The sequence below is a fragment of the Clarias gariepinus genome, chromosome 1 (assembly GCF_024256425.1).
Source record: "Clarias gariepinus isolate MV-2021 ecotype Netherlands chromosome 1, CGAR_prim_01v2, whole genome shotgun sequence".
Lineage (NCBI taxonomy): Eukaryota > Metazoa > Chordata > Actinopteri > Siluriformes > Clariidae > Clarias > Clarias gariepinus.
In genome coordinates, this window is record NC_071100.1 from 26739203 (window position 1) to 26871776 (window position 132574).

At 37.3% G+C, this 132574-nt stretch overlaps 3 protein-coding genes, 1 long non-coding RNA gene and 1 pseudogene across 4 annotated transcripts; 4 read left to right on the forward strand and 1 right to left on the reverse strand.

Annotated features, from left to right (window-relative positions):
* The first annotated feature begins 28707 nt into the window (after positions 1 to 28707).
* LOC128520833 (uncharacterized) lies at positions 28708 to 30509 on the forward strand. Its single transcript, XM_053495253.1, has 6 exons — positions 28708 to 28734; positions 29125 to 29209; positions 29456 to 29593; positions 29676 to 29821; positions 30145 to 30281; positions 30392 to 30509. Exons 1-6 carry the CDS (start codon positions 28708 to 28710, stop codon positions 30507 to 30509), a joined length of 651 nt encoding a protein of 216 aa, XP_053351228.1.
* A 114-nt stretch (positions 30510 to 30623) lies between these two features.
* LOC128520842 (uncharacterized) lies at positions 30624 to 35943 on the forward strand. Its single transcript, XM_053495263.1, has 6 exons — positions 30624 to 30642; positions 30874 to 31127; positions 31290 to 31476; positions 31664 to 31791; positions 31876 to 32169; positions 35875 to 35943. Exons 1-6 carry the CDS (start codon positions 30624 to 30626, stop codon positions 35941 to 35943), a joined length of 951 nt encoding a protein of 316 aa, XP_053351238.1.
* A 2662-nt stretch (positions 35944 to 38605) lies between these two features.
* On the forward strand, positions 38606 to 41239 carry LOC128520850 (WD repeat and SOCS box-containing protein 1-like; annotated as a pseudogene).
* A 6283-nt stretch (positions 41240 to 47522) lies between these two features.
* Positions 47523 to 48399, forward strand: LOC128531267 (uncharacterized). The gene is made up of 3 exons (XR_008361180.1): positions 47523 to 47811; positions 47991 to 48119; positions 48192 to 48399. It is a non-coding gene; the product is annotated as an uncharacterized LOC128531267 (long non-coding RNA).
* An 8987-nt stretch (positions 48400 to 57386) lies between these two features.
* On the reverse strand, positions 57387 to 118805 carry sema4f (sema domain, immunoglobulin domain (Ig), transmembrane domain (TM) and short cytoplasmic domain, (semaphorin) 4F). Its single transcript, XM_053501243.1, has 14 exons — positions 117927 to 118805; positions 68482 to 68630; positions 67167 to 67226; positions 64847 to 64945; positions 64423 to 64534; positions 63593 to 63712; positions 62122 to 62276; positions 61840 to 62021; positions 61141 to 61282; positions 60699 to 60921; positions 60497 to 60606; positions 60203 to 60354; positions 60074 to 60114; positions 57387 to 59737 (listed from the first exon to the last, which is right to left on the reverse strand). Exons 1-14 carry the CDS (start codon positions 118012 to 118014, stop codon positions 58956 to 58958), a joined length of 2415 nt encoding a protein of 804 aa, XP_053357218.1. The 5' UTR covers positions 118015 to 118805; the 3' UTR covers positions 57387 to 58955.
* Between the last annotated feature and the right edge of the window lie 13769 nt (positions 118806 to 132574).

The following is a 132574-nucleotide window of genomic DNA, read 5'->3' on the forward strand; positions in this document are numbered from 1 at the left end:
GAATAAAACTGAAAAGCTTATAGAACCAGGGAGTCTCCCATCCAAGCACTGACCAGGGCCAAGCCTGCTTAGCTTTATAAATCAGACTTGATCAGGCATTCTCATACCAGTACGTCTGGAAGTGAAAACTGGGTTGAACGAAGGCCTATTTGACCAATTAAAATGATTTTTTTTATTATTTAATAAAAAAAGAATAAAAAAATAAAAACTATATGAGGAATGAAACTGAAAAAAAAAAAATATATATGATGAATAAAACTGAAAAGCTTATAGAACCAGGGAGTCTCCCATCAAAGCATTGACCAGGGCCAAGCCTGCTTAGCTTTATAAATCAGACTTGATCAGCCATTCTCATACCAGTATGTCTGGAAGTGGAAATTGGGTTGAACGAAGGCCTATTTGACCAATTAAAATGATTTTTTTAATTATTTAATAAATAAAAGAATAATAAAAAAAAAACTATATGAGGAATAAAACTAAAAAGCTTATAGAACCAGGGAGTCTCCCATCCAAGCACTAACCAGGGCCAAGCCTGCTTAGCTTTATAAATCAGACTTGATCAGCCATTCTCATACCAGTATGTCTGGAAGTGAAAACTGGGTTGAACGAAGGCCTATTTGACCAATTAAAATGATTTTATTTATTATTTAATAAATAAAAGATTAAAAAATAAAAAAAACTATATGAGGAATAAAACTGAAAAGTTTATATAACCAGGAAGTCTCCCATCCAAGCACTGACCAGAGCCAAGCCTGCTTAGCTTTATAAATCAGACTTGATCAGGCATACTCATACCAGTACGTCTGGAAGTGAAAACTGGGTTGAACGAAGGCCTATTTGACCAATTAAAATGATTTTTTTTATTATTTAATAAAAAAAGAATAAAAAAATAAAAACTATATGAGGAATGAAACTGAAAAAAAAAAAAACTATATGAGGAATAAAACTGAAAAGCTTATAGAACCAGGGAGTCTCCCATCAAAGCATTGACCAGGGCCAAGCCTGCTTAGCTTTATAAATCAGACTTGATCAGCCATTCTCATACCAGTATGTCTGGAAGTAAAAACTGGGTGGAACGAAGGCCTATTTGGCCAATAAAATGATGTTTTTTATTATTATTTAAAAAAAAAAAAAAAAAAAACTATATGAGGAATAAAACTGAAAAGTTTATAGAACCAGGGAGTCTCCCATCCAAGCACTGACCAGGGCCAAGCCTGCTTAGCTTTATAAATCAGACTTGATCAGCCATTCTCTTACCAGTATGTCTGGAAGTAAAAACTGGGTGGAACGAAGGCCTATTTGGCCAATAAAATGATTTTTTTTATTATTTAAAAAAAAAAAAAACTATATGAGGAATAAAACTGAAAAGCTTATAGAACCAGGGAGTCTCCCATCCAAGCACTGACCAGGGCCAAGCCTGCTTAGCTTTATAAATCAGACTTGATCAGCCATTCTCATACCAGTATGTCTGGAAGTGAAAACTGGGTTGAACGAAGGCCTATTTGACCAATTAAAATGATTTTTTTTATTATTTAATAAATTAAAGATTAAAAAATAAAAAAACTATATGAGGAATAAAACAAAAAAGGTTATAGAACCAGGGAGTCTCCCATCCAAGCACTGACCAGAGCCAAGCCTGCTTAGCTTTATAAATCAGACTTGATCAGGCATTCTCATACCAGTACGTCTGGAAGTGAAAACTGGGTTGAACGAAGGCCTATTTGACCAATTAAAATGATTTTTTTTATTATTTAATAAAAAAAGAATAAAAAAATAAAAAACTATATGAGGAATGAAACTGAAAAAAAAAAAAAAAACTATATGAGGAATAAAACTGAAAAGCTTATAGAAACAGGGAGTCTCCCATCCAAGCATTGACCAGGGCCAAGCCTGCTTAGCTTTATAAATCAGACTTGATCAGCCATTCTCATACCAGTATGTCTGGAAGTAAAAACTGGGTGGAACGAAGGCCTATTTGGCCAATAAAATGATGTTTTTTATTATTATTTAAAAAAAAAAAAAAAAAAAAAAAAAAAAAAAAAAAAAAAAAAAAAAAAACTATATGAGGAATAAAACTGAAAAGTTTATAGAACCAGGGAGTCTCCCATCCAAGCACTGACCAGGGCCAAGCCTGCTTAGCTTTATAAATCAGACTTGATCAGCCATTCTCATACCAGTATGTCTGGAAGTGGAAACTGGGTTGAACGAAGGCCTATTTGACCAATTAAAATGATTTTTTTTATTATTTAATAAATAAAAGAATAATAAAAAAAAAAAACTATATGAGGAATAAAACTGAAAAGTTTATAGAACCAGGGAGTCTCCCATCCAAGCACTAACCAGGGCCAAGCCTGCTTAGCTTTATAAATCAGACTTGATCAGCCATTCTCATACCAGTATGTCTGGAAGTGAAAACTGGGTTGAACGAAGGCCTATTTGACCAATTAAAATGATTTTTTTTATTATTTAATAAAAAAAGAATAAAAAAATAAAAAACTATATGAGGAATGAAACTGAAAAAAAAAAAAAAACTATATGAGGAATAAAACTGAAAAGCTTATAGAACCAGGGAGTCTCCCATCCAAGCACTGACCAGGGCCAAGCCTGCTTAGCTTTATAAATCAGACTTGATCAGCCATTCTCATACCAGTATGTCTGGAAGTAAAAACTGGGTGGAACGAAGGCCTATCTGGCCAATAAAATGATTTTTTTTATTATTTAAAAAAAAAAAAAACTATATGAGGAATAAAACTGAAAAGCTTATAGAACCAGGGAGTCTCCCATCCAAGCACTAACCAGGGCCAAGCCTGCTTAGCTTTATAAATCAGACTTGATCAGCCATTCTCATACCAGTATGTCTGGAAGTGAAAACTGGGTTGAACGAAGGCCTATTTGACCAATTAAAATGATTTTTTTTATTATTTAATAAAAAAAGAATAAAAAAATAAAAAACTATATGAGGAATGAAACTGAAAAAAAAAAAAAAAACTATATGAGGAATAAAACTGAAAAGCTTATAGAAACAGGGAGTCTCCCATCCAAGCATTGACCAGGGCCAAGCCTGCTTAGCTTTATAAATCAGACTTGATCAGCCATTCTCATACCAGTATGTCTGGAAGTAAAAACTGGGTGGAACGAAGGCCTATTTGGCCAATAAAATGATGTTTTTTATTATTATTTAAAAAAAAAAAAAAAAAAAAAAAAAAAAAAAAAAAAAAAAAAAAAAACTATATGAGGAATAAAACTGAAAAGTTTATAGAACCAGGGAGTCTGCCATCCAAGCACTGACCAGGGCCAAGCCTGCTTAGCTTTATAAATCAGACTTGATCAGCCATTCTCATACCAGTATGTCTGGAAGTGGAAACTGGGTTGAACGAAGGCCTATTTGACCAATTAAAATGATTTTTTTTATTATTTAATAAATAAAAGAATAATAAAAAAAAAAAACTATATGAGGAATAAAACTGAAAAGTTTATAGAACCAGGGAGTCTCCCATCCAAGCACTAACCAGGGCCAAGCCTGCTTAGCTTTATAAATCAGACTTGATCAGCCATTCTCATACCAGTATGTCTGGAAGTGAAAACTGGGTTGAACGAAGGCCTATTTGACCAATTAAAATGATTTTTTTTATTATTTAATAAAAAAAGAATAAAAAAATAAAAAACTATATGAGGAATGAAACTGAAAAAAAAAAAAAAACTATATGAGGAATAAAACTGAAAAGCTTATAGAACCAGGGAGTCTCCCATCCAAGCACTGACCAGGGCCAAGCCTGCTTAGCTTTATAAATCAGACTTGATCAGCCATTCTCATACCAGTATGTCTGGAAGTAAAAACTGGGTGGAACGAAGGCCTATCTGGCCAATAAAATGATTTTTTTTATTATTTAAAAAAAAAAAAAACTATATGAGGAATAAAACTGAAAAGCTTATAGAACCAGGGAGTCTCCCATCCAAGCACTAACCAGGGCCAAGCCTGCTTAGCTTTATAAATCAGACTTGATCAGCCATTCTCATACCAGTATGTCTGGAAGTGAAAACTGGGTTGAACGAAGGCCTATTTGACCAATTAAAATGATTTTATTTATTATTTAATAAATAAAAGATTAAAAAATAAAAAAACTATATGAGGAATAAAACTGAAAAGTTTATAGAACCAGGGAGTCTCCCATCCAAGCACTAACCAGGGCCAAGCCTGCTTAGCTTTATAAATCAGACTTGATCAGGCATTCTCATACCAGTACGTCTGGAAGTGAAAACTGGGTTGAACGAAGGCCTATTTGACCAATTAAAATGATTTTTTTTTATTATTTAATAAAAAAAGAATTAAAAAATAAAAAACTATATGAGGAATGAAACTGAAAAAAAAAAAAAACTATATGAGGAATAAAACTGAAAAGCTTATAGAACCAGGAAGTCTCCCATCCAAGCACTGACCAGGGCCAAGCCTGCTTAGCTTTATAAATCAGACTTGATCAGCCATTCTCATACCAGTATGTCTGGAAGTGGAAACTGGGTTGAACGAAGGCCTATTTGACCAATTAAAATGATTTTTTTTATTATTTAATAAATAAAAGAATAATAAAAAAAAAACTATATGAGGAATAAAACTGAAAAGCTTATAGAACCATGGAGTCTCCCATCCAAGCACTAACCAGGGACAAGCCTGCTTAGCTTTATAAATCAGACTTGATCAGCCATTCTCATACCAGTATGTCTGGAAGTGAAAACTGGGTTGAACGAAGGCCTATTTGACCAATTAAAATGATTTTTTTTATTATTTAATAAATAAAAGATTAAAAAATAAAAAAACTATATGAGGAATAAAACTGAAAAGTTTATAGAACCAGGGAGTCTCCCATCCAAGCACTGACCAGGGCCAAGCCTGCTTAGCTTTATAAATCAGACTTGATCAGGCATTCTCATACCAGTACGTCTGGAAGTGAAAACAGGGTTGAACGAAGGCCTATTTGACCAATTAAAATGATTTTTTTTTATTATTTAATAAAAAAAGAATTAAAAAATAAAAAACTATATGAGGAATGAAACTGAAAAAAAAAAAAAAACTATATGAGGAATAAAACTGAAAAGCTTATAGAACCAGGAAGTCTCCCATCCAAGCACTGACCAGGGCCAAGCCTGCTTAGCTTTATAAATCAGACTTGATCAGCCATTCTCATACCAGTATGTCTGGAAGTGAAAACTGGGCTGAACGAAGGCCTATTTGACCAATTAAAATGTTTTTTTTTATTATTTAATAAATAAAAGAATAATTAAAAAAAAAACTATATGAGGAATAAAACTGAAAAGCTTATAGAACCAGGGAGTCTCCCACCCAAGCACTAACCAGGGCCAAGCCTGCTTAGCTTTATAAATCAGACTTGATCAGCCATTCTCATACCAGTATGTCTGGAAGTGAAAACTGGGTTGAACGAAGGCCTATTTGACCAATTAAAATGATTTTATTTATTATTTAATAAATAAAAGATTAAAAAATAAAAAAACTATATGAGGAATAAAACTGAAAAGTTTATAGAACCAGGGAGTCTCCCATCCAAGCACTGACCAGGGCCAAGCCTGCTTAGCTTTATAAATCAGACTTGATCAGCCATTCTCATACCAGTACGTCTGGAAGTGAAAACTGGGTTGAACAAAGGCCTATTTGACCAATTAAAATGATTTTTTTTTATTATTTAATAAAAAAAGAATAAAAAAATAAATAACTATAAGAGGAATGAAACTGAAAAAAAAAAAAAAACTATATGAGGAATAAAACTGAAAAGCTTATAGAACCAGGGAGTCTCCCATCCAAGCACTGACCAGGGCCAAGCCTGCTTAGCTTTATAAATGAGACTTGATCAGCCATTCTCATACCAGTACGTCTGGAAGTGGAAACTGGGTTGAACGAAGGCCTATTTGACCAATTAAAATGATTTTTTTTATTATTTAATAAATAAATGAATAATAAAAAAAAAAACTATATGAGGAATAAAACTGAAAAGCTTATAGAACCAGGGAGTCTCCCATCCAAGCACTAACCAGGAAAAAGCCTGCTTAGCTTTATAAATCAGACTTGATCAGCCATTCTCATACCAGTATGTCTGGAAGTGAAAACTGGGTTGAACGAAGGCCTATTTGACCAATTAAAATGATTTTATTTATTATTTAATAAATAAAAGATTAAAAAATAAAAAAACTATATGAGGAATAAAACTGAAAAGCTTATAGAACCAGGAAGTCTCCCATCCAAGCACTGACCAGGGCCAAGCCTGCTTAGCTTTATAAATCAGACTTGATCAGCCATTCTCATACCAGTATGTCTGGAAGTGAAAACCGGGTTGAACGAAGGCCTATTTGACCAATTAAAATGATTTTTTTTATTATTAAATAAATAAAAGATTAAAAAATAAAATAACTATATGAGGAATAAAACTGAAAAGTTTATAGAACCAGGGAGTCTCCCATCCAAGCACTGAGCAGGGCCAAGCCTGCTTAGCTTTATAAATCAGACTTGATCAGGCATTCTCATACCAGTACGTCTGGAAGTGAAAACTGGGTTGAACGAAGGCCTATTTGACCAATTAAAATGATTTTTTTTTATTATTTAATAAAAAAAGAATAAAAAAAATAAAAAACTATATGAGGAATGAAACTGAAAAAAAAAAAAAAACTATATGAGGAATAATACTGAAAGGCTTATAGAACCAGGGAGTCTCCCATCCAAACACTGACCAGGGCCAAGCCTTCTTAGCTTTATAAATCAGACTTGATCAGCCATTCTCATACCAGTATGTCTGGAAGTGGAAACTGGGTTGAACGAAGGCCTATTTGACCAATTAAAATGATTTTTTTTATTATTTAATAAATAAAAGAATAATAAAAAAAAAAACTATATGAGGAATAAAACTGAAAAGCTTATAGAACCAGGGAGTCTCCCATCCAAGCACTAACCAGGGCCAAGCCTGCTTAGCTTTATAAATCAGACTTGATCAGCCATTCTCATACCAGTATGTCTGGAAGTGAAAACTGGGTTGAACGAAGGCCTATTTGACCAATTAAAATGATTTTATTTATTATTTAATAAATAAAAGATTAAAAAATAAAAAAACTATATGAGGAATAAAACTGAAAAGTTTATAGAACCAGGGAGTCTCCCATCCAAGCACTGACCAGGGCCAAGCCTGCTTAGCTTTATAAATCAGACTTGATCAGGCATTCTCATTCCAGTACGTCTGGAAGTGAAAACTGGGTTGAACGAAGGCCTATTTGACCAATTAAAATGATTTGTTTTTATTATTTAATAAAAAAAGAATAAAAAAAAAAAACTATATGAGGAATGAAACTGAAAAAAAAAAAAAAAAAACTATATGAGGAATAAAACTGAAAAGCTTATAGAACCAGGGAGTCTCCCATCCAAGCACTGACCAGGGCCAAGCCTGCTTAGCTTTATAAATCAGACTTGATCAGCCATTCTCATACGAGTATGTCTGGAAGTAAAAACTGGGTGGAACGAAGGCCTATTTGGCCAATAAAATGATTTTTTTTATTAAAAAAAATAATAATAATAATAAATAAATAAATAAATAAAAAAACTATATGAGGAATAAAACTGAAAAGCTTATAGAACCAGGGAGTCTCCCATCCAAGCACTGACCAGGGCCAAGCCTGCTTAGCTTTATAAATCAGACTTGATCAGCCATTCTCATACCAGTATGTCTGGAAGTAAAAACTGGGTTGAACGAAGGCCTATTTGACCAATTAAAATGATTTTTTTTATTATTTAATAAATAAAAGATTAAAAAATAAAAAAACTATATGAGGAATGAAACTGAAAAAAAAAAAAAAATCTATATGAGGAATAAAACTGAAAAGCTTATAGAACCAGGGAGTCTCCCATCCAAGCACTAACCAGGGCCAAGCCTGCTTAGCTTTATAAATCAGACTTGATCTGGCATTCTCATACCAGTACGTCTGCAAGTGAAAACTGGGTTGAACGAAGGCCTATTTGACCAATTAAAATGATTTTTTTTTATTATTTAATAAAAAAAGAATTAAAAAATAAAAAACTATATGAGGAATGAAACTTTAAAAAAAAAAAAAAAAAAAAAAAAAAAAAAAAAAAAAAAAAAAAAAACTATATGAGGAATAAATCTGAAAAGCTTATAGGACCAGGAAGTCTACCATCCAAACACTGACCAGGGCCAAGCCTGCTTAGCTTTATAAATCAGACTTGATCAGCCATTCTCATACCAGTACGTCTGGAAGTGCAAACTGGGTTGAACGAAGGCCTTTTTGACCAATTAAAATGATTTTTTTTATTATTTAATAAATAGAAGAAGAATAAAAAAAAAAACTATATGAGGAATAAAACTGAAAAGCTTATAGAACCAGGGAGTCTCCCACCCAAGCACTAACCAGGGCCAAGCCTGCTTAGCTTTATAAATCAGACTTGATCAGCCATTCTCATACCAGTATGTCTGGAAGTGAAAACTGGGTTGAACGAAGGCCTATTTGACCAATTAAAATGATTTTATTTATTATTTAATAAATAAAAGATTAAAAAATAAAAAAACTATATGAGGAATAAAACTGAAAAGTTTATAGAACCAGGGAGTCTCCCATCCAAGCACTGACCAGGGCCAAGCCTGCTTAGCTTTATAAATCAGACTTGATCAGGCATTCTCATACCAGTACGTCTGGAAGTGAAAACTGGGTTGAACGAAGGCCTATTTGACCAATTAAAATGATTTGTTTTTATTATTTAATAAAAAAAGAATAAAAAAATAAAAAACTATATGAGGAATGAAACTGAAAAAAAAAAAAAAAAAAAAAAAAAAAAACTATATGAGGAATAAAACTGAAAAGCTTATAGAACCAGGGAGTCTCCCATCCAAGCACTGACCAGGGCCAAGCCTGCTTAGCTTTATAAATCAGACTTGATCAGCCATTCTCATACCAGTATGTCTGGAAGTGGAAACTGGGTTGAACGAAGGCCTATTTGACCAATTAAAATGATTTTTTTTATTATTTAATAAATAAAAGAATAATAAAAAAAAAAAACTATATGAGGAATAAAACTGAAAAGTTTATAGAACCAGGGAGTCTCCCATCCAAGCACTAACCAGGGCCAAGCCTGCTTAGCTTTATAAATCAGACTTGATCAGTCATTCTCATACCAGTATGTCTGGAAGTGAAAACTGGGTTGAACGAAGGCCTATTTGACCAATTAAAATGATTTTTTTTATTATTTAATAAAAAAAGAATAAAAAAATAAAAAACTATATGAGGAATGAAACTGAAAAAAAAAAAAAACTATATGAGGAATAAAACTGAAAAGCTTATAGAACCAGGGAGTCTCCCATCCAAGCACTGACCAGGGCCAAGCCTGCTTAGCTTTATAAATCAGACTTGATCAGCCATTCTCATACCAGTATGTCTGGAAGTAAAAACTGGGTGGAACGAAGGCCTATCTGGCCAATAAAATGATTTTTTTTATTATTTAAAAAAAAAAAAAACTATATGAGGAATAAAACTGAAAAGCTTATAGAACCAGGGAGTCTCCCATCCAAGCACTAACCAGGGCCAAGCCTGCTTAGCTTTATAAATCAGACTTGATCAGCCATTCTCATACCAGTATGTCTGGAAGTGAAAACTGGGTTGAACGAAGGCCTATTTGACCAATTAAAATGATTTTTTTTATTATTTAATAAAAAAAGAATAAAAAAATAAAAAACTATATGAGGAATGAAACTGAAAAAAAAAAAAAAACTATATGAGGAATAAAACTGAAAAGCTTATAGAACCAGGGAGTCTCCCATCCAAGCACTGACCAGGGCCAAGCCTGCTTAGCTTTATAAATCAGACTTGATCAGCCATTCTCATACCAGTACGTCTGGAAGTGGAAACTGGGTTGAACGAAGGCCTATTTGACCAATTAAAATGATTTTTTTTATTATTTAATAAATAAATGAATAATAAAAAAAAAAACTATATGAGGAATAAAACTGAAAAGCTTATAGAACCAGGGAGTCTCCCATCCAAGCACTAACCAGAAAAAAAGCCTGCTTAGCTTTATAAATCAGACTTGATCAGCCATTCTCATACCAGTATGTCTGGAAGTGAAAACTGGGTTGAACGAAGGCCTATTTGACCAATTAAAATGATTTTATTTATTATTTAATAAATAAAAGATTAAAAAATAAAAAAACTATATGAGGAATAAAACTGAAAAGCTTATAGAACCAGGAAGTCTCCCATCCAAGCACTGACCAGGGCCAAGCCTGCTTAGCTTTATAAATCAGACTTGATCAGCCATTCTCATACCAGTATGTCTGGAAGTGAAAACCGGGTTGAACGAAGGCCTATTTGACCAATTAAAATGATTTTTTTTATTATTAAATAAATAAAAGATTAAAAAATAAAATAACTATATGAGGAATAAAACTGAAAAGTTTATAGAACCAGGGAGTCTCCCATCCAAGCACTGAGCAGGGCCAAGCCTGCTTAGCTTTATAAATCAGACTTGATCAGGCATTCTCATACCAGTACGTCTGGAAGTGAAAACTGGGTTGAACGAAGGCCTATTTGACCAATTAAAATGATTTTTTTTTATTATTTAATAAAAAAAGAATAAAAAAAATAAAAAACTATATGAGGAATGAAACTGAAAAAAAAAAAAAAACTATATGAGGAATAATACTGAAAGGCTTATAGAACCAGGGAGTCTCCCATCCAAACACTGACCAGGGCCAAGCCTTCTTAGCTTTATAAATCAGACTTGATCAGCCATTCTCATACCAGTATGTCTGGAAGTGGAAACTGGGTTGAACGAAGGCCTATTTGACCAATTAAAATGATTTTTTTTATTATTTAATAAATAAAAGAATAATAAAAAAAAAAACTATATGAGGAATAAAACTGAAAAGCTTATAGAACCAGGGAGTCTCCCATCCAAGCACTAACCAGGGCCAAGCCTGCTTAGCTTTATAAATCAGACTTGATCAGCCATTCTCATACCAGTATGTCTGGAAGTGAAAACTGGGTTGAACGAAGGCCTATTTGACCAATTAAAATGATTTTATTTATTATTTAATAAATAAAAGATTAAAAAATAAAAAAACTATATGAGGAATAAAACTGAAAAGTTTATAGAACCAGGGAGTCTCCCATCCAAGCACTGACCAGGGCCAAGCCTGCTTAGCTTTATAAATCAGACTTGATCAGGCATTCTCATTCCAGTACGTCTGGAAGTGAAAACTGGGTTGAACGAAGGCCTATTTGACCAATTAAAATGATTTGTTTTTATTATTTAATAAAAAAAGAATAAAAAAAAAAAAACTATATGAGGAATGAAACTGAAAAAAAAAAAAAAAAAACTATATGAGGAATAAAACTGAAAAGCTTATAGAACCAGGGAGTCTCCCATCCAAGCACTGACCAGGGCCAAGCCTGCTTAGCTTTATAAATCAGACTTGATCAGCCATTCTCATACGAGTATGTCTGGAAGTAAAAACTGGGTGGAACGAAGGCCTATTTGGCCAATAAAATGATTTTTTTTATTAAAAAAAATAATAATAATAATAAATAAATAAATAAATAAAAAAACTATATGAGGAATAAAACTGAAAAGCTTATAGAACCAGGGAGTCTCCCATCCAAGCACTGACCAGGGCCAAGCCTGCTTAGCTTTATAAATCAGACTTGATCAGCCATTCTCATACCAGTATGTCTGGAAGTAAAAACTGGGTTGAACGAAGGCCTATTTGACCAATTAAAATGATTTTTTTTATTATTTAATAAATAAAAGATTAAAAAATAAAAAAACTATATGAGGAATGAAACTGAAAAAAAAAAAAAAATCTATATGAGGAATAAAACTGAAAAGCTTATAGAACCAGGGAGTCTCCCATCCAAGCACTAACCAGGGCCAAGCCTGCTTAGCTTTATAAATCAGACTTGATCTGGCATTCTCATACCAGTACGTCTGCAAGTGAAAACTGGGTTGAACGAAGGCCTATTTGACCAATTAAAATGATTTTTTTTTATTATTTAATAAAAAAAGAATTAAAAAATAAAAAACTATATGAGGAATGAAACTTTAAAAAAAAAAAAAAAAAAAAAAAAAAAAAAAAAAAAAAACTATATGAGGAATAAAACTGAAAAGCTTATAGGACCAGGAAGTCTACCATCCAAACACTGACCAGGGCCAAGCCTGCTTAGCTTTATAAATCAGACTTGATCAGCCATTCTCATACCAGTACGTCTGGAAGTGCAAACTGGGTTGAACGAAGGCCTTTTTGACCAATTAAAATGATTTTTTTTATTATTTAATAAATAGAAGAAGAATAAAAAAAAAAACTATATGAGGAATAAAACTGAAAAGCTTATAGAACCAGGGAGTCTCCCATCCAAGCACTAACCAGGGCCAAGCCTGCTTAGCTTTATAAATCAGACTTGATCAGCCATTCTCATACCAGTATGTCTGGAAGTGAAAACTGGGTTGAACGAAGGCCTATTTGACCAATTAAAATGATTTTATTTATTATTTAATAAATAAAAGATTAAAAAATAAAAAAACTATATGAGGAATAAAACTGAAAAGTTTATAGAACCAGGGAGTCTCCCATCCAAGCACTGACCAGGGCCAAGCCTGCTTAGCTTTATAAATCAGACTTGATCAGGCATTCTCATACCAGTACGTCTGGAAGTGAAAACTGGGTTGAACGAAGGCCTATTTGACCAATTAAAATGATTTGTTTTTATTATTTAATAAAAAAAGAATAAAAAAATAAAAAACTATATGAGGAATGAAACTGAAAAAAAAAAAAAAAAAAAAAAAAAAAAAAAAAAAAAAACTATATGAGGAATAAAACTGAAAAGCTTATAGAACCAGGGAGTCTCCCATCCAAGCACTGACAAGGGCCAAGCCTGCTTAGCTTTATAAATCAGACTTGATCAGCCATTCTCATACCAGTATGTCTGGAAGTAAAAACTGGGTGGAACGAAGGCCTATTTGGCCAATAAAATGATTTTTTTTATTTAAAAAAAATAATAATAATAAATAAATAAATAAATAAAAAAACTATATGAGGAATAAAACTGAAAAGCTTATAGAACCAGGGAGTCTCCCATCCAAGCACTGACCAGGGCCAAGCCTGCTTAGCTTTATAAATCAGACTTGATCAGCCATTCTCATACCAGTATGTCTGGAAGTGGAAACTGGGTTGAACGAAGGCCTATTTGACCAATTAAAATAATTTTTTTTATTATTTAATAAATAAAAGATTAAAAAATAAAAAACTATATGAGGAAAAAAACTGAAAAGTTTATAGAACCAGGGAGTCTCCCATCCAAGCACTGACCAGGGCCAAGCCTGCTTAGCTTTATAAATCAGACTTGATCAGGCATTCTCATACCAGTACGTCTGGAAGTGAAAACTGGGTTGAACGAAGGCCTATTTGACCAATTAAAATGATTTGTTTTTATTATTTAATAAAAAAAGAATAAAAAAATAAAACACTATATGAGGAATGAAACTGAAAAAAAAAAAAAAAAACTATATGAGGAATAAAACTGAAAAGCTTATAGAACCAGGGAGTCTCCCATCCAAGCACTAACCAGGGCCAAGCCTGCTTAGCTTTATAAATCAGACTTGATCAGCCATTCTCATACCAGTATGTCTGGAAGTGAAAACTGGGTTGAACGAAGGCCTATTTGACCAATTAAAATGATTTTTTTTATTATTTAATAAAAAAAGAATAAAAAAATAAAAAACTATATGAGGAATGAAACTGAAAAAAAAAAAAAAACTATATGAGGAATAAAACTGAAAAGCTTATAGAACCAGGGAGTCTCCCATCCAAGCACTGACCAGGGCCAAGCCTGCTTAGCTTTATAAATCAGACTTGATCAGCCATTCTCATACCAGTATGTCTGGAAGTAAAAACTGGGTGGAACGAAGGCCTATCTGGCCAATAAAATGATTTTTTTTATTATTTAAAAAAAAAAAAAACTATATGAGGAATAAAACTGAAAAGCTTATAGAACCAGGGAGTCTCCCATCCAAGCACTAACCAGGGACAAGCCTGCTTAGCTTTATAAATCAGACTTGATCAGCCATTCTCATACCAGTATGTCTGGAAGTGAAAACTGGGTTGAACGAAGGCCTATTTGACCAATTAAAATGATTTTATTTATTATTTAATAAATAAAAGATTAAAAAAAAAAAAAACTATATGAGGAATAAAACTGATAAGTTTATAGAACCAGGGAGTCTCCCATCCAAGCACTAACCAGGGCCAAGCCTGCTTAGCTTTATAAATCAGACTTGATCAGCCATTCTCATACCAGTATGTCTGGAAGTGAAAACTGGGTTGAACGAAGGCCTATTTGACCAATTAAAATGATTTTTTTTATTATTTAATAAAAAAAGAATAAAAAAATAAAAAACTATATGAGGAATGAAACTGAAAAAAAAAAAACTATATGAGGAATAAAACTGAAAAGTTTATAGAACCAGGGAGTCTCCCATCGAAGCACTGACCAGGGCCAAGCCTGCTTAGCTCTATAAATCAGACTTGATCAGGCATTCTCATACCAGTACGTCTGGAAGTGAAAACTGGGTTGAACGAAGGCCTATTTGACCAATTAAAATGATTTTTTTTTATTATTTAATAAAAAAAGAATTAAAAAATAAAAAACTATATGAGGAATGAAACTGAAAAAAAAAAAAAACTATATGAGGAATAAAACTGAAAAGCTTATATAACCAGGAAGTCTCCCATCCAAGCACTGACCAGGGCCAAGCCTGCTTAGCTTTATAAATCAGACTTGATCAGCCATTCTCATACCAGCATGTCTGGAAGTGGAAACTGGGTTGAACGAAGGCCTATTTGACCAATTAAAATGATTTTTTTTATTATTTAATAAATAAAAGAATAATAAAAAAAAAACTATATGAGGAATAAAACTGAAAAGCTTATAGAACCATGGAGTCTCCCATCCAAGCACTAACCAGGGCCAAGCCTGCTTAGCTTTATAAATCAGACTTGATCAGCCATTCTCATACCAGTATGTCTGGAAGTGAAAACTGGGTTGAACGAAGGCCTATTTGACCAATTAAAATGATTTTTTTTATTATTTAATAAATAAAAGATTAAAAAATAAAAAAACTATATGAGGAATAAAACTGAAAAGTTTATAGAACCAGGGAGTCTCCCATCCAAGCACTGACCAGGGCCAAGCCTGCTTAGCTTTATAAATCAGACTTGATCAGGAATTCTCATACCAGTACGTCTGGAAGTGAAAACTGGGTTGAACGAAGGCCTATTTGACCAATTAAAATGATTTTTTTTTATTATTTAATAAAAAAAGAATTAAAAAATAAAAAACTATATGAGGAATGAAACTGAAAAAAAAAAAAAACTATATGAGGAATAAAACTGAAAAGCTTATAGAACCAGGAAGTCTCCCATCCAAGCACTGACCAGGGCCAAGCCTGCTTAGCTTTATAAATCAGACTTGATCAGCCATTCTCATACCAGTATGTCTGGAAGTGGAAACTGGGTTGAACGAAGGCCTATTTGACCAATTAAAATGATTTTTTTTATTATTTAATAAATAAAAGAATAATAAAAAAAAAAACTATATGAGGAATAAAACTGAAAAGCTTATAGAACCAGGGAGTCTCCCATCCAAGCACTAACCAGGGCCAAGCCTGCTTAGCTTTATAAATCAGACTTGATCAGCCATTCTCATACCAGTACGTCTGGAAGTGAAAACTGGGTTGAACGAAGGCCTATTTGACCAATTAAAATGATTTTTTTTATTATTTAATAAAAAAAGAATAAAAAAATAAAAAACTATATGAGGAATGAAACTGAAAAAAAAAAAAAAAAAACTATATGAGGAATAAAACTGAAAAGCTTATAGAACCAGGGAGTCTCCCATCCAAGCACTGACCAGGGCCAAGCCTGCTTAGCTTTAAAAATCAGACTTGATCAGCCATTCTCATACCAGTATGTCTGGAAGTGAAAAGTGGGTTGAACGAAGGCCTATTTGACCAATTAAAATTTTTTTTTTTTATTATTTTATAAATAAAATAATAATAAAAAAAAAAAAACTATATGAGGAATAAAACTGAAAAGCTTATAGAACCAGGTAGTCTCCCATCCAAGCCCTAACCAGGGCCAAGCCTGCTAAGCTTTATAAACCAGACTTGATCAGCCATTCTCATACCAGTATGTCTGGAAGTGAAAACTGGGTTGAACGAAGGCCTATTTGACCAATTAAAATGACTTTTTTTATTATTTAATGAAAAAAGAATAAAAAAATAAAAAACTATATGAGGAATGAAACTGAAAAAAAAAAAAACTATATGAGGAATAAAACTAAAAAGCTTATAGAACCAGGGAGTCTCCCATCCAAGCACTGACCAGGGCCAAGCCTGCTTAGCTTTATAAATCAGACTTGATCAGCCATTCTCATACCAGTATGTCTGGAAGTGAAAGCTGGGTTGAACGAAGGCCTATTTGACCAATTAAAATGATTTTTTTTTTATTATTTAATGAAAAAAGAATAAAAAAATAAAAACTATATGAGGAATAAAACTGAAAAAAAAAAACTATATGAGCAATAAAACTGAAAAGCTTATAGAACCAGGGAGTCTGCCATCCAAGCACTGACCAGGGCCAAGCCTGCTTAGCTTTATAAATCAGACTTGATCAGCCATTCTCATACCAGTATGTCTGGAAGTGAAAACTGGGTTGAACGAAGGCCTATTTGACCAATTAAAATGATTTTTTTATTATTTAATAAAAAAAGAATGAATAAAATAAAAAACTATATGACGAATGAAACTGAAAAAAAAAAAAAACTGTATGAGGAATAAAACTGAAAAGCTTATAGAACCAGGGAGTCTCCCATCCAAGCACTAACCAGGGCCAAGCCTGCCTAGCTTTATAAATCAGACTTGATCAGCCATTCTCATACCAGTATGTCTGGAAGTGAAAACTGGGTTGAACGAAGGCCTATTTGACCAATTAAAATGATTTTTTTTTATTATTTAATAAAAAAAGAATAAAAAAATAAAAACTATATGAGGAATGAAACTGAAAAAAAAAAAAAACTATATGAGGAATAAAACTGAAAATCTTATAGAACCAGGGAGTCTGCCATCCAAGCACTGACCAGGGCCAAGCCTGCTTAGCTTTATAAATCAGACTTGATCAGCCATTCTCATACCAGTATGTCTGGAAGTGAAAACTGGGTTGAACGAAGGCCTATTTGACCAATTAAAATGATTTTTTTTATTATTTAATAAAAAAAGAATAAATAAAATAAAAAACTATATGACGAATGAAACTGAAAAAAAAAAAACTGTATGAGGAATAAAACTGAAAAGCTTATAGAACCAGGGAGTCTCCCATCCAAGCACTAACCAGGGCCAAGCCTGCCTAGCTTTATAAATCAGACTTGATCAGCCATTCTCATACCAGTATGTCTGGAAGTGAAAACTGGGTTGAACGAAGGCCTATTTGACCAATTAAAATGATTTTTTTTTATTATTTAATAAATAAAGAATAAAAAAATAAATACTATATGAGGAATGAAACTGAAAAAAAAAAAAAAAACTATATGAGGAATAAAACTGAGAAGCTTATAGAACCAGGGAGTCTCCCATCCAAGCACTGACCAGGGCCAAGCCTGCTTAGCTTCATAAATCAGACTAGATCAGCCATTCTCATACCAGTATGTCTGGAAGTGAATACTGGGTTGAACGAAGGCCTATTTGACCAATTAAAATGATTTTTTATATTATTAAATAAATAAAAGATTAAAAAATAAAGAAACTATATGAGGAATAAAACTGAAAAGCTTATAGAACCAGGGAGTCTCCCATCCAAGCACTGACCAGGGCCAAGCCTGCTTAGCATTATAAACCAGACTTGATCAGCCATTCTCATACCAGTATGTCTGGAAGTGAAAACTGGGTTGAACGAAGGCCTATTTGACCAATAAAATGATTTTTTTTATTATATAAAAAAAAAAAAAAAAAACTATATGAGGAAAAACACTGAAAAGCTTATAGAACCAGGGAGTCTCCCATCCAAGCACTGACAAGGGCCAAGCCTGCTTAGCTTTATAAATCAGACTTGATCAGCCATTCTCATACCAGTATGTCTGGAAGTGAAAACTGGGTTGAACGAAGGCCTATTTGACCAATTAAAATGATTTTTTTTATTATTTAATAAATATAAGATAAAAAAAAAAAAAACTATATGAGGAATAAAACTGAAAAGCTTATAAAACCAGGGAGTCTCCCATCCAAGCACTAACCAGGGCCAAGCCTGCTTAGCTTTATAAATCAGACTTAATCAGGCATTCTCATACCAGTATGTCTGGAAGTGAGAAGCGGGTTGAACGAAGGCCTATTTGACCAATTAAAATTATTTTTTTTATATTTAATAATTAAAAGAATAATAAAGAAGAAAAACTATATGAGGAATAAAACTGAATAGCTTATAGAACCAGGGAGTCTCCCATCCAAGCACTAACCAGGGCCAAGCCTGCTTAGCTTTATAAATCAGACTTGATCAGCCATTCTCATACCAGTATGTCTGGAAGTTCAAACTGGGTTGAACGAAGGCCTATTTGACCAATTAAAATGATTTTTTTTTTATTATTTAATAAATAAATGATTAAAATAAAAAAACTATATGAGGAATAAAACTGAAAAGCTTATAGAACCAGGGAGTCTCCCATCCAAGCACTGACCAGGGCCAAGCCTGCTTAGCTTTATAAATCAGACTTGATTAGCCATTCTCATACCAGTATGTATGGAAGTGAAAATTGGGTTGAACGAAGACCTATTTGACCAATTAAAATGATTTTTTTTTTATTATTTAATAAATAATAGAATAATAATAAAAAAACTATATGAGGAATAAAACTGAAAAGCTTATAGAACCAGGGAGTCTCCCATCCAAGCACTGACCAGGGCCAAGCCTGCTTAGCTTTATAAATCAGACTTGATCAGCCATTCTCATACCAGTATGTCTGGAAGTGAAAACTGAGTTGAACGAAGGCCTATTTGACCAATAAAATGATTTTTTTTTTTTTTTTTTTTTTTTTAAATAAAAAAACAACTATATGAGGAATAAAACTGAAAAGCTTATAGAACCAGGGAGTCTCCCATCCAAGCACTGATCAGGGCCAAGCCTGCTTAGCTTTATAAATCAGACTTGATCAGCCATTCTCATACCAGTATGTCTGGAAGTGAAAACTGGGTTGAACGAAGGCCTATTTGACCAATTAAAATGATTTTTTTTATTATTTAATAAAAAAAGAATAAATAAAATAAAAAACTATATGACGAATGAAACTGAAAAAAAAAAAACTGTATGAGGAATAAAACTGAAAAGCTTATAGAACCAGGGAGTCTCCCATCCAAGCACTAACCAGGGCCAAGCCTGCCTAGCTTTATAAATCAGACTTGATCAGCCATTCTCATACCAGTATGTCTGGAAGTGAAAACTGGGTTGAACGAAGGCCTATTTGACCAATTAAAATGATTTTTTTTTATTATTTAATAAATAAAGAATAAAAAAATAAATACTATATGAGGAATGAAACTGAAAAAAAAAAAAAAAACTATATGAGGAATAAAACTGAGAAGCTTATAGAACCAGGGAGTCTCCCATCCAAGCACTGACCAGGGCCAAGCCTGCTTAGCTTCATAAATCAGACTAGATCAGCCATTCTCATACCAGTATGTCTGGAAGTGAATACTGGGTTGAACGAAGGCCTATTTGACCAATTAAAATGATTTTTTATATTATTAAATAAATAAAAGATTAAAAAATAAAGAAACTATATGAGGAATAAAACTGAAAAGCTTATAGAACCAGGGAGTCTCCCATCCAAGCACTGACCAGGGCCAAGCCTGCTTAGCATTATAAACCAGACTTGATCAGCCATTCTCATACCAGTATGTCTGGAAGTGAAAACTGGGTTGAACGAAGGCCTATTTGACCAATAAAATGATTTTTTTTATTATATAAAAAAAAAAAAAAAAAACTATATGAGGAAAAACACTGAAAAGCTTATAGAACCAGGGAGTCTCCCATCCAAGCACTGACAAGGGCCAAGCCTGCTTAGCTTTATAAATCAGACTTGATCAGCCATTCTCATACCAGTATGTCTGGAAGTGAAAACTGGGTTGAACGAAGGCCTATTTGACCAATTAAAATGATTTTTTTTATTATTTAATAAATATAAGATTAAAAAAAAAAAAACTATATGAGGAATAAAACTGAAAAGCTTATAAAACCAGGGAGTCTCCCATCCAAGCACTAACCAGGGCCAAGCCTGCTTAGCTTTATAAATCAGACTTAATCAGGCATTCTCATACCAGTATGTCTGGAAGTGAGAAGCGGGTTGAACGAAGGCCTATTTGACCAATTAAAATTATTTTTTTTATATTTAATAATTAAAAGAATAATAAAGAAGAAAAACTATATGAGGAATAAAACTGAATAGCTTATAGAACCAGGGAGTCTCCCATCCAAGCACTAACCAGGGCCAAGCCTGCTTAGCTTTATAAATCAGACTTGATCAGCCATTCTCATACCAGTATGTCTGGAAGTTCAAACTGGGTTGAACGAAGGCCTATTTGACCAATTAAAATGATTTTTTTTTTATTATTTAATAAATAAATGATTAAAATAAAAAAACTATATGAGGAATAAAACTGAAAAGCTTATAGAACCAGGGAGTCTCCCATCCAAGCACTGACCAGGGCCAAGCCTGCTTAGCTTTATAAATCAGACTTGATTAGCCATTCTCATACCAGTATGTATGGAAGTGAAAATTGGGTTGAACGAAGACCTATTTGACCAATTAAAATGATTTTTTTTTTATTATTTAATAAATAATAGAATAATAATAAAAAAACTATATGAGGAATAAAACTGAAAAGCTTATAGAACCAGGGAGTCTCCCATCCAAGCACTGACCAGGGCCAAGCCTGCTTAGCTTTATAAATCAGACTTGATCAGCCATTCTCATACCAGTATGTCTGGAAGTGAAAACTGAGTTGAACGAAGGCCTATTTGACCAATAAAATGATTTTTTTTTTTTTTTTTTTTTTTTAAATAAAAAAACAACTATATGAGGAATAAAACTGAAAAGCTTATAGAACCAGGGAGTCTCCCATCCAAGCACTGATCAGGGCCAAGCCTGCTTAGCTTTATAAATCAGACTTGATCAGCCATTCTCATACCAGTATGTCTGGAAGTGAAAAGCGTGTTGAACGAAGGCCTATTTGACCAATTAAAATGATTTTTTTATTATTGGAAAAAAAAAAAAAAAAAAAAAAAAAACCTATATGAGAGATAAAACTGAAAAGCTTATAGAACCAGGGAGTCTCCCATCCAAGCACTGACCAGGGACAAGCCTGCTTAGCTTTATAAATCAGACTTGATCAGCCATTCTCATACCAGTATGTGTGGAAGTGAAAAGTGTGTTGAACGAAAGCCTATTTGACCAATTAAAATGATTTTTTTTATTATTTAATAAATAATATAATAATAAAAGAGAAAACTATATTAGGAATAAAACTGAAAAGCTTATAGAACCAGGGAGTCTCCCATCCAAGCACTGACCAGGGCCAAGCCTGCATAGCTTTATAAATTAGACCTGATCAGCCATGCTCATACCAGTATGTCTGGAAGTGAAAACTGGGTTGAACGAAGGCCTATTTGACCAATTAAAATGATTTTTTTTTATTATTTTACAAAAAAAAAAAAATAACTATATGAGCAATAAAACTGAAAAGCTTATAGAACCAGGGAGTCTCCCATCCAAGCACTGACCAGGGCCAAGCCTGCTTAGCTTTATAAATCAGACTTGATCAGCCATTCTCATACCAGCACGTCTGGAAGTGAAAAGCGTGTTGAACGAAGGCCTATTTGACCAATTAAAATGATTTTTTTTATTATTTAATAAATAAAGTAATAATAAAAGAAAAAACTATATTAGGAATAAAACTGAAAAGCTTATAGAACCAGGGAGTCTCCCATCCAAGCACTGACCAGGGCCAAGCCTGCATAGCTTTATAAATCAGACTTGATCAGCCATTCTCATACCAGTATGTCTGGAAGTGAAAACTGGGTTGAACGAAGGCCTATTTGACCAATTAAAATGATTTTTTTTATTATTTATTTAAGAGGAAAAAAAAAAAAAAAAAAAAAAAAAAAAAAACTATATGAGGAATAAAACTGAAAAGCTTATAGAACCAGGGAGTCTCCCACCCAAGCCCAAGCCTGCTTAGCTTTATAAGTCAGACTTGATCAGCCATTCTCATACCAGTATGTCTGGAAGTAAAAACTGGGTTGAACGAAGGCCTATTTGACCAATTAAAATGATTTTTTTTATTATTTATTTAAGAGAAAAAAAAATAAAAAACTATATGAGGAATAAAACTGTAAAGCTTACAGAACCAGGGAGTCTCCCATCCAAGCACTGACCAGGGCCAAGCCTGCTTAGCTTTATAAATCAGACTTGATCAGCCAATCTCATACCAGTATGCCTGGAAGTGAACACTGGGTTGAACGAAGGCCTATTTGACCAATTAAAATGTTTTTTTTTAAATTATTTAATAAATAAAAGAATAAAAAATAAAAAACTATATGAGGAATAAAACTGAAAAGCTTATAGAACCAGGGAGTCTCCCATCCAAGCACTAACCAAGGCCAAGCCTGCTTAGCTTTATAAATCAGACTTGACCAGCCATTCTCATACCAGTATGTCTGGAAGTGAAAACTGGGTTGAACGAAGGCCTATTTGACCAATTAAAATGATTTTTTTTATTATTTAATAAATGAAAGAATACAAAATATAATACTATATGAAGAATTAAACTGAAAAGCTTATAGAACCAGGGAGTCTCCCATCCAAGCACTAACCAAGGCCAAGCCTGCTTAGCTTTATAAATCAGACTTGACCAGCCATTCTCATACCAGTATGTCTGGAAGTGAAAACTGGGTTGAACGAAGGCCTATTTCACCAATTAAAATGATTTTTTTTTAATTATTTAATAAATAAATGGATAATAATATTAAAAACTATATGAGGAATAAAACTGAAAAGCTTATAGAACCAGGGAGTCTCCAATCCAAGCACTAACCAGGGCCAAGCCTGCTTAGCTTTATAATTCAGACTTGATCAGCCATTCTCATACCAGTATGTCTGGAAGTGAAAACTGGGTTGAACGAAGGCCTATTTGACCAATTAAAATGTTTTTTTTTATTATTTAAAAAAAAAAAAAAAAACTATATGTGGAATAAAACTGAAAAGCTTATAGAACCAGGGAGTCTCCCATCCAAGCACTAACCAGGGCCAAGCCTTCTTAGCTTTATAAATCAGACTTGATCAGCCATTCTCATACAGTACCAGTTTGTCTGGAAGTGAAAACTGGGTTGAACGAAGGCCTATTTGACCAATTAAAATGATTTTTTTTATTATTTAATAAATAAAAGAATAAAAAATAAAAAACTATATGAGGAATAAAACTGAAAAGCTTACAGAACCAGGGAGTCTCCCATCCAAGCACTGACCAGGGACAAGCCTGCTTAGCTTTATAAATCAGACTTGATCAGCCATTCTCATACCAATATGTCTGGAAGTAAAAAGCGGGTTGAACGAAGGCCTATTTGACCAATTAAAATGATTTTATTTATTATTTAATAAATAAAAGAATAATAAAAAAAAAAAACTATATGAGGAATAAAACTGAAAAGCTTATAGAACCAGGGAGTCTCCTATCCAAGCACTGACCAGGGCCAAGCCTGCTTAGCTTTGTAAATCAGATTTGATCAGCCATTCTCATACCAGTATGTCTGGAAGTGAAAACTGGGTTGAACGAAGGCCTATTTGACCAATTAAAATGATTTTTTTTTATTAAAAAAAAAAAAAAAAAAACTACATGAGGAATAAAACTGAAAGGCTTATAGAACCAGGGAGTCTCCCATCCAAGCACTAACCAGGGCCAAGCCTGCTCAGCTTTATAAATCAGACTTGATCAGCCATTCTCATACCAGTAAGTCTGGAAGTAAAAACTGGGTTGAACGAAGGCCTATTTGACCAATTAAAATGATTTTTTTGATTATCTAAAAATTAAAAAAAAATAATAAAAACAAAAAAACTATATGAGGAATAAAACTGAAAAGCTTACAGATCCAGGGAATGTCCCATCCAAGCACTAACCAGGGCCAAGCCTGCTTAGCTTTATAAATCAGACTTGATCAGCCATTCTCATACCAGTATGTCTGGAAGTGAAAACTGGGTTGAACGAAGGCGTATTTGACCAATTAAAAATATTTTTTTATAAAAAAATAATATATATATTTATATGAGGAACAAAACTGAAAAGCTTATAGAACCAGGGAGTCTCCCATCCAAGCACTGACCAGGGCCAAGCCTGCTTAGCTTTATAAATCAGACTTGATCAGCCATTCTCATACCAGTATGTCTGGAAGTGGAAAATGGTTTGAAGGAAGGTGAAGGAAGGCTTATTTAACCATTTACAATATTACAGGGGTATAGATTTAGGGTGGACGGAGGGGATGTGTTCCCCACCAATATCCTCTGACCATTGAAATGTCCCCACCAATAATTTAATCCACTTTAAAAAATCAACATTAACCTACACACGCAGAAAGGGATAAATCACGTTCTCTCCGTGAGTTCTCCCGCCCCGAAACACGTATGAACATTTTGATTGGCTGTGCCTTTCCCTGCTTTCATGTGAGAGCCTATGGCTGCGTTCAGATACAAGCAGCGCCAAATGAAGTGGATTTTTTCCCGTGCAAGAAGGTGTGTTGGGTGACATACATGTGTGGATGGCGGCAGCAAAAAAAAAAGCTGGACATAAGGAGCTTTTTTTCAAAGAAAAGTGTAAGTCACTTCAAGTTCGCTAGTGAATCCATCAAAGTAACGACAACAGTTAACGTTAATGCTAGTGTTTTTTTTTGTTTTGTTTTTTTACCGCTTTGACGCACATTCATTATACCTGGGCAGGCTTTAGTCTGTGAACACAGATTTAACACTAACAGCAGATCAAACAGCTAAATGTAAAAGTATAAATATAATCCTTGTCAGTTCTCCTAATCTAATGACGACTATTCAGTCAGAATGACTATTATGACTATTTGTCAGAAATCAGTCTTGTGAAAGAAATTGATGTGCTACATACTAATATTGCCATGGCTAGAGTTTTGCTGACAGTTCACCAATAGACAATCCACTTCGCACAAATAATTTTTAAAATGCATTCACTGACTTGGCAACCATTAATGATTTGATTCGAGATTTGCACACTAAGATTAGAAAAAGTGAAATAAAATGATTGCTGTTTAAATAGCATGTGTTTATCCTGTTTTGTCAGGTGACAGAACCTAAACAACTGTGCTGTATATCAGACAGCGATGGAGAGAAGGGTCTTTTTGGCTCCTTCATATAGGAGCAATAGGCATTGAGCTGTTGTGTGGTACCTAACACTAGTTCATGTTTAGATGTAATCTACTTTTATATATACTGATGTTTGAGATGTTTCATTTGCACTATGGCTCAATAAAGAATAGTCTTTATTAAACTACCTTTTTGTCAGTTATTAAACATTCCTTTAACATTACACTGTTACTTAATTTAACTTAATGAATTGCATTTCGAGAGAGAGAATACTAATTAATACTAGCAATCGAAGTATTGCCAGGCAGGGGATGGGGGGGGCAGGGGGGGGGGGGGCATCATCATCATCAGCAGCAGCAGCAGCAGCAGTCATGTCCTCTCATTCTCTCCTGATGGTTCTGCTGAATCTCACCTGCCTTCAGGCCTTTACAACAACTCTGAGTAAGATAAAGTTCATTATATGTTTCTGTTATTATGATTATTGTTTCTGTATTTCTGATGATTTGATTTAAATAAGTTAAAATGTACTGACTTAAACACTAAGTCAGATAAGATAACTGAATTGTAGTAGAAAGTGGCCTCGACTGATGTTGACAGCTGTTTCTCTGAGGACTTGACTTGGCTGCAGTTGCTCGATAGTTCAGGAGTGGAATTTCCTACAAGTCTACCTGAGTTTTCAATAACTACCTGGACTCCATATTAACATCAATTTACATCAACTGTTATAGCTGAACTGACTGCCACCTAACACACAGTATAAATGCAGATCAATTCCTGCTTCCTGTTTCACCCAGATAAGGATGGGTTCCCTTTTGAGTCTGGTTCCTCTCAAGGTTTCTTCCTATTAATATCCCAGGGAGTTTTTCCTTGCCACTGTCTCTCTCGGCTTGATCATTAGGGACTATCTGACCATTTTGATTCATAAACATTCACATTTTATACAAACTTAACTAATTCTTCTTAATATTTGATTGTGTAAAGCTGCTTTGCGACAATGATAATTGTTAAGCACGATACAAATAAAATTGAATTGAATTTAAAGTTTCACAAGGAGAGAATGCCATGTTGCAGTCAGTGGGTTGTAGAGTGTAGCAGTGGCATCATTACATCCAATCATTCGGTAATCTTTTAGCTTAGCCCTGAATATTTTTGCTTTGAGGTGGACGTGTATTATTAACATCTATCTGACAAGAATCAGTTTAGCAAAAATGTTTTGCTTAACTGAATTTGCATTTGCATTTATTTAAAACAACATCTACATAGTTAAAGCAATTGAAAGTCACACTGTTCTCATCATCAGTCCAGATCAGTCATAGGTCCCCACCAATGTCCAGAGCAAATCTACGCCCTTGCAATATTATATATATATATATATTTTTTAAATTTATGAGGGATAAAACTGAAAGGCTTAGAGAACCAGGGAGTCTCCTATCCAAGCACTAACCAGGGACAAGCCTGCTTAGCTTTCTAAATCAGGCTAGGTCAGCCTTTCTCATTCCAGTATGTCTGGAAGTGGAAACTGGGTTGAAAGAAAGCCTATTAGTCCTATTAAAATGATATTTTTTCATTTAAATATAAATAAATAAATAAATAAATAAATAAAAACTATATGAGGAAAATAACTAAACAGCTTATAGAACCAGGGAGTCTCCGATCCAAGCACTAACAAGGGCCAAGCCTGCTTAGCTTTCTAAATAAGGCTAGATCAGCCATTCTTATACCAGTATGTCTGAAACTGGAAACTGGGTTGAAGAAAGGCCTATTTGACCAATTAAAATGATTTTTTTTTAAATTATTTATAATAGTGAGTAAGTGAAATGTCCTCAATATATTATAAGAAACACTGAATTTTTTTTAAAAGAAATATGCAAATTATTTTTAATGATTACACAATGAAAATTACAAGCCTAATGATGAATTTTTACAGTGCTCTGGTTTATATTAGTAATAAAGTAACAGTTTATTTTCACGCTCTCCAGCAGTTTGTCTGCTTGCGGAAGCCATTTCTGATTTGTACTTTTTCTGTATTTTCAAGGGAGGAATATATAAACAAACAAAATGGCTGAGGACGATACGGAAGCGCATTGCATTCACAAAATTAAAAAAAATTCACGGGACTTATGTCATAATTATGACTTAATATCTCATAATTATGACATCCTGATCTCATAATTATGACATCCTGATCTCATAATTATGACTTAATATCTCATAAATATGACATCCTGATCTTATAATTATGACTTACTAACTCATAATTATGACTTAATATCTTATAATTATGAGATAATATCTCATAAATATGACATCCTGATCACATAATTATGACTTGATATCTCATAATTATGACTTACTATCTCATAATTATGACATCCTCATCTCATAATTATGACTTACTTTTTCATAATTATGACTTACTTTTTCATAATTATGACTTATTACACAGTAAAATAAGCAGTGTTAATACGGCAGTGTTGCTTTGTCTTTACTCTTAAGGAGTTAATTCAACAACAAATAGTGAAAGATACCCCCTAGTGTTGGTGATAACTAGCAGAGTTAATTTCTGCGTCGTTAACTTTACTCTGTGAAGCTCCGCCCCTCAATCTACCCCCTGCGAAGATCTGAACTGGACAGGAGTGTTCTGGTCGCCATTTTATTTTAGCTCCAATCGACAGGTAAGCTTGTTTAAGTAACGTACTAAAACACAGTTTTAATATTTCATCTAAATAAATGTGCTAATGTTACTGTATATGTTGTATTTTGATGCAATTTTTGTAGTTTTGTCGATTTAATTTCGGAACTTCCGATTAGGTAACGTCGTGGCAAGTTCATGCGTTTTCGTCATGCAATGCTAAAACAAATTATGACAATAATCCAACTTAATTTGTTTGTTTGTTTTCCGTTGCAATTGGCATTATATCACATGAATATGGTTTAGTTGTTTTAATGTTGAATTATCTAACGTCCCAACGGGCATCGGCATTTTTATATGTTGGATAACGTTAGTTGAAATTGTAAAGTTTCAGCTTGGACTGTAACTTTAAATTAGATATTTGCATTATGTAAGTTATGTCAATGTTTAACGTATAATTCATGTAATATCGGTGCTGATGTACGTTAGATTTAGTTGATTTTCCACATGTATTACGACGTTAGATACAGTATTCTGTTTTAACGTTAGGCGCGCTATGGGCTTAGCGATGGTTTAAAGCTGTGCAACGAAGGAATAAAACGCCCGCTATGTTAGTCACAGAATTAACCGACATGGTCAGAACGTTACATGTTAGTGCTAGTATCCTGTTTGTAAGAAGTGGCAGTGTTTAAACGCTGTATATTAGAAAAATAACGAAAATGTGCTTTAATCTTGACAATGAAACTGAGTTGTGCAATATAATTGACATATTGTCGCTGTTTTACATTCTCAATTTAAGGCAACTTCGATCAGAAACTGTATGGCATCACTAGATGAAAAGTGACTGTAAGTATTTACTGAACTATTTGACATTTCTTTTGCTATTTAGTATGACCAATTCTTAGATCCAACTGAGGTGACTATGTAAATTATTGCAACAGTATTACTTTGGGCATATTTATTTATATGTTGGGCATGAAATCTTTTTACACTATAATTTGTGTGATACTCTTGTCACTTCTCAGATCATGCTAGTTAAGGTGAAACTTGGGGATGCCCAAAAATTTGTCAAGATAACTGAGCTGAGCCTGGAGGAATTTTTGACTGCTGGTAAAAAAAAAAAAAAAAACATATATATATATATATATATATACTTCCATTACATTCATTTTTCTATTTTTATTTATTTATGTTACTTGATGAGTGTCTAGTAATTTTACATGAGACTATATATAGTCACATGTTGCTTGTTCCCTGATGTTCAAAGTTAATCATTGCTGTGTAAAACCTTGTAAGTCCGTATACTTTCTCATAAAATTGCATGCTTTTTTGTTTGTTTGTTTGTTTTTTTTAAAGCATTTTTAAAGTTTGGTGTTCCATCTGTACCAGAGAATGTAATGGTTTTTGATGAATCAGGGACTGAGGTGGATGATGATGTTTTTGAGGATGTAGTCAGATCCTCAGTCGGAGTCCTTACCATAAAACATGGAGCAGGTTTGTATTTATTACATTACACATTAAAAATTTAATACTACTAATTAACAACAATTCCCCATAAATATTCATCTGCAAACAGACTTGGGCTCTGCCTCTCCACAAGCCTCTCATGGGCAGTCAAATCAGTCCCTGTCTTCCATTGACTCCAGTGACTCACAGGATACAGTCATTATTGAAGAAAGCTCCTCCAGTAAACGAATGAGGTTAGACGATGAAGCTAAAAAGGTATAATAATTTTTTTTCTGCACTTTTACATTTTGGTGGAAAAAAGAGAGAAAAAAGAATGGAAAAGACTGTTAAAACTCATAAATGTATTTTTAAAAATTAAATTTATTTAAATAAAATTATAAAATTAAGGCTTACTGATATGTATGTATGTATGTGTGTGTGTGTGTGTGTGTGTATATGTGTATATATATATATATATATATATATATATATATATATATATATATATATATATATATATATACACTCACATACATATATATGTATATACACATATACATATACATACAAATATTTATTCATTTTATTATTTGTTTGAGTTGGTAGAAACCATTCTTGTCCAAAAACCTGGTGGGGAGCATATAATAAATGAATACAACCGAACCAAGTCTCTGGGGGACGAAACAAGGAGGAAAATGGTTAACATCTTAACAGCTGACATGACAGAAAAGAATGGGTAATCTTCATAATCATTACCTGGTGTATATATGATCTCTATAGTTTTACATTGTTGTTGTTGTTTAAATTCATGCAAAGGACACTAAAAATCTCTTTTTTTTACTGCAGTACATCACCACCAAAGCAGGTGAAAGAAAAATATGCCAGAGGAATTGTGGCTTTGTTCCCTTACCTGAGTGACCCCTTTTCTAAAAATGGCTACGTAAGTGTCAGCTTTGAATTCTAATTCTTTGTTGGCATGTTAAATGTTGCTGATCTCACATACCCATAGGTGGTGTATTTTGCTGTTGAATTTAAAGACTTTACCTTTATTTTTGTTTTCCTAAGGAACATTATTATGATGGCGAAAGCGGTACTGGGTACTTAGCATGGAGACTCAAAACTATACAGAGAGGCTTAGCTAAGGAACGACGTGCGTCATTTGAAGGTACATGATGAAATTCTGAAATCTACCTTTTTTGATTATGTAGCTCATTTTGCAATCTTTTACAGGAGTTCTCTTGCGAAGTTGCCTGTTTTAAGGATTAATTTCATTTATCGTTCATTGTGCAGTGTTGAAGCTTTTAAAATGTTTTGTGGTTCATCATCAGGACAAGGAACTTCTGCTGAAGCGGGGTCTGGTGGACCAACTGTAAGACGGCAGTCAGAGTTTAATCCAGAGACCACCCTGAATGAGGATGAATGCAAGGAAGCAATAGCATTCATGAGCCATTCCTCTGATGAGGACACCATCAAGAAGAAAATGAAATTGACATTCGACTATCGCCGTAACATGGTTCTTGACCCCATGCAGTCCAGTGATATATTGACAGTCTTTCCACGATTCAAAGATATTAAAGGCTTGGTAAAGTGTTTATAATCATACTTTTTAACAAATTAACAATACAATAAATTGTACTGATGTTTAAATGGAAGTTTATTTACTGCTTGCTTGAGTTTATATCCATAATGATTTGTCTGGTACTTAAAAAAAGAAATTGTCACATCCTTTTCTGCCTCTTCTTAGATTGAGCAAGACTTTGTTCTGATGTTTGGAGAAGGAGTGTCAGGCAAGCTACTGGAGAAGTGGACCACTGCATTCAAGAAAAAAGTGATTCAGCAGTGCAAAAAGCTTCCAAGCACCAGTGATTTGGAAGAACTACTGCTCGCAGCTGCATCTCCTACTGGTGACTCAGAAGAGGGTGTTAACTTTGGTAAGATGTTTAAGATCAGGTTTTTACATTAAATATTATTTAGAAATATTAAGATTAAAATTTGGTACCCATACATTTTTAATGTTCTTTCTATTTTTTTACTTTTTTATTTTTTTATATCTTTTACTTTACTTCCAGTTTGCATTATTGATCAGATTTTGCTGACATAATGTATGTGTGTAAACAGGCTGGGACAGCGACCTCTCTTCTATAATACTTCTGTTGCATCTGATCCCACCTTCTGCCCAAGGCCGGAAAAGACCAGGAAAGGTGTCTGCCTCTCAAGCAGAAAAACACCTTGTTGTCTTCAAGAAGGTTTGTTTTTTTTCTTGTTTTATTTTCCTGTTTTATATTTAACATATTTTTGATATCTCTCTCCAATTTGCTTGGCCTTCTCAGAGTGGAACAAACATTGAGGAGCATCTTCGAGAAATTACAGCTGTTGCTCAACCCTACCTCCTGGCCGTGGGACCTCAGAAGAATTCAGTTCACAACTACTTCATCGTTCTTGATCGGCATGCCATTCCATGCAAGTCAACCTCTTCTCTTGGTGCCGTTGACGAACTGTTTAAGGCACACTTTGTTTTTGGAACATCTTACAACCTTATGCTACACAACATGTACACTTTCATTCAGACCACTGTGTACAACATAGATGTTGGCAAAGTGAAAGAGAGTCCTCGTGTTGCTGAGGTTAGAGCACGGCTGCTTAGCTAGGTGCTAGGTGCTAAGTTTAAGTAGTTTAAGTTTTTCTGCGTTCATGAAGTGTTTTGTTTGTCAGGCTGAGTTATATGGTTCTAAATTGCTTCTTAGGCACTTCAGATTAGTTCATGGTTTTGTTCCTGGAAAGAATCTTCGCCTTAAATGTGTAGAGGCAGGGTGTTGTTCTGTGTTTGGGACTTTTTCAGGGTTTAGGAAACATTTGAATTCAAAACATCCTGAGCAAAATGACCAGCATTTTGACACCATTGACAACTGTGAGACTGCTGAGGCAGAAGGACAAAGTAGTGCTCAAACATTTGATCAGGTTGACTCTGTTAGAGAGGTGGCCACGACATCTGTATTGTTAAAGTCAAAAAAGAGCACTTTGGATATGTGTGCATCTGCTGTTGCACAACTAAAATTTGCTGGGTTAAGTCAATCTGCTGTAAGTGGTTTTGTTTCATCTATGGAGGAAATAGTTTGTGAGATTCACAGTCAGGCCCAGGATACAGCTTTGCTCTGTCTGTCTCCACATGACATTGCAACTAAAAGGAAAATAGAAAGTTCATTTCAACATTTGGAAAATCCATTTACTTTGTTAAATTCGGAAGCCAAACGAAAGAGACTATTTACAGAGAAATGGGGAACTGTTGAACCAACCGAAATAGTGCTTGGCACAAGATTTGATAGCAGGAGAAATAAAACCACTGGAACATTTGATCAAGTTGTTGTAACAGATAAGTTTTCTTATGTTCCCATTTTAGAAACACTGAAGTCAATTTTACAAAATCCGCATCTTACTGATTTGTTTAAACCCAGGCATGTTCCAAAGGAAGGTGTTTATGTTGATTTAAGTGATGCGGCCCATTTTAAAAGTAATCCTTTATTTTGCACAGAAAAAGATGCTTTACAAATTCAGTTATTTTATGATGATTTCGAGACTGCTAACCCTTTGGGTTCTAAAAAAGGTATACACAAATTGGGTGCTATCTATTTTACATTAAGGAATTTCCCCCCCATTTTTAACTCCTCACTGGATAACATTCATTTATGTGCCCTCTTTCATGCACAGGATATTAGACGGTATGGTTTTAATTCTATAATTGAGCCTCTAGTAAATGATCTAAAAGTGCTTGAGATTGAGGGGGTTAAGAATCCGGTATCTAGAAATTGTGTAAGGGGTACAGTTGTTCAAGTCACAGGGGATAACCTTGGCTTACACAGTTTATTAGGATTTCTGGAGTCATTTGGGGCTCAATATTGCTGTCGTTTCTGTGTTCTTGAGAAAGATCGCTTTCAATTTGTATTTTCTGAAGATAACCCTGAAGTTAGACTAAGAACAACTGAGATGCATGCTCTGCACTGTAAAAGGTTACAAGATGACTCTACACTACCACATGTTTATGGCGTCAAACGGGTGTGTTTGTTAAATTCACTCAAGTATTTCAACACAGCAAACAATTTTGCTGTGGATATAATGCACGACATTTTAGAAGGTGTCGCACAGCTTGAGGTAAAACTTGTTCTGCAGTACATTGAGCATAATTTTTTGAGTGCTGATGATCTTGCTGGTAGAATACATGCTTTTGATTATGGTTACAATCAGCAGAGGAACCGTCCTCCAATGGTCAAATTGTTTGGTGGAAGCAACGATTTGGGTTTAAATGCCATCCAATCTTGGTGCTTGTTACTCAACATGCCTCTGTTATTTGGCGATTTAGTGCAGAGAGATGATGAACACTGGTATCTTTTGCTTTTACTTCTACAGATTGTTAACATCGTATTTTCACCAGTCATAACAGAAGGCATGACCATTTATCTTAAACATTTAATAACTGAACATCACCAGCTATTCAAAAAATTATTTCCCGAAAAAAATCTGTTGCCAAAGCATCACATAATGATACATTACCCACAGTGTATAAGGAAAATTGGACCAATTCTGCACATGTGGTGTATGCGTTATGAAGCGAAACACAAATTCTTTAAAACACAATTAAAAAGCTTCAAAAACATCACCAAAACGCTAGCCAAAAAGCACCAGAGTTGTATGGCAATTCACTGGGAGTCTTTTAGCCAGTACAGATTGACTCTTGGTCCAGGGAAGATGATGGAACTCAGTGGACTTAAAGGTGGCATGGACATTGCTTCCAAACTAGGGGTGGAAATATCAGAACTTGTCTATTCTGTAAAGTGGATCAAACATCATGGCACAGAGTATCGCCCTGACTTTATTATCTGTACAGAAGTAGCATGTGAGATGCCAGTGTTTTGTAAGATCAAGACTATTGCTGTGAAAGATGAAAATGTATTGCTCTGTGGAACACTGATGGAAACAGTCTGTTTTGATGACCATTACCATGCATTTACAGTCAGAGTGCATCCAGATCGAGTTTTAAAGGTAGTGAATGTTAACGAACTGTTTTATTTTAAACCATTTGATCTTCAAATTAAGTATGGCACAACAGATTCTGCACTGCATATAGTGCCCTATTGCCATTTTATGCAGATGTGATGTTTTTTAGATGTCATGTATGTGTTTAAGCCTGACAGTGTTTTAATAAATGTTTTAATGGTACATTGCGGTTGTTTTCTGTTCTATTCCATGTATTCAATGTAAAAAATAAAAAAAAAACACTAAGAGTTGACTTTGCACTGGTGCAGAGAAAAGTAGGGACACCAGAGAGTGAAATAATGACACTTATGGAGTTATTTGATCAGCATTTTAACCCATTACAACGCAAAATGGGTTTTCAAAATTGTACTCTCTAAGTGGGATTTTTTTTACTAATAAAAATTTAAATAAACTCTACAAAAGTGAAATATTAACACCATGTGGTGTTAATTTTCCCTTAGTGTTAAATTGTCGTAACACTATTTAGAGTTAATTTTCGTTAGTGTTAAATTGTAGTAACACTATCCAGTGTTGAGCAGTGTTAATTATTTACTCCAAACAGAGTTAATTTTACTCTGAAAATTTAACACTATGACAAGAGTCAATTTATCACCAATTCTGAGTGGGACCAAATACACTCGGGTCCAGTGTTAAATTTAACTCCTAAAGAGTTATTTTAACACTGCAAAATTTACTGTGTATCACATATAATTATTGGGGTTAGGTCATTGCTTCTGAGAAGGCAGGGACAATGGATTAAATATTGCCAAATTTAATTCGCTTTTATTCTTTCTTGGATTGAGACACTGGGTGATATTAATGTCATTAAGTAATTTGGATGATATTATTATTAGTATGTCAACTCTGCACAAGTATCTGCTTAGGACTGTTCAGGAGGAAAGCACATTCTGTCCTTCTCGAAGTGGCTCTCTTCCTTCAGGAGCAGCTAAACCTGTAACGATGCGGGTCTTACGAGGGGCAGAACCACTCATAAATACTTTGGAAGTCTAATAGTGCCAAAATTCCTCAAAGCAAAATAGCAGGTTTAATTACATGGACTGAAAAAAAACATGTTGCAATAAAAATGTTTGAATTTTTCTACATTGCAATTTGATCTGAATTGAAAAAATGTTTGAAATTTTTGCCACTGCAATTTATAGTGGTTGTATATTTCAAGTGAAAATGTAATTCAAGGATTTAAAATTCAATGCAAAAATATTCAAGTTACTAAATTGCAGTTCAAAAATATTTTCAAGTGTTAAAAATACAATCTTTATTATTTTTCAATCTTAAAAATTCAGGTTGCAAAAATTCAGAGAGGGTGCTCGCTGCAGAGCCAAATGGGAGGAGCTGAAGCTCCCCCTCGCTAGATCTAGTGGGCGGGGCTTGAGATGCTATTTAGCGCATCAAGTGGATGTTAATGTCAGTGCAAGTTCAACCATAATGGAAGTAAATACTTATCTAATATTTGTCATGATTATGATTTATTATTTGTATTTCTGGTGATGGACAGGTTGACAGGAGTCCCCATGGACTATGATGTTTGCAGATGACATTGTGCTTTGTAGCGAGAGCAGGGAACAGGTGGAGGAAAATTTGGAGAGGTGGAGGTATGCTCTGGAAAGCAGAGGAATGAAGGTTAGCCGCAGCAAGACGGAATACATGTGTGTAAATGAGAGGGACCCAGGAGGATCGGTGAGGCTACAGGGAGCAGAGGTAAAGAAGGTGCAGGATTTTAAGTACTTGGGGTCAACGGTCCAGAGCAACAGAGAGTGTGAAAAGGAGGTGAAGAGGCGGGTACAGGCAGGTTGGAATGGGTGGAGAAAAGTGTCAGGTGTGTTGTGTGATAAAAGAGTATCAGCGAGAATGAAAGGAAAGGTGTACAGGACAGTGGTGAGACCAGCAATGCTCTACGGCTTAGAGACAGTGGCACTGAAGAAAAGACAGGAGGCAGAGTTGGAGGTAGCAGAGCTGAAGATGTTGAGGTTCTCTTTGGGAGTGACAAGGATGGTTAGGATTAAGAATGAGTTTATCAGAGGGACAACCCACGTTAGATGTTTTGGAGATAAAGTCAGAAAGGCCAGACTGAGGTGGTTTGGACATGTTCAGAGGAGAGATTGTGAATATATCGGTAGAAGGATGCTGAGGTTGGAACTGCCAGGCAGGAGATCTAGAGGAAGACCAAAAAGGAGATTTATGGATGCAGTGAGAGAGGACATGAAGTTAGTTGGTGTGAGAGAAGAGGATGCAGAGGATAGGGTTAGATGGAGGCAGATGATTCGCTGTGGCGACCCCTGAAAGGGAACAGCCGAAAGACAAAGAAGAAGATTATGATTTATTATTTTCAGCATGGCCAGTACCATTTTTGTGACTAACGGCATTACGTAAATACTTTATTTTAATAATGCTTTATTGCCCACACAAAGTGTAGTTTTACGCAAATACTTGATAAGAACATTACTCACACTAAATATGTGTGTGTGTTCTAATACCCTTTTAAACGTAGCCTGAAACCAGCCATGCAACTTCATTTAATCGTCACATACTCCACTGTCCTACAAGTTTTTTGCTGAATTTATCTGTTTCTGTTAACCTAAAACAGGAAAATGTGCATCTAAACACAAAATAAATCTTAAATTTAGATAAAATGTCATAATAAGAAGTCATAAAATTATAAATATATTTCAAGAACACAACACTTCTTTTCAGAGAAAAATATAGTTATACCATTAAAATCTTGTGTGAAAAGTTTTCACACAAGATTTTAATGGTATAACTATATTAAAATAAATAAATATATTTCAAGAACACAACACTAATTTTTCACACAAAATATTAAAGACATTTTATAAAACAAAAATCAATATTTACATTACAGTACCCCACCAGTACATTCACAAGTGAGGATTGTGTAAACAAGACACACGGATGTCTCTTTTGTCTCGTATTTCCTTATTATATATTTGATTATATATTTTGACATGTCTCACCATTTAAAACACCAGTATAAGTGATAAGTTTGGCATCTGCTGTTATGAGCAGTGGTTCAGTAAGTTCCCCTGCACAGTCCCTGCATGATGTTTCTTTTGGTATCAACTGCCTTGGAAAATCCTGCAAAGATTTGGAACCCGTGACCAAATGCTGGGGTAGTTGGGCAGGAAGAGCTTTTTTTTTCCATTAAATAGTGAACCATCCTTCGAAGGCCTGCATCATCAGAAGGATATGCGTGTCCTTCATCTTGACCTGGCTTTGCCTTGGATGCACAATCTGTCTCTTGATTATTCACAGCTGGATCTGGCCAATTGTCACTTACTGCAGTCATGAACAGATGTCGGTCAGTACTAAAAAGATGCCATTTTGCGATTGATTTATGAAGACATGACTGTCTTGCTTTGGCATAGGGACAGTGCCAGGACTTCTTTTTTTAATCATATGCTGCTATTACCCTACCCAGTCTGCTGTGGTATGACACTTTTGGCTCATATACTGAAATGAACTTTTTGGATGGAGGTCCTCCAACAGTCACCTCAACAGAAAGTGCAACACCTGCATCAGTAGCTGCCTTTCGTTGGTTTAAGCAGCTCTGTTTCCTTGCATCTCCAAAAAACCTACAAGCAACTATTTCTGTCAGTACCTCCTCATCTAAAATGATAGGTGTTGTGTCTGAGTGGGGACAGAAGAGCAATGACTTAAGATGAATGCACTCATAAGGAATAATTCCACTCCTCACTGCAAATTCAGCATTTGTGTTGCATTTATCCAATTCACAGGTTATTTTTTGGCTTGCACCTCATGTCTTTTTTTGAACATGTATAGGAGAGCATGGTTTAAAAAATGACTTATCAACAGCAAAGATGCCATTTTTGGCATCAATGCATTGGCATGATAGATGCCGCTTTGCTGTAATAACGTCTACCCTTTGCCTATGTCTTCGGTTGATATGAACCAGCAAGTTCCCTTGATTTATTTTAATGCCACAGTGTGTGCAAGTCACCCTGACTTGCTGCCGGACGCGTACTCTTTTTGCTGAGGATGCTGGAGGTGGTCCTGGTGCTGCTGATGGAGTTGGTGACACTGATCCTGGGGATGGTGGTGGTGGCGCTGATGCTGGGGATGGAGGTGCTGCTGCTGATGCTGGGGATGGAGGTGCTGCTGATGGGGATGGTGATGGTGCCACTGATGCTGGGGATGGAGGTGTTGCCGCTGATGCTGGGGATGGTGGTGGTGCCACTGATGCTGGGGATGGAGGTGCTGCCCCTGATGCTGGGGATGGTGGTGGTGGCGCTGATGCTGGGGATGGAGGTGCTGCCGCTGATGCTGGGAATGGGGGTGCTGTTGCTGGAGATGGTGGTGGTGCTGCTGATGCTAGGAATTGTGGTTGTCCAGATGCAAAATTTTTACACGTTTTAAAATGTGTAATAAGACTGTCACGTCTAATTACTGTTGATGTACAGTAAAAGCAGTGAAAATGTGGTGATTGCCTGCACTTTAGACCAGACTTGATGATAACAAAATCTAAAACATAGAAAGAATAAAATTAGCACAATTGTTTCATTTACATGTTTAATACAATGCATTGCCTATGCTGAGGTTTTGTGGTAAAACACCTTGCTCAAGAGCACAACAACATTAAGATCCTTTTTTATATATTTTTTAGCACACTGCCACCAAACACCAATGCCAGTGTAGGTGAAGGTTTTGTTCTGTCCAAGCAAAACACATGAAATTCTACCAAATAAAGCCCCGATTTAAAAACTATTAGCTGAACATGCAACTACTCCGCTGGAACAAATGTCTGACAGACTCTACACCAGCCCTTGCAGGCTGATTGCCACATAAAGAGTATTTATATACATGTTATTAATATTTATAATGATTGAAATTAAGTAATGTAATACAGAAAATCTATAAATAAAAAAAATAAAAAAACGTAAGTATGTGAAATTCTAAATTCCCAAAAGTTTCACAACAGGAGAACATATTAAATAAACAATATATTTAAGATTTAAATGCTAGGAAGAAATGACGATGCAAAAACTTAAAGGTTCAACAAGCATGATGTGTTTCTCACACACACAGTACTACAATTAAGATTATACCCCCAATGGCTCTGCAGCAAGCACCCCTCGAAAGGTAGTAATTAGGTAATAAAATTCAAGTCGCTAAAATTCAGGTCTTTACATCCGGGATATCACAGAAAGAGCAGTGGAGCAGTTACCTGAATTTTTGCAACCTGAATTTTGTCGACCTGAATTTGTAAGATTAAAAAATTATGTAGATTATTTTTTTAACACTTGAAAATATTTTCGAACTGCAATGTAGTAACTTGAATATTTTTGCATTGAATTTTAAATGCTTGGATTACATTTTCACTTGAAATATACAACCACAATAAAAACAAAAAAACAGTGGCAAAAATTTTAAACATTGTAAATGCTCTAAGGATTTTTTTCAATTCAGATCAAATTGCAATGCAGAAAAATTCAAACATTTTTATTGCAACACGTTTTTTTTTTTTTTTTAGTTCATGTAATTCAACCTGCTATTTTGCTTTGAGGAATTTTGGCACTAATATACTTCCATAGGTTTCATTTGCCGTCTTTTACCACACGGTATATTGGTGGTGATTGGACGGGAGACATGGAGTGTGGCTTTTGCTCCTGGTTCCTGTTTTGCTTGGTCTCAAAGACACCGTATTGTACGTCTCATCCCCTGGTCAAAAGTAACTTTTCTGTCAGGAAGGAGAAGTGGCAAAATGGCTCAAGACCTGGTGCCCAGAGAGTACACAATCAACTGCGGCGACATCGCTAGGGGCATATCATTTGGTTCCTCTGTTCCTGAAAAACAGATCCGTGGAGTAAATATCGAGTACCGGTACCAAGACCTGCTTCTGGCCACCTGTCTCAGCAATGGCTGCATTAAGATATGGAATGTGTACATAGGAAAACTTTTGTTGAATTTGATGGCTCACACAGACCTTACTTTCGCCAGATGGCAGTTTAGTGTTTGGTGTCTGCCTCCAGAGACAAGACTATGTGTTTGGGACCTCAAGGACAATGGTAACATGATGAAAGTGCTCCACGGACATCAAAAATGGGTGTATAGTGCAGTGTCTTCTCCCCAGACTCCTCAGTGCTGTGCTCTGTGGGTGCTGGCCAAGCGGTGTTCCTGTGGGATACTGTAAGTACACTCTGATTCATAAACTGGAGGGCCACCATAATGATGTGGTGTCCTGCGATTCCTCTCCTGACAGAACCTTGTTGGCCACAGCCTCCTATGACACTCGTGTCATATTGTGCGATCCTCACACAGCCACTATGCTTCTGGGGTTGGGGCATCTTTTCCCACGTTCTTTTCCCATTATCGCAGGAGGCACAAATAACTGTTGAGTTTGATCTGTGTCCTTTTGTCATGATGGCCGGCATATTGCCAGCATTACAGATGACCAGTTGGTGTGATTTTGGAGCATCGATGAGAAATCTCCCCAGGCCATCGCGTCCCTTACTTATAGCCTCTGGAAGTTTTTTAGCTACTGGCGCACGGGATGCCAACGCTCATTTCTGGTTATGTCTACGCAGAGTCACCCGCCTGCAGCACATGTTTCTACACACTGCCTATACCGTAACTCAATTCATGCAAGACTACCTTGCCTACAGAAGGTTCTAGGCCCTCAGCACATTTGGCAAGGAAATTTTGGGGCGCAAGCCTATTGGATGTTGGGGACACAAAATGATAATTAGAGGGAACAGAAAATGGAGGTGAACTGCAGTGATCTTTCGTTAATAAGCCCCAAGCTGTACTTGATGACATCACTTTCAAAGTAATTTTTGTAAGTGTTATAAAGTTGTTAGCACATTTCCTGTTGGTTCTTTTTTTCCCTTAGCTGCTTCCTTACCCTTGCCAGCTAGCAGCTTTTAGCCAGCCTTATCCATGTCATTTATTTCTCCAGCACAGCTACTTGTGCAACAGCTTATGGTGCAACTTTCAAGGAAGAGACAGGTGTTGTAATGTCATTTTTCTGGCAGATATGAATGTTGGCTGCTCCAAAGTAGTGTTTTCTCTAAAGTATATCAGCAGTAAGTTGGTAAAGAAACAAGTGAGCGAGCATTAGAATAAAAGTATTTTTGTACATGAATAGTGATGAGTGCATGTGTGAGTATGAGAGGTATGTGCTTTCCTTTACTACTTACTACTGCCTAGCAGAAGAAATCCCTAGTGTTATATGTTCACACATAGCTGCAGCCTCAATAAAAAACTTTTTTTTTTTCGTTTATCAATCATTTTTTATCTATTTAATTGTGACAATGTAGTGATTATTTTTAATTGTATATCTGAACAGATATTTATAAAGTTGTGTGAATATGCATATATACTGTATATATGTCAAAGTATTTACTGTGCAACTAAGAAAAGAAATGTTAACTTAAAGGATGCCTGATTTATAGTCAATAGAAAACATGTTTGAAGGATTCCTTTATAGTATGTTTAGACACTTTTATCCACAAGATGTACTGTAATTTAATATAGAAACAGTTATTATTTGTGGCAGGCGGAAGTACTGTATCCAGACAGTCAGCCAGAAATGTCTGCGCTCAGAAGTGTTTTTTAGCCTATAGTTATATAGCTCTTTCTAAATGTACACATTTGAAACCAGTATTTTATTTTTAAAATAAATGGCTCTGTAACTTCTTGTAGAAGTTATTTCATTTTGCTATAACTGAACTACAGCCTACTACATACTAAAAAAAGGATGGTCTTTCCCGAACCTCTGCAAGAATACCAGTCCACCATATGTTTGTGCATGCTCCATTGTCTGGCCCATGTAAAGACCAACACCTTGCACCATTGTGTTAGCTGTGGCTGGAAATTCTGGTAGTGCCATTTGGCCAATATGAAAAATGCAGCTTTCCTCTGGCTTGTTGCAAATAACGCGGGACACATCAAGTAGTAAGCATGATTCCACAACAAATCTATGCATTTTAATCACCTTTGATAAAAAAAAATGCACCTGGCCACTGATGAGCTGAAAGGTCCCACTGGGCTGGATGAAAGTGAAGTGAGTCTCTTCAACACCTGGTAAATAAAAGACCACAAGCAAGAGTTCTTGCTTCATCAGTACTACAACTAGTGTACTATGCAAAGTGAACAGAATACACTTCATGTACATGTGTACACTGTATGTACTATCTGTATATTTAAAAAAAGGCATTAATAAGATATGGGCAAGCCAGCAGTGATACCTGGAGTGCATCCAGGATCCACCAGACTTGAACATGTATAGAGTGGCATGTATCAAACGATCCGCATGGGGATGTGCTCTGCTACACATCTGCCTTGAAGCAACAGCCAATACAAATTCCAAAAGACTCCAAATATGATTTCAGGTATGCCCATGAAGTTGGTATACTTATAACAAAAGGAAATGTGTGATCCAGTCATTACTCTTTATATCTCTTATTTTATGTTCAGTTCCCTACTTGTACCCACTGAGCAGAAATGTTTCCTGGGCCTTGAGTGTGACCTTTTTCACAAGGCATTTGAGCTGCTCACTGGAATTGTTTTGCCAAATTTGCTGACAGACCTGACAAACATCTTCAGGTCTGTGTGGTCGTACACCAGGGTACAACTGGTGTATATACTTGATACTATTTAATTCACCTAGTGGTGGTGTTCATGTTATGGCTGAATGTTGCAGATTCCATATTAAATTGATCAGAACAACAACAAAGGACCAAAGTTTGTTTCAGTCTCCGCAGTTAACCATAAAACAAGCAACTACCCAGTGGTTTCCTTAGGGCCAAACAATTGTTTAGTCGGAATTCTGAGAGTTATTCATTAATTTTTGTTTAGTTCAATTGAAAATATTTATTTCACTATTAAACATAACTATGATTTATGCGTTCATTTTTTTATGATGCAACTTTAGGTGCTTAGGTGGTCTCAGACTGGTCATTTTTTTCTGTCTGCAGAGTTCACATTTCGTCTGCAGAGTTGATAGTTTAACACAGTCCTGGCAGGTTTTAATAATGACAGGACAGTTATGACACTGAGTACAGTAATTGTAATCATTGATTAGCTCATGTAGACTTTATAACCATTCTTTCCAAGTAGAGAGCTTTCAATTCTTTGCATTTGATGCCCAAAGATCTTCTGTGTAGAAAAGGCAATCAAACAAATTCAAGAAAAACTGTCTCTGATATGTTAAGTATAAAATATTTTAGATTCTATCTAAGGATACAGTATAAGAACAACAGGAAGATTCAATATTGTTATCAAATTGTAAATATAGTGAGATCCTATATTTACAGAAAGTTGTGTTAAAGTGTAAGCCTCTAGCAATGTCCTGCTTATGAATGGGATGGGGTATGTTATATAAGGTTAGATTATTTGTAAATTGTATGAACACCCTCAAGGTGGAAGAACATATATACTCAGCAAAAAAAAAAACATCCCTTTTCTAGGACTGTGTATTTCAACAATAATGTTGTAAAAATCCAAATAACTTTACAGATCTTCATTGTAAAGGGTTTAAACAATGTTCTCCATGCATGTTTAATTAACCATAATCAATTAATTAACATGCACCTGTGGAATGGTCGTTAAGACCTTAACAGCTTACAGAAAGTAGGCATTTAAGGTCACAGTTCTAAAAATGCAGGACACTAAAGAGACTTGTCTACCGACTGTGAAAAACACCCAAAGAAAGATGCCCAGGGTCCCTGCTCATCTGCGTGAACGTGCATTAAGCATGCTGCAGGGAGGCCTGCTGATGTGGCTAGGGCAGTGGTTCTCAAACATTTTCTGTCATTCCCCACTTAAGGGGGTGGGCGAATTTTCAAGCCCCACTTGTCAACAAAATGATAATGAAAACGGCCAAGTGTACAATTTATTGAAATATCAATTTCTAAACCAATAAGATCAAATAATGGCAAGTTCAAAACAGATAAAATACACGTGCAAATTGAAAAAAAAAAAGAGCTTTCTTTCAAAGAAGTCGAGTGGCTTATTAACGTGACTGGGGTGTGTTGTCTCTAAGTGTCTTCCTACTTTGTTGGGTCTCATGCTGTCTGCTGCCACAAAACACACACCAGTCTCTCCTCTGCCCTCACCATCACCACCATGAATCCAAGCGCAACATATAGGCTTCATCATAGGCTTTTTGGCTGATTAGGCTGATGATGCTCAATCACCTGCTTTTTTGTTTTTTTTGTGGTCCATGTAACAAATTTATCCATTGACGTTATTATGCTCACTACATACAGTACGCTACTGACCCCGTGTTATGCTCTAAAATGCCCCCCCCCCCCCCCCCCCGCCACGGATTGCCTCCCCTACATAATCTCTTTCAAATAATATATTAGAACATAAATTCATAGGTTTATGGTTTACAAATTATAACGAACTAATTTAATTATAAAATAAGCAATATAAAAAATGTTGTATAGGGGAAAAATATATAAATTATATATTTTTTTTCATATACAACATGTATATTTTTATATTGCTTATTTTATAATAAAAATCGTTTCCTATAATTTTTTACCACAAACAATATTTATTTAGTGTAATTTGTGATAAATAATTTGTTATTTGTACATTGAAAAACCCCTGCAAAATAAATGTGCCATAAAATAATCATTTTGGGGGATTTGTATTAATCGTCTCGACGGCTGCCACGTGCCTAGGGTTAATTATAATAGTAATAATATATTTGATAATAATAAACCTTTGAATGTCCTAATATAATAATTGATAGAGATTACGTGTGTATGTGTTGGGGGAGGGGGGAGGGGTCTTGGCAATCCGTGGCAGGGGGGCACTTTAGCGAATAACACCTGTTTGTGACGGCGGTAAAGTTAGTTTTATATTCGCATCTCCGAATTCAATAGCTGCGTAAATAAACTCGTGAATAAGATACCCAAATATATTTCCTCTCTACATTGTCTTTCAGCTACATCCGCCTTAAATTATACATGTTTAAAAGCATAAACACCATTATTCTCTACGGCGCAACGAATGATTTAGGGATCATCTCAAAATGCTGCACACCAACAAAAAGCGTAGAACGATATTGATCTTCCCTTCTGTTCAGCGCCTGAAGGATCAAAAAGCAACTTTGTTGCCACACTGGAAACTAGAAATGCCAGACTAGTACTGCCTGAAAAAATACAGAAACATCAGCATACACATTGGAATAAATGAAATTACATACATATTACCGAATGTTTCCTTATATATCGTTCCTCTGCAATTAACATGCCGACGTTAAACCGTTATTGTTGCGCTATGGTTCCACTTTTTCTCTGATGTTATTTTAATTTACTTGTATTAATGATCCATTTCTTTGCGTGTGATTGTTTAATTTCGAGTGTCCGATGTTCATTGTCAATAAAGAAAAGCATGAATTAGAAAAGGTACTTTCATATTATTTTACACTAATTCCCTCCCGTTCATTGCGCCCCACCTGTCATGTCTGTATTCCCCACTAGGGGGGCGCGCCCCACACTTTGAGAACCACTGGGCTAGGGCAATAAATTGCCATGTCCGCACTGAGAGACGCCTGAGACAGGAAGGACAGCTGATCATCCTCGCAGTGGAAGACCACGTGTAACAACACCTGCACAGGATCGGTACATCCGAATATCACACCTGCGTGACAGGTACAGGATGGCCACAACAACTGCCCGAGTCACACCAGGAACACACAATCCCTCCATCAGTGCTCAGACTGTCCGCAATAGGCAGTCCATGAGGAGGAGATGCACTGCAGTACTTCAAGCAGCTGGTGGCCACACCAGATACTGACTGGTACTTTTGATTTTGAGCCTCCCTTCATTTAGGGACACATTGTGAAACATTTTTAGTTTAAAGCTTTTCTGTGGATCAATTGCTACAGAATAAACATTTGAATAAGCAGTGAGATTTGTTGAAGACAGTAATAACAATAAAGGTGAGGAAATACTGACTATATGTTTCACGACAGGCTGTACAGTTTTATATACTGCCATACGCTTGGTTGGATGACTTCCGGGTCACCTGGTTCGTGCAGTGTTGCCAACTCGTCAGTAAGGAAAGTAGCTATTGGCTGTCGTAGAAGTCGCTAGATGACGTCATCACGTAATTTGCATAATGCACGCTGCACAAGTGTGAAAAAGCAGCTTTACATGCTTCTCCAATGTGATCACATGCCAGCATAGAACAGTGTTCAGCGATAACTAATGCCATGGTGACTTCAGGTTTTTTTGAAGAGTCATTTTTTTTAACCATAAATGGCAGTTTGTTTTGTGTGAAACTATTGTAAGGCTTTGCCTTTTGTGTATGTTTCTGAGTTGACATATGTTTTTTTATATCGCAAAGTTTGGCATAAAAATCAGTCTTGCAATACAGACAGTATGCCCGTGTATTATCTCCAATAAAAGGCTTCAACCATCCGTTGAATTCAGGATTTGATTCCCACTCCTTTCTGAATTTCTGAGAGTATAGTTTTGACTGAGACATGATGAACTAGCGAGCTATACAGTATGTTTATGCTAAAGTCACAGAGAAGCACACACACAGTGGATGAGGTAAGTAATGAGGCTGTTTGAGTCAAATCTCCTGCGAGAGAACAGGCCTGTCTGTGAGTGCTTTGGGACGGGGGAGGGGCCGGCGGCGGCAGCTGCTGTGGCAAGTTGAGAAGAGTCAGTACAGACACATCAGAGTCTCCAAAAGTCTCCAGTAACACAAGAAAAAGTCACCAGATTTGTCGCTAGTCGCTTTTTAAAAAAAAATGTCGCTAGAGGGATTTGAAAAGTCGCTAAATAAAGCGACAAAGTCGCTAAATTGGCAACACTGGGTTCGTGTCTGAGATTACTCCAGACGCTAGCCAATCCGCTTGCCGGTGGGCTGTTATAAAGGTAGCGGGAGAGCCTTTCATGTAGAATGCCCGCCTCCTTTTAGTTGTGTACCTGACTTCCGGTCTTGCCACAGGTAAGAATGCTCCTCGCAATCGCTTAGCTAGGCTTATGGGCCGTGGTACTCACCTAAATGTTTCCTTTAACCGTTTTCTTTTTTTATGGTGCGTCTGACCTTCCCTTTCACATCCGGTATGAATGCTTTTTGCGATCTCTTTTCTATGCTTATGGACAGGGGCACTTGCTTAAATCGGCTTGTAGACTCAATTTATCTTCTACAGTGGTTCTGTGGACTCTCCTGTGCACATCGTTTCGTTGCGCGTCTGACTTCCGCTTCTGCCTCAGGTATGAGTACTGTTTGCCATTTATTATTTATATTTTTGGGAATGGTTTTCATTTAATTGAAATTTTAGGTTTCTCCTGATTCTTCAGTAGTGAAATCTCTTCCTATCGACTCTTCGTTGTGTAGAGCGCATGCCTTTTGCTGCACGCTCAACTTTCTGTTTTTTTTTTTTTTGTCCCAGTTTCCACTTAGACGGTTGTGTTCCCTTGTTAACAACATTGCCTTACTGGTCTCGGAAAGTGGCTCGTTCCCTGTCCTTACTGGTTGTACAGGGATTGCTAGGGGTTGTTCATTCAGCATCTGGGAACAGGTATGTACGTTATTAGTACATTTTATTGTCCTCTGTTGTAAGCGCATGTTTAATTTTCATTTTAACCATTAGGGATTATAGGTCGAAGTGAGTGCTGTGGACAAATGCATGGACGCTGCTGCTTGCCTGAATGCTGCTTGTGCATGATTGATTCATTTGTTTTGCTTCACTGTCATTGGACCAGCATAGGCCATATTGTTTAATTGCTGCTTTGTTGACTGGGTGCTTTGCCATCTTGTTGCGCATGCATTTTCCGTCTAAGTTTATTTAACAGTTAGTCGCTTTCCCTCTTTTAAATTATTATTATTTTTTTAAATGGTTGTCTTGTAGAGCTGTGAGCTAAAAGTGGTGGCAGTGCGACTATTGGGGTGGGTTTCCCTTTTCCGTGTACGTGTTGGTCACCTTTGCCGATTGTCACAGTGAATTGTGTGTGGATGTAATTCACGTGTGTTTGGGGTGACTCTGGCTTGGATATTCATCCCCTTGTCTTTCATAGCCTGCTTATTCACTGGTAAGCTCCAGCTCTAACTTGACTGTGCGTTTTATTATGTTTATCATTCTTAGCATAGCATATCCTTGATGTTGCCGAATTAAAACTGTTATACATAACTCTTGATTATATTGTGTGTGATTGTTTGTGAGAAAATAAACGTTTATGTACGAAATCCACGCCTCTTGCATCTTTAGTGAACGTCCCTGGGTGCCTTAGTTAATTTAATAATTGGGGTTAGTTATTTCCTTGGGTGAATTTCCCAAGATGGCGTAATTGGCTACAGTTGTTACCAGTAGGGGAGTGACTGAGTTTGAGCCAGCCCATCACCACCACTCGCCACAGTAAGAACGGAGAAAGGCTGCAGTAGATCCAATGGCTGAATTAAGTGCTAGTTGTAGGAAAAACTGGCTAAATTCCAAATCCTGTAAATATAATTGAGTCCGGAAAATGTTGTACATACAACTGTATCTTCCATTTTATAATTAGCACAGTTTTATACTACCTTATGCTCATTGTGTTTAGGTGTTGGTAAATTACAAACGGTGTTAGACACTGGCATTTTGACGCTGGGAAGATTTCTGCTCTAGGGTTTTTTCCTGCTGGGCCAGCCGCAACATGCATCCTTATAGAAAACAAAAAATCAACAAACAGTATGCACTAGAAACACAAATGTTGTTAAACTGTCTAATAAAAAAAAAACATTCAAGCACTTACTGTACCATATAATACATTTCAATTTATTATGATGAAAATGGTATGTGAGAAATCGCTCATTTATCTGCATTATTTTCCCCTAAATTTTACATTTAAAGCCTCAACCTTTGAAATTAGTTTAGTGTAACAACCTTGTATAGTAGTTTTTTTGGCAATTTCTTAAATCACATGTAGAAATCGTGCTCAAAGTTCATTTAGGATTGAACATATTCAAATTTTGTCACATACACAGTACAATATTTAGTGAAATGCTTACACGACTGCCAGTGACCTTAAACATGAGAGAAATATGAATAAAAGAAATGTGTTAGAAAATAAAATTAACTAGTAAAATAGTCCTAGCTCAAAAGTACTCCCTTTTTTTTTTTTTTTTTTTTTTTTTTTTTAAGCAAGAATTAGGACTGTGGAATAGGAAGTTAGGAGAAACGGCTTGGTAACCATGACGCGGAGCTTATAAGATGTTTTGACAACCTTTTTTTTTTTTTTTTTTTTTTTTTTTCTTTTACGTTGTGTTGCGATATGTAACTGGTCCATTATTGAAAATGTCCTATGCTGTCTGCAAAGGTGACTGATGCTGATTATTTGGTAACCGTGAAGATGCATCTTTGAAACAGTGACACAGCCGACCGTGTTGGAAATAACCAATCACACACTGCTCTTACAGTACTGCAGATCATGCTCAGAATTATACTGTAGATTTTCCCTCCTCACAGCATGACTACCAAAAACATGCTGCTTTCTTGGAGTTGTGGGAATCATCCATAGCGCACACATTAAAATATTACATATAACTGTACTACACAGCTCTATTATAGTGGCTTTTAACAGTTGTGATTGAAGCAGTCTGATTAAGATAACATCATGCAGCAGAGTCACACATTTTGTTTATGCATAAAACTCAACTGCCACAGAATTTCTCCATTTTTAATGTGCATCCTACTTTTTTGCAGGTCTTGCAGTGTTGTAAAAAGTGACATTGCACGCTTTCCTGGACACAGTCCTACACCCTGTGCGAAGGAAGCTTCTTAAAGAACTTTTGTCTGAGCTAGGAATATTTTTTTTTTAAATTAACTTTGAACGCAGTTCCTATGAGTGATGCCGAGACCTTTAGCTAATACATTACAGGCCCAGGAGCAAATTTTATATCAAATTCCAAAAAGAGTGGTTGAGGAACAGTCAAAAAGCAGGCAGATGAATTCTACATGTAAGTGACTTTATATTCCCAACTTGAAAATAAGAACATTCCAGACAACTGTTTTTAATTAAAGTTTAAACTTTAAAAATAAAAATATGAACACATCACACCAAGCCAAGTCAACCACAATACCTAAGGTTAGAAGAACCGAACAGGCCAACATATTAATTTCTGCCTGGATCTGTGGTCTTCGTCAGACCCAGCTGGAAAGGTGTACAAATTAATGTTCTGTGCTTTGCCCCTTTTCTGGGAAAACTGGTGCATGCAACACCTCTCCAGGATTTTTGGTTTTATAGATACAAAGCTGGCCTTCACAATCTTTCCTGCACTGACAACTGCGTGTCAGTGACCCCAAAAGCTTAATTAGGACAATTACATTTCTATATTGTTTGTAGACCTACAACAGTAAAGTGGGTGTCCACTAATCTGATTAAACAGGATGTGTAATTTAGTGTTGAAGGTGTACCGGTGCTATAAATAAATTCATACTTACAGGCTTTTGTCAACAGTTTGGAGAAGACCATGAAAGCTCCATATTGGTGCATTTTAGTTTTTAGCATCCATTTTATAATTGAGAGACTATGTTAATCTGCCGAAAAAGGCTTCCCCAAGACAAGCAATTAAAGCAAAAAACTTAATCCTAACAAATAAATGAAATTGTAAAAAATAAAGAAAAAAATGGTTTGCAGTTCATAAAGACTCGGGCAAATTTATGCCTTTATTTTGTTCGATGGCAAAGTGAACAAAATTAACTTGAACTATGAACAAATTCTTAAATTTAATAATTCTAAGATTTTTAGTACAAAGCTTTTTATACTAAGCTTTTACCACTAACCATTCTCTTATGAAACATATGGGTGGCACAGAAACTAAACAGGGTTTTTTGATTAAAATAATCTTAAGACAGGACATTAAGGTACTGTAGTCCAAATGGTGGTGATACCATTAATGATACTTTAATTGATGGAGGTTGTGATCTTAGGAGGTTCTTATTTTAGTACAATATATATTAAGGAAGAGAGCGAACGCAGTCCCCCACTACCCGAAATTATACAGTCGAGATTCCCACATTTTGGGAGCTCGCAGACATGGGTCCCGGCAACGTGCAATGGCCACTGTAGACGGTCGCAGCACCTCGTTGGCTGAGAGTCGACCTGTCTACAGTTTCTTTTGGCAACAGCTGAACCTTTTAGCCCAACCCTAGTACCGCTAACCGGTACGTCAGCGGCTGGGCCTCTCCTGCCGGCAGGCACAGACATACAAGGGGACTGGAATCGGACCACAGGTCCCTCGCAGCGCTGCACTCCCCAGCTGGCTGCACCCGAGCCAAGGGCAGATAGGGTTTCTCGCCATTCCCCGAGAGTGCATCACGGCCTTGGTCAGGAGAACCTCATGAGCTGCCAGCCAAGCCAGGTCCTTGTGCTTATTCTGGAGAGCAGGGTGGGTTGTGTTCCTCCAAACTTGTTGGGACTCGCTCACTGTGAGCCCAGGAACTGGGTTCACTTCCTCCCGGTTCTGCACAATGGAGACAAGCCTATTTGCATTAGATAAAATAGAGACATCTCAATTTTCTACATCGTATCTCTTTAAAAACTGTCTTATAATATCAGTTTCAAGGCAGGGTAAAAGAAACTGGGGTATTTAAAGGTATTCTTAAAATCTGTAATTTTTTCGCAAGTGTAACCTCATCCAGAACTTTGCCATTGCTGCTCTCTTATTTGCTCTGGATGGAGTCATACTGGATATGGAGGGTGACAAACTTTGATCCTAAAAACAGGTGGGGGTTGGGGAGACCTTGGCCTTCATTCTGTCCCTAACTTTCCCTAATGTGTCAGTCCAGTTTCCCCATCCACCTCCCTCTTTGTCAAATTTAAGGCCTAAAATTTTAATGTCAGTTTTTTTTTTTTATTTTAATTTTATCCGGTCTTACTACGCCAAGGCCCAAAGAGCTGGGCCTCGGTCTTGCTCCTATTGAGCCTAGCGTGCCCGAGGCCTGTCTGTACCAGTCTGTTAAGTTCATTGCTCTTTGGACCAATAAAATGTCAAAACATAAAAGGGTTATGTCGTCCATAAATAAAATGCAAGTCGCTGTCAGTCCACCTGGTAGGTCACGTCCTTTAATCCATTCGTCCCTTTTTAAGATCTGTGTCAGTGACTCGATACAAGGTACAAATAGGAGTGAAGATAACGGGCACCCCTGATAAGAACAGATTGATCTTAGCCAAAAGGCCAAGAAGTGATACAGAGGCTCAGCGAGAGGAGACATCCTTCAATAAACACCACCTGAGGTCGGCAACTACTGTATTGTTTACTAAATAGTTTATTAAACACTTAAGTCACATCAGTACATGTTAAAGAACTGAAAACGTCAATACATGGCAACCGAACAAACAGGAATAAAATAAGAATATCTTTTGTACTACAAACGCACTTTTAACCGATTTACAAACATATGAACTGTTAACAGGAATTTATAAACGTGTTATTTGTCTGTTTTTCCCATTATTTAAAATTCACAGTATTACGTCGCCTCTTGGTGGTCGAATGTGGTACTGCAGGTAGAGGTGTAGCAGCCATTTTAAATTTGAGACGCAGCTGTCAGTAATTAACTCGCGGCCCCACAGCCACACACAGCAGAGGCACATTATCCAAAAAAACAATGTCAACGTGTACATAAATAAATTCCTTTTATATATAACCACACGGGTACAAAACTAAACACTAGACACTTAATTCATTACTACCAAACGAACGACAACAAAGCACAATTATTTCAGAATAATAAATGCAAGTTTAATGCATTTGCTAATAAAAACTGAGCCCACAAAACATTTCTTCACCTAAATACATTCACCATAATTAAATCGTTGCAAACTTTGACCAGTAGATGGCGGGCGAGCGCTTCAAATTATATATATATATATATATATATATATATACATATATATACAGGTCCTTCTAAAAAAATTAGCATATTGTGATAAAGTTGATTATTTTCTGTAATGTACTGATAAACATTATCCTTTCATATATTTTAGATTCATTACACACAACTGAAGAAGTTCAAGCCTTTTAATTGTTTTAATATTGATGATTTGGGCATACAGCTCATGAAAACCCCAATTTCCTATCTCAAAAAATTAGCATATCATGAAAAGGTTTTCTAAACGAGCTATCAACCTAATCATCTGAATCAACTAATTAACTCTAAACACCTGCAAAAGATTCCTGAGGCTTTTAAAAACTCCCAGCCTGGTTCATTACTCAAAACCGCAATCATGGGTAAGACTGCCGACCTGACTGCTGTCCAGAAGGCCATCATTGACATCCTCAAGCAAGAGGGTAAGACACAGAAAGAAATTTCTGAACGAATAGGCTGTTCCCAGAGTGCTGTATCAAGGCACCTCAGTGGGAAGTCTGTGAGAAGGAAAAAGTGTGGCAGAAAACGCTGCACAACGAGAAGAGGTGACCGGACCCTGAGAAAGATTGTGGAGAAGGACCAATTCCAGACCTTGAGGGACCTGCGGAAGCAGTGGACTGAGTCTGGAGTGGAAACATCCAGAGCCACCGTGTACAGGAAATGGGCTACAGGAGCCGCATTCCCCAGGTCAAGCCACTTTTGAACCAGAAACAGTGGCAGAAGCGCCTGACCTGGGCTACAGAGAAGCAGCACTGGACTGTTGCTCAGTGGTCCAAAGTACTTTTTTCGGATGAAAGCAAATTTTGCATGTCATTCGGAAATCAAGGTGCTAGAGTCTGGAGGAAGACTGGGGAGAGGGAAATGCCAAAATGCCTGAAGTCCAGTGTTAAGAACCCACAGTCAGTGATATTCTGGGGTGCCATGTCAGCTGCTGGTGTTGGTCCACTGTGTTTTATCAAGGGCAGGGTCAATGCAGCTAGCTATCAGGAGATTTTGGAGCACTTTATGCTTCGATCTGCTAAAAAGCTTTATGGAGATGAAGATTTCATTTTTTAGCACGACCTGGCACCTGCTCACAGTTCCAAAACCACTGGTTAATGGTTTACTGACCATGGCATTACTGTGCTCAATTGGTCTGCCAACTCTCCTGACCTGAATCCCATAGAGAATCTGTGGGATATTGTGAAGAGAAAGTTGAGAGACGCAAGACCCAACACTTGTGGATGAGCTTAAAGCCGCTATCGAAGCATCCTGGGCCTCCATAACACCTCAGCAGTGCCACAGGCTGATTGCCTCCATGCCACGCCGCATTGAAGCAGTCATTTCTGCAAAAGGATTCCCGACCAAGTATTGAGTACATAACTGAACATAATTATTTGAAGGTTAACTTTTTTTGTATTAAAAACACTTTTCTCTTATTGGTCGGATGAAATATGCTAATTTTTTTAGATAGGAATTTTGGGTTTTCCTGAGCTGTATGCCAAAATCATCAATATTAAAACAATAAAAGGCTTGAACTACTTCAGTTGTGTTTAATGAATCTGAAATATATAAAAGTCTAATGTTTATCAGTACATTACAGAAAATAATGAACTTTATCACAATATGCTAATTTTTTAAGAAGGACCTGTGTGTGTGTGTGTGTGTGTGTGTGTGTATATATATATATATATATATATATATATATATATATATATATATATACCTGTACGTAGATCTGTTAGTCTCGCTTAACAATTAGCTTAAGCAATATGAGACAGGAAATATATCTGCTAGTAAACATCCACTTTCCATTTTCATAAAAAAAGAAAATTATAACAAAGTAAATGCATGAGAATACACAAAAGTGTTTAGGTACAATATATATATTTTTTGCTTTAATAACACCATAAGCGTTTAAATTCTGAAGCTAGTTTTTAAAAGCATAATAACATTTAACAAGTTCATACCTTCCTGACAAGTCTAGTTCTAATTCCTGATTGAGACCTTTTAAAGGCGTGGGAAAGGCCCATTTGATAAGTGAGCCAACATGGGACATTAGTGAAAGGACGCCAGTTGATGGCAGTCTCTTGTTAGCTAGTACCATGCAAAATTTTCAGATTCACTGACAATAATACACTATCAGACACATCCAGATTAAGTGAGAAAATACAGAAGTAATGTCTTGTTTCTGTCATGTCGTTTCCTTAATTTCTAGCTTTCAGATTTAATATATAGTTCTATCCTTTGTAAATAGTATTTTTTTTCCTAATTACTCTCAAAGTGATATTATTTGTAGCCCAGAAACACATCAGATTCAAGAAGAGCTGCTGAAAGCCCAACTACACCATTACTGTACTTGATTGAGACCTATAAGACATATGTTTGAATGTTCCCCCGTATTCTCTGTGGCGGTTTTCCTCTAAGTAGTCTGGTTTCCTCTGTCTGAAGACATGCAGATTAGGTTAACTACAATCCAGTGGATTGGTATTCTGTCAAGTGTGTACTCCGCCTTGTGCCCTAAGTCTGCAGGCCCCCGTAACCCTGTATTCAAAATAAAGACGTATAGAAGACTTAGTAATTTACTGTGCTAAACAAATATTTTGTTAAAGTCCCACCTTGATGGTCTAGGATTTTACTATTTGTAATCGCCTAAAGCTTTTATTATAGCACACACAATGTGGTGGCCAGTTCATGTGTGAAAATGATTCTTGTGCTCCCAGAACCACTCCTTCACAATTTGAATGCTGGAGGATGGCCCAGGCCATCAAGAAAGAAAAACTCCACATATGTAATAACCTGGTCATTTACAGTAGTACAGAGTACAGTCAGGTCATCAGCTGACTTAATTTTATTAAAACATAAAATTGTGTAAACCTGATCAACGATTAATTGATGCACCCATCATGCATACTGTCCGCTTTACAAGCCTCTGCAGCTATCTCCAGGCTTGTAAAGCGGACAGTATGCATGATGGGTGCATCAATTAATCGTTTCCCTTCTTCCCCCCACACTCATATCACTCTGAATTAGGATCTGGACTCATCAGACCACATGAGCTTTTATTTTTTTTTTAGCCCTGCTGACTAGCTAATTGAAGCATATTTTCTAATTAGTCTCACTGATGGCCACACAGCTGTTTAGTCCCATTCGTTTCTTCATGAGTTCTCATCACATTGTGCGTGTGTGAAAATTTATTTCACAGTTGACATGTTGATAGTTTAGCACCATCCTTCCAGGTTTTGATAATCTGTTAAAGGGTTCTTAAACCAGCTCCAGTAAGTTGATGCAGTTGATTTGATTGTTCTGAAATGGTGATTTTTTTTTTTTTTTTTTTTTTTTTGTGGGTTTACATTCATCACATTTGGCTGGAAGAATTTGTGGTATTCACTGAGACACAGGTGCAACAACATGGAGGTTTTGTTTTGTAATTACAGGACTACTCCCAAATATTTCCACAAAAAAAAAAAAAAATGAACACACAACCAGGCTACAAACTAAACAATAATACCAATGTTGTTTCACCTGTGCTATGTTTCAGCAGTTGGACATGAATCACACGGCTGTGTTATATAACTTCCCCTTGCTCTGCACCTTAAACACAAGCTAATTTCCAGGTAATGATTAATGATGGAGAACTTAATTATGTAGAACACAATATTTCTATAAAACTCTACTCCAAATGCTAATATTTTACTTCAAATACTTAGGACGTAGTCAGTTTGACCAAACCTCTAACGCTGCTTCTAAGAGGTCAAGAGTCAGTAACAGGCAAATTGCTAACATCATATGATTTAAGTATAATTTTAATGTGATAGATTGTTTCTTTCTTTGTACCAGTCTGTATGTCCTAACATGTCATGACCGTTTGTAAAAAAATATTTTATTACTATAATAAATTTATTAATATGTATATTATTTAATGGTTTAATAAAGTGACATCAGATTCCATCAGGGTTATTTTATTAAAAAAAAAAAATCAAAGCACAATTCTTTCATACAATCATGCTCACACAAACATCTTTGTTGAAAACAAATTTACATTTATATTTATTATATAAATTATAAAAATAAAACCTCAATATAACATCTGTACATTAATTGACATGGTTTTATTCAGAAGCAAAAACAGGAAACGTAACACTCAGGAATATTAGTTCACTCTATAATATTGATTTTAAGAGATGAGTAAAGTGTGGAATGGAAATAGTACTTCATTTTTTAATAATATCTTAAATATGTACCTGTGATTATCATGCTACGAAGTGCTGATGGTAGACCATGTTTTTAAAATGAAACACATACAGAGACCCCTGCTGTACACAGCTGCACACTTGGTCTCCTGAGTGTTACATTTCCATTACACAAAACCGTCACGCTAACCACAACAAAAACAATACTAAACTGAAGGGGGAGGTCACAGGAAGTCAAATGGCAGTGACAAACCTAAAAAAAACAACAAAAAAAACAATCCAGACAACAATTCAGACTGTCACAATGGTAGTAAGGATTAAATGCCACTACAAAATCAACAGCGAGATCTTTACGTATTCACAAACATGTACAATATTTGTTATAGACATCGTTATGAATACCAAACCAGTTAAGTTAGAAGTTTAGCTCCACTTTCTTGGTACAAACACAACCTCTATCCTCACTGAGTTTGGACAAAAACTTTTCTCCTGGATTTTTTTTCCCTGCTTTACTTTGGTGATTATAAAGTTTCATCCCAGAAGACGACTTCAATAAGGAAACTAAAACATTCGGCAGTAAGGTAATTTTCCTCTGAATGTCATCAGTTTATTTTATTATTTTAGGTATAAATTAATATATATATATTAAATTTTAGTTATAGGCTGTTAGATTTCACCTGTCACTCTTATATGATCATATTCATGATACCCCTGCATTCAGCACAGTGGATTTGCGGCACGTCTGAGATCTCATGTGGGCAGGTGGCAGATGTGCAGACATGGTTGTGTTCTCCATCCCACCCCTGAAAACTGGACTTCCTACTGAACAATAAGAGTGTGTGATCTTAAAGGTGTGAGAAACTTTCCTTAAAGCTGATGGATCTTTTGGTGTTAAATAGTCAAATATAGTTTGGTTTGACTTCTCAATTCGTGAGAGTCCAAGACGGATTTGGATTGTTCAGTCCTGGGCTAAAATAGCTCAGCAAGAGGTTAAGCATGCACACATGCCACATTCAGTACAGGGAGTGTGTGATTGTGTTGAAGGAGGCGAAACACAGTGGTGAGAGCAGTTAACCAAAGCTTGCTTCTAACACTCAGGTCAATAAAACATTCATACACTTATGAACACCCTATGCTCCATACAAGCATGAGACTAGCTCCCGATAACGAAAAATTCGTATTGGGTGTGTGTATGTGTGTTTGTCATTGAAGGCCTTTACATTTGCCTTCACACACCTCCTTGTGTTTGCTTTTCCAGATTTGCTACAACCTACCACATGAATGTATAGGTAGTGAGAAGGACGTACATGTGTTTATGCGTACAGTTCTGTGCTAGGTGTCCTCAGATGGAGCTTTCTTCACACTGCGCTAAAGGCGCTCCTCTTAGCACATGCAACTTAGCAAGTTCCTCCTCCAGTCCTCCTAGTCCATCCCCTAGTTCACTGAGTCCATCCCCTAGTCCCTCCTCTTCTCCTTCTGGCCCCGCCCTCTCCCGGCCAGGAAATTCTTCCCCAAGGTGGACTGATGTATCATGCAGCTTGTGTCCACTTGAATTGGCAAAAATATATCCACACTTTCGCTCAGGAATATGTCCTCCGTGTCCATTCAGTGTCCCGTTCCTTTTCTCTGTAAAAGGAGGCGCATCAGAGAACATACTAGCGCTGCTGGGTGACTGGGGTGTGTCCGAAGAGGGCAACAGGTCCCGCCCTTTTTCTGAGGTGGATGAAGAATGACCGCTTCCTCCTCTCTTGAAACGCCGGTGAAGTAAACACATAAGCAAGCTGCCGAGTAAAGCGCCGATAAACAAGAACATTATGTACCCGACCATGAATTGACGGCTGGATGCTTGCTTGATGCTCAAAGTGGCACTCGACTCCTGGAGGAGGATTCTGTATGCAGCCCTGGGACAGTCTGGCTGCTCTCGCCCGGCTTCCTCGCAGAAACACACATAGGTGCCGTTGCTTTCCGAAGTGACCCGTACCTCCAGGTCAGAGAGGTGTCGTCGCGTATGTCTTTGGGGTGGGTGCTGCCAGTGGCAGGGACGAGGCGAGACCTGAACGCAGGGCAGCATCACATGCAGCCCCTCTGCAACATGCAGTTCTTTTATCTCAGGAGAGCAACTATCTGCGAAGAGGGGCGTAGGTGCAATAATTATATATAAAAAAACATGAAATAATATTTTATTGTGGCTATAAAAATGAAAATTTTAAATTAGTATTTGACAGCTAGAATAAAATATGTCAGCAGTTAATTATATAATATTATAAAAATGTATATTTTTAAATAAGTAAAAAATAAGCTAAGGATAAAGTCCAAAACATATTAAATAATAAAAAAAAAAACAGCATTAAATCGAGGCGGCATCATTTCATCACTATTATATAGGGAAAAATAAACAGTGGTTTAAAAATGAAACAAACAAATCAGGTGTTCTGATTAACAAGAAGAACAGATTCTTACCTTCACTTCTTCCACACCGACTGATTGAATCTTCACCAAGTCTGGAAGAGCAATTATAAAGACATTAAGTAATTAAGAAAGGGCATGTAATACAAGTGTGTATTGCTCATGAGTGCGTTTGTGACTCACTCTGTAATGGCCAGGCCGCAGGCAGCCTCCTTCTGTCTCCAAACACAGCCGAGTGACCGTGCACGCGCGCACACTTCACAGGTAGTGTAGAGAGAGCAGCCTTCTGTACGCAACTTCACCAGAGAGTAAGGAGAACCGACTAAAGCCTCGTCCTGAGAAAAAGGTAATAGGTTCAGGTACTAATCAAATAACTAATCTAACTGGGACAGAATTGAATAGTTTTCTCAGATGTTTTATAGAAACAGCAGCATGTTCAGTGACTCTCTTTCTATCCAGGTGTGCGTGTGTGTGTACCTTGTATAGAAGGATGTTGTTGATGGGCTCTGAGGCTGGAAAAAGAGGGAGTTCTTGCAGAAGTGTTGCATTCGGGCCCACTACTGCAATTCTGTGAAGCTCTCCATGATCTATACCAGAACAAAGTATAATATATAAAATCTATTTCATCGTATCATGCACACACAATCATACACTTTCCTTTTTTCTTTTTTTTTGTTACCTGTCCCAAGATGCAGAACAGTAGCATTAAGTTTGCGGTTGCCATTGGAGACGGAGGTCAGCGTTACAGCCAGTTTGGTGTATGTAACTCCACTCCTGACGAGTAGGGGTGCTGACACTACACTGTTCTCCATGAGAGGGTGGTCCCGCATGAACGTCAGCACTTTATCAGGCAGCTTCAGGGACGAGTCGTAGCCCTCTGCTTTAAGAGCGCTGTTTAGACACTGTGGCCGGAAAGAGCGCGAGAATGAAAACATGTTAAGTTGTTTTAAAAAATATATACACAAAGTATTAGAGGAGGTAATGTTGCACACCCTGGGTATCAGGATAATGTAAAGTGCTCAGTAATTAAACACACATGATTATATAGGACAAGGATCACAGTTTATGTATCTAAATTAAGCAAACATTAAATATAGATTAGCGTGACGGTTGTTATGTACCTGGCCTGGTCTGGGTGTAGGCACTGGCTCTGGGTTCATCCAGTTCTCACAAGTCTTTTTCAGCTCTTTAAAGGGGCCATCCATCACCTTAGTGATGTCCTCCAGACTGTATACACACACTGCAGACATTTCCTCCCTCTCCCTACACACACACACACAGTTTTATCTCATCAGATTGATAAGTGCAGTTAGATTTAGATTTGATAGACTGACACAGGCTACTGATACTACAGGATTGCAGTAAGGGTCAAGACCCAAAACATTCACACATAACCATCAATAAAGTAAAACAGCACAGTGTGAGGTGCAAAAATATCCCTCGGGATGGGGTGACTATTTAAAAAAAAAAGTTTTAAACAAGGCACCTAGCTATTTTGAAAGAAAGTGCAGAGGTTCAAATTAAAATGTGCCATGAGGTAGTTACTATTTCTAATATTAATAATAACGATGATGATGGTTTACACAATACAAAAATACAGAGCTCTAGCCACAATTCATCAAATACAATAAAAATGTACATAAGTTATGCTAAGTACAATAATTTAAAAACATATATATTAGAATGTATAACAATGTATACACAGTGTAAATGTAAAAACTGTTTTTTTTTTTTTGTATGTATTTCTAGTAGTACTCAGTATCTAGAATATCAGAATATGGTTTAGATTAAACTTGTAATGGGATTTGATCCGCACTTACCATTGCGAGGTGAAGATACCATAGAAGTGTGTGCTGCTGGGGTCTCCTGGCGTGTGCTGTTTGGTAAAGACATCAGTCAGAATGTTAAAGCGCTGGCGACTCCCTCGATCCTCACACACCAACTGAGCCTTAAGGAATGTTGTCCAGCGTCTCTGTAAGGTCTTCATGCCTCCGACATCAGACTGAGAAAAAGCATGACGTTAGAATGTAGACACGACTAACTGAAAAGTACGGAGAACTTGAGTCTGTGCAAGAGAAATCTTATCTATTTCTGTCTCTTACCTTACACACTCGAGCCACCCTGGGCACTTTGACCTTGGTGTAGAGGTCATATTCTTTGGCCACCTCAGTAAAGAAGAAATAGATCTTGTCATCTTCTCCTGTCGGGTTGTTCTTTTGATCCTCTTGGATGAAGGCTGAGCTGATGAACTCGGGATCTGCACCAGATTAAACAAGTGTGTTATACTAAACAGCAACTGTAAAGTTCATTCATCTTCAGCAACTACTTTATTCTGGTCAGATACACCAGAGCTGCTAACGCTGGGTCTGAGGCAGGGAACACCAGGCAAAATAATCAATTATTACAAACCTGTGGAAAAAGTTAGATGCTAAACTTTTAAATGTGCCTTGGTTTTCAATTAACTCAAAGAAAGGCTGGATTTGGAACAGGTACAGGAACTATACTAGACATCAATTTCCACCTGTGCTACCCTTACATTCTGAATGCAAAGTATTATGCAGAATTTATTTTTTAGTCAGAGCTTAAATAAGCCAATACGATTTTCCCCAATTGTGATCTTATAGAAAAAGATCCCTCCCTCCCAGGTGTTTCGCCTGCCATGTGGAAGGCCTGGGTTCAATTCCCTGTCGGTGCCCAAACCTCCAGCCACTGGATACAGTGCTGGTCCCAAGCCCAGATAAAATGGGAGGGCTGCGTCAGGTATGGCATCCGGTGTAAAACCTGTGCCAAGATAGTCCTTCGTGGTGACCCCTTACTGGGAGCAGCCAAAAAACCAACAATAAAAATGATACATTTGGAAGAGGAGTGAAATAAAAAAAAATTGGAGGTAAAATGAATACATTTCTGAGGGGCACCCACTTTGAGAAAGCTCTGATACCTGTCCTAACCTTTTAAAGAAATATTGATATATGAAATCTTTAAATTAAAAGAAAAAAAATCCAGATAAACAACAACCCTTGCTCATAGCAGCATAATTCTGTTCTTGTACTAATGTAAGAAGCATCCTGCTGTGTTCAAATGTTATTTTAATACTACAACTAAGCTCTCATATTTTTCTTGACTTCATCATAAGTTCATTATGCATGTAAAATTGATAGGAAAAGTGATGCGTTTTAGCTTATGGATTTAATCATTACCTCATCATTATGTAAAAAAAAAAAATTAGGGTGGTAGAACTCCTGACCTTATGTTTTTTGTTTTTCATATGCTGAATAAACATAAGCAGCAAACAACATTCAGCCTATATTATCAATAATGCAGAAGGTTTTTCTGAGTTTATTTATCCACAGGGATGGTTCAGCAATTTTGCACTTTTTCTGCTTTTTTCCCGCCACCATGCTGGAGGCAACAGTTGCAGCTGACAGGTTGCTTGAGGCCATAATGACCGAAGGTCTCTTTAGCTACGAGCTTCTCATGGTTAAACCCCTAAAGATTACTATTAGGTTTCCAAATGTAAAGCTTGAACACAAGTATGTATACAGTATATGCATGCTGTGAGTGTGTGAGTCTCACCACTAAGCCAGTTAATGGACCGTTCAGTCCGGATGCGCTCTTGCTCAATGCCTGTTACTCTGGAGATATCAAAGAGAGTTCCTAGGAAGTTACTTGTAGTAGCAGTATACAGGATTCCCCCTGAGAGAGAGAGAGAGAGAGAGAGAGAGAGAGAGAGAGAGAGAGAAAGAACAACAAAAGGGAACTTAACAAGGGATGCAAAAATAACAGGGAACAAAACTGCCAGTTTGGGTTGCTGAAATAAACATATATTTTCTATGATTCAAATACTAAGGTATTATAAAATACAAAAAAGCAATAAATTGTCTTATTCATTTTTATACTGGTATACAGTACTGTGGAAAAGTCTTGAGCATTCCTCATTTCTTCATATGAGCCAGACAGTTTTGTATTTTAATGCAGTCTTAATAAATAGTTCTCAAGCTTTCCTGAAAGACTTTTTTTGGCTCTCATTTTCCATCCAGTTCTTGTACCTGTGTGAGAGGAATGCTTTTGTTTCTTAAGCCCCACAGTGACCTATGAATCATTTAAACATGAAAAAAAAACCTGCCTAACTTAAGGCATAAACCAGTGAGAAATAGATGACGGTAATGACAGATGATCAGGCCAGTGCTTAGTATACTGATGTTGATGAAACTTGATGATTGACGATGTTGATGATTAACTATATCCTCAGGATATAACTAAAGATATAGTTTGCTATATATTTTATCTTTAATTCAATCTATATAATTAATATTTTATTGAATATGAAGAAATGAGAGGTTGATTCAAGACTCTTGCGCAGTAATGTAGCTCTCACCTCATCATCTAACGTGTGTTTTTCATACCTGCCATGACTGCAGTATAGTGTTGGCTGGGCTCAAAAGGGCATTTCCCTTTTCCAGTCTCCATCTTCTCCTTGCCATCCTCTAATTTTTCCAGTGAAAAGGTTGAGATATTCTGAATGAGACATAAAAATAGATTGTATAGAGGAAACCACATCTGAGCACTGAAGAGTGTGAAATGGTGATCGGGTTGAAAACAACTTAGTCCTTCTGCTACCACACTTTCACATTCTTCCATCATAAACAAGCTGTTAATATATCTGTACGACGGTCATATCAGCGTGTCATTGCCGATGTGCACCTTTTGTGTTTGTCATGCATGGTGATGTCTGTCATCTAATGTTAATGTGTGGGGGCATGCCAGTAAATTTATTTGTGGACAGATGAACATGCGCACAAACACACTAGCACGCAAACACACACTTACCACAAAGGCACACTGGGGGTCGAAGGCGTATGTGCCACAGGCATAAATGCGTCCATCTCCCAGGAACTCCAGGAGGCGGATGTAATTATTGCAGTCGGCCTGGTGGGGACAGCAGAGCACAGTCTGAGCAACAGACTACAATTGCCGAGGAGTAAAATGGATTACAGTTTATAAAGAATTTATATTTATACAGGAACAAAACATAATTACATCAAATGCATTACATGTAATAAATGAAAGAACAAGAAATAGAATTAACACCAAGCACATACACTCACCAGTCACTTTAACAAGAACACCTGCACACAGCATCATGTATGTAGTTATCAAATCATCCACTCATGTGGCAGCAGCACAATGCATTTAATCGTGCAGAAACAGGAGATACAATTGTACACAGAATGTGCCTTAACTATGGCCTGCTTGCTGGTATCAGAAGATGCGACCAAGCATGAGTATTGAGTTTTTGAGAAACTACTGATCTCCAAGCATCAACAAAATTGTCTTTAGAGTTTACCAAAAATAATAATAGTGAGTAAAGGAACACCAGAGGACACTAGATTACCAGAGGACAATGAGCAAACTAGCTTGAGCTGACAGAAGTTTTACAGTTAAAGTGTATTAAAAAAAAAAAAAAAAAAAAAGCTGATTTGCTTCATGATCTTAAACTGTGCAGTTTCGATAAGTCTGGCCCATTATAGCCTCAGATTCTTGTTCTTGGCTGCGTGCTGAAGCCTTTCCACTGCAAGCTTTGAGGTTTTGTTTCGCTTCTAACCACAGTTGTAAAACGCGATTACATGAATTACTGTATCTTTCATGGCAGCTTGAATCGTTTTCTTCTGAATCATTTTTCTCATGGCAGCTTGTCATTTTCCTCCGATGGCTCTGAAATACTCAAACCAGCCCATCTGGTCCAATATCCATGCTACGGTTAGTGTCGCACAGATCGCGCTTTTTCTTCATTATATTTTTCACCTGAACATTATTTGAAGCTTTTGACCTGCATCTGCATGATGTTCTGCCTTGCGCTGCTGGCGCCACATAAATGGCTGATTAGATACCTGCATAAAAGTGTGTTCCTAGTAAAGTGGATGATGAGTGTACACAGCATAACAACATCGATATGCATAGCATTACATGGCAAGATCTTTAATCCCATTAACAAAACACACCTGCTAAGAGGCAGTGTATTGATATACTTAAAGTTGTGAAAATATTAGAAATTACAAATACTGTATACAAAAGAATATTTATGTATCATCTTATAATGTCTTACATATTACAGTATGTACAAGTAAAAAAGCATAAATACATATTAATAGAGTGGAAATTCCCATTACTGAATAAAATAATTCTGCTTTATCAAGATACTGATTGGCTAAAACATGCTTTTTCATCCAATATGTATCCATTTCCAGCACAGTTCACCTCTACAATGTGTTTGAACTCTTAAAACCAAAGAAGAAGATCACCATCACTGGAACGGTGCAGTGTTTACTCACCATTCCTAAACTCAGTTCCCCTGAGGGTGGTGGCCCTGGCAGGGGCTGTTTGTAATCACTAACCTGAGATAGTTTTTCATTTCATTTCATTCCAAGTGCAGAGGATCAGGTGTAAGTAGCCAAGTGAACAAACCCAACATGGAGATGATGGTAGTAGTGCTAAACTACTGTAAATGTTTGAAATGAGAAACCAATCAGGGTAGAGCAGTTCCTGATTTTAATGTGATTTGAATGAGGTGTGCGTGTGTCATTCAAATGAACAGCATGTCTCTCTCTCTCTCTCTGTGTCTCTCTCTTTCTGTGTCTCTCTCGGTCTCCTTTCTGTGCCTTATATGCCTTTTGTTTGCTTAATCAGACCCTTTGATCGCCACCCTCTGAGTCTCTTCCCAACTGTCAGTCATTTGCAGCCCCCCCCCAACATCACCATGGAACAGCATGGTGCGGTAAGACATGGAGCCACTAAGTGGCCTAATTAACTCCCTCACACACATGCTGGCCCCATGTGAAACTTTCCCAAATGTGTGTGTGTGTGTGTATGTGTGTGTGTGTGTGAGAGGGAGGGTAGTTTCAAGCCATCTAATTATCCTTTCTTAATAACAGCAGGTAAATTATCTATTTTAATATAGCCGGGATACATTTATTTATTTATTTATTTACAATGGAATTACATTTTGGATGAAAAATGATATGGTGGATACACACTTAAGTACACACACATAAGTAAGTACACTCCAACTTATATGCTCTTGAGTGTCCTAAAGGATTACAAAGAGTACTGACACACACACACACAGAAACACACATACATATACACTCACCTCAGTCTTTCCTTTCGTCACACAGGATTTGCTTTTCTCTTCTGGAACATTCCATACAATCTATTGATTGAGAGAGAAAGACGTGGAATTTATTGCTTTTAAACTGGGCTCGTTGTCTAATACATGATAATTGTCCTATTTTGCAGCAAAACGAGACACTGCCATCCATGAATATGCAAATGCTTTTTTGGGCTTATGAATGCATTAATATAATTAAACAGGAGTAGGCTGAGCGCATTACATTATTCATTTATCCATCACATACATAAAATCTTAAATGCAGAGATACAAATCTAAATTGCTCATACGTTTATCTGTACAGTACTCAATACCAGTCTGTGATTGTGTCCATCAATTACAACTTTAAAACCTTCTTGGATAATGTAAGCAGATACATGTACTGTATCCAATGGGCAAACATAGCCGTCTGCAATATGTGTATCCACTTGAGAAGCAAATCATTTGGACTAAAACATTGGGATTTAAAAAAGAAATAAATAAATAAACATTTACATTGCAAAGCAGCTCTAATGCATTACATCATTTCTTAGACTCACCAGTCAAGCTGCTCTTCCTCTTGACTGTTTTTTTTTTTTTTTTCCTGAAGGACAAACTCTAACTTACTGGCTTATGTGCAAAACATAAAACAGTAAAGCAGCCTTTGTGGTGACTTGCCTATAATGGCACTGTTAAATCTGCCATATGATACTTAATGGAACATGATATCTGAGCGAGTCATGCTGCCACAAGGCAACAAGCGCATCCTGAGCTGAGCCATAGAGATACCAGACTTTAATAAAACAAGAGCTGTGGTTATGCTTGCATGTGCACACACACACACACACACACACACACACCATAATGGGGGAAAATCAGGGGTGGTTGATGGAGGTAGGGGTGTAATTTGGTTAGTGAAATGGACCAGAAAGAAGAGATGAGGTCATTGGTAGGAACAAGCACGCAGTTTGTTTGTTTTTTTTAATGAAAAACAATTTGCCTTCATCAGATTACTAATCTCTTTTTCACAGTATTCCTGCTCTGATGACTATTTGGAAACACAACCATGTATAATGTTCTTTACTGAGAATCAAATCATTTTGCACCTGCATGTCAACACCTGGAACAAAAATAGAATAAAATGTTCAATCCACTTCAAATGAAAAAAAAAAAAAAAAATCCTAATGTTATAAATAAATAAGCACTCTGGAAATGATCTTTGCCTAATTTCCTGTGTTATTTGCGCGGCAGATTTCACAGTTGCTCTTTTAGCCACATCCCTAATGTCATACAATCCAACAGGCAAAATAAAATTCACCTTAGGAGACTTTAATTTGTTGGTAGTATCCACGGCAACAATCATGTCTCGTGCCCCCAGGTAGAGTATTCCAGACTCCCGGTCCAATAGGAAAGTGCTGATGTTGGCCACGTCGTCCAATTCCCACTGGGTCACCATGAAGCTTGCCACTGAGACAGTAAAAGAGAGAGAGAGAGAGATGGATGAATGGAATAATATTTCATGGCAATCCTATAATGACTGCTCCAAACCTAACTTAAACAAACACACATTATTATGTGTTTGACTTCAACCATAAGGCCTAATCCCCTACCTACAACGATGACATACACACCTACGGACTACATATACAACAAGAACAATAGTTACACACTCATTTATCCAGTGATACGTAATTCTGTAGAGACCTACGGTATCAGCACAAGTGTTTATATTGTGAATACATTAGAGAAAGTGTTGATAGTGTGAATAATTAACAGTGTTTAAATTGGAGCTGCATTGTAGTGAGCCAGCCTAATGAAAGAACTTTGCTAATCAGTGCACTTCCATTAAAAACACATAACACTTTAATCAGTTTAGAAAGATATGCAACAGTGACTCGATCGATACGAACAGTCCTTGTGAAGTTAACATTTCTCTCATCGCCAAAAATGTTTCAAATTCGAGAAAACAATAGTGCATTTATTTATTGATGCAATTATTAATTCCATTTTGCCCAATTATTAACAGCATGTTAATAATTTCTGTTATTGTATGTAGAAACGTTCTTAAAAATAAAAGCGAGATGGAGAGATTCTTAATTCTTTAGACTTTTGATGATATTTTCAGATTGAAGTGTGAGCTCAGCCTCTCAAAGCCTCATAAAGTGGGGAACTCTCAGGCCAGAGGATTTAGCAACATAACAGGTATATGTGATGAAATCATTAAAATTAATAATTGTGTTCAGATGTTTTTGATTTGCAAGCTAGATTTCCTAATGTTCATGTAGAATTGTTTGTGTGTGGTTAGGAAATGTCCTGTTTTTTTTTTTTTTTAATACATTATTGAGGTTGCGCCTTAAATTACGTTGGAGCTCCACAGAGGAATCTGTAGAAAGTACTGAAAGTCAACAGAGCAATTCACAGCCGGCAACTATCTTTAGACATCTGCAAACACACACTACCGTCTTAAGGGAAATTTCAAATGCTACACAAGGCTGAGCATTTTATTCCCATGGATGTTTTTTTTTTAAAAGCAAACACAATGTTACAGTAAGTGTGAGAAAAGATTAAAAAAAGAGAGAGAGCACAAGGTGAGATCTTGCTTATTTATTTATTGGTGGGGTGAGCATGACGAAAAAACATGGAGAAAATAAATATGCTTGTCATTTCGGGATAAAGCCGTCTTTTGTCTGTTTGTTTTAGCAGGACGGAAAGTAGATATCTTGCTTACAAAGTGTGGTCGGTGTGATTAATGCAGAAACATAGTGCCAGATTAGTTATCGTTCTCGTGTTCTCGCTGTCTAGGTCCGCTTGATCTCACGAGGGGTCACGAGGAGGAGGATCCATCGGAGGCTCAGCCATGTGCTCCAACCCCATCACCCACAGGCTAACAGGAATTAGGAGTCTGTGTACAAGGGAGTTCCCTATCACACTATAATGAACACGGACAAATACGGTTCCTGTCTCATGTCCCTACTTTATTTTATCGATCCTTTTTATTTATTCTTTTCCCTAACTTGTTGAAATTTCTTCTTGTCTCCCACTCTAACATTCTTTCTAGCAAAAGCAGCTCTGTGTCTAAGCTGCTTGTAAAAAGGCCAGCTGTGTACATGTGTGTGCAACAATCTGTCAATCCACAACGTATGCCATTGCACTCCTTTCTTCACCACATATGCACATGTACCTTTAAGCAAGGACATGATAAAATTCATTTAATTAATAAGAACATCATGCAATAATACTATCCTCTTGTTGCTGTTATCAGTACACGAGTTCATACTGAGTTTGATGTGTCAAACACCCCTACTTAGTACCATAGAGTGACTCTAGCGCACACAAACATACACACACAAGGATATGACAATGTATCTGTCAATATTTGCCAGCAGTGATGAGTAATGGTTATACAAACACAGCGCTCTCCCTGAACACTAGGAACAGCAAAGCCTACTACAGTATATAATCGTCCTGACTTTTCATAACACGGTTACATGACTTGGGTTCCCTGGGCTAGTAGGGGGTGCACTCCAAAAAACATTCTAGCATTTTTTAAAAGGTCGCATCTGCATGTTATTACCTCTACAGATGAACTCAACATTCTTCCCTCAAGTGACTATACAGAGGAAATAACAGAAAACCTGATTATTCAAAGCTCACTCCTTTCTTAGATAATGGACATCGCCAGCAAAGATTTTTCTTTTAATGCTCACATTGACCCTAACAGCTTTGATAAGACTTGAGCCGTGTCTGGATGACTTTAAATTTACATTCAGTACTGAGGAAATCTGCTATTTAACAGGTGCTTTCATTACATTACTTCTGTCCAGATGAGCCATGTCGGTGTTTTTTTTCCATCCTCCTGAGAAAATTACAGACCAAATTACCCTTTTTTTCACAGAACAGCAGTCATCTGATAATTTTAGTGCACATGTTTAGTGACATGTGTCCATGATTTTCTATGCAGATGTCGCCTCATGTTGAGGGGGAAAAAACAAAAAAACAGTTGACTGTTGCTACCTGCCATGTTTAGTCTCTTTTCCTACATGCTCCGTTGAAAATCATATTCAGGAGGACAAAGAAAATGAAATCATTTAACAATAAGATACTGCAGGTTGATTAAAAGAGCCATTATAATGCCAAGTACAGGTGCATAGTTTTGCTTTATATTTACAAAAAGGCATAACATCATGACTTACATTTATCAATTAGATAAATGATTACTAATTGCACTGCTACTAGTTCTTACATGTATAAATGTAATGCAATCTACTGGGGTTGTAAAAAAAAAAAAAAAAAAAAAAGCTTCATATAATTGTAATAATTTGCTAGAAACATGTTTCTCCTGTGGTAATTGTATGACAATGAGTCAGCTATCCCTCTAATTAACTAATCCAATGCTAATACCATGTCATTTTTCACGTACCTGTCTCAAAACTATAAAGTTATCTAAAAGAGTCATAGTTTTGAATTCTTGTTATGTTGGCACATTTTAATGAAAACATCTGCCATTACGCAACCTTGTATTATAAGGTTTTAAATGACCTTTATTTTTTTGGCAATGTTCCAGATTCCCAAAGGCAAAAAAAAAAAATAAAAAAAAATGTTTTTTTGAAAGCTTATAATTAGTATAAGTAGTATAGGGAATGTTTTTTGTTAAAGTTGTAAACCTTGTTGAATGCACACACTACGAAAAACAGGACAAAAAAAACCCCTTAAAAGGACTAATGCACCGTGTGTGACTTATTAATAGAAATGCAAGGTATTTACTATGGAATGTGTATTCGTATGCCATAGACTTCCTACAGTTCCTACAGTATTAGTTAAAATAATGATCCATTTCAACTGTGTCGTTAGAATCTTGTTTGGATATTAATCCTGATATTAAACTGCACTGACACATTGAAGGATCTTTTCATGTCAATTTCAATCCCAGATTGTTTTCTTTGACTTCACTTCTGTTTTTATTTATTTATTTATTTACATCCATCCATCAATCCATCCTGTCTCCTAAAAGCTTGCCAAATGGACCCACACTTTCACCCTTCTTGCTTTTCCCAACCCTTAAGCCTGGACTGACATTTCAGATTCGGGTAGAAATGGACAGACGGAGTTAGTCTCAACTTTCAGTCAACAGTCTTTCCTGAGGAAAGGTCCTCTGTGATGTCCTTATGCAAGACGCATTTCTGTCCCTCTAGGAATGCATGTGTGGCGATGTGTTTTTAAGCTCTTAGAGCTACACCATCTTCCACCCATACTTCACATAATTATATGACTTCCTCCATCCGGCAATCTATCAGTCATGTGATGCGACTGCGAGAGATAAATAGGGTTCGAGTGTATACAGAAAAGCAGGAGGAGCAATTTTTTCGGGCCCTATTAAAACATGGAGATACTCAGCAGGTGGTGCACTGTAACAAATAGCGCCAAAACTCTCACAGTTTCCAGCGAACACACACACTGCTAAGTCCGGAGCAGGGGTCCGTGATGGCAGAGGAACAGAGAGATGACACTGGAGTGCTAAGCCCAAGTACTGGCCTGCCATGGAGGGAAAGGCAGCCAAAGCCTACTCCACTCTGCTCATTAATCATTTATTCAGTCGCACTCCATTAATCATGAATGAAAAACAAGCAAGAGACAGAAAGAGAGAGAGGGAGAGAGAGAGAGAGGTGGAAGCATAAAACATACTTGGTGTGACAGCAGTAAACAGCGGTGGGATTTTAGCTTATTTCTTTTTCTTATACATGTTTCCTGCTGCCATCTTCCATCATACATCTTTATAATAAGTATTAATCATCTCTCTGATTTTGCCCGACTTCTCCTCAGCATGCTGCTCTTTATTCCTCCCCATCACGCCAGAATCTCATACGGATGCCATCTTCTTCCCTCTCCGTCTACAAAATGCACCCTACCCCCACACGCCTGCTGCTGCATAAAGCCCCACAGCAAGTTGAGTGTGCTGTATAAATGCTTTCTGATTGACTCCGACTGCGCAGGGGCTGTGGGAGCTGATATTAGAAAGAGAAAGAGTACAACATTTATGAATAATGCACCCCAAACCAAAAACCTGTCAATCACAGATTGGATGGGAATAATTAACACGGCAGCACGTTAGAGTTTAATCAGCACAGCATTTTTGATCAAATTGTCACCAATTCAATTCTAGCCACTTTTGGAGCGACAGGACGTGATCGAATTTAAACATAGAATTAAAGAAAATTATACAACCATGTCTGCCATCAACCCTGGAGAAAATCCTGAGTGACATCCATAAATATGCAAATAGTCACTCTGTTGCTGTGCAAGTCGTTGGGAAGAAAAACGAGTCACTGAGGGTATTTAAAATCCGAATATGAGGACCGTTTCCTGTTTAGCCCAGGTGCTGCTCGGCACTGTAATCCACCAAATCGGAGCAATTCCCCAATCAGCACCATTACAGCAAATAACCTATATAACAAACAGTTATTTAGCTACAGTGACTCTACAATAGGTAGCATCTCCCACCATGGGTCATCGAGAGCCACCTGCTACTCCTAATTGCTCACAATTCAATTCAACTTCCTGATTTAATCAGCACTACAACATAACACACACTGACAAAGACAACTGTTTCATGGGAAGGTGATCATTCACTGCCTGTCATTTTACTCACAGCCCCAGAAAAGAAATAATGCATTAACTCTTGGCATCAACTCGAGATCTGTGTTTTTTTTTTTTTTTTCTGGAACATAAACCGAAACTGGATGCAGCAACCAACACAATAGGCTTGTGGTTACCGTGGAAACGAGGGATGCTGCTGACTAAGGCTGAATAGAAGATGTATGAGGCAAGAAAGAATAGAGAATAGTAACAAGGGGTATTTGAGAAGAAGGGAAAAAAAAAAGATCAAAGTCTGGCAAAGGAACAGAGGCACAAATGTGACGTCTCATGCGGGCACAGCTCTCAGACATGCTCCATTCCTTGATAAAAGTATCAAGAGGCTTTTGTGCAGGATTCATGGGAGGATTCATATTTCTCTCTGCCAGGCAAAAGAGTGAAATTAGTTCTTTGACTGTTCTAAAGCGAGAGACTTCAAAAGTGTTTGATTGAACTCAATTACACCATAATCACCTCTGAGGCATTTAAACTGCTCTGGATTTTAAAGTGAAAGACAGAGATGCAGACATTTTTTTTTTATTTTTTTTTTTAACTCTGACGACACCAATCAGGCGCGAGCATACATGCACTGCCACTTGGGCATTTTTAACACCAAAACGTCTGCCGGTCTTCATTAAAGTACCATTAGCCTGTGCGGTCTTCTGTTCATTGTAAATAAAAACTCTCGACAGGTGAGTGTAATGTGTCCCTCTGCTCATTTATAGTAAACGTGAACAGGTAGCACAATGAGTGTGCGCGTGTGTGCGTGCGTGTCAAACGAAACCCAATCAGGCAAGGCAGAGTCGGTGACAGGAGTGTCAAAATGGGTTGAGTAGGTGTGATGGCTGCTGCTCCACCTCTTTCCTTCCCCGTATGCTGCAGTCACAGTCCTTTCCATCTTGCTGTCGGCATCACGCTATTTACAACTAAATGTAATTTATTTTTTTGAATGACAGCTGCATGGTTAATAGTACTTTGTAAAAACTAATTTTGACTTTTACAATATAGACCGATATAGTACAGCTTAGCTAAACTAGTTAGACAAATATTGTTTTTTTTGCTCCTGGTGCATGCAATCATGAATTCCTGGTTATATATTCACAGGTCTATCTCAGCACACTGCTCCTTAAACATAACTTTTTGTACAAATGCAGTTTCTTTTATTTGCCTGAGTAAAAAGCAGGCCCCAGATGCCAGACCACTATATATAGTACAGTAGAAACGTCTCCATACTTATTTTCAGTCTAATGTGTTTGAAGATATGAAGAATGTAAGAAAAATATACTGTATTTATGTATGTGCTTAAGGAGCATAATTCCGTGATTTCTGACACAGCTTATAACATGGCCTTATTGTTCACGGTGTAAGTTTTCCAGTTGTCTAAAATGATGTACTACCTATTAGCAGCTATTCTGCGACTCTGTTGAACTTTTTACGTTTATCGCTCCAATGCCACCCTAACACATGGCCACAGAGAGAGAATAAATAGTCTACAATTAGACTTGTCAGCTAACCCTGTGCATGCACACATACACTTCTATGCTTCTTTGTTTCTCTGATAACCTGTACTGACAGCAGGTCTCGTAGGGAGAGGCTATAAAAACAACAAGGTACTTATAAGGAAAGCCATCACTCTCTGAGCTAGTCAGTCAGTCTAGGATCACAAGGTGTGTCAGCAGCTACAAATTAACCTGTCTTTGTGTGTTTCTGTAAAACAATATATGTTGGGGTCAGGGAGCAAGGAGCAAGAAAGGAAAGGAGTGTACATAGGGCAAGAGGGCAGAAGGTACACCCTTTTTCTTTTTATTTCACTTGGTCCTCTCTGTTTGGTTTTTCTTCATTTTGATTTGAATCATTATATATACTGTTGTTTTCACTCATCTGTATAAACAGCTTATACATAGTTCACTTTGTCTAGGGCTGCATCATTTGCTTAAAAAAAAAAATCAATCCATCCATCTACAGTATCTCTCTTTTTGTCTCTTGGTTATGTGTAACTAAATGCACAGTTTTGTATTGAAACATTTCTCCCGGCTAACACCAAAAAACGTCACCAATTATTTCATTAAGTGGATATTTGGCAATATTTATTTATCATATTGGCAACTTCACACACGGGTAACAAATTACCACCTTTTGCGATAAAAAAAATTGCACAAATCCATACTGTGATTTAGATTTTTATGCAATTAATCATGCAGCTCAAACCTAGTCCAATAGTTTTACTTGGGTCTGCTAGAATAAGCCTGAAAGGACAGTGAAGAAACCACTTAGGCAGGTGTGTTTTGCTAGAAAACAGTGTGGTAATAAAATATCAGGGCCTGTTTGGCTAGCTGGTCATGACTTTAAGATGGCTCACATGCACACAAGTTTAAGCCTCTAAATGAATGTTGTAGTAAAATCTTGCTGTGCGTGACTGTCGACAGTGACCACTTGGAGAAATCTGCTTGTTTGTGGCGTGCTTCAGAAACCATGTATTTCACATGCTGAACGTTTGCCATTTTACATATTTGTTCATGATATTTAGCAGTAGAGTGATTGTGTTGAAAATGGCCACATTTGGCCTGTGAGACTTGTACAAATGCTTGTAGCATCTGTGCATAAACACACACACACACACCCCTGAGGAGAAGAAACACTTGATGGCACATCTGATGTCTTAAGAAGTACAGCGGGGTGACATAGTGGTTAAATAGCAGCTTCAGCTGATAGCACACCCCAGATAATTGTGTCACCAAGACAAACTGGACAAAAACATCCATCTCATTAGGGAGCTCTGTATCTCTGTTGTGCAGATGAGGGTGTTTCCTGGTGACGTTAACCCTTTATTGCTGTTAAAGCGACCTGGATTTACTTGTACTTGTTTTATGTGCTACCTCTAGTCCTATTGTGTCTTGAGACACAAATTTCCTTTAGACCATAGAAACACGCACACCCACACATTCACATTTACTACTCATGGCATACTTGAGGAACTGATATACATCACCAATCCTGGAATGCCCTCCATGAAAGTGTGTGTGTAGTGCGTGTGTGTCTTTCTACTGTCTGATCAAGACACAACAGGACTAGAGGTAGAGTAGCCTATAAACTTACAGAGTAATTCCAATTCTAACAGAAACATATATAAGATACAGAAATAAAAGTGACCTTCACTGCCTACTATTAGTACTGTGGCTACTGTACACACATACACACACTCACACATACACCAACAGGATGTTCTTTAGCAGCTGGCTTCTCATCAGTCATTAGGAGCACAATACAGTGCAGCATGACAAAGATGTTAACTAAACACGACAGAGACACACACACACACACACACACGTGTATATATATATATATATATATATATATTTTTTTTTTTTTTTCAACCCTCATCTTAAGCTTAATGTCCCTGTGTGTTCGTGTGTCTTCAAAGTAGCAAATAAGTAAGTAGCAAATAATATAAGTAGCAAATACTGCTATCATTATAATAAAGTTATTTTATTAAACTAAGCTACTACTGCCTACTTAAAGCAGTCACTGTCCGACACTGGAATCTCTTACGGGACAACAATAAATGAATTTTATCTTGGTTTAGAGCAGAGATGATGCGATGATCTGTGAGTGCACTGTGGTGTTGTGCGTGGATGTTTGCGCAACCATCTGCTTTATACTTGCATACATGAAAAGTGAAGTGTGTCATCTTGCAAGCTGAATAATTCTCCATTACACTGACAGCTATACCTACTGTAGATTTACAGTATTATTACACTTTATATTCCAATATGCCACGACACGTTCCATGATGCGATAATGTGATGATATTGTAGTCTGAGTAACAGACATGAAATGCTGCAAAAGATAATGGACAGATACTCACTCGTGCTATTAATTTACAACTGTCTGGCTGTGAGATTATCCTAGCGGAGGCATTTTATTATAAAAAGGGAACTAACACCATAAACAGCACTAGAAATGACATTTTAGAAAGCATTATTCATTAGTTTGTGTCACCAGTGATTATGTATAACCCTTTTAACAGAATACACTACTAAAAAAAGACAAGATTTAGAAAAAAAGTTATTGTTTACACCCTGCACTTGAGATGGAGGGAATGAGGCGATGTTTCTTTTGACGAACCTCACGGAAGATGTGTCATAACATCTCATCAGAATAGGACACAACCGGACGCATCTGCCTGCCTCGATCAATCATCATTCTTCTGGAAGCTGGCTGGTTTTAAGGGACTGCATGTCAGTCTGTCAGTGCACCTTCAGAGAGTTTATACACTTCACACTTCACCTGTGCACGTCGGTGGTGGAAGGAATCATCACCTTAGCAGGTTTGCTTTTAAGCATATGAATTAGTTTAACTTTTTAAATACAAATTTTATATCTTACCGTTATGCTTGCAATTTTTTTAGGCTTCTATATAATAAAATGTCTTTTTTTTTTATTGTGCCATTTAATTCGCCTTTATCTCTGCCAAAGGAAATCACTTTATATGCTGCCAAGTGCCAGGAGCCAATTGCTTTCACATATGGTAGGGTCAGAGTTTAAAGTGGCCGTAACAGCGTTCCAGCATCTTTAATAAATAATCAAACAACTGGTTTATATAAAAGATTCTACAGTGCTCACTCATCATCACTCATTGCCTATAGCGTTTTATCCTGTATAAAAGGTTGGGGAGGCTGGAGAGTCTTCGGGCATGAGGCAGGGTACACCCTGGACACACTTGGACATCCTGGAAGGAACATCTATTTGAGCAGGAACTAAACTTTTTTCATACTCTTTCAGAATCAACAATTTCAGACACCAACAATATGCGCCGTCATTTTATAAGACTCGCAAGCACTCTCGTCAAATGGGTACATTTTCTCCCTCTCTTCTTTTCTTTCATGTACACAAACAGAACTCTCTTGTTGCCATCCCTAAACCCCTACTGTTATCTGCCACCATCAGTGAGACATTCAGTCCAAACACCATATTAGCATTCCTCCAATTGCTGCACCTATGGACCACTTAAAGCTATCCCACTCACTCCACATTATGCACTAGACCCATGCAGCCTCAGCCCAGCTATGGAGACTTTAAAAGCGCAGCGCTCTGACATTGTGTGAGCCTCCTTTGTATTTACTGCTAGTCGGGGCAGTTAGCGTCTTCTCCAGGGAGCCTGGATTTAGCAGGATTTGGACTCAATGGGAGTAGTGGAGAGGGCAAGGGTGAAGGCAGAGTGAGAGACAGAGCGACTGCAGACAAATTAAGGAGTGTCTTTGTGGGGAAAGGAAAGACTCCTTGTGCTCCCCTTCCAACGTGCCTGGATTTCCTTTTCCTCATCTTGACCCTACGTCTGTTTTCAGGATGTACTGTGGGCTTGTGGATGTGATAAGCATGAGGGCCATCACTAATCACACTTGCCCTAAATTCTCCTGTGCCCAAGAGGATTACAGCAAGGAGCTCAGCTGAAAGCTTTCATCTGTCCCGTCTTAGCAGGCAAACCTCGCCTTTTGAGGCCACTCACACCTTGTGTGTTTACTTTAGACAAAATATCCAAGTGATCAATTAATGTATGCGATAATGCGTAATTTAAGAGCAGAGAAATTTCCAAAACTTTTTTTTGTCATTGATTTAATTTTGTAATATTTTTTTGTACCCCAAATTTTTTTTTTATTTTTGGTAATATAATATTTTTTAATATTATTAAAACCTTTTTAATAATATTAGCTGTTGCCCATCCCATTTAGGCGACAGCTACAACCCAGGGAGATCACATGCTTCCTCAGAGACATGCAACACTATCTGATTGCTTCTTATTGAACTTCTGTTTATTCACAGTTAGGGAGCAGAAAGTGCTCTCAGACCCCATTAGACCACATGCAGTGATTGACGCAAGAATACAAGTGAGGACACGGCCAACCTGCTCCCCAGTCCTCCCAGCTACTGATGGTTGTAGCATTACTCAGGGTTCTAACTCGCAATGTCCGAATGACTGATTCATATTTAGATACAAACCATCTTGATACGGAACTGCTGAAAGTTGAAAGGATTACATACACAGGCAAAGTGATATCGTCCCAGCTAAATCGAAAGTCTTAAGCATCTGACTTGCCATTTCAACACCTTTAAAGTAATAAACCTTACATAATTCAATAGTTCATTTATTCAGGTGAAGCCAGAACATTTGGCATGAGACAGAAATATGCTGGAAGGAACATCGGTCTATTGCCAGGCATCATGCACATTCAATTCTCACACTCATTCACGCGAAGAAGCAATTTAGCATAGCCAGACTGTTGTGAAACTTATGTAGCTTACGTTTTCCTAATAATGTTAACAGAGATTACATAAGAATGCATGGAGCTTACAGCGCATAAACCAAAACACACTGTAAAGGATATGTATACATAATCAACATGGCATAATACCCATAATGCATTGCATTGTGTAGCCTATAGGAATAAATGGTAACTAGGTCGTTGGAAAAAAAGGTTGCTTATAATTTCAGAATCTTCCTGGAAAGATTTAAACTGACCCAGTTGTTGCTCTTTAATCTCACAGGCAACACTAGATCTGCTGTACACACAGCATATATCCGTAAACAACCTTGCATAACCAAACAGTCGATCCTTTCCAGCTTTAATTATGCCAGGTTCTTCACAGATCCCCAGCAGGCCTGATGATCTCCACATGTGACCTGATTAAAACACTTTACTGACAGCAGGCTTGATGAATGAATGTGAATATGGGTCATTTATCCTGTAAATAACAAAGGTTTCAAATCAACAGTAATTTGATAAGCATGGACATGCTTGCTTATTACGTTCATCTGTATAAATCTCAATCAGAGAGACACTTTTTGACACGGAATATAAACATTTATATGTTCTTACAAGTAAGCAGGTGCTACAGGTTTATAGGGAACTTTTAAGATATTTAAATTTAATGTGCATTTTATTCTCCGCTTCATTATTCTTCAGATTGTCAGTAGAAGGGTTTTAGTTATGGATCAACCAATAGGTCGTCACTGGTGAGTCTTTGTCACTGGTTATTGAAAGTTTTCCACCATTGCATCTTACCACAGATCAGACGTGACAGATGCTACAATGTTTTGATAAACTTGTCTAAAAAGGAGCACTACGATCATGTCTGACTTATGTAACCTGTCAGCTTTAAGATTGAGAGAATGTCTTTTTGGAAGAAGCATGAGAAATCCAAAAATAAAAGGGCGAGAGAACAGAAGCTTTTGGACGATGTTCTAGTTTTTGATGTTCTCCTTCGGGTAAATGGTGCAACAGGCAACCAATAGATCTTCACTGATGCTGTAAGACATGTAACAGATGACTGTCAAAGTAAAAGTTCTTATATTTTTATTTAGCATCGGTGGATTTCAGAGTTCAAAATCTCACAAATCTTTAATCATCTGCCTATGTATGGATATTTGGGTTACAATTCTAAATAAACTTATAGACTCAAGACTCTAGCTCTCAGGCTCAAAGGCTTGCGTCTTGTTTCCTTTGAAACACATCATAAATGTGTGAAGACAATGTGCTTTGGGGAAATGTCATCAAAGCTTATGCTGGGAAGAAAAGCAAAAAAAAAAAAAAAACTGTCTGCTGACCTGATGAGAAGTATATGACAATGTCTGTAACAGTAAGCATAAACTTAGAAAAAAAAAATCTTAATGTGCCACTGCTGTGCTCAGCAGAAGCAGACAACACATTTCTGCTCCCATAGTCCTGTCTGAAATATAAAGATGTCTGCAAAAAAATAATTAAAAAAACTGTCACAACTGGACTCTCCAGAATTACTGCTGTCCCAGTGACTTTGCAGAAGCTTTCTCGTGTCTAAAATTAGACAAATGGCGATAATTACACTATTATGTCTTTATAAAGGCTTTAAAAGCCTTAAACGGTGCTATTGGTATTTTTTCACTAACACAAATTTCTATAGGTTTTTTTCCCACACTGATGAATGATGGAGACTATAGGGCCAAAAGTTTGTGAACAACTGATCACTTTCATACTGTACTGTATGTGCTTGTTGAACAGCTCATTCCAGATTTATTCCATTCACAATTATAGAAACCTTCACTCTTCTCGAAAGTTTTTCCACTAGATTTTAAAGCGTGAATGTGGGGATTTGCCCATTTAGCCACGAGAGCATTAGTGAGGTCAGGCATTGATGTCAGGCGAGAAGGCCTGGGGCACGGTCAGCAGTAACATTTAATCTATGTAGGCCACACTGGTTTTTCCACATCAACATTGAGAAACAGTAATTTTACAACATGCAGAAACATCCTATACTATTATGAGTCCCATCATTGTGGTAACAGTTTAAAAATCACATACTGATGTAATGATCATATTATTCACATGCTTTTGCCCATGAAGTTTATATTTTGGTCACATGCAAATATATAGTTGAAAATGTGGTAGAGAATTTGGTAGAGAAAATAAAAATACTGTAATTTTTTTCTCCTCAATTGTATAAGTAATAATTGTGAAGTGCCAATAACTGTTGACTGTAAGTGTAAGTTTCATAATTGTAAACAACTATAATCTACAATAACTAGAGGAAGTGCGCTCTTTATTTTGACGGACATTCATTCTCTTTCTCTTGTTTTCATTATATGACACAATTACATGGTGCATGTCACATTACATGACATTTTAATCAACGACTCTTCCAAAGTATGCATTTCAAGATTGTTGGTAATAGTAACTTGACATAATTGATGTATTTATCATTATTTTGGGTGGGACTCCCCCCACCTTCAAAACAGAGAGAAATTGTAGTTTTTTTAGTTATTGTAGTTACTATAAAAATAAATTCTTATACCCCTAGTAAACCATCCATGATACTTCCTGCTTTAAAATCATATATCAATCATAAAAATTGAATTTCCTGCAAAATGGAGCTGTCCATGAAGCTATATAGACACATTTCCATGCAACCTGAGGCCATTTGTATGTCATGATAACACAGAAGACACCACATCCACCCAGGAATATTTTCTCAACTTATGAGGTCATTAAGGGAGGGCAATCTACAACACACACCTTGTCTGAGTGGTGTTTAGTCATTCTGCCCATCAGCGTAAATTATTTACCTGCATCTGTTCCACTCACTTCCTCAGAGCCGATGACGTTACTGATAAGAACCCACTCCCAAATGCGCGCACACACACACACACACACATTTATACTCAGCAGATGGACCTTATTGTGTGGCAAAGATTCATTTTCAGGATCAAGGCCCCATTATATTGTCCCTTCCCCCACTTTTCTGTCCTTCTGTCCTCACCCTTCCATCTGATGCCTACTGGCAGTCAGATGGTCTGGTTGGCAGACAGATAATCTTAAGAGCCACACATTATCTTTAAAATACAATCTCCAAATTGTGTTTCCATTAATGATCCACCTCGTGTCCTGTAACCTTGTTTATCAAAGCATGTATCAGAGATGGTTGGGGGGAAAAAAACTAAACACCAAAGCTGACTCATAGCTGACAGCCTACAAGCTTATGAGCCCTACAGTTTGCATTACACTCTCGCAAGAGTTATCTGCTAGTGACAGGGCAGGAAGGAGGAAATGGATTGGGGAAAAAGTGAGTAAGATACACAAGGACACTCAAGCACAGGAAGAATCAATGAGGCATGACAAGCATAGAGATTATACACAATAAATTTTAAGTCCATATCCTTACTGGTGTTTGTGTATACAAAACATTCTCCAAAACACAGTACACTGGGAAACCTGTTCAACAAGTTCAGTCAGGTGAGAGGGAAAGAGAGGAAACTGAAATCATTCCTACGCAGGACTGACCTAACAACATGTCATTTGCAGCGTTGTACTATTCTGCAGTTTCTGATGCCTGTAGCTCTTGTAAAAAGTGCCTTATGGATTTATCAAGTATTGACAGATTACCTTTTAGGACCACTTACTGACTCACTGACATTTCCTGCACTCTCATATTAACATGATCAAATGCGTTGAAATAATTTAAATAATTGAAAATATTGGGGAAAAAATCAACGCGAGTTATATGCATGCAGAGTGATCCTCAAGGTCATGAATACAATTCGACTGTTCACTTACCCATGTTGTCTAGAATCCGTAAAGGTTGCATGCAGAGGAGAGAAAAGGAAAGAGACAGAAAAGAAGATATTAGTCTAGTGAAATACATGGATATGCATTTGTACACTTACCACATCTCGAGAGAATAGCTTGTTTAAGCAGATAAATACATTTTTACAAAACTTGGTCAGGTATATTTAAGGATTTCATAAGGCTGACATGTCAAAAAGAGGTGCTAAAGAAGAAGAAAGATAAAATGTTACACCGGAATTGATTTTATTTCCATTCTTTGTTTCATTTAAATCAGGTTAAAAAACAAAACAAAAAAAAAAAACATCTAACAGAAGATTACACACTGTGTAAAGTTTAGACTAATAACATAGGAATTCTTTATTGGGTGGAACATTCCAGGTCAGATTTGACACACACGAAGGTGACTGCACACCTTATGCTGAGGTTTAAGGTTGCACATTATAAATAAACCTAGGGGACGAGTCAGACAGACATAACAAAAGCCACACACACACACACACACACACACCAAAAAAAAAAAAACTTTTTTAAAATAAAATGTGGTCACATCTGCAGCACATTTGTGACCTGCTTTTGTATGTGCTAAAAAATATGTGGTTTATATTCTCAGTTCTCCAGGGACTTTGGTGTCTTTATAAGACAACAACAAAACAGATTAATCCAATTTGCGCTACCTTATTTCTCGATGTAAAATTTCATAGTAACAAATAACAGGAGTGAGAATCGAGCGGTAAACAATGACCGTGAAATAATGAGAGAGCAAGATGTAGTCTCTTGTTCCACGTCAACAAACAATCTCATATAACGTCGCATGGATAGCTCTGTAAGACATCAACACTGTGCTGTGCTTCTTGATACTACTATACATGATGTTTTATGACCGAAGAAAACAATTGTTTGTGTGAAGGAGTGTAACACTACACACTATTCTCTAAAGATTTCATGGATCATCTCTTCGGCGGGATCAAAAAACCATCACACTTCAAGCTATAAAAACAGAGACACGTGTCTTGTGTCTTTTAGTTTTTACATACATATGTATGGGATCACTAAAGCATATTTTATTTGGTTCCAAACCATAAAACTCGCCCAAACCATAACTAATCTCACGCCTCGGGTGTTGAGCAAAATGTTCCCTTCCATCTGCAAAACAACCCGATGCCTGCTTTCACAGCTGGTCTGCGTGTAATTTAGGGGTGGAGCTGAATGCAAAACTCATGGTTCTGTACTCACCTAGGTTGTGAAGTTGTCAGGACAGTGAAGTGAAAAAAAAAACAATATGTTTTTGATATGATTTTTTTTTCTTTTTAATTATGATGAATTTCATTTGGGAAAACAAACTTCTCAACATGTAAACAGTGTCAAACTGGCCATAATTCCCTGAACAGATACAGACTGCACAAAAATGTGCATAACTTATCCAGAGTTAATCTTAAACGTTGTTTACAATAGTTTAAACTACGATTATGTCTGACTTATGTAACCTGACAACATTGTCTATAGCAAAATTATTATTGTTATGATAAATTTTAAACTAAGGAATTTTTAAAAGATATTTTAGAAATTATTGGCAATATTGGAGGTAGCACATTTACTGTATTTGTACAACTCCTCCTTTCCTCGACAGAGTAAATGAGGGGCATGTCTGAGGATATAAAATACTACCGCAGTGGACGTCAAGTCTTGGGGTATTATTCCCAAATCCATGTTTTTCCCTATTTATGCAGAGTGATGTCAAATCAACACATTGCACAGAGCTTCAGAAATAAACAGTAAAACTTTTCATCTTCAAATAAGCCATACTGTGTATATATAAATATTAGTTGTAGACCACTGACTCTGCAAATCACTGCTTTTAGGAAGAAAATAAACATCACAGCTGACTCGCTTGCCGAGCATATTTCTAACAAAACCTGAACATCCAGTTTCCTGTTTAGGATGTAGGATCAAATGCTGTATTATATTCTAAATAAACTTCATCTGACTTTTTAAACCTATACAAATTTAAAGTAACATTTAAACATTTAATCCTTAGGGACTTCTTTCCATCTGTTCTATTAATTAGAATTAAATAAATTAACAGAGAAAAGCAACACTTGTTGAAGCTAGACTGTGTAAAACCTAACCGAGTGTCCTGTACTAAACATTATGAAATTAAAAAAATATGCACATTTTACCCGAGTATCATCATATACTGAATAATAGGCTTTCGGGTGTGTTTTAGAGCTGTTTAAATGAGCAAACCTATGCATATAAAGCATGATTGAAAGATCTGTTAAAATAACTACTCTCTATTGAACTCTATACTCACTTACTCGTGTAATACTATAACTCTTATTTGCACAATCCTTTTCTGCAAATCCCTTTAGTATCACTCTATTTTCACTATACGTCTCAGCTGCACAACACACTTTACAGTACACTATTTAGTTTAGAGCGTAATCGCAACCTGCGAATATGTAATTTATCTTGGATGTTACTGCATTTGGATACACAACCTTACCATATTTTGGCACAATCCAAAATGAAAACCACAATACACGTAATGTCTGTCATTCGCCAGTAAAGCAGCAGAAACCGACTAAATAAATATAAAGTGATGTGGCAGAAGTGTACTTTTTATTGTCTGATGACTAAACACTTCAACGGCTAAGTGCATTGCATAATAAAGGTTTGTATGCCACTTTAAGTGAGATTGTGTAATTTTCCTACACATCATGCTTTCGCATATGCAGAGCAACACAAAACTCATGCATGGGCACACGTTTAATGATGCAGTACATCACAGTGAGAGCCCACAACAGCTCTGCGCCTAGTGTAAGCGCTACGCTTCTGTCTCACGCTGCAGCATATCGAAGTCAGGTGGCATTGACATTTGAAGGCAATGGATTCACACAAGGGTGCTGAATCCTGCTTCACATGAACAAGTGCTGGCAAATAGCACCAAAAGTTAAGTTGGTTGGTTTAGTCAGGTGATGTGCCACATTGTACATAATACAAAATTTTTAGATGACCTTAAAGCTACTTGTAAAGTCTTCATAACGGCTCTACTGTTAATTGGTGAATTCTGAGGCTGGTAACTCTAAAATTTACCTCCGCTGCTGAGAAGTTTATTTAGTCTTGCTCTTCTGGGATGGTCTTCATGAGAGCCAGTTTCATCACAGTGCTTGATGGGTTTTGCAAATGCACTCGATAATACTGCAAGAACTATTCCAAAAAGGCTGAGCTCCATGTCTTAAAATAACAACCGACTGCTGTTGTTGTTGCTTTATTACCTAATGCCATATGTGTTATTTCATAGTTTTAAAATCTCTAATATTGTTTTAGAATGTAAAAATATTTAATTAGAAGGGGTGTCCAAACTTTTGACTGGTACTGTAAACTGTATCTCACAGGAGAGCCTCCGCTGGTGTATATGTCTGTATGTTACAGTATATGCTGAAAAATATTGTCAGGAAGGCTACAGTAAATCAAATAACCACTCTAAATAACTGTGGTGATCAGAAAAGCATGTTAACATTAACCGAAGCGCTAACTGGCTGACTGGATAACTACACGAAGAAGTGTGTGTATGCACATTCCCAGTAAAGTGGATGGTTAGTTCATCATTAATATTAAAGTATCTGGGGTAACTTGGATGAGGCCTGATATAAAATAAGCTCATCAGGAGCTTGCGGGCTTGCTTGATCACTCACTTGTAACTAATTAACTAACCAACAAAGAAGATAGATGGATAAAATAAATGGTATAATAAAAGGTTTGATTTATATTTATTTAAAACTATTCAGTAAGCAAACACTATCTGAACAGAATTCCGTAACAGAGGTTGGTTCTCCTGGGACCGCATGTGAATCTCAAGTGACTCCATGTGGAATCATGACCATAAGAGACAATTAAACCTTTCATGCATGTTTGAGTTAGGGGTAAATTAACCATTAAATATGTTTTTTTTTTCCAGCCGCTTGTGTGTATTAATAAGACATGAACCACTGAAAACCATCCCTGTCTGTTCTTTCCATCTGACTTACTGATTGTCATTCCTTTCAACACTTTGGTTCTCTCCCCACTCTAGTTCCTCTCCGCTTCTCTCAGTCGACGGCATCCACACTCCACTCCACACTGCCTCTCATCTCACAGTTCCCTTGTTCCCTCTTTCCCTACAGCTCTGAGAGGATCCATTATCCTCCAATGTCTCCTCTCCTGGCAGGAAGCCTTTCCTCCCAGGACACTCGTCCCTGTCCTTCATCAAGTCATTCACCATTCTCCATACAAAAAGCTAGGGAATACCAGCTGGGATCAGTAGGGGATTAGCTATTAGTTCCGGACTGTAAAAATGCGAAGTTGTGTCAGGAAAACTTTTGTCGTATTGCCCCTGCAAATGCAGGTCTGAAAATGCTCTCAGCCAATCTTATAGTGGCAGTCATTCAGCACAGTTAGCAGCTGGGAGGGGAGAAGTGTTGTGGGTAAGGAGCATGGTGTGAGGAAGAGCAGTGTGTGTCACTCAAGGGTAAAAAAACAAGACAATAAAGCAAGAGGGGTAAGATTGCAAAGCATTTATACTAGTTTCATACTGCTATAGGCTACATTTTAAAGTCCTGCACCAAACCTGTCTCAAATAATCTAAAATGCTTAACTGGCAGAAATTTTAGTTGTTTTTCAGATACATGAAACGTGTAATAAGTTTTGCACCACGGTACAAAAATACAACATATTATCAATTTCCAACTAACAGGACCTTATTTAGTATATATCGATTGCTTCCTTTTATACACCAACACAGCCAACCACAGAGACTGAAATAGCAGTGTTAGAATTTGCCATGGTACAGTTTGAGATATAGACAGGAAATTAAACTGACACTATCAATATCTCAGGATGAAAAACTGCATCTGCATGACACCAGATCTCTCTATATCTCAAATATCCATCCAATACATCAATGACACTTCCTTGTTCACCTTTAAGGAGTTCTTCAGTGATGCTTTTAAAACTGGAGCTAGTTTAGTGGCATGAGAAAAAGAAGTACAAAAGAATTTATGCAAAAACAAATGAACATGACAAAAAAGATCAACCTTTATCTTCACATGAAGTGGTGGAACATTAATTAGAAGCTGGTGGCTGCAGGACCTTTTCTAGTTTGTTTGTTTCCCTTAACTTTCCTCCCACCCGCCAGCTCCCACCCACCGACAGCTCTCGCCTATTATACCACCAAACAGCAAGGGTGCTGTTTTTTATACGTACTTCCCCAGACATGTAAATCAAATGACGCATCTTTTTCCGACTGTTTCTAAGGCTACAGTCGCAGGGTGTCTCAGAGGACAAAACTGACTATCATCTTAAAAACAACGTTCATAAAACAAATCTCCTGTCATAAGAGCTGATGGCAACCACAATCAAACATCATTTTCTCCATGGTCTCCCAAAAAAAGCCTGGATTTATACCTGGACTCTGAACCTAAACAAACAAAAGTCCCATATGATATAATTAGCTACACAGCAAACACTTTGCTTAGCAAAGTGACACAACTTAAAAAGTACAACCTTCATGGATCAAATGTGCCTGTTTGTGCGTCAGCGCTTTTGTACTGACGAGATCCTCTGTAACTAACAAGGGACGTTCAAGTCAAACCAGGACTTACAATTTTCTTATGAATAAGGGCATAATACTGATTGACATTTAAAGAAGACCTTAAGCACAGTACAGTAATAAGACTTTTTGGAATGGTGCAAACCTTTAAAACGAGGCTGCACATCCATGAGTAACCACGGTCGTCACAAACAAAAAGTTCAGCGATTAGAACACCTGATCCTTGAAAATCAGTGAATAACTTGATACAAGCTTTTGGAAGAGACGCATGTGTCTGTGTGAACTGTACACATAATCATTCACTAACACCACTTGCATATTACAGAAACTTGGCTGAGAGTTTTTACCATCGAACCTGTTCAGTCCTGACCTCCATCCGAGTCCTTTCCACATGTTTGGGCCATTAAAGGAGTTCATGTGAGGCCAGCGTTTCAGACATGAAGAAGGCAGTCCGATTGTGGCACCAGCGTACTGAGAAAACCTTCTACCTTGATGGTATCTAAGCACTGGTGTAATGATGGAATAAGTGCATTAGTGCAGCAGGGGATTATATAGAGAAAATAAAGAGTTTTTATGCTCATAACTGTGTTCTGTTCCTGGTTTGACTGGTATAACATGTATACCTTTTGTGATTATACATACCGAGAGAAAGAGAAAGGTGCAAGCCAGACACAAATTACATCTTTAATTTGTCATGCAACTAGATAGCAACCTAGTCCGTTAGCACGACTGAAACATGCAACTCTGCAAGCACAAAAGGAATTTTCTTTGTCCACGGGGTTTGATAATAAATATTTGATGTGTCCAATCTTGTGAACCAATTTAGATGCAGTAATATGCAATCTGGGACGCAGTTTTTTTTTCTTTCCCACAATACTGGATCTTCAGATTGTTTTGTGTGTTTTTATGATCGCTAATATAGACATCCGGGAGTTGCTTCCATTCAAGCAGCACAGAATGCAAGAACGGCTGTCAGCTGGAGTGTGTGGTGTGGTGGAGTGCAACTGTTCGCAGAAGACATGAGGCAACAGAAGGCGATTATCAGGCTGCGCTAGCTCTTTGACACCGCCTTGGCCTGTCACAGCCCTTAAAGACACTACTGAAAAGGCAGAACCATCAGACCTCCGACAGTGTCACCTGAAAGAAAATGCCAAGCTTCAGTCATGGTCTGTAGATGGTTAAAACGTGAAAAACAAAACAGAAAAATGAACCCGTTAAGAATGTTTACCACACAAATGGCTTGAAGCGCGAGGGAATCTCTTATTCGAGAGAACGAGAGAGAAAGTAAGCGAGAGAGAGGGAGATGAGCAAGAGAAGGAAGATGGAGAGCTAAAAACTGGAGGTCAGCAGGGTTTACAGATGCAGTTGTGAGAAAGACAGTAAAAGTGCAGATAAATGCGGCTCCTGAGGCATGAGCTCATTGTCCCTGAGAGAGAAATATAAAAAAGAGAAGAGCGTATTATACAGAGATGTGTATGAAAATAAACAACAAGCTAAAAAACATTTTTTAAATCAGAACTCAGTGCTGTCGGCTTTTTCAGATGACAGCTGCCTAGCACAGATTTCTTTATGAAATATTTTACTGGTCACTGATTTGTGCAGAACGAAATTAGGTCTTCTCTAAAAGGCTTCATTTAAAGCAACATTCAGATTTCATTTAATCTTTCATCTATAAACTTGGCATCTTCCTACTAAAACAATATAAATGGGAGGCTGATGATCATGGGTTGTTTATAAAATATGTCACATGAAGTGCAGGTGCATTATCACAGGGCTTCAAGAATGAAAACACCCCAGAGGAGCAGGAAGACACAGAAGTCTTTGTAGAAGCTAAGCAGAAATTGTGGCGCGGACACACACACACACACAGACAGCGACACACACACACACACACACACACACACACACACACAAACAGCGACACACACACACAAACAGCGACACACACAGACATACACAGACAGACACACAGACAGACACAGACACACAGGCCGACAGTCACACAAAGACACAGACACACAAAGACACAGACACACAAAGACACAGATACACAGTCAGACAGACAAACACAGACAAGCACATAGACAGACAGACAGACAGACACGCACAGACCGACAGTCACACAAAGACACAGACACACAAAGACACAGACACACATAGACAGACAAGCACATAGACAGACAGACACACACAGACAGACACGCACAGACAGACACGCACAGACCGACAGTCACACAAAGACTCAAACACACAAAGACTCAAACACACAAAGACACAGACACACAGTCAGACAGACAGACACACACAGAGACACCATGCTCTGCTCTACTCTACTACAAACGTACTACACACAAGTCATGTGCAATAAAGATTTAAGCATCGCTACAAAATGTTAGCGCAGGTGAGCCAATCCACATGGTTCGCGCAGGTATTATTATTAATTAATATTTGCAGCATTCTGTAGCTCCACCCCAAATAACATTTGAGGACATTAACATCTATTAATCTATTAATGCATGTTTCACTTTTCTCATATTAGACAAGTATACACTAATTAGTCATGACATTAACATCTCCGCCAAGTGAACTGAAAAAAAAATGAACACCAACTATACACCAGCAATCTAGTGACAGGATCACAGGCACCCAACATCATCCAGTGCACCACAACCTACTATGCACAAAAAAACCCAGTCTCCCCAGATCCCAATCTGATTGAGCCCTCATGGGATGCCTCCGGCAACAAGTCTGAACCACGGAGACTCCACCTCGCCTGCAACCCAGAGCACCCAAAGGATCCACTGCCAACTTCCTGGAGCCAGACATCACAGTACACACCTACCGAGACCACGTGCACTCACGTCCCAAGGAGCCAGAGCTACCCCAGGGGCACAAGAGGAACCCTTAGTAAATGTTATGGCTGATCGATGCATATTTAACATCATTAAACTATATTTACTGTATTAGGGATTTAACATTCCTCTTACAAACAGTGTAAAAGGGTTGATATCAATTCTAACACTTTGTTAATGATGTTAATAAAACTAAATCATCAATCAGCAGCCCAAGAGAGAAAATGCCAGCCGCGTGGCCTTGAGACAACCGATTTGTAAGGATTATACTGAAAATGCAGTTTTTATTTTTTTATTTGTACTTTTTTTCTGTCCACTACAGCAAAATTGCCAAAGAAAATTCTACCATCCAGCTGAGCTTTGCGATTGTCTCTGCCAGCAAGCAGTTTCCAACTGCTGATAATATTATTATGCCTTTCTAGTATCATCATCATCTCAAAAATCAAACCTCAAAACCTTAAATGGTTGAAACTCTTTGTTTCTTGATTTTTTTTTTATTTTTTATTTATAAATGTTCCTTCCTGCTGGATAAAATGTTTATTGTATTTCATTAATAGTTAATCACAAGCAGGGAAAAATTAATATCAAACATCCGTAACTAACATCAACACACACACACACACATCCACACCCACACCCTGAGCGTAATCCCCACCCCATCCCCCCTTCTTATTCTCGCGTTCCAGACACCCAAACACCCAGTGTTACATGACGTACAGTAAACCAGACACAAAAGTCATAGGAAAGGGCAACATGAAAACAGAGGAAGTTGAAACAACTAGCTAGTTCTCACAGAAGATGAGCTTTCAGGCTTTATGGCACAAATCAGGTTCGACTGGCCAGGTGCCGGATGTTCAGTTTAGCACTATGAACTGAAGCCTCTTACACACACACACAAACAACTTTGTAAGCCTGCGACTGTGACAGTTATTCCTCTCCTCTCTATTCTTTCTCTTGTGTTAAACTGTTATTAGTACAGATGGTATGCTCAACATTTGACTAATAAGAGATTTAGTCTGTCAAAATTCCACCACTGAAGACTGCGATTGTATCTTTCGTCATGTTTTGACCGCTAAGACAGCCATCGGAGGGTTTTTTTTTTATCGTCTTCTCAGAAGAACAGACGATGACTGGTTAGGTTCCTTCGCTCTCCGAACAAAGCCCCTTTTCACACTCTTTCACTAGACAATACCCAGACACACACAGTCACAGAACAGGGGTTAGTGCTGTGTCTGAATCTCTCTTCATTTTAATGACAGATCTGTATATCCTTTTGTGCAAAGGAGTGACAAAATACAAGCATGAAAGATAACAGACTAAGGAGCAGGATATATAGAGAGAAGAACCGCCAAAGTCCGATCCATCGGTTATTTAAATATTTAGATCTAAATGAAGTGGAAAGTTAAGATGGCGCAGTGTCAGGGTGTTCGGGTTCTCTCTCCCTCAGGCTCGTGCCGTCTTGCCGTGTAGCCAGATGGAGGGTCTGGAGTTGACAGTTTAGCAGAGGCCAGGACTCAGCCTTAAAGAACGAGCAGCCACATACTGTAGTGCAATAGGAAGAGATGGTGAGAATGTCAGAGCTGTGGCAGAAAGAAAATAAAATACTGAAATTTCCTCACAAACCAGCTTCAACTGTGCCTGATTGGGGTTGGGGCAGATGTCATACTGGGATTCTTATAGCTATGAGAGACAACAAACCCTCAACCCCATCTCACGCTTACATTCGCACACCTTTTAATGCTCCCAAATGTACTCACAGACACAAAGACACAGAGCAGATTTCCCCTCAGGACTGATGACCTAATATTAAACAAGGATGTCAGAGTGAGACATGTACTCTGGCTCTGCCAGCTGGATACTGGCCCAGGACATCTCTCTCCATGCACACACCAATCAGCTTATATAAATAATTCATACTGCACAGTGAAGGAGAATGTAGAGAAATGGTTCCGGTAAATTTAAGATGGTAAAAAATAGCTGGGTGCAGATAGGCTTGTATATACTGCATGTGTGTCTGTGTGTGTGTGTGCCTCTGTTGGTGTTTTTTTTTTTTTTTTTCACTTGTCCATGCACTTCTCATCACTGACGTGCATTGCTATTTTCATACCCATTGCTATACTTTATTTATGGCAACGTATGGTAAAGTGTAGGTGTGTCACACTATAGGAAAGCCAACATGAATCGTTTATCCTTTATATTCTTTTTTTCTCTTATGCGTTATAAGCTAATGCTGCCATTTACACACACACACACTGCCATCACATCCTGAAAGGTGTAAATGTTTGTCTTCATTTTATTTTTCTACTTTATTTATTATTATTTTTTTTTTACAGTTGTGGGAGAGCAGTTAAAGAATTGGCTTCAGTTGTCTCTGGACTCTTCTCCAGTCTTGAGTTTTGGGAGATCCCACAAACACATTACACCTAATATTAACATATAATAACATTGTTATTGCCCATAATATTTTAACCACTGACCATACTAAATTGTCAGTATGCGATCATTTTATTCCTGAAGTTGATGTGTTGGAGGCATTAAAAACGGACAAGGGTAAATCTTTGAGCAACTGGGACCAAATTGTAAGGGCTAGATGAATGGAATAGAGAAACTCCAAACAGCTCTTGTGGGTTGTTCCCGGTCTGCAGTGGTCGGGACCTACCGCAAGTGTTACAAAGAAGGAAAACCGGTGAACCAGTGAGTCATGGACGGCAAAGGGTTACTGATGCACGTGCGGAGTACAGGCTGGTCCATGTAGTCTGATGGAATAGAAGTAACACAAATTGTGGAAAAAGTTCATGCTGGCAATAATAGAAAGGTATCCGAACACACAATGCAAAAGCTTGCTGTGTATGGTGCCGCATAGATGCAGAACGGTCAGGGTTCACATGCTGACCCGTGTTTCCAGCCAAAAAGATCCTACAATGGGCATGACAGCATCAGAAGTACACCCTTTCATAAAAACAGTGCTCCCTAAAGGCAGGCACATCTTTCAGCAGGATAATGTACTTTTACCCACTGCAAAAATGGTTCAAGAATTGTTTGAGGAGCACAACAAGAAGTTTGAGGTGTTTACTTGGCCTCCAAATTCTCTAGATCTCCAATTAAGGATCTGTGGGATGCTTTGGAAAAACAAATCTGATCCATGGAGGCTCCACCTCAGACATTTCAGGATTTAAAGGATCTGCTACTGACGGCTTGTTACCAGATACCACAGCATCCCTTCAGGGGTCTAGTGGAGTCAATGGATCAGGGCTATTCTGGGGCAAAATGTGGCCTTACTTAATATTAGGTGGGTAAAGAGAGAGAGAGAGAGAGAGAGAGAAAGAGAGAGAGAGAGAGAAAGAGAGAGATGTACTTCAGCTTTTATCATTATGTTTTTCAGAGTCGTGAATGTAATTAAGGGCAACAGATGGAGAATCAACTCTGCAACAACAAAAAAACTTTGTCAGGGCAATTAAAAGAGACAAGGGGTGGACTCAATGTTTTGACCATGCTGTGGCTATTTAAGCATTTATCAAAGCTTTATGGAATTCACTCGTTAAATTAATTACAAAACATCATTCATGCCACTTTGAAAATGAAATAAATGGCAACCTTTGATGAGACTCTCACCATGGCTCCTGTTGATTAGCTCTCCATCTGTAAATAACAGGGACTCCAGCTTGGATGGAATTGTTATTATAATTTAAAAAAAAAAAAAAGCCCTTTTTATTATACGCAGCCTACAATAACACAGCTCCTTTGAGTCTTAGATACCATGGCCTGATTCAAAAACCAGTGCAAAAAAGGAAACTCTTTTAACTTCCAACACCTTTAATAATATATTTTGTAAAGAAAAGCCAGACCCAGGTTGCTTTGGTTTTACTTGCAGGTTTATAATGCGCTGATAATCAGAGAGACACCTTAAAGGGAATGAAAGAGATGTTCGTCGAACTTGAAATATTTAACTAGTTAACATGCCGACAGTCTGTTTATTATAGTATTAAATAAGAGAACAATAGCTATTCAATATTTGACCATGAGCCTTTACAATTTAGGTTCAAAAACCGATCATGTGACTAAACAAAATTGCTTCCACAGTATCCAAATAACATTTCATAATATAATGACGAAACACACAAATTGCTCTTGCAGTTTGGTAAACAAGGACATTTTGAGGATGTTCTGCTCTCAGACACTCACAAATATGAAATGTCTACTTGTTGCTTTCTGACAGGATTATCGTGTGTCTCGTTGCTATGGTAACTTCGGTTCAGATTACATGTAATGTGCATGTAAATGAAGAATTTTTGGTAAACAGTTTGTTCTATCTGCAATCGAAATCAGTTTGTTTGCATGTAAACTCAGTAGCTGATACTGTATTTACATGTAAAACTAGTTTATAAAAAGCCCTATGATTATTTTCTCTGTTCTCAAAAAACATGTCTCGTATTGTTTATTAAATATGGATTATAATTCTATGCTGCTTCTCAGTCTGGATGTCCGGTAAGGATGAGGGGTTACTTATGAGGCTGGGGAAAATTTAATTTAACATCAATTCCGATAAACGCCAAATGCTATAAAGCTGCAAAGGACTGTGATAAAATTATTCTGAAGGGTCACAGAGAGAAAGGACAAAGAGAGAGAGAGAGAGAGAGAGAGAGAGAGATGGCCTGTTTCCAGATGGCTGAACTCCTCCTGCAGAGTCATGTTCATGCTCAGATGATGATGGTGATGACGAAGGTTTTAGAGAATGGTAGCAGCTGAGCTACTTCACGGCTCACTAACGTTATTGTATATAGCTTGTAGAAGACATTCATAATTAATTGTACTATGACATATACAGCTATATTCGACAGACACAAAAGGCTTTTTTTTATTCTGTACAGAAAGTACAGAAACTTAACAAAGACATTGACATTTGTGTTCTAGGCCATTCTGCTGTAGACTGACCAGGACTCTCTTGTAAAAAGATTTAGAGTGCACTGGCTAAGGCTCATCCTGCTTGGTTACACAGTGTGAAATTACAGTCTAACACGCCTGGAGAAGTTTGGACACATGGTAGTGAATGGCTGTCTGACAAGCTGAACTACACAAGTAATACTAAAGCTGGTGAAGACCATCAGTTAGCATTGGTATAATTTATATACACTAACATTAGCAGTGAATTAGCTAGATTAGCTGGAGCACCAATAACAGGCCTCAATGGCAGTAAAGAAGCATTAACTCTGATAATAACAGGCTACACCGAAGGCCGCCTTACTAACAATAATAATGGTGCAAGACTGAGAACATCTATTCTTTTATTTATAGGGAATTGTTGTTCAGAATCTGAGTGTACACTGTTCTGTGTGTGTGTGTGTGTGTGTGTGTGTGTGTGTGTTCGTCTAAGAGGGAGAGAGATAATGGTGTTTTCTGGAATCCTTCCCATAGATCAATACAGCTTTCCTTCAACTTAATGCCCCGTGTCACATGACCTGTGAGTGGATTTCTGTTCCTGAGCCAAATATCTCAGGAAGAGTGTTGTGGGTGGAATGATGTGAACATTCTGCAAACTTTACCACCTTCAAATTTTTTTTTTTTTTTTTTTTTTATAAAAATGCAAAGGATCAACACTTGTGCGATCAAGACAGATGGAGAATTTCCTAAGGGCCAGTTACATCCCCCTGGACTACAATACCCATAAGCCCTCTTGACGCCCACGCACACAAGGCCTTAGTAGTAAGACAGCTATTACACTATCACTAAAATAGACAGAGACCGGTTTAGCTTTTGTTTGAAAGTACTTTCAAAGTATCTTTCATGTATTTGATGTGTGTTTAAATTTCTCACGTACAACTGATTTCAAATAAAAATGAACATAGCATAGGTGGTCTAACAACAGTTTATCTCAGCTACAGAGCTAAACATTAGCAGTAGAGCTGTGAATTGTAGGTAAACTGTCTTTTCGATTCGATACAATTCAATTTTTGGGCATTGCTATTTTTAGTACACTAATGCTCACTGTCTCTACTTTAAGTGTAATGTCTGAATCTTTATTTCCTGCCAATCTACAAGACCTAATTTACACTCTGGTTCAATAGGTAGCAGTAGTACACCCAGCGGCCCAAAAGACAAAAGAGGCTATACCCTGTAGACTGAAAACAACTGAATAAACTAGCCTGTTTAGCTTTAGCCAAGTTAATGTTAATTTATATGCTAACATTACTTTGCATTTGATTAAACTCTGTCATCCATACCCTACACATTTACATTTAGGCCTTTGGCAGACGCTCTTATTCAGAGCGACTTACATCTTTATCTCATTATACAGTGAGCAGTTGAGGGTTAAGGGCCTTGCTCAAGGGCCCAACAGTGGCAACTTGGTGGTTGTGGGGTTTGAACCTGGGATCTTCCGAACCGCAGTCCAATGCCTTAACCAATGCCTTAAGTCAAACTACAGCGATTCCAGATACCTGGTTACTTAAAGTGATGCATCGCTTTAACGAAACTATCGGTTTGACACCTGCATCAGCTACACCCTACTCACACAATTTTATTGCTTAATGTATTAATTACATAACATAAAAAATTCTCCACCACCTGTACTGTTCTGATCAATGGAAAATCTTGCTACTGAGACCATAACCTTTTCTTTTTTACTGTTGTAAAGTTGGGGAACGCTTTTGGAGCCAGATCCCAGAGTGGACATTAATGTAAGTAATTTGTGGTAGATTTAAGGGGGTTGTATTTTCTGATACAGCTGTGCTATGATTTTAAGTTAATTTAGAGTATTTTACATCATTTAAAATGTGCAAGTTTAACTAAATTTTTTAAAGATTGTGAGTGGATTCTAAATCAAAAACTGACCTACAAAAGATTGGTTGGTAATCCGTTAAATCAAAATTCTAATTGCTACTCTGCACACACCATCACAAAAATTCAAAATATTTTTTTTATTTTTTAATAGGCTAAAAAAATACCTAATTATATACTTTTACTTTGTGTAAAGCTGTTATTGATATTTACCATGATGAGCCTGATTACCCTGTCATTATTAATATTTACCTTGATGATCATAAAATTTTAATTTTACTGATTTTTATTGATTTTAATCGCAAAATTCTAGATTTTTAAATTTCTAGAATTTTTTTAAATTCTATTCAAGGTCTAGAGAAAAGATTTTATTTGCTAAAAATCAATTTTTAATCCTAAACATTATGTAGTGTGGAAACTGGCAAATGTCACATAAGAAACTATAATCATGGTGTCATTTGTGACCAAATGAATAAACAGTGACTGCCTAGATTAACTGTCCTCACTTAAATTTGTTTAATCCCAAGGCACAGATGCTCATGAGAACAAACTACAACTCGTATGTGTCTGAAGGACAACATGAAACAAAAATTAATAAATATAAATAAAATTTTCTTATTGAAATCTACTATTCATGGTTTGTAGCAGTTAGGGTTGTATAAATCCAAATAACAATCCATATAGTTTGACACATGTTAAAAAATCTTTTCCACTACTTCACTTGAGTACCTTGAGTTTTTCTCTTTTATTGTGTAAAGAACTAGTGACATCTTCTCCAATGAGTTGACAACTGAAACTTAGCTGTAGCTCTTTGTTACTTCAAAAAAGTTCCTAAAACTTGTTTTCATGCTAATGTGGTCTTTTTTTATCTTTGTGTAATAACTTATTTAAGCTTCTCCATTAGAAAGTTAATTCAAATTCTTTTAATTCACTATACGTGCTCACTACAAGGAATGGCTCTATAAAACTTATACAATATACCGCACACCCAGAGGGGGGAAAGAAATTCTCATGTGATAGTACTTCAATAATTCAAATTGCATCTTATTGTATTATAGAGTACACCGTGGAAAAAATTACTGTGGATTGTGTGTAAATATTAGAAAATGTTTTTGCAGTAAAATGAATTAAAATAATTTCTAATGTCTTGATCACACACAATATTTTCCACCCAGTTATCAATCGACCACGACACAAGCTACTGCTACTCTCTCTCTCTTACGCTGACTAGACGGAACAAAAAAACACTCTCAGCAAATGTGCTTCAGTAAGCCTGATGGAGAAGCATTCCCACAGGAAAAACATGCAGACAATCCTCTGGTCCGCCTTAGGCCTGTAGACAGATCTTTCCGATGTACGGCCACTCATCAGAGCTTTTTAGCTAACGTAAGTTAGTCAGCCATTAGCTCAAACCATGGCACTGAAAATAAAACAAATGTGCTTCATATCCTCATACTAAAAGCGCACTCACTATGAGGCCACTTCACATTTAAAATAATGGAATCCATTAGCTAATAGGAACCCTCTATACATGACAATATGCCATCCCAAAGGATCTCTAAAGCATACATGAATGATCCTGCTAGTTACTGTACTTCCCAACGTGCACTGATGATCGATTTAAAATTACGCTTGTGTCCGCTACCATCAAGCTTAGCCTTTTTTTCTTTGCTTAGGGGCAAACCAGGTCAATGGGTCACACGCTGTTTCCCACATAGCCGTAGCCCTGTGGTATCATCAACGCGACAGGAAGCTGGAGGGGAAGTGAGTGGGCGGGTCTTTTTCCTTCCTGGACTCTTCTCAAACACAATAGCTGAACTTCCTAAACACAGACTAGCATGCTACGCTGTTATTGGAACACACAGGCTGAGAGAGCAGGAAAGAGGTTGAAGAGGAAAACAACTGCTGAGATTATAGTGACTGTTTGGAAAGGTGCAAATAGGAACGAACACACACAAACAATTTTACTCCAAATGGTTTCCTTAAGCTCCCTCCTATTAGATATTAACTCAAATCCATGCGCTGCCACATACCGTATGCTAGGACCCTTCTTTAATCCACAACGCTGGTTTGGTTTAATTCTGCAGCCTGTAGCTATAGAGCAAAGTGTTTGTTCAGTAATGACACTCATTAAGCCAACATGGGGGACTGGAATAAACACAAATATAATGTGTTGCTTGTTGTAATTACAGCTGGCCCAATCTCAGCTCTTCCCTGTACCCAGGATCCTCTGATATTCCGCAGAATGACTAGATATACTGTTATATATGCTTGTATGTTATACAAGCATTGCACTGCATATCGTACTGTGTATGACTGTGTATGTGACAAATAAAATTTGAAAATTTCAATATTTTATATATATATATATATATATATATATATATATATATATATATATATATATATACATATATATATAAAAAAAATGCAGTGCCACTATCTGTATCTGTTTAGTGCACTGAAGTGTCATTTTTCTTATTCAGGTTTTTACAAAAGATAAATCCTACCCCTCTTCCCCCAGAAACACTTGAAAAACTCCCAGAGGTAAAAATCCCAGCCCTGTCAGCATGGTGTGTGAATTCAGGCTTTGACATTTCCTCAGCCTCTGCTACCTCACTTGAGAGACATGCGTGAAACTGTTTATTCAATCCCACCTGAGACATTTTCAAACAAATTTATCTGGAACCAGTTCCCAAAACATAGAAGCGAATAGCGTAGTGGCCTAATTTCAACCACTTTGACCTACACAAGGCAGTTACTAAGGATGAATGAATGGACGCTGATGCCATTGCACAAAGACTCACATTACACTAATGAACGCAGCATCTCTTTCTTTCTTTGACTTGCCTGATTGATTTTCCGTTGCATCCTATGGGATCCGGGTAATGCTCAACCTCTCTAGTGCGTCTCTTATTTATAAATATATATATATCAGATTAGAACACATTATCTGTTTATTCAGAATAATGAATTCATATTCAGTTACACCACCCCAATACTGGTGTTCTTGATTCAAGTATTCAAGTTTTTCTTTTCCAACCAGTTGTGCCACTGGCAGTGTAGACTGATCAATAGGTGGCTTTGGTGTAAATTCTAGGCCTAACTCATAATCCTATCAGGTTTAAATACATGGCTATAGGCTAGACTACTGAAAATGAAACCATACACAAACACTAATCCAACAGGTTGAACAGGTTAAATCATTCCTTAGTGATTCACCTGTTTGCTAGCTCTGCTATGTTACCTAGAGGGGCGATGAAAAATCCTCAAAGTATTTCCTACAGCATGGAGAACCTGAGGGACCAGTTCCATAATATGCAATCAAACATATGTATAAGTATGTTTGTCCTATGTGTACATGTGTGAGCCAGTTATTACCTCTGTGTGTGTCCCTTATTGTTAGGACAAAAGACCCTCATGTCCAACGAACCCTGCACACCAGATTCATGTGTGGGTTTGTGTAATTGTGCATGTGTGTTATATAACCAAGGCAATGCAGGGGAACCATAAGCCCTTTGTATGAGCATGAGAGAAAATGAGAGCAAAAAGAAAGAGAGCATAGAGAAAAATAAAGACATGAGAGAACAGATCAAAAGAAAAAGAAACAGGAGTGGGCGATAATGGACAAAATTTTGACATGAAATATATTACCATCCACTTTCTGCTACAGATGTAAGAAATGAAAGATTTGTACTAGTAATAATATAGAATCCTAAAGCACACAAAAGAAACTACACTGTTGATGATAATGAGTTAGGACAATAAGCACAGACAAGTGCAAGAAGTTTCTCGGACTTTCGGATATGACTTTCTGTAAACACCCTTGCATGACACCTGCATGTTTAGATGAACAGCTTGCATCTTAAAAGCCAGCATGCCCTGTTGAGAATACAATCTCAGATATAAATCCACCAGCTCTGCATAGTCACACAGGAAGGATCTATAGAAGTGCTTTATAAGTGCCCCATTACACAAAGAGACAGCTGAGCACTACATTATTATAGTTCTCAATGTCCCAGGATGCATCTGGTCGGATTTCATTGTCCACTAAATGGTTAGCTTTCCCTTACTGCTGCACGTAGTGACCTTCTCCTCAGCCGCTTGTTCTGACTGGCCATCCAGACGGGTCTATTACCCAAACAGGGGGGGGGGGGGTGTATAGGACCCTTAGGTCCAGCTAGATCCAATTACACAGACAGGACAGAAAACTGGGTTTACCCTTCATGCTCTCTCTACATTGGTTGGGTGCCTGAACGAACCCAGGGGCAGTAGGGCTGCTAATGGACAATATGAACTTTGATGACAAAATGCCATCATTTTCTATTAAAATCATGATTCTTACTGACTTTCTTTGTAAAACTCATCATATTAAAGAAGATGAGACTTGGTTACAATTTAGGCAACACAACAAAGACTAATTTTTATTTCGTATTTATTTACTGTATATACATACATTTGCACTTTAAAACCACTGTAACATATACCCAACTAACACAATAACAATCTTAACTAATGGCATGTGGGAATGTTCTTATAATCTGTGAGCAGCCCTCTTCTTTTTTTTTCCCCTCTTGACTTGTCATCAGGCAGGTCACCAATTCCTATATCCGTTCCTTAATCTCTTCTGTTCTTGCCTTATCTAATCTGCATAGCCCGTCCCCCTCCAAAAAATCCTAATCCCTTCATTTTATCCTACCTCTTGTCCATTAGGGCATGCTGGAACTCGCAGTCTGATGACCCTCTTACACAGAGACATGTTTATCCATGGGAAGGTCACGTTTATGTTGGTTAAATAACAGAGTAACCTTGATGTACACCAGGATTATAAAGCACAGGTTGGGAAGAAAGTACAAAGGGTGATATAAAAGGACTTCTTAAACATTTTGCATATTTTAACCCAACCTGAAAAGCATATGTGAATATATTTATATTTATTAATATTGTCTAAAATGGAAAATCTGCTATTACAATATAGTTTATTTCTAGTTCTATTCTTTACAAATTTCTATACATTATTTTCAGGGTGTTAATTAAATGATCTAAAGGAAGGGAACAGAGGAATAAAAGAAAGAGTGAAAAAGACGGTGTGTGTGTGTGTGTGTGTGTGTGTGTGTGTGTGTGTGTGTGTGTGTGTTTGCCTCTTCAAGCACTAATGCAGCCTGTGCCTCTGTACACAAGATTAATGACATTGAGCTCAGCTGGCAGTGTGTGTGTGTGTGTGTGTGTGTGTGTGTGTGTGTGTGTGTGTGTGTGTGTGTGTGTGCGCGTGAGTGTGAGTGCACGTTGTTTTGACTCCATCAATGTTTGTGAGGGTGTGTGCATGCCTGACAGCTCTTTTAATAGTATTCATAGTGCAATTTGCAATTAAAACTAATAACATCACATTGTGCATTTTGCGTGGGTGTTTCTTTCTTCTGTTAAAGTAGCACTGCACACCAAAACACACATACACAAACAAATTGATTGTTTTGCATGAACTGCTGATCAGATCAGCCATGAAAGAAATTGGATTCCTGTGAAAATCTGTTATTTATTAGCCTGAAAGGCATTTTCACACCTTCAGTAACCTGTTGGTGTTTGTCTTCCAGTGTGTAATGATACTCAGCAATAATCAGAGATTTTCCCACCATTAAACAAAGGTGAGGCTGGCTGGGTGTCAAATGGACTCTCTCTCTCTCCCAGTCTCCCAGTCTCCCTTCATCTTCACTTCAACATGCTCACAAATAAATGCACATTTTAGAGGTCACTGTGATGTGAATAAATTTGTACTACTTTTACACCAAGTAGAAGGGATTTGCATTTCTGAATAACTGTAGATGCATTTCATATTTTAGCCAGCTCGAAAAACAAGCAAGCCTTTTACAGAGCCAGGACCGACATCCTGTAACGCACTGTAAAGGTTATCTCAGTCAATAATTGACTCGAGCACTAGTTCAGTGCCTCTTTCCCTTCCTCCCTCTCTTTCTACCTCTTTCTGGCTCTCAAGGAAATTCCCAGAGGGTAGATCGCTTTGCATTTGTGTGTTGTATGGAGCAGCAGAGAAAGACAGATCAGCACATGGCTTTCCTTAATGTGTACACGCATGCAATCTCACACCGACACACAGCCCTTATATACTGTAAAACTACTACAGGACAGGAGAGCAGTGGTGTCCTTGAGCAAAGTCACAACAGCTCATCGGGCACAGGGGTATAAAAGAGCTATAAAACAGGACTGGTGTGTTTGAAACTCGTATGCCTTAGTGACTACAAACGACAGTATTGTACATTACAAACATTATAACCGGTGGTTAGTTATCGAGGTAAATTTTATACTTTACCTTACAATTCTCAGCTGACTGTCACTAGGCAGCGTCGCCTAGTACCGCGGGATACAAAGCTGTTTATGCTTACTGTAAGACCTCAGAAGACTAATGAGAGAGTGTGACAGAGGCACAAAACACTAATTGTCTATGGAAAAAGCCTAGGATTAAGAACTGCTCAAATTCAGAAGGCATGACACTACAAAGGGATTATTATTTAACATTTCTGCTGTGTATTAGTGACGCTGGCGACTATCCTCTAAAGCCTAGTACAATTTAACCACATCTGTTCAAATCTAAACACTTTTTATATGCATTACTTAATGGTTATGTCTTGAATACTAGTTTTGTGTGTTAAAGAAACGCTTACATGTAATAACTCAGGGTTAAAGTTAAAGGTAGTCTTAATAAGTCTCATAAGCTTTTGCAAAACACTAGGCTCTCTAGAATATTCTAGCCCTTGTACACAGAAACTTTTATATGTCACAAAATTTCAATCAGTCAGAAGAAGGACAAGTCTTAAAGAAGGGACAAATCAGGTGTTTATTTTAACACGACATTTAAAGGAGGGGCTGGTATTGTTATTGTTTGGATTTTCAACTTCAAAACTGCTAGCCTCAGCTAACTGCCATCAAAACCTGCTAACTGTACCTTTAAGAGTTTAAGATAGTGATTAGATAACTGCTCTGTGATTAATTACCTCAATAACTGCCCTGTTGTTTCCCTGGACTGTACCTTCTCTGAAGAGTACCTTTGAACAAATTATGTTAATTGTTTGTTAAGTGAAACCGTAAGTTAAAGACACTGCCCTTCGCCCTAGGACTGTCATTATACAATATGCACCAGCAAGACTACCAAGCGATAAAGAATATTTGACATCAAGAAATAGTCCAGTGAACATTATTATAGTGGTGTGATGGTGGCTTAGTGGTTAGCACAGCCACCTCGCACCTTCATGCTTGGTTTGTTTCCTACATTTATTGCCGATTCCAAATTGCCTGACGAATATGATGTGGCCGAGTGTATGTATGCCCTGCATTGAGCTGGCACCCCATATAGGGGTGGTATATCCCACCCTACCCCAGAGAACTCGCAAGTGTGGTATACCCCGAGTTCTCTGGGATAAGCTCCAGCCCCCCCATTGCGTATGTGTGCATCTATGATATGAAAATTTACGAGTTGGGGAATTTAAAGCTTAAATATTTCCTCCAATAACTTCCTCATTTGTTTTTTTTACACTAATACTACTTGTGCTCTATCACAGTACTGTATATCACTCCTTTATACCTCGACAATCTCCAAGCTTAATTTCAGTAAGATCCGATTTGCTGGTAACAGCTGCTTACAATTTTACATTCACAATCTGTTTAGACAAAACAGACATTTGTCTAAATCAATTACTACTATCATTTTCTTAGGAGTTGCTGCTCGGCCTTGCGACATGATCGTGGCATGAACCTTACACATTAGCAGTGCAGAAAAGCCATAGTAGACGTGTTCGTATTCCTCACAGACAGTAGACCTGCACAGATCCAGCCGGCATGCACCTGTTGTTTGCCTATTCAGTTTACATGATAGTGAATGGATAGAGGTGAATCGAAGCTGGAAAAAGGCTTTCAATTCATCAGGTACTGTATAACTAAACCAAATCCCAAACAAAGTACTCATCTTTTCCATGGAAAAGATTAACCTAAACACAGCAGGGTAGCAGCCGTCACTTTAAAATCAGGTGTTTTTTGTTTGTTTTTTTACCCGAAAGTAGGCGTAAGTTCCTGTTAGAGATATGATCCATCACCATCATATTTTTTTCCTCATAAACCTTACCTGTGTTTTGAGGAAATGGTAGTTTCCAAATATTCATTCAGCAATTAATCTTTTGCACAACAGTGGAAACGTACATGAGTATTAGTAGTGCTGGGTGACATGATCACAAATCAATATCATGATTTATTAATCATTTTAAATAGAATACAATTCATGTTTGTTTGTTTGTTTTTTGTCCTCACACTTCACTGACAAGGTTTGTACTGTAAATACAATGCATGGTCAAAATGTTCCAGTATTTCAGATAGGTCAAAATATTGGGCTGCGTTAAGCAAAGAAAACAACTAAGGAGATTGAAGTTACTGGAACTGGATTACTAGCCTTTTAAAACCTGATCAAATCCTGGAAGTAACATTGTTGTGTTCAGTGTTGTCAGAAAAAAGTATGAAGTGAGCTCACTTGTTGAGCTCACAAACACTTGTTGTATATGTTGCATGGTACAAAATCAAAAGGAAAAACCCAAAGCTATTTCTAATAGCATTTTCATACACACAGTGTGATGGCAGTTTACAGGATTGGGACTAAACAGCTGTGTGGCCATAAGAAAACCACTTGTTAGTGAAACTATTCAGTTAAAGGCTTACATTTGTTAGGGAACAAAAATATTGGACTTTAGAGTAATGGAAAAAGTTCAGATTGAGCCTATTCCTTGATGATGGGAGTTTGAATTGATCCTATTCCAGAGCAACGGGTGCATCAGGATAAGAAGGGAAGCACATGAAGCAACACATTCTTCATGCATAACGCCCACAGTACAAGCCCTCTGGAGGCAGTGTTACGATTACGGGGTTATTTTAGTTTGTCAGGTCTAGACGTTATGTGGCAATAAAATAAAGTCAACTGACTATTTGAATGTACAGAATGACCACATTGTACATTTTCCTTCCTGATGAGACAGGCATATTTCAGGACTCCAATTGTTCTGGGAGCATGAGGAACGCTTTTCACGCATGAACTGGCCTTGGTTTTGATTATTTGCCCAGCCCTAAAAAGTAGGAGTACATAAAGTTTAACTGAATTAACATACTTGAAGTCAGACATTGATGAATATTGAATATTACTGCAGTGTGCGAGTTCAGCAGGAATGTTTAGTAATGCATGAAGAATAAAATAATAATTACTCGCAGCTCAGCATCCTGAGCTAAAGGAAGTACTGACTGTGTTTCCTGTCTTAGAGAGCATTAAGACTGTGTGTGTGGGGGAAGGCCAATGAGGATGCGTCATGTAAAGTAAGGGGACCAGAAAAAAAAAAAAAAAAAAAAAAAACTCTCTCTGGGTCATCTACTGTATGTGTTCAGCAAAGTATGTGTAATAAATAAAACAAAAAGGCACAAAAAAAGGCAGGGCACAAAAAAAAAAAGTCTTACTTCTTTAAATGTAAGATCAGAGAGCGATGTGATCTCTAACAAATAATTAAACAGACTGCGACTGACCAACACGAGCAGGTGTTTTTCCAGTCTGGGTTAAGTATTAATCAAAGTTGACCAACAGCGTGTCTCCACAAATCATCTTTTTATTATTCATAAAATAAGAAGGAAGCGTTTATCTTACAAATCATTTGATTGGTGAATCATGTCAATGAGTCAATAATGATGGCTCAACGTTTTCCCACAATATTGCAATACGCACCCCAAGGCAAATGATGAAAGGTTTTTAAGGAACTGAAGCAATTGGGGAAACAAATGAATAACCTAATCAGGATCTACAATAAAGCCACGGATAAGATTTCCACTTTGATGACATTCATATGACTTTGATAAAATTATGTTTTGTCTTATTCTACTTTGTATTTTATGTTATATATGTATTTATGAATGTATGAATGGATGAATAAATGTTATTCCTGCCTGTACCTTTCTAACTCTGTCTGTGAGGTACAGTATTAGGTGCATCCCCTTACATTTTATCTTTGTAAACAAATCTGATTGTTTTTTCCATACAGTGTTGCACAAATGAGTTTGAACTTTTCAGATCAACCCTGAGAGACGTTTATAATGAGAACAATCAGATCAGAATTCATGTTTTCCAGAACACTGCTCAAGACCGGTGACTATATTTTTAGTCAAAGGATGCTGATATACTTGATATGTGGAAATCAATAATCAGCCAATAAGTCATGTAGTAAAGCTATTGCTCAACATATGCATGTGGCAAACAATTAATTCCAGGTGTTCCAGGGAATCCATGTATTTAAATTAAAAACTAATATGGATTGCTTGGGGTTACAAGTATGAATTGTCAAGACTGATGGATTTGCCGTGATGAATGAATTGGAATTGTTCTGGGGCATGCAATGAATTCTTTGTTTTGAAAAATGCTTGGGGCAACAACAAAAAAAAATCCTGATACATGTGACGGGAACATGAAATCCAGAAAAGAATGCCTGATTGGAATTTATAACCATTTGGATGTGTGAGTTTTGTAACATGTGACATTTATTTAAAGAACCAACTTGGGAAACTAAACCCATCTATAAAACTAACCTGATTTTGCTTGTCATTTTTACTGTTGGCTATAATATAAAATATTTTTACCAGACAAGTGATGGGGACATGTCCCGGGCATATATTATATTGACAGTTTGATACACACCATTATCTTTGGTACAGTCTGTTGATATTGCTCCAATTGCCCCCTCCTGAACATGTCATTAGACAAAATTGGTTTATATCAAATTCATAAAAAGGAAATAATGCAGTTTTCACCAAAATAAATAAATAAATAAATAAAACGTCTGGTCAGTTATAATGAAAAAGGTCTGTTAATGAAAAACCTAGAATCCAATTTAATTAAAACCAATTCTGGTGGCTCTCAGATCTGCTACTCGCCTTCACTCATTTGTCACCTCCATCCATGTTTATGCTTCCTGGTCGCTTCTTTCATTCTGACACAAAGCTTTTAGTTAATAGGAAGTCATAACACTAGATCAAAGCCTGTGTATGGTAACACGTCCTCTCGCTCGCCATCAGGCTTGGCTCGGAACGCTCTTCACTTTGCCAGAGCAAAAACACTTCAATTTCTATAATGGGCTCGGATAATAATGCCAGACCACGTTTACCAAGCAGCAGCCACACAGACACACGCAGGGAGAAATAGAGGCTACGAAATTATTTCTGACATACTGTACTCGTACACAATGGTGTACGCTGGCCTACTTGGCACCAGTGCAACTCATTGATAAAATAAATAAATAAATAAATAAAAATCTGCATTGGGCTTAATGGTGCATGCATGAACAATAATTTTTTTTCCAGGTTTTTTTTATATATTTGCTGTTGAGGCAACTAAACATTTTATCATGATGTGATAAATAGGGGGCATAGCATCTGTTGAATAGTCTTCTAAAATTATTTTTATTATTATAATTATAATTTTTATTATAATATTTATTATTTTTATTATTAAATTATATACGAATTAAATTATTGAATGTTTTAGTCTCATTTAACATAGGAGTGGAGGACCTTCTCTAGACAAGTATGGATGTACGATATCAATTTACCCGTTTCTCCTACTGTGCCAAGCTGCTTTGGCAAACATCTACCAGATGCACCGGGAGCCACCTTTGTCCTGTAGCCAAATACGGGATAGGGGAAAGGAGAGATTTTCACCCTGGTAGACTACTAAATCCCCCAGTATTTCACAAGCCATCTTATTTTAATTACAAACCCAGCCTCCAATTAGAGGCCAATAAAAGTGGGATGAAAGAAAGAAGACAGACCTAACAAGGGACGGATTTTACACCCCTTGGTTTCCGCCATCCGAAACACACACCACAGAAACACACAAATCCATTAGTCAGGGCTTTTCTGATTTAAACAGGGTAGCTGTGTGTGTGTGTGTGTGTGTGTGTCTCTGTGTGCACATGTAGAGAAAGAACTCCACAGCTTTCCTTTGTTCTCTCAAGGCTGCATCCTGCCATTAAGATCTCGATGCACATGCTGGGTTCTCTTGCTGGCACTACCATGTTTGGGGTCGACCCCCAAATCATAGTGACCAAGAGCGAACGAGAGACAGAGAGAGACAGAGAGAGAGAGAAAGACAGAGCAAGAAGGGGGAAGGTCTTTTGGGGGAACGGGGGAAAGAGACCTCAAATGCCGAAACCTGGTCTATAGTAAAGCATATAACAATAAGTTCACCAAAGTAAACGCAAACCACTCCATCCTGAACCATTCCCAGAAAAAAAAAAAAATCTCAGACAGATCGATATAATTTCTTTGCACCACATTTTTAAACCATGTCAGGACAGGTCCAGAATCAATACCCTTCCAGAACTTCTGTGCAGGTTTCAACAGCGTCTTATTTCATCCACTGCCTCGCAGTATCATACCTCATTTATATCTGACCAATCGGAGCAGGTACGCAACACATGTACTGACGGTTCTGAAATACAGCCACTGCATCATTCCACAAATGCATGTGTGTGCGTGTGTGAGAGAGAGAGATTTAGGGTCAGAAACACTAGATTAAAAACCAAGCTTCTGACTACACAGGGGTTTATTCTCACATCCTGTGACACACAAACCTCAAAGCACATGTGATCTATACACCAAACCCTCTGAACACATTTCCAGCATGTGTGTATATTTATATTATTACAATACAAATACATTCACCTATCCCACAACCTGCCAGGCAAATGTGCAAAAGGACTGAATTTGTCATCACTCGGTTAACCTTGGGACTGATTTAGTGTAAGACGCTGTCAAAGGGAACAAATTCGGTGTACGTGTGTTCATAGTTTATTCTGCTGCAAAGCCGGTCTATTCCTCTCCAGGTGTTGCACAGAACACACACACACACACACACACACACACACACAAGCTTCTTAACTATTTGGGGCAAGAAATAATTATGTTAGAATATAACTGAAATATGGTAATACATTGATTTCATAATACATTTTTTTTTATACATTGTTGCATGTCAGTGGTTCTATAAATTTGAAAATATTGCTCATAGTAGAAGATGGACTATCATTTTGAACTAGTTTTATTTTATAGTATTTTCTTGGTACACACAAGAAGTGATGTTACATGGCGTGATAGTATATGCAAATCATTAAAGGGGAAGTGTGACCTCATCCATCTATTCTAATCATCAATGACCAAAAGTTGGCGGAAATGACCTAAAGTTGGCGGAACATCACACCAGTGATCATAGGTGTAAGGTTGGTGGTGATTTTTATAGACACTGGGCATCCCCATCTCTTGCAACTTGAAATTTTAAATCTCGATCAGCCTACACGTGTTTCTGGACTTTTTGGACTGTGGGGGGGAAACTATATCTTGACATCTTGAGTAATTCTAAGTTACTATCATCAAAATCAACCTGATTATTTTAATGTTTATTCTTCTTATATCTGCTGTTTGAATCTGCTGTCATAAATTAATAATTGTCTTATTACAGAAAACTTCCCTGTATCAATAACTACACTTAAAAAAATGAATGAATAAATCCATATGGCTCGTCTGCCATTCAAGATACTCTGTGTGCAATAATCTTTAATTAGTTGTACATTTTGAATAGAACATCTCTGAACTTATAGGTTATTTTAATATTATTACTTTCAATAATATTAATACTCACTCACTCATCGTCTATACTGCTCCTATTCCAGAACACTTAGGGCATGAGGCGTGGTACACCCTGGATGGGATGCCAATCCATCGAAGGGCAAACATACATACAGTACACACACTACAGCCTAATATGCATGCCTTTGGACTGTGGGAGGAAAACGGAGTAAACCCACAAAGCACGGGAAGAACATGAAAACTCCATGCACACAGAGGCGGGCTTCGAACCTGGCCGGGAATTGAATCCAAACACTGGAGGGGGAAGGCGACAGTGCTAACCACCAAGCCAATGTGCCACCGATTATTAATGTTATACAAAATAAATACTGAGACTTTACACAGATGGACAGTTGCACAGTTTACGTGGCCCATGTTTGATTTTAAGGTCATTTTATTCTGTATTACTTTTTCTTTGGGTCAATGTTTCTGTGAAGAATGTCCTACAACATTAAGGATATATATTAGGCCCTGTGACAATGCTGTGGTTTCTGGGCATTTTGCTTCATCAGCTTCAGAAAACAGCTGGCAGTCTGTAGGAGCCAAATATGTAAATGAATGTGTGTGTGTGTGTGTGTGTGTGTGTGTGTGTGTGTGTGTGTGTGTGTGTGTGTGTGTCTGTGTGTCTGTGTGTGTTTGTGTTAAATCCTAAAGTCTTAATATTGCATTACACATCCTCCACGCAAGACTGAGTGACAGTAATGACACATTATATGATGATTAACAAATTATGAGTTATAACACTATGAAATACATAATATAGGTCAAGGTGAGCATGCTGTGGTTTTGGACTTCAAAAAATGTTTGATCTTCAAGGGTTAACCCACACACGCGGGTGTGTAAGTAAGTCAGGAATTGACTGACAACCTACAAGAATGTGGCTTATCACCCAGCACAGACGTCACAAGACAAGTGGGTGAAAGACGACGAGTTGGACGTGCATAAAGGCCATGTCACAAAGAGTACGTCCTTTCTGCTTACCTCTGTCCAAACTTGTAGGCCATGCCTACCTTGTACTCACTTCTATTCACTCATTGCACATGACACAGCCATTGCATCAGGCAGGTACACAGAGAGCAAACAATAGGCAGCGAATGACTCTTTGCTCCTCCTGACACATGATTAAGGATGATAAGGCCAAGACTTTGTACGGTTTGCTGTACTGTAGGAATTGTATGGTTCAATAACACTGAGGTAAAGGAAAAATGGCAGAAAATCTATGTGTGTGTGCAACGTGACCTCTGAAATCTGACCTCAGCTATGTGAGACCCTTCTCTTGACCCCCTAACCATGGAGGTTAGCGCTTCCATCTTTCCTCTTTTAGTGAGAGAGGTTTTTTTTTTTCTTTTTGGAAAGGTGATAAAATTATAAATATGACCTTCAGGATTGATAATGAAATCAATTTAGAAAATTCAATTAAGAAAAGTGAGCATGTGTGTGTGAGGGGGGTGTTAACATAAAAAAATTATAATAATCAGAGGAATGTCCTTATTCTGCAACACTGTAAAAATCTGCCAAGCAAGAAATCTATTCATTTATTCGGCGGGAAGAAGCAGTTTTCAGGAGGAAGGAAAGTCAGAAGAAGTATGAAAACGGAGTATGAATAAACCTTGACCTTCGTGACAATTTCCACACAGAGGATCGCACTGTTCTGCGTTCCGTTAAACACGGCAGTCTAGGCTCTGCTTACGTTAGCTATGGCATTTAATACCAAACAATCATTGTAAAAGATGCTGATTAAAATTTCCTTTCATTTGTGTTTTTGTGCTGACACACCACTCTTAATAGGGTACAGTGTAGGAGTGACGTTGGAGGAGAACGCAGGAGGTCATGATCCCGAGTACGCCAAGGCGGCACTTAATCTTTTTCATTGTCTGGGAAGGACTACAGTCCTAATGCAAGGCAAAAACACACTCCTTCACACATTGTTTGTTATTGAGCTGAACACAACTGCCACTGTATAATCCTGTATAAGAACCATAAAGAAATTTGACATAAATGTGTTGTCAAGAAATAGAACTAGATCATAACTGATGGCTCATTCATCCACATGTGTACTTGTGTTATAGACATATGACACACACATTAAATGTCACACACACATTAAAAAAGGCAGCCAATGAGGACAGAATGCATGCCAGCTCCTGTTACTCAAGCATGTGTGCCTGATGGAGATGAAGAAAGAGAAATGCTAGACCAACATCCAGCATAAGGTCCATAAGTCAGTAAGTCAGTAATAAGTGTGGAAAAGCCATTCCATCAGCACTGTGAGCATCATACTGCACTTGGATGGAAAGTTCCCATAACACTCAAGTCATATTTTTCCTTTTAACCTTGAACAAAATGTCTTGTTTGTAAAACCTCATGAGGTCACTTCTGATCTGATGGAACTCCTAATCAGTTTCATGAGAAGGGTATTAGAAACCCAGTAAATGATAAATCCAAGCTGACACCAGGAAGAGGTTAAGACACAGGGCTATATGGGGAATTTTCCATGTTGTCCTTTTCACATGAAATATTGATATCACCACTGATAGTCACTAATAAACTGCTTACAACAATGTTTAACTTAAGCTATAATTTATTACATATATTAAAAGGCTAAAAAAATAGTAAGGTCACTGCTTTTGTAATCATTTAGATTCAACCTAATAGGTACTGTGCTGTGGACTGTGCTGTTGATAAGTGAAGCTTTTCCTTAGAGGAAAGCAGCTTGCTTCGAGAGGTTTGTTTGTCACTCCAGTACCGGTGCGAGTAAGAAACAAACTGTGGAACACAGCAAGAACCGCCCTAGTGTAAACACACTCTCCCACAGGTTGTTTAAGCGGAACATGGAAAGAGTCACATGGAAAGAGTCACATGGTGAATCTGGCCATATGGGCACGATTAGAGACTTCTCCATCTTGCAGTGCACTCTTCAAAAAGAAGTAATTACAAAAAAAAAAAATACAACCTGATGGCATGGGGGAAGCTATTTAACAAAAAAAAATTGAAGATGTTCTGCACCTTGAGAAAAGTGATGTGGGAAGTAGGAGAGAATTAAGTGTGGGAAATGAGGGGCAGAACCCAGGGGAGGTTCCACACAAAAGAGGGATTATCACACTTACTTTAATAGATGTCTTTATTACTTGGGAGAAACTTCCAAACTAGTGCAACAGCTCATTTGTCAAAAAATATGACATGAATAATTGATGGTTCCCTGCATAAAGGCAGTATGTGTTAATTTCCAATATTTGAAATCCAGTATTTAAAGTTTATCCATATCATTTTGGTCAATGGGTTCAAATCAGCCCTCATGCCTACAGCCACATCACTGCTGTGCTGATTTTCAACCACTCTTGTGTGATATTGCTTAAATAAACACCACATTGTTAAATGTTGTGGACAGCTTACCAGTCACACCCATATGTGCTTACTGAACATCCCATTATAGAGTTCATTCCCCTTTTACTTTTATAATAACCTCCACTCTACGAAAATGGCTTTACACTGGATTTTGGAGTGCAGCAGTGAGGATTAGTGCTTGTTTAGCCACAAGAGCATTAGTGAGGTCAACTACTAGTGTTGTGTGAGGAGGTCTGGTGTACAGAAGGGTGAACAGAAAGGTGTTGGATGGGGTTGAAGTCAGGGCTTCAGTGCTGGACAGTCAATTTGTTCGATTTCAACAATCCACGCTTTTATACCAGGATCCCCAATAATGTTGTTGTTGTTGATCTTTTGACTGCTCGAGGGGTCGACACAGCGGACCATCTGATCTTCACACAACTTGGCATCAGTTTTGTGCTGGATACCCTTCCTGAAGCAACCCTCTAATTTTTGAGGGTTTGGGCATTGGGTGGGAATTGAGCCCAAGCCCTTCACATGGCAAGCGAGAAAACCTACCACTGTAATATGATAATAATAACAATAATAATGATGGTCTTTATTTGGTGGACACTCAACCAGAATGAATCAAAGGACGGAGGTGATTTTAAGATCATTAAAATGCTCTTTTCAAGCTTTTACTGATATCAGACTCAACAGGAAATGACTACATTGATGAGCCATGGTGATGTTGTGCTTGAACAGGTTTGGGCTGCCGCTTAGTATTAGTAATGCCACATCATACGAAAACAGCCACATCTTCCACAGCTTTGTAAAAGATCCTGATATGAAATGAATGAGGGGGACCAGTGTAGACAAACTTTTGACTATACAATATGGATTTGTATGCTTTTGTGTGCAAATGACTGAATCAAGGTGGCGTAGTGGTTAGCACTGTCGCCTTGTACCTTCAGGGTCCAGGTTCTATTCCCGCATGCATGGAGTTTGCATGTTCTCCCCTCCATGTACTTGGAAGTTTCCCTCGAGGTATTCCTGTTTCCTCCCACAGCCCAAAGACATTCAGTTGGCTAATTGGTGTCCCCAAAGTGGCTGTTGTGTGAGTGAGTGTGTGTATGTGTCCACACTGTGCCCTGTCCATGGTGTACCCTGCCTCATGCCCCAAGTCTCCTGGGACGCTGTACCCAGGATAAGCTACAGTATATAGATGATGAGTGAGTGAGTGAGTGAGTGAGACTGAATCAAGCGTCTTGAGGAAATTCGGGTCTCCTTTCCTCACAACACCACCTGTTTGCGACATGCAAAAAGAATGAATAAACTGTTTTGCCTAGAGACGAGGACCTGACACTGGATACGGCACAACGAAGAGAGGAATATCAACCTACAGCGAGAGAAAACGAAACTACTAACCGCGTTTCTTGTTCATAGCGAAGGGGCGGAGAACAAATAAAACAAACAAATAAACTACCTGAGGCGAGTCACCTGTCGCGCGTGCGGCTTTGCGCGCGTCATCCTGTTGAACAATGCTAAACCAAGCAACACTGTGGCTCTATTCATGTCAAACCAGAACAATATAAATGACAACAATAATATTATGAGGAGAGCTATTCTTTGAGTACTTTTCTGGGGATTTGGGATGATGACAGCGGCGATGTGGAAGAAAGAAAAAACAAACCGAGCGCACTGTAGTGAAGCACAGGAGCTAGTGTGCTGCTTTGCACCTAAACAAATGCTAGGTTTTTAAACAAAGCAGGTGAGAGAAGCAGAAGTGAAGTGAAAAAAAATATATATAAAGCACTGACCTTCATGGCCGGGGAGAGCTGCTGTCCAGGAGCGGAGAGGTAAACACAGAGCCAGGAGTGTAGCGAGCAGACAGGTGGCCGGCTTCATGTTCCGCGGATCAGAGCCAGTAAAGTTCAGGAGAAAAGTGTTCACAAAACCCGGTCTCAGCTGCAGCTCATCCTGATGGTTATTACACTCATACACATATACGCGGTATTGCTTCGTCTGTGCCAGGGAATTCAAATTATAATAATAAAAAAAGGCTTGTGCAAGTTGATAACTTGCAACCCTGATGTATGATGAAAACTATAAACGTCTATACAATTTCACAAAATATTAATAATTATAATTAAAAAAAAAACAGTGTTGGGTTTATGTTTAACCCCCTCGTCCTGGTGGTGTTTCCGCGTCTTGGCACTAGTGTCGCGTAAAAGTGCGCTGTTTGATCCTTCCGATCAAAGCTAATTCAACCGCTTTATTTCCACATAAAAACAAAGAAAGTTTTCCAAGTTGCAACAAAATATCAACAAAAAACTCGATCCGATGCCTGCCACATCATGAAAAAAAATATCACACTCCTTTATTTCTTCTTTTCTCTGTGCGTACGGTCAGGTCTTCCGTTCGTCCGTCCACTGGAAGTACACACACACACATACACTCACACTCACTCACACACATTCACAGGGTCCCATAGAAACCTCTTTCCCGTTCGCTCTCCAGCAGCAGGTCGAATAAACAGCACAAAGCACATCCGAGGCGCGCTGTCAGATTATAAGAATCAGCTGAGTACAAAAAAAAAGAAGAAGAAAAACGCTGGAAGCGTACTGTAAAGGGGGGAAAAGACAAGAAGCGCTCATTTGTCCCGCGATGTCAGTGACGAGTCTCTAACAAATCCTGCTCGCTCCCTCCACTCAGCGCCCCACCCCGCTCCCATCACCGACTAATCACCTACAGGTAAGCGGCGCACCACGTGACCCAACCCTCCGAGCACAGCGCTGTAGATGATCCTTATTTATCATCATAGCAATAAGTATTATTATTGTTATCGTCGTATCTTAACAAAAAGCAATAAACAAACAAAAATACTTATTAGCAAGCATTATTGAATTACTATAAATGCTAGTTTAACTTACAGCAAAGACATAATTATGATATATATATATAAGGGCGAAACTACTAATAGAAGGGGGAGGGGTCGGTTTCATCTGGTTTCATACAACTAAAATGCTCTCCCTGGCTAAAAAGTAGGCTGACTTACTACACAAACACACAGCTGTGAGAGGTGCCTTACTATCCGACCTTCTAGTCTTTTGCTTATGGTATGTCATCTGACCCACAGCCTCCATCTGTCTCCCTTTAATCTGAATGGGAACAAAAGCCTAGGTCACAACCAGATCAGCAGCCTCAAGGTCAAAGGTGATGCAGAATTAACTTGTAGACAACTTGGAAAAGAACAATGGGTCAACCCTGCTGGGAAAAATAAGGCCTGACATCTTAAGCAAGAAGTACATGAAATGCTTAGAATCTAAATCCTCCGTGCATGTATATGTTCTTCTCTAAGGGACAAATAAAGTAACTTTATTTTCAAACAACAGACAGTGATCTTCCAAGTCTAATTATGTGTCTTCAATATGTTTTAAAAGTACAGCACATTCTCCTATGCCCTCAAACAGAAAGTTCATAAAACAATCTATTTGAGGCTAATTGAATATTAGTTTTGTCCTGAAATTTTTTTTAATGATTTGTTTTTTTAAATAAAATTGCAAGCAGTATATTAATTAAAATCCATTATTAATGCATTGTCAAACATCATTGCTTGGATTTACTAAAAAGCGCCCTCTTCTGGGCGGGTGGATACGATACCATTTTCAAGGTCCTTAAAACAGCAGATATGAGAAAGTCTAATTTACAAAATATTCTTTTGATTGCATTAATGTCTAAAACTGAACAACCTCAAAAAAAGCCCTTTGAACTATCTAAGACTGTCCACATTTCGTGGCCATATGTACTCTGCTTTAGTGTATGTTTTGTTTGATTTTTTCTTTGGAAAACAGAAAAGAAAACATGGTTGCTCACTGTACAACAATTCATTCATTAAGCATGCTGGCTCCAGTGCATTCTCTAGATCCTTTGAAAGAAATCAGCTCCTATAGTCCAAGTGTTAGACCTCGGTTCTTATGAAACAAAAACAAGAAGCTCATCTCTGGTCAGCTTTTTCACCCTTTACTGATGGGCATCGCTGTCTCGGTGGGCTGCACTTACATTTTACAGCGAGACCAATCAGGAACAGTAGGCTAAAGGAGACTTAAAGGGATTGTCACACAATTTGTCTAGAGGAGGGCATTATTATTCTGCCCCCGATGTGAGCGAACTGCACAACGTGAGGCCTGGACCTTTATAAAAGAGAGGTCTTGCTATCTGCTGTGTATAGAGAAAAGCACAGACAGTTTTTAGGAAGATTCCAGTTGAAAATCAAAATGGGAGGAATGTGAGCATGTGTGAGTGCCTTCATGGTGGATGAATGAATTGAAAAAAATGGAAGAGAGGAATAAGAGTAAGTTAGGGTCTTTTTTAATGAGAAAAGTGTGTGTGTGTGTGTTAGATCCTTCTCCAGCCTGTAGGGCATGAATTCAGAACTCTGTGTGTGTGTGTTTTGAGACAGAGAGAGAGAGAGAGAGACACTAATGCCAGATTTAATCAGTGTCCGACTGGGTGAGGTGACCTTGTAGTTCGTCACTATTAAGGCTACACAATCACGGCTATAATGCTAAGCATAATTATTGTTGCTTCATGCTGAAATCAGGTTGTTATTTGTTAACAACAGTTGTTTTATTATTATTTGTTATTGTTATTTTTCCAATATAATTTAAACCCAACAAAGACATTTTCTCCCACATGTTATGCCTACACTAGAAAGCTTTAAAATTAATTTTATATTTGTATCAAATTAACACCCGACCTTTAATTATGACATAGGTTCTGTTAACCTTTTTAAATGCTAAGCAAACTTAGTTTCACATCTCCAGGGTCCCAAGTTTGATCCTGAGCTCAGGTTACTGTCTGCAGAGTAGATAAATTGTTTATGCTAAATTTCCCCTAGAAGTAAATGAGTGTTTGAGAGTGTGCGCATGTAGCCCTGCGATGAATACAGGATGAATTCACCTACCTTGTGCCCAGTGTTAATAAGATTGGCTTCAGATCCACCGTGACTCTGATCAGTATAAAGCAGTTACTAAAGATGATGAACTAATAAATGAAATAATCATAGACATGAACACCTTATGAATAGTGTAGTTGGTTCGGCAGAACAATACAATGTGCAGAGATGTTCATCATCTCTTTCACCTTTTACTTTACCTTTGTGTGTAAGCCTCCAAAATCTATGTGCTTTCCCTGAGCCTTCGAACCCCTTACAAATAAATGTTCAGTATTGTGCAAAAGTCTTGTGCCACCCCTTCATATGAAATTAAATTAAATGATGTCGATTAACAAAAAAAATCGGGACAAATGTTTTACTGTGACAGGCTGCAACATGTCTAGAGATACAATTTATAAATTGGTTGTTTATGTAACGACCTCAACAGCAACCTCATTTCCCCTCTCATCTGTTCCAACCACCCAGCATTCAGGATCACCAGTATACCAATCACCAGCCTGATCATCTGTCATCATCTGCACCTGTTTCTCACTGGGTCATGCCTTAAGTTAGCTGGTGTTTTATGACTGAATGATTTATAGATCACTGTGGGGCTTAACAAACAAACAAACAAAAAAAAAACATTCATTTGAAACTGGTCAGGTACAGGGGCCAGACTGAAAAATAAGAACCAGAAACTTGCCAAGAATGAGAACTTGATAAAGGCTGGAGGACTATTTCTCAAAACTATGTTAAAACCACAAGAAAGTGTGGCTATTTGAAAGCAAAATGGGAAGACTTTCAAGGAGGGATTCAAATGCATCCACAATTCATATGCATCACCGCATCCCATTCCTCTTGCTCAATACACACCATGTTCAGGATAAACATGTCGGACCAAGAGCAGTATCGGTGCTCGTTATGTCATTAATGTTACGCTCAGTCTCCACCCGTGCTGATTCCAGGCTATTTAGCGAAGTACAGGTGCTGAGATGCTGTTCTGCAGGGTTCTGCGATTTGCCTCACCTCAGCCTTATCTGTAAATTGCCTATCTGGTGAATAGCCCTGAGCAGACAGGCTTGCCAGACAGGATTTTTCCTACCACTGCTGAGACACTTCGGGGGGATGGTGTGAGTGCAATTTACACTTCTGTCTCCATCCCCCCATCCTTGAGGAAATAAGGAACCAGGTTGATCTTTGAGTGAGGAAGAATGGACATCCTGACTCGTTGGCATTTGCGTGGGCTATGCATAAGGAAAAAAGGCAGACATGTGAATTAATAAATATGTAAGTTGACTGCTTTGTGTGTGTGTGTGTGTGTGTGTGTCCATATTCTCATCTTGCTTGTTTCTATAAATTGCCTAAGTATTGGCACTCATGAATCAATGCTCAGTCACTCCAATTACACACTTGACTCACAAAACTCTGCTAATTATTTATTTCCTAAAATGCCTTATATAAAGTCTTTTCAAGAATTCATGTAAATCCTAATCATTTTATGTATTAGGTTTTCTCAAAGACAAAGAGAAACTTTAATACAAAAAAGGCCAATTTCCAATTTGTTGAATAGCCTAGTCTTTCTGAACGTCGGCAATACACTCAGCAAGAAAGCCATATTAAATGCAGCCATATGGAATCTCCATTTATTCAATTATACAGATGGGGCTTCCACTTAAATTGATTAGTTTATTGCTCAGACAGGTGTTTTGCTCACTAAGAGGCTAACAGGACACACACACACACACACACACACACACACACACACGCTATAATAAATTGTTTTGTATCAGCTTTAATCTAACCAGGTTGAACCAGGCACCGTCCCACACAAATCAATCTGTCTGCATTTGACAGTAATCCCATTGAAAACTCAATAAAAGTCAGGGACAAAGAGTCAAGGGGTTGAAAATAATTAGTACAACGCAATAAAATTAATGAGGACAAGGGCTCCTTTTGATGTCATGAAAGAGCACAAAGAATGTTAACACGCTGATGTCATTTCTTAAAATAGCTTAGTCTGAGGTAACCTTACAGTATGATCATCAACAGTGCCGTCCTAAAACTAACAAAATGTCAGTTCTAAAAGCGACATGGACTGTTGTTGACGGTTAAAGAGTTTGTAGAAATAGATAATAGGTTAAAGCTAAAAAACAAGCTGATCAGCATTAATGTACTGTACCACCCGACTTCCGGAAAAGTTTGGACGGTTTAAAAATTTTAATAAAATGAAAACTAAAAGGCTTTCAAATCATATGAGCCAATATTTTATTCACAATAGAACATAGAAAACATACGAAATGTTTAAACTGAGACATTTTACAATTTTATGCACAAAATGAGCTTTTTTAAAGTTTGATGCCTGATACAGGTCTAAAAAAAAAGTTACGACGGCGGCATGTTTACCTTGGTGTAGCTTTTCGTCTTCTTTTCAAAACAGTTTGAAGATGTCTGGGCATTAAGGTTATGAGTTTCTGGAGTTTTGGTGTCGGACTTTGGTCCCATTCTTGCCTGATATAGGTTTCCAGCTACTGAAGAATTCCTGGTCGTCTTTGATGTATTTTTCATTTAATTATGTGTCGAATGTTATACAGTAAGTGAAAGATCTGACACAATGAATGATTCAGTGTTGTCTGAGGGCCCGATGACCATGGGCATCCAACCAAGATCTTCGGCCCTGTCTCTTACGCACAGAGATTTCTCCAGTTTCTTTGAATCTTTTGATGATGTTATGCATTGTAGATGATGAGATTTGAAAAGCCTTTGAAATTTGACATTGAAGAACTTTGTTTTTAAAGTATTCCATAAACTTTTTACGCACTCTTTCACAGATTTGAGAGCCTTTGCCCATCTTTACTTGTGGGAGACTTTGCCTCACTAACACATCCCTTTTTATAGTTAACCATGTTATAGACCTGATGCTAGATGTTCTATTAGCTGAATCTTTTCAAAATTTTTAGCTTTTTTCACCCTTTGTTGCCCCATCCTAACTTTAAAAAAAAAAATTATTAAAATAATTTATTTTAGTTTTCATTTTATTAAAATAATAATAATAAAAAAAAACTCTACTGGAATTTGGGTTCTAATCAGTAATATTATTATTTTAGGATGAAGCTCATGTACATATCTGTATTTTTGTACGACAGAACCCTTTTACCTAACTTATTAATACCAAAAAATAAAATCTTGTAAGGTGGAGTATCTTTTGTCTTGTGTAGTCTAAGTGTACTTCTTTCATCGTCAGCCAAATACACTCCTTGTTCAGTAATCAGAGAGTAAATCACAGATAAAAAAAAGGAGATAATCAAAAAGTAGATCGGCTAAAGATGAAGTTTTGACTTAAAATGACTCCGGCCTGTAAAAATTCGCTAAGACTTCACTTTACTTCTTAACTTTACTTGTACTTAATATTGCGATTTATTTTATGACCAAGGTTTAGTTATAATAAGCCATGATGAATCGCCCTATCGTGTGTGTGTGTGTGTGTGTGTGTGTGTGAGTGTGCGCGCGCGCGCGTGTGTGTGTGTGTGTGTGTTTGTGTGTTAAGGATTGGCCTGGCTTATAGGTGCATTATGGTCATTATGGTTATTTCTGTGTCTTTCACATACTGTGTGTACAGTATACATCATAAACAATCACATCGATTGGCTTTGTTTGAGTGACATGTGTAGCCACGCCCACCTTGAGGCAAAAGCTTCTGTGACATAATCTGACTTTACAGCTGTACAGACATATAGATAGACTTACAAACAAAAATTTTCCTGAGACTAGTTTTGGTCCTCCAATGTATGAAACGATATAATTTAAAAGACCTAGTTCTGACCAAAGTACAAACATTTATTTACATACTGTAGATACTGTAATGTACCCCAGGAATTCACTTTGCTTAGCAACCTTCAATTTTCTGCTGAACACATGATCCATATTTTTTTTAAATATGATCTTCTTACAGCAGCTAGAAATTCATGGTAGGAGGTGAAATTATGCCAAAGAGGATGTTAATCTCATGCCAGAATCTCCCACAGACAAATTACTGATTACCACCGAGCAAATAGCAGATTCTCACAAGTCCCTCGAGAGACAATAATCAAGCGCATAATGCAGAAGATATGAATTTCAAAATCTGCAATCATGGATACTGCTTTAGTTGAAAACTATTTGGTTTGAATACCTAATTAAAATGTAATTGTAATAAAACTATAAATTGTTATTGTAATGTAAAATGTAATTAAAATAAGACAAATTATACAATAAATTATTCTGGAATTATTAAAACTTTTAAACTTTCATCCTCTTTTTTATTATTTAAAATAATCAACTGATGTCTGTGAAGCATATGATTCCTCTTATCATACATTTCCACAACAAAAATAATTGTTCTCATTTAGATATCCTAGCATGTCATTTAAAATATATTTTTTGTTTTATTTTATTTACTTTTTTGTTGTGGTTGATATATTTTGGAATTTCAAGCTTCACTGCACAACATAAATTAAACTAGAGTTGGAAGAAGGTTCAAATGACCTGGAGCCTATCCCAGAAGGCTAAGGGCACGAGGCAGGGTACACCCTGGACAGGGCGCAAATCCATCGCAGGGCACACACACATTCCCCCACTATGGGCAATTTTGGTACACCAATTAGCCTAACTTGAATAGCTTTAAATGACTTACAATACAAAGTAAATAAAACGGACTGTGATCCTTGGATACTTTTGCTTGACCTGCTGATTCCACTTATATAGACAGAAAGTGTACCATACTAACCAGTGGAAAGGGGAGGTAATGTTTTTCCAATCTTCACCTTTCCAGTTTTAATTGGGCCTGTACCCACTGTAGTGTAAGATTTCAGTCCTTGACTAAAAGGAACCCAATATGGGCTTCTGTACCTCATTCACCTAAAGTTTTGGTGTGTGGTGCATTCTGAGACTCTTTTCTGCCCATCACAGTTGTAAAAGATTAATTTGCATTACTGTAGTCTTTCTGATTCCTTGAACATCTGTCAATTCTCCTCAACTTCACTTATCAGCAAATTTAGTCAACATACAGTAGCTATAAGGCAGCATGACAGGTGGATCATTGCTAAAGATGTATTAAAGTGTATTATACGCAAGATTAGTAATCTGTTTGGATGAGAGGCATTTCACATTTGATGATAAGAGACAGTAACAGCACTGGGAAGCTTAACTCTATGTATCACTTTGAGCCACAGGTGTTTTAACAATCATTAATTACACTAACTGTCATTCGCAGCATGGGTGTAAGTAGGTTGCTACAGTTTGCAGTATTGAAAAAAGCAATGAGCAGATGCCTGCCAAAAACCCACATTTAAAACCAGTCATAGAAGCACTTTCAGCAAGAAAACACATTTGATAATGTTATGTCATCTTAAACAACACTCTGTCTCCTTAATAATTGGGTCTAAGCCGCTTTGAATTGCCTCGGAACCATCTATGTTCTTTTATTTAGGCTATAACGATAACTAGCTTCTAACACTAGCTTTCCAAATCCCTCTCCAACCTCTGATCAAGGGCACTACGTTTGTGTGAAACAAAGAATTGTATACCCTGGCTAACTAGCTTTCCATTTAACACTATTTGGGATTCAGCCACTGGAAGCTGAATTTTCTAAAGTGGAATAAGTGGAAACATAAAGTGAATCGCGTAAGTTTCTCAGGACTGACCAACACCTCCATGTTTTATTCTATTCACCTTTTGGCTACATACAGTAGTACTGGTAAACTATAAAAAATAACTGGTCAAATAAACAAATCATAATCTGTTGATAATAAATGGAATTCGTAGAACTGTTGTATAACAGCATGATAACATTTAAGATCATACCAGCATGTCTATAACAGCTCCAGCACTCAGGCTGCACCCTTATACCTATGGCGGCATCATTCAGCACAACAGCATTCCTTTTATGTAAAATTTCCTAATTAGGGCATATGATTATTGGTACAAGAATTGTTTGCTCTGTGATTGTTGGAGTTATGAACTAGTAATAAACTCATGTCACCTTTCCAAAGAGTTGTAACTCCTATAAATAAAGCATGTTTAACTGGAAATAGATATACAAGAGCAGAAGAGATAAATGAATGAACAATCAAGGCCAGAGAAGACAAGATGCCTGCTTGCGGCATCATCATTTTGTATAAGGTAAACCAATAATTTTTTGCCAATTTAACATGAAAGACCTGGTCTCAAAATACAGCACTATTTCAAAACAGATCCCTCAGGGATCAACATAATGCATGATGAATATGCATGAAGGAGGAGAGCTAGATAATGAGGGACTTAATAAGAGGCTGTTCAGGAGGACATCTCTATAGGAAGAATCAGGGCTGTGAATGATTGGCATGACAAATCTGATTCCCAAAAAACCTGCCTGCATTGGGGGAGGATGGCGAGGATGAGATTAACTCCATAAACATATGCAGGGAAACATAGCAATCCTGTGAGAGCAAGCTAGCAAGCCAAGCAAGCAAACCATATGTGCCTTAAATATATAATTATGCATCATGTTCAAAAAAATGATTTTTAGAATGTGTCTTTTGCCCTTAAGGAGGCGATTTGGGCAGATGGCTGCTTTCGCTATTATGCCTCCCTAAATCTCAATCTCAACACTGTACAAAAAGCTTAAGGAGCACTCCAGAAAACAGAGCTTTTATTCCATTAAAAGCAGCTTTGGGAACATTTCTGTGTGATAATAAGCCAAACAGAGCTTTATAAGTCCCAGGAGTTCAGCTGAGGAGCCTGCATTCAGCTAATTGTACTGGTTTTATGTTTGATACTGCAATGGTAGCGACAGAATTACAAACGGTCAAGTCAGGATAGAGGTCAGTTTTAGGGCATTATATATAGATGCATCTATAGAATGAATTTTAATAAAAGAATGCACCAAGAATAGGCAACATCTGGTGCCCCATGGGCAGTTACACTGACTTGCAAGCATAAAAAAAATACAAAGCACTGACTGTGGGCTGACTGTGTGCATGATGAAAGACAAGTCTTCAACCAGAAGCTCTGTCCTACCCACATGCTCTAATCCACCATGGTGGCCACTGCTGGATCATACACCATGTTCTATCATCTAACACATTCCATTCAACATGATACAACAAGAGATCACAAGGATCGGACAGATCACAGAGACATAAAGTGTACTCTGAGCTTATGGAAAGAAAGCGGAGGTTTAGAGAATCTAACGTAATTGTATCAAATTAGTCCTAGGCTGAGATTGATCAATTTCTTTGAAGCCCTAATTGTTAATTAATTGTTAATCATATTCAATAGGACTTTCCCAAAGAACACAGTCGCTCAGACTGATCAGATTGCTCCTTCACTTCTACTTCACCATGAAAGACAGACTAGTTATCGGTATAATTGAGCTTTAAAGGTTGTCTAGCCCGCCCCCGCCTCTCAAACAAAAATAACACTCACTCTGAGTAAGACCCTCACAATGCTTTTCACACATGGAGTGTTCTCGCTCGGTGCTTTGTTCAATTCAGAACAGCTCTCTTGTGGTTGCCGTGGCAATAGCATATACACATCCACGAGAGGCTCGAGCCATGACTTGCCACACTCATGCTGTCACTCAGTTTCACTATTTATGTTAACAGGGTTTTGAGACCCCCAGGCTGCAAGACCTGACCCATCTGGCACCAGGTTGGCTCCGAGCCTAGGACAAAGTCTCCTGCTGAGCCAAAACGGTGGCTTGGAATTTAAAACGTAGAATTCGAGGGCACCAGGTGTTGTGTGTGTGTGGTATTCTAAGCTGAGAGATGGGGCAGGCAAAGGCAAGCTGCTGCTCAGCGTGTGTGCAGAGGGGAAGACGTGTCAAAGCTATAGGCATGGAGTTATAATCTATGAATGTAGAATGAACACACTGTGTAGAACCATTAAAAACAGCACCAAAACCTACAAACCATATGACTTGACTTTTCAACTTCACAATCACGGTATTCTGTATGCTCAGGTGTGTGGAAGAAGGCAGATAGTACTTTACTTCCATTGTGTTTCCCTGGCATGAGCAGTAGCAAAAAAAAAGTGTAAAGGTTAGCTTCATGCGCCTACTGTATGAGGAAGTAGTTTATCTGTTTGTCCCAACTTCCTCAACTGCCGGTAATCATCACCTGATAAGGGAAAGTTAGTGAGTAGAAATTGGCAGGACCTAATTGGGAAGAAATATCAGTCATATCAGACTCTACAGAATGAAAACAATACAAATGAAAGGATTAAAGGACTATAAAGTGCTTAAAATCTTAAAATATGCACATATGTTATAGCCTACCAGCTTCAATCTACTGCATTTACTTTGAATTCCTAAAGGTAAGAAAGAAAGAAAGCTTAAAACCTACTTTTTAGGACCGGAGAGATTAGTGTGGATTAGAGTTTTTCCAGGACTCAATCTGTGTCAAACTGGATGTCACTGAACCCATGCTGATAACAGAATCCCACTGAGGTTCTTGATCCTTACAGACAAAAAAATGCTGTTTACTAAGGGACTGAAACAAAGAAAGGAAAAGCCTTTAGTTCAAATTTAACACAATATTATGTTAGACTATATTAGACTAATCAGGACTAATCAGGAGTTGGGGTTGCTGTTAGGCAATTATCTCAAAGTTCCCTGAATGTTACTGCTCAATTTTAAACAAGAACTGACAGCTAAAATGAGAATAAATAGTTTTTACTGCAGGATGTCTTTGTTCATGCTGTTTTTAAAAGAAATTACATTTTATGTATAATTATACATTAGCATTGACTCAAAACCATCTCAAGCTTTTTTGGTGTATGCAATCAGAGCAATTCACGAGACAACCTGCAGTTTTGAAAAATGAGTCCAATGTAGAAGGGCCATAACAGTGCAGTTCTTTGCATGACCACTAGGTAAAAAGCAAAAACCATCTCAATTCACCTGGTAGACACCACATTAAAACTTTACAACAGCAATAAAGGTTTACAGCCTGGAACAAAAAGTGGTTTTGGTCTCCCAAATTTCCCATTTGTGTCAAATGTATTATCGATTAATTAACTCATCAGTTAATATTACATTAAGCCATAAAATCTTGCAATAGAAGGGGAATGGCCAATTAGAGTGATAGTTGCATTGCAGGTGGCAAATTCTTTGCTGTCTGTCTGTTCATTTATGGCAATGTAATACGTTAACATTAGCCACTGTAGCATTTTAGTTAACCTATGGGTGATGTCAAAAGGTTTCTTTTTTATATAGTCTATTTTATATAATAGAATATTTATATTGGGAAATATTTTATTAGTATAGCACAATGGCAATGTCTTGCACTGTACATGAACTTATTGAGTTTTCAGAAATGTAAACATTTATAGATTCCAAGCTAGATGGTTGATGTATTCTACATTTACATGTGGTACAGTTGTGTATTTCTGAGATATTTATCATTTTTAGCATTAAAATGGGGAGAACAATCAAAACCTCTTCTTAAACAACAGCTAAATGTTTTAAGTATTCTTCAGTAATTTCTTTTTTTAGGTATTTTCTGAAGATAAACATTTATGTTTACCCCATCCTTAGGTTTTGACTGCTGGTTCTTAATTTTATTATCCAAAATGTTGCTATGATGGATAATGTACAAAAGTTGTTGTGGAGATGTTATGCTGAAAAAGACGTGAATCCAAAACAAACAAAAACAAAACAAATCTGGAGTTTTCTAAGGACTTAAGAGGGTTAAATGAGAGTGTTTGTATTCAGTTAAAGACAACTGCGTTATCCAAGCCAGTGAAAGTTTATACTATGCTCTCATCTGGAGTTGAACAATATATCAAATAGAAACAGTTTTTTAGCCAAGGAAGAGTCATCTAAAAGGAATTTGACTTTGTTGTTTCTCACAATGGCAAATGCTCAAAAAAAATAAGAAAAAATAAGAAAAAATGATTCAATGAATGTGCAGGTAATGTAACTAGAAGAGATTGGATCTGGGTTCTAGCATCACTGTGTGCAATGTGGACAGAATCTGCAGACTTAAGCACAAGCACAAGGATATTTCTGATAGAGGCTACAAAGCACTTCTGCACATCACTCTGGGTAAGAATCTCTACTAGATGCATTAAATGTACAACGGTCTTAACACCCTCTAATTTCATGGTCTTTAATAATGTTAATTTCTACAATCTACATTGTAAGACAAAGCTAAAGGTATTTAAAATATACAATAATCTCATTTGAACAGTTGATATTGAGATGTATCTGCTACATACATCTGCTCTGTAAAGCCTTTATAATGGCTCTAAACTGAGGCGATGTCAATTGGTAATTTCTGAGACTGGTAACTCTAAATGAACTTCTTTTCTGCAACAGAAGTACGTTTTGGTCTTGCTTTTTTTGGGATGATTTTCATGAGAGCCAGTTTCATCATGGTGCTTGATGGGTTTTTCAAATGCCCTTGACAATACTGTTCTTGCAAGAACTATTATAGAACAGATGACCTGCGTGTCTTAAAATAACTGATTGCTATTGTTGCTTAATTATCTAATGCCATATGTTATTTCATAGTTTTTGAAGAAGTCTAATATTATTCTAAAATGTAGAAAATAAATCCCAACTTTTGTCCAAACTTTTGACTTTAATGCACCTAATATATACTTTTCCTATCTACAGTATCACCCGGATAACTAGAATTATATGGATATCTTTTTGCTATGTGCTGCACCAAGGAACCTTCAGCAAGCACTAGCTAATTCTGTCAAACATAAAATGTATTAAGACAAGTCAGGTACAGTCTATAAAAAAAGTACTTGAGTAGCAAAACATAAGCTGCATCTAATGATAGCAAGAGAACACTTATGTTAGATTATGGTTTGTAATCCTGGAAGCAAGCCTAGGGTGAGGAAGCTAAGAAACATTTGGAATAATTACTCAGTCTTTCTCATATGTGTTCAGAGTCAATACCAAGACTCCAGAGACACAGTGAAGAGCTCTGAATGCCTTATTAAATGTCAAAAGAAAAGTACTTTACTTCCTGCTTTCGATGACTTCGAACGCAAATTTTTTTTTTTGATAAGATATTTTTCATCAGGTAACATTTTAGTAATGAGCAGAGTAAAGGAGTGGATCAAAACCGAAATAACAGCAAAAATGGGCCGATCAGTTGTTGTCAACACTTTCTATCTATAAGCATTAAATTTGTTTTATATGGGCTAATCAGCATCATCATGCTAGCTACATTTGAGAAATGATGAATAAAGCTTTGAGATACAATAGCTTTATCTAATAACAAATGTACTATCAGTAATTTATTGTCACAAGACTTAAAACAGATTATTTTTTTTTTTTTTAGTTATCTTTGGTGTGTTTGGTTTTATCTTATCTTTGGTGGTGTATTGGTTAGCACTGTCGCCTTGTACGTTGCAAATTGCCCATAGTGTGGGAGTGCATGTATGTGTGTGTGCCCTGTGATGGATTAGTACCCTGTCCAGGGTGCTTGAGGGAAGAATTAAGGGGATCACTGGCGACTCAGTGGAGGGCTTCTTGCCTGTCATGTGGAAAGCACAGGTTTG

What these genes read in the sequence shown, in the direction of transcription:
- LOC128520842 (XM_053495263.1), top strand. An exon ending in ACCTTGTTGTCTTCAAGAAG is followed by an intron (nt 31,792 to 31,875) that starts GTTTGTTTTTTT and finishes TGGCCTTCTCAG; the next exon opens with AGTGGAACAAACATTGAGGA. An exon ending in AGAGTCCTCGTGTTGCTGAG is followed by an intron (nt 32,170 to 35,874) that starts GTTAGAGCACGG and finishes TTAAAAATTCAG; the next exon opens with GTTGCAAAAATTCAGAGAGG.
- LOC128520833 (XM_053495253.1), top strand. Translation starts at nt 28,708, where the DNA reads ATGTTAGTCACAGAATTAACCGACATG. An exon ending in GGAGGAATTTTTGACTGCTG is followed by an intron (nt 29,210 to 29,455) that starts GTAAAAAAAAAA and finishes TTTTTTTTAAAG; the next exon opens with CATTTTTAAAGTTTGGTGTT. An exon ending in TAGACGATGAAGCTAAAAAG is followed by an intron (nt 29,822 to 30,144) that starts GTATAATAATTT and finishes TATTTGTTTGAG; the next exon opens with TTGGTAGAAACCATTCTTGT.
- sema4f (XM_053501243.1), bottom strand. Translation starts at nt 118,014, where the DNA reads ATGAAGCCGGCCACCTGTCTGCTCGCTACACTCCTGGCTCTGTGTTTA. An exon ending in GGGTGGCTCGAGTGTGTAAG is followed by an intron (nt 62,022 to 62,121) that starts GTAAGAGACAGA and finishes GCTTTTTCTCAG; the next exon opens with TCTGATGTCGGAGGCATGAA. An exon ending in TGCGGCCTGGCCATTACAGA is followed by an intron (nt 60,115 to 60,202) that starts GTGAGTCACAAA and finishes TTGCTCTTCCAG; the next exon opens with ACTTGGTGAAGATTCAATCA.